The sequence below is a fragment of the Daucus carota genome, chromosome 6 (genome assembly GCF_001625215.2).
Source record: "Daucus carota subsp. sativus chromosome 6, DH1 v3.0, whole genome shotgun sequence".
Classification (NCBI taxonomy): domain Eukaryota; kingdom Viridiplantae; phylum Streptophyta; class Magnoliopsida; order Apiales; family Apiaceae; genus Daucus; species Daucus carota.
In genome coordinates, this window is record NC_030386.2 from 32,398,158 (window position 1) to 32,512,763 (window position 114,606).

The 114,606-nt window shown below is 33.3% G+C and overlaps 16 protein-coding genes across 19 annotated transcripts; 7 read left to right on the plus strand and 9 right to left on the minus strand.

Annotated features, from left to right (window-relative positions):
• Positions 1-2,849: 2,849 nt before the first annotated feature.
• LOC108225611 (growth-regulating factor 3) lies at positions 2,850-5,168 on the plus strand. Its single transcript, XM_064080405.1, has 4 exons — positions 2,850-3,254; positions 3,329-3,520; positions 3,676-4,024; positions 4,616-5,168. Exons 1-4 carry the CDS (start codon positions 3,056-3,058, stop codon positions 5,007-5,009), a joined length of 1,134 nt encoding a protein of 377 aa, XP_063936475.1. The 5' UTR covers positions 2,850-3,055; the 3' UTR covers positions 5,010-5,168.
• A 106-nt stretch (positions 5,169-5,274) lies between these two features.
• Positions 5,275-10,484, minus strand: LOC108225194 (protein BUD31 homolog 1). Its single transcript, XM_017400017.2, has 4 exons — positions 10,344-10,484; positions 6,489-6,592; positions 6,200-6,387; positions 5,275-5,679 (listed from the first exon to the last, which is right to left on the minus strand). The coding sequence occupies exons 2-4, from the start codon at positions 6,580-6,582 to the stop codon at positions 5,524-5,526; spliced, it is 438 nt and encodes a 145-aa protein (XP_017255506.1). The 5' UTR covers positions 6,583-6,592; positions 10,344-10,484; the 3' UTR covers positions 5,275-5,523.
• A 2,047-nt stretch (positions 10,485-12,531) lies between these two features.
• Positions 12,532-16,970, minus strand: LOC108227997 (serine/threonine-protein kinase D6PKL1). The gene is made up of 3 exons (XM_017403444.2): positions 16,768-16,970; positions 13,926-15,881; positions 12,532-13,588 (listed from the first exon to the last, which is right to left on the minus strand). The coding sequence occupies exons 2-3, from the start codon at positions 15,701-15,703 to the stop codon at positions 12,742-12,744; spliced, it is 2,625 nt and encodes an 874-aa protein (XP_017258933.1). The 5' UTR covers positions 15,704-15,881; positions 16,768-16,970; the 3' UTR covers positions 12,532-12,741.
• A 3,438-nt stretch (positions 16,971-20,408) lies between these two features.
• LOC108228047 (monodehydroascorbate reductase) lies at positions 20,409-24,383 on the plus strand. Its single transcript, XM_017403517.2, has 10 exons — positions 20,409-20,684; positions 21,348-21,419; positions 21,629-21,680; positions 21,868-21,948; positions 22,099-22,217; positions 22,309-22,528; positions 22,621-22,739; positions 22,864-22,989; positions 23,463-23,603; positions 23,861-24,383. Exons 1-10 carry the CDS (start codon positions 20,634-20,636, stop codon positions 24,182-24,184), a joined length of 1,305 nt encoding a protein of 434 aa, XP_017259006.1. The 5' UTR covers positions 20,409-20,633; the 3' UTR covers positions 24,185-24,383.
• Positions 24,384-24,784: 401 nt separating this feature from the next.
• On the minus strand, positions 24,785-27,729 carry LOC108226815 (probable purine permease 11). The gene is made up of 2 exons (XM_064079658.1): positions 27,610-27,729; positions 24,785-26,027 (listed from the first exon to the last, which is right to left on the minus strand). Exons 1-2 carry the CDS (start codon positions 27,614-27,616, stop codon positions 24,925-24,927), a joined length of 1,110 nt encoding a protein of 369 aa, XP_063935728.1. The 5' UTR covers positions 27,617-27,729; the 3' UTR covers positions 24,785-24,924.
• Positions 27,730-30,774: 3,045 nt separating this feature from the next.
• On the plus strand, positions 30,775-31,241 carry LOC108226254 (two-component response regulator 24). Its single transcript, XM_017401200.1, has 2 exons — positions 30,775-30,984; positions 31,083-31,241. Exons 1-2 carry the CDS (start codon positions 30,775-30,777, stop codon positions 31,239-31,241), a joined length of 369 nt encoding a protein of 122 aa, XP_017256689.1.
• A 2,550-nt stretch (positions 31,242-33,791) lies between these two features.
• On the plus strand, positions 33,792-38,659 carry LOC108224373 (IQ domain-containing protein IQM3). Its single transcript, XM_017398956.2, has 9 exons — positions 33,792-34,107; positions 34,604-34,718; positions 34,857-34,922; positions 35,034-35,122; positions 35,893-35,980; positions 36,132-36,275; positions 36,378-36,470; positions 37,710-37,811; positions 38,049-38,659. Exons 1-9 carry the CDS (start codon positions 33,866-33,868, stop codon positions 38,550-38,552), a joined length of 1,443 nt encoding a protein of 480 aa, XP_017254445.1. The 5' UTR covers positions 33,792-33,865; the 3' UTR covers positions 38,553-38,659.
• Positions 38,660-40,275: 1,616 nt separating this feature from the next.
• Positions 40,276-47,879, plus strand: LOC108225291 (uncharacterized). Of its 4 annotated transcripts, none has more exons than XM_064080271.1 (7): positions 40,388-40,526; positions 44,112-44,247; positions 45,212-45,379; positions 45,461-45,538; positions 46,346-46,411; positions 46,614-46,679; positions 46,755-47,879. In XM_064080271.1, exons 2-7 carry the CDS (start codon positions 44,245-44,247, stop codon positions 47,565-47,567), a joined length of 1,194 nt encoding a protein of 397 aa, XP_063936341.1. In that variant the 5' UTR covers positions 40,388-40,526; positions 44,112-44,244; the 3' UTR covers positions 47,568-47,879. The 4 variants fall into 4 exon arrangements, with proteins under 4 accessions (XP_017255612.1, XP_063936341.1, XP_017255614.1 ...); XM_017400125.2 differs by having other exon boundaries at positions 45,215-45,379; XM_064080272.1 differs by lacking the exon at positions 40,388-40,526 and adding an exon at positions 43,721-43,991.
• A 7,596-nt stretch (positions 47,880-55,475) lies between these two features.
• On the minus strand, positions 55,476-59,162 carry LOC108225475 (subtilisin-like protease SBT4.15). Its single transcript, XM_017400343.2, has 11 exons — positions 59,007-59,162; positions 58,737-58,831; positions 58,275-58,372; positions 58,019-58,171; positions 57,822-57,927; positions 57,192-57,696; positions 57,014-57,120; positions 56,706-56,933; positions 56,509-56,620; positions 56,210-56,423; positions 55,476-56,135 (listed from the first exon to the last, which is right to left on the minus strand). Exons 1-11 carry the CDS (start codon positions 59,100-59,102, stop codon positions 55,588-55,590), a joined length of 2,262 nt encoding a protein of 753 aa, XP_017255832.2. The 5' UTR covers positions 59,103-59,162; the 3' UTR covers positions 55,476-55,587.
• A 4,089-nt stretch (positions 59,163-63,251) lies between these two features.
• On the minus strand, positions 63,252-65,008 carry LOC108225473 (cytochrome P450 94C1). Its single transcript, XM_017400342.2, has one exon. It carries the CDS (start codon positions 64,877-64,879, stop codon positions 63,392-63,394), a length of 1,488 nt encoding a protein of 495 aa, XP_017255831.1. The 5' UTR covers positions 64,880-65,008; the 3' UTR covers positions 63,252-63,391.
• Positions 65,009-75,596: 10,588 nt separating this feature from the next.
• LOC108224471 (GDSL esterase/lipase At5g03610-like) lies at positions 75,597-80,130 on the minus strand. The gene is made up of 5 exons (XM_017399109.2): positions 79,885-80,130; positions 79,595-79,798; positions 76,681-76,955; positions 76,059-76,371; positions 75,597-75,930 (listed from the first exon to the last, which is right to left on the minus strand). Exons 1-5 carry the CDS (start codon positions 79,952-79,954, stop codon positions 75,716-75,718), a joined length of 1,077 nt encoding a protein of 358 aa, XP_017254598.1. The 5' UTR covers positions 79,955-80,130; the 3' UTR covers positions 75,597-75,715.
• A 3,316-nt stretch (positions 80,131-83,446) lies between these two features.
• Positions 83,447-83,761, minus strand: LOC108226255 (uncharacterized). The gene has a single exon (XM_017401201.1). It carries the CDS (start codon positions 83,759-83,761, stop codon positions 83,447-83,449), a length of 315 nt encoding a protein of 104 aa, XP_017256690.1.
• A 1,567-nt stretch (positions 83,762-85,328) lies between these two features.
• On the minus strand, positions 85,329-90,171 carry LOC108228136 (uridine nucleosidase 1). The gene is made up of 9 exons (XM_017403625.2): positions 89,873-90,171; positions 88,617-88,732; positions 88,469-88,528; positions 87,331-87,513; positions 87,145-87,249; positions 86,236-86,332; positions 86,042-86,149; positions 85,772-85,907; positions 85,329-85,669 (listed from the first exon to the last, which is right to left on the minus strand). Exons 1-9 carry the CDS (start codon positions 89,970-89,972, stop codon positions 85,561-85,563), a joined length of 1,014 nt encoding a protein of 337 aa, XP_017259114.1. The 5' UTR covers positions 89,973-90,171; the 3' UTR covers positions 85,329-85,560.
• A 2,784-nt stretch (positions 90,172-92,955) lies between these two features.
• On the minus strand, positions 92,956-96,598 carry LOC108228137 (hypersensitive-induced response protein 1). Its single transcript, XM_017403626.2, has 6 exons — positions 96,457-96,598; positions 94,701-94,892; positions 94,323-94,443; positions 94,085-94,176; positions 93,905-94,001; positions 92,956-93,545 (listed from the first exon to the last, which is right to left on the minus strand). Exons 2-6 carry the CDS (start codon positions 94,887-94,889, stop codon positions 93,184-93,186), a joined length of 861 nt encoding a protein of 286 aa, XP_017259115.1. The 5' UTR covers positions 94,890-94,892; positions 96,457-96,598; the 3' UTR covers positions 92,956-93,183.
• A 3,155-nt stretch (positions 96,599-99,753) lies between these two features.
• LOC108226256 (probable purple acid phosphatase 20) lies at positions 99,754-101,945 on the plus strand. Its single transcript, XM_017401202.2, has 5 exons — positions 99,754-100,020; positions 100,340-100,634; positions 100,741-101,309; positions 101,385-101,473; positions 101,562-101,945. The coding sequence occupies exons 1-5, from the start codon at positions 99,871-99,873 to the stop codon at positions 101,746-101,748; spliced, it is 1,290 nt and encodes a 429-aa protein (XP_017256691.1). The 5' UTR covers positions 99,754-99,870; the 3' UTR covers positions 101,749-101,945.
• A 3,401-nt stretch (positions 101,946-105,346) lies between these two features.
• Positions 105,347-109,256, plus strand: LOC108226257 (ethylene-responsive transcription factor WRI1). The gene is made up of 7 exons (XM_017401203.1): positions 105,347-105,528; positions 105,794-105,876; positions 106,087-106,095; positions 106,230-106,318; positions 106,501-106,625; positions 107,181-107,257; positions 108,571-109,256. The coding sequence occupies exons 1-7, from the start codon at positions 105,347-105,349 to the stop codon at positions 109,254-109,256; spliced, it is 1,251 nt and encodes a 416-aa protein (XP_017256692.1).
• Positions 109,257-114,606: the final 5,350 nt, after the last annotated feature.

The following is a 114,606-nucleotide window of genomic DNA, read 5'->3' on the forward strand; positions in this document are numbered from 1 at the left end:
TAAGGAATTCTAGCTTAGACTATGATTAAACACAGTGTATTCTATCATTTATCCTCGTTTCATTTTCACTAACGATCAAGTGTAAGCAATCATATATGCCACGTGGTTTGGCTATCCTTAATTTCAAAAATAAAAATTTATTTCATGAGAAAAATACAGAAAATTCTTTCTTTTCTATTTATAAACGCTTATATTTTTGTCAAATAAGAATATAAAATAACTCTCTAATATTCAAAAAAGTTATATAAATGTGGTTTTTTTTAAAAGTAAAACTTATTTTTATAATAATTTAATTGCGAAACACCCGCACAAACGCCATATTTCTTTTTATGTCTTCCCATAGAAAGACTGGACGCACTGCTTGATTCTTGGTTTTTTTTCAGCGCAACGCAACCTACAACGAATGACAATAATTCATTGATAGAGAGAAGAATAAGGAGGTTCCTTTCATGTAGTCATATCAATCTATCTCTAAATGAACCCAAACAAAAATTAAAGCAATCAAACTTCTTATGGTATGGATTTGTTGGTATGGTGGCATAAAATTTTGCCAACGGACAATAATTCGAGTTACGACCATCTTATCTTGTTCTTCGAATATTGCTCATCTAATTATAGTACCTGCCTCACCACAATATTTAAGGTTAAATTGATTCTTGTTAGCCCATGTCTTATGTTATATAATATAGTAATTTGTTTCCATGTTTCCTATTTAAAATTAGTTATGGCCATTCGTATCTGTGTATAATTTAATTGATAATTTTATACGACATATTCAATATTATAAAAAGGAAATAATAAGCAACAAACTGCATATTAAATTAGTGAATTGTATGTGACAAAAAAAAATTACTGAATTGTACTGAAAACTAATTGAATAGGGAGTCGGTGTCCACCTATTTGACATTTCTTTTATGCAGAGAGAAATTAAGAAAAAAAAGAAGTACTCACAGTATAGTTTCTGGACTGGACCTTGCTCGTGTAGTAGGCTCTACTCTCTAGGCCCAACACAGATAATTGGACTGGCCAACTTCACTGGCAAGGCCTACAAGTTCCATTTTCTTATCTTGGATCAGAATAAGATCTATTAACTACATTCTTTTTTTCCTTCTCTAGTCTATCATGGATTCGTGACCCTAATTCAGTAATAGAGAAGATTTGTGTACACTACATCCTATGTTTGCTCTAATGCTCTTAACTAAAGCTAATTCTTATTGCTCGTAATTAGACTCCATGTGTCAAATAGTCAAATATATTTTTCTAATCCGGCGTAAATCAAGAAATATCGACTTTCGTAAGTTCGAATTTGCTAGGTTAATATGACAAGATGGACTTGTTATCGAAGAAAAAATGCAAGTGGAATACAAGAAAAGAGAGAAGTGGAAGACCATTCACTAATCAACAACATAATAACAGTACAACACTAAAACCAGAGATAACTAGGAGTAACTAAAGGTTAAGAACTGAGTACTAGTAGTACAGTAGAGTATGGTGTAGTGGAGGAAGAAAAGTAAAAAAAGCAGCAGCAGCAGGTTATACGAATGAAATGTCATATCGGTTAGTTGTTGATGTCACAATCAAATTATAATTTATTTAACAAGAATCAGAAATATTTATATTAAAAGGAGACTCGTCTAATCTTTCAGCTCACACCATTTTCTTTTTGAAGGCACACTCACAAAATTGTAGGTGAATGAAAAGCCCCCACCGTCCAACAAAACTTCCCACACAGTTTAACAGTACCCCTCTGCTTGCTAGCTGCTGCTTCCTCTTCTGACACTCCTTTTATTTCTTCAACTGCTTTTACTCTCAATCTCTCTGTCCTCCATCTTCCTATATACTCCCTCCGTCCCATTGGATTGTTAACATCACTTTTTGGCACGTTTTTTAAGGCCTCAATAAAATATAATTCCATGATGTTTTTTTTTATAAAAAAATTCTGAATAAAAGTTTGATGTCTAAACTTTTATTCAGAAAAAAAATAAATTTAAAAAATATTATATTGCTATATTTTATAAGAGCCTCAAAATGCGTGCAAACAGTGTACGTTAACAATCCCACGGGACTGAGGGAGTATTTATGTGGCACACATCGTCATCTATACAAAAACAGTGTCAAGGGCTCAAGGTAACAAGTGGTGGTAAATTATTTATGACACTGTCCATTTAGCATCTCGATGTCAATTTGCCAAAAGAACGCCGGTCCTAGTAGCCTAGCAGGGATTGTCTGCTCTTATCTTGGAGCGTCAAGAATGAGCGATTAAAGAACCGATAATTTATGCACTCTCGTGTTCATTTAAAAATTATGATCGAAATTTTTTTGATACCTAATATGATTGTATTAGTCACTTGTCAGGAAATCGGATCTAAGATCGCAACACTCTCAGACTCCCGGTCCATGTAAATAGAACATGAAATTCGAAAGTAATGTTTTTTTTTTTGCCAAAAAATTCGAAAGTAATGTTAAATGTTGATATTCTGATGATTAATCAGAGATTCTTCAGAGTACTTTACCTGAGTAGCTCTGTATATAAATTGATATCGCTGGCGAATGGAGTCTAGGGCTAGGGGCGTTATTTAAAATCATTTACTAGACTGACTGACTGAGATACATGCAAGTATATGACACTAATTTACTGTTTCCGAATCATACAGTACCATCTTTGCATGTCATATTCAAGAAACGAGACCACGATGACATGAATTAGTTAATCAAAGATGAAACTGAACCAAAGTTTGTACAAAACGAAATGAAAAAAGAGAAAACAGCAAGGCAAGGGGCCAGGCAGAGGCAAGTCTTTATTTCAAGTGATAGGCATGCACAGCTACTCCTAGTCCTGCTATTACTACATCCACAAACGAACAAACAACCCCTCTATCCCCCTCTCTGCTCCCTGCACCATACAGTAAATAAAAGTATAAATCACACTCTGGAAAAGAATGCATTTACTCTGCTTTTTCTTGTTCAGTTCAGTTTGAGTTGAGCCCAGAAGAATCTAGCTAGACCTGAGAAACAAGCTCATATAATTGTAAACCAAATCTAGCAGCACTAGATCATGGAGCTGGAGCATCTTAAGCAGTGGACAGAGCAGCAGAAGCAGAAGCATGAGGCAGAGCAGCAGTCAGACTTAACAAGACTACTTCTGAATGACTGTTACTACCAGCAGCACCATTCTAACTGTTCAGAGCTTCCTTTGTTTACTACACCTGCTCAGCAAACAAAACCCAGCCTCCATTCAGTACCCTCTTCTTCTAGTAAGATTTCTGCTCATTTCCATTTATGTTTACCACTCTTTTTAGTGTGGTGATAGTAATATGTGTAATGTTAGGGATGAGGGGAAGTAGTGGCTACTTTAGCATGGATCAGTGGCAGGAGCTTCAAGTGCAGGCATGCATCTTCAGGCACATCATGGCTGGGGCTCCTGTTCCTCCACAGCTACTACACTTGGTTAAAAAGAGCCTCATTCTCAACTCTCATTCTTCTTCTCCATATTATTATTCCTCCCCTTATCACTCAGCTTGTAAGTTTATATTTCACCGTGCTATTTTATATGATCTCTCTCTCTCGCCCCCCCCCCCCCCCCCCCCCCCCCCTTTGTGTACTTGAAAATTGCATCTCTCTCTCTCTCTCTCTCTCTCTCGTTACATGACTCCTTTTTGTACTTGGAAATTGCAGTATTGCAATCAGGGGGGTATTGGGGAAGAGGGGGCATGGATCCTGAGCCGGGGCGTTGCAGGAGGACTGATGGGAAGAAATGGAGATGTTCCAAGGATGTTGTGGGTGGCTACAAATACTGCGACCGTCACATGCACCGCGGACGCAACCGTTCAAGAAAGCCTGTGGAAATTCCCACTCCTCCTGCTCCAATTGCAAGTAACAACCACATCACTACTATCAACAACACTACTCAACCCTTCCTTAATTCCAACACAAATCCATCCATTCCTGCTCAGGCACCGACACCCACCACTTTCGGGCTTTCCAGGCCTTCACATTCTCTCGATCTGCTTCATCTCAATCATAGGTAATTCTCTTTTCTCTTTATTATTTCAGAATTTTCCCTGTTTTTGTTGTTGCTTTTTATTCTGTTACATGTTATTAGAGCCAGCAGAATCAAATGCAAAACTTGTTCCCCAACAGGAGAAAAAGAGATATATTAGTAGAAACTAAAATGTTTGGTCCCCAGTAACCTATTTGCTTGCTTTAGTAGTAGGCTTTTCAATAGTTGAATCCAGTGGTAGTTGGTCCCCTCTACATCACAAAATCAATGTACCTGAGATTGTTAACATATTTGCTTTGCCCCACTTCAGTAGCCTTTAAGTTCTAGCCAGAGACTGATACTGGTAGGCCCCTTTTGTAGTAATCCCTCAACTACTTACTGTTGCATATTTGTACTGGTTTCGAATAGACATGAGTATGAGAACTCAAGCCAGCTAAAGCACCAAGAAAAATCATGTTATCAGTGACTCCATCCCTCTTGTTGAGTAGTATACATATGGGGTGTGCTCGGATGTTAAGGGAAAAAAAAAAGAGTAATGTTAGTTTGACAAAATTTCATGTATTTGCAAAGTATTCCAAAAACTAATTTGGGGATGGATTTATTTCCTGATTGCAGGTCCTCTGAAAATAAGTTGTCTGAGGATGATTTCTCGGCAAGTCAGATCCTACGTCCTTTCTTTAACGATTGGCCAAGGTCTGCTCAAGAATCGGATAACAGCTTAAACCTCGATAGCCCAGGGACCTCTCTCTCAATTTCAGTTCCTGGAAATCCATTAGCAGATTCTTCTTTGAAGTTGTCCGCAGGTGCTAATGGAGTGAATTATGGACCTCAAGCAAGTGAAGAACGAGAGCAACCCCAATTACAATGGGCAAGCACTACGTCCCCGTGGGGAACGAATCAAATGGGCGGACCACTAGCTGAAGCATTGAGATCATCATCAACCTCCAAATCTTCACCTACAAGTGTTCTCCACCAGCTGCGCGGAGCAGCCAGTTTTATCAGCACCTGAATAGTTCTCTTTTGATTTGCTTTCCATCTAAGTTGTTGTATGGCACTAATTTATCATCAGCTGGTCTTGAGTATGCTTCCGTTCTAGTTCAGTGTTGTCCTTGTTGTAATTTGACTACACGTAAATTATAACAATGTATAAAGTTCAATGGTTTGCGCATTTCTGCAGATGCTCGTTAGTTACAGATCTCATATAGGATGTTAGTTCTAACAAGTAATGGACAAAAATTAAAAAAAAAATGTTAAACATGTCATATTTTCAAACATGCTGAATAGTATGATCTATAAAAGTTGAACTAACTTGTTGCAGTCTAACATGCGCATGTTTAGGGAAGATGCATATTTTTAACAATATGCGGACGGGGAGGATACACATCTTCAACATTAGGGTCTAGATTCATCCATTCTATATCAACATGAACACAAATACAGGGTGCTAAATTATTCAAAGTGTGTACAAAGTTTTGATACAGCAGTAAAAAAAGCTATTGGTGGGCACATGGAAGATGATATAATCAATCTCCACTTGCACAACCATTACAACCGCAATGCACACACTCTATAACCTTCTCCTCCCTCAGGTGTTTTGGAACTCTGCATACACAAGTAGTCTGAAAGTTGTGATCCCGTGGCTGCATGCATCTTAAACAGCAAAGACGCTCGTAACCAGGCTGCCATTTATTTAGATCAGACAATGAGAAAAGACTAGAGATAATGTTAATGATCAGTGTAAACCAAATACTGCATTTTTGGATATAAGGAGAGAAATTACAAGGATGAAATGATAATATATTATAAGATTCTCACAGACTCCTTGCTATGTGAAATGAAATATTTACATAATTTAGCAGATTTTGTAATAACTAATAAAAAGTTTATTAACATTGACAATCATCAGTATGTTAAATCAATGTTCCAAAATAAGCTAGTAAAGTAATTTCACTACTTTGATCAACCTCCATTACTGCAAAAAGAATCCAAACCATATTTAATTAACCCACCAAAACCTTTTTCCGACATCATGCACGTTTGTATAAAACAATAATAGCATTTCCATGTTCACTGAAATACTCATATATCCTGTGCTAGAATAGTTTTGTCCAATAAAAATATTATTAATGGGTGGCATAGTGCAACATATAACTAAGAACACTTGTATATATATCATTTATGTGGGATTCGGAGGCTGACCTTTTTCCACTTGGCTATTAGATTGCGGTCAGCATAGCCTTGCTCCAAGCAGAACTCATACAATTCTTTGGAAATTTCCTTCCTGCGGTGATAAAGATCGAAAACATATCGACTCTTCTGATGAGCTATCTTAAATATTGGCCACATAGTCTCACATTTTCGCTTGCCATCATGTGTATCATTTTCGGCTGAGATAAAGAGCACATAGCAACATTATTTCCCCAAAAGAGTACAGAGAGAAGAGAGGAACATACACTCAAGATTCATGTGCATGGATAGAAATCAGTACCTTCTCTCATTTTTGCTTGTAATTCGAGGAGAGTGGGCTCGATCAATTCGAAACCCTCTGGGACCTTGACACGGTTTGTTCTCACCTTCGGCATGTTTCTTCAGCTACAATACAATATGATAGGTAAAAAGAAGTATACAATAAAGAAAGATTATATGCATTCATCGTCTAAGTCAGATCTTTAATTCACTCGAGCAAGTCTTCTTCCTATTGATGCAGATTTGTATTTTATGACAAAGCAAGCACAACAAATTCATAAGATAAGAATTACTAAACATTTAACTCAGATTTTAACGCCTCGCTCCTGAGTCCTGAGTATTATAAGGACAGAAAGATAGTGAATGTAAGTGTAAGCGAAATGGAGCATAAAGAGTTTCAATCACTTGCTCCTGAGCTTAGACAGTTAAAGAGTGAAACTAGTTTAACTGATGTGCTCCCGAGTTGGAAGGAAAGCATAAACTTGATCGTTATATTAATATTATCCTTTTATTTAAAATTTTACATCAAGTAATAAAAGTATATTGTCATATCAATTTTTTGAAAAAATTTCCTATCCACTTGGTTTCCTTTTTATCCCACTTTGGGAGTGAAAAATTTAGGATGAAAGTTAATTAATTCACTTCCCTCTTGACTTGCTTCCCTTCCCAAAGAACCTCGGAAGCATAAATACGACTGCGAATATTATTATTTGCTTTCATCTTTATCTGCCTCAGCATGATGTAAATCACTTAAACAAGTCTGGTTCCTATTAATGTAGAATTATATTTTAACAGATTCGTATGATATGAATTACTGGATGAATGCTTCGAAAGGATCAATATACACAAAAAAAAAGTCCAACATTGTCCTAATTCAAGCCTTAAGTAGAATATAAATAATTATGTCCTAGTAGTTTAGGCATATTCAAGGAACTTCAACTCCAACAATGCGCTTTAACCTCACTATATATATAATATTTTATTATTAAAAGTTTACTTTCATCATTAAAGGACAATATAAAGTAGAGAGAGAAAGAGAGGGTGTATAATAGTTTATTATAAAATATAAGATAGGGCAAAGAAAGAGGTGCCTTAAAAATAAGGCTTAGAGCAAGTCCAAGAGTGTCCTAAACTAGTGTCCTAAACTAGAATTTAAGGCATTTTGTATAGATAAGTGCTCCAACAATGTCCTAGTGGTGCCTCAAAACACTAGGACATGCACCAAGTGCCTCATCTTTGGGGCATCATAGCAAGTCCAAGAGATGCCCTATCTCATGTCTTAAGTTATAATTTAGGGCAATTGATGAAAAAACTTGATCCAATAATGTCCTAGTGATGCCTTATATCACTAGGACAACCTCCTCAAGCCCTATTTTTGGGGCACATCTCTCCTTGCCTCATTCTATATTTTATTATAAATTTTCATCAACACTCTCTTTCTCTCTCTACTTTTATATTATGCTTTAATGATGAAAGTGAGCCTTTAATAATATAATATTAGACATATTGTGAAAATAAGGCACATTGTTGGAGTTCAAATGACTAAAGTATATCCTAAATAACTAGGACATAATATTTTATATTATATATGGGGCTTGAACTAGGACACTCTTCAACTTGCTCTCACTAAGCAATGCCCTATTTCACTTTTATCAATAGAAAATATATTTCTCTCACTTTTTACCCATCTCTTCTCTCTCATCTTTTCTCTTTCCTCCAACTTTAATTCAAATGTATTACTATTTTAATCATAAGACACATTTATAAGGCATATTGTTGGAGTGAATACACAAAAATCATGCCTTAAATCACTAGGACACTATATTTTATTATATTTATAAGGCATCTAGCAGGACATTGTTGGACTTGCCCTTAAAGAGGTTGTCCTAGTGATATAAGGTATCACTACAACATTGTTGGATCAATTTTTTTTTTTATCAAATGCCCTAAATTCTAACTTAAGACATCATATAAGGCATCTCTTGGACTTGCTCTTAGTCATCTAATGTTAATTTGCTCTTTCAAAAACTAAAGAGAGGGAGAGCACGATTGCAAAAGAAAAGCGAAAGTGAAGAAGTTTAAAAAAGCTAGCCAGGCTAACTCCTAACTTCTGTCTTTAAAGCCCAAAAAAAGTTGTTGGGCTTCTTTTCCATAACGATCAATAATTAGCTAAGGTGGACTTCTTGCCCATTTAAGTTCGGCATCTACCTGCCCAAGGCCCCAAACAAACACTATGTATTCTATATTCTTATATACAGGACACTGGTTAATATGATCTCAAATAAAAACAAAAATATATTATAAGTACACAACAAAATTCCAGGGATAGACATAATGGATTTTTTTAAGTATTGCAAAACCCCAAATATTTTTGTTATTGTTTGATCTCCCTACTTGCTCAATAATTCAAAAAAAAAATTGTCATGGTTTATGATATATAATAATATACTTATCCATGTATATAAAGCCGTGACATGAGGAACTGAGGGAAAGGGAAGTTATTAGCAGTTGTCTAAATCAAAGGATAAGCTTTGCTTTTATAATCTGAGCAATAAATATTTACTTATTCTATACATAATACATTATATGATTATAATGTAACTATTTTTTGAAAAATGAGATAATATTATTAAATCTGAGGCGGGAAGGGTTTTCGGGGGAAATACATATATACCATACCAGCCACATTTTTTGTGGGCATCAAATTAAATTCTTTTTACTTCCCCAAAGCCCAAGTTGATGATTACCTTTGCTAGCATGTGATTTGCTAGAAAAATCATGAGATATTAACATATAATTTAACAAACAAATATGAGTAATTTCTCTTTCTAATCAGTGCCAAAAAGCTACTTCTAATCCATAAGAAGTAAAACTTACATATATACATATAATAAAAAGTTTCATGAAACAAGTGCACTGAGTATGTCTGAACTTAGAAGCTTTGGTGCATAAATTTTCCATTTAAAAATATATATAAAGGTGAGTAAAACCTTAAAACATCATTCAAACAAACTCTTAAAATCAGCATAACAATATGCAGATATCCACCAAGAAACTTTATAGGAAACCTGGAACTGTCACTGCCAGGAGAACATTAAATTAAAAAAAATAAACACATATGTCGCCTTGTTCCAACTTAAGCACATGAATCCAAATCATACATCTACATAACAAATTCTCATCATTGGACAAACTTCAAAAACATTATAGATCGACTCATATACATCAACATCATACTATACTGGCTACATATAATGTATAAACATATAAATTACATAAGCGATGGGACTAAAATGCCTACGAAACCTTACTTAATTGCAGCAAATTGAGGGTAAATAATAGTAAAATCCTGCTGCGATATCACTATACTCCCTCTGTCCCAATGAATTGTATACAGTTTCCTTTTTGGGACGTCTCATCAATTGTATACATACCAAAATTAGTAACTTTTATAATATAAAATAACATTACCTCAACTACTTTCCTCCACTATCTACTTTTTATAATAATATAAACACTATTACATCCACTACTTTCCTCCACTATCTCAAATCTATTATTAAATATAAATGAGTCCCACCACTCTACTCACTTTTCACCTAACTTTACTCATTTCTTACACTTTTTCTTGGTCTCCGTGTCCCAGCCATTTGTATACAAATGACCGGGACGGAGGGAGTATTATTTATAGATAGATTAAGCACTATCAATACCAGCGAGGTGATAGTGGGTAATTTATATACTGTAGGTGATATTGTGAGGAGATTTTCATCATTAATCAATCAATCAGTATTAATCAAAGAGTTGCTAATTAAAACAGAATTAAAGGTCAATGAAACAATAAAACAGATTAAACAAGTTGCTGAAAGAAGGTTACCTGGGAATCGAGAACTGCGGCAGCAAGACTACGAATCAAGAGCTTCAAGAGCGAGAGAGTTAGCGTGAGTGTTGAAAAGAAAAAACTAGTGGCGAGTCTATTGAGATTTACTAGTGGGCCTTACTGGGTTTTCGGGTTCAGGGGATTTCAATGGGCTCAGCATGTATAAAGTATAAACACGCCCAAGACTTAGTTGGCCCTTTTATAAATACATTCGTAAAGTTAAAACCCCAGAATTCTATGGACTTTTTTGAAAAATACATCATGCGCCCACGGCCCAACATCTAACAGGCATCATATATAATAGAATCTTGATAAATAAATACACATGAGATTTTTGTTAAAAAAAGTCAATAAAAATGTTTATTTATCAAAAAATAAATATATTATATGATTAAATTTTATCGGTTTAAACTTTAAACAATAGTTTACATTTTTGGTTAGATTATAGCATTTCATGCATTGTAGGCCGAAGACAATATGCTGAAATTCTTGTAAGAACTTAAATTCCATTATTCTATTTAAGTTATGGATCAGTATAATACTATGTCATTATTAGTATAATACACATTATGAACAATTCTAGAATTCTATTTAAATAGAATCTACTCTTATATATAAAAGGAGAACCAAGGGCAAATTATATCAAAAAAATGCCCGTGAAATTTCGATTATGTCCTTAGTTATGATGTAATTACAAAAATACCAATACTTAATGTAATTATTATATTCTCACTAATTAATGAACTATGTACACAATAAATACTTATATTGATTGCTCTCATTAATAAAAGTATTATTGTAATTTATTCATTTTCATATATTTAATAAATTTTGTGCACATAATTTGATATCACTCATAACCAAAATAATTGGTTTTACTGGACTGAATTTAATATTTCAATCAAAACCGAATAACAAAACAAAAAATCAAACTTTTGTAGAGAATATTACTAGCAAATTAAGAAAAAATTTAAATAAATATTTTATTTTATTAAAATTAGTAGTTTCGAACTAAATTACTAACAATAAGATTAATATACAATCGAAATTACTAATACTAATTATATTGAAATATACAAAAATCATAAATGAATAAAAATTAAATTAATATGCTTCGGTATTCGGTTCACCAAAATAAATGCTCACTCGTATGTGTGTGATCTAAAAGAGAACAAAAAAAAGAGAATGAGGGACCTCATCTATATACCATTAATCAATAAATAATTTAGTGAATTTGAATTGCATATTAAAATTATTCAGCTTAATAAGCATGTCGAGAATAAGTACTTAGACTTGAAAAATACTAGGATCAGAATGAGATGTATCAAAATATTTATTTAAATTATTTATGATAATTATATGTATATTTATATATTACATGTTACGACACTACTTCAAACTCTTAAGTGTAAATTAATTTAGTTATGTTGATCTTTATTTTATTTTAACTAAAAAGATCATATTTCTATATACCTTTCAAGGCCAGATCCACATTGTCCAGAATATGGCTCAAGTTTATTTAAGTGACCGGAGTCAGACCAAAAGTCAAGTTACATGTCATGCAAATAATATAAAAATCAACTAGGAGAATAATTTCGAAACATCAGATCTAATAGATAAACAATCATCGTAAAAATTTCTTAAAGAAGCATGTAATATTTTTTGTCAAGGCTCCGCACAGACCCGGGACAGGCTCCAGACGGTCTTAAGAGCCAATACTTGGCCCCATCATGGTCCCACTAGGTCCCACCCCGACCCTACTAGGTCCCACTTAGACCCCGTCTAGACCAACTCGGGTCCATCCCCGATCCCGAAACCCTTACCATTCTACTTAATCGCATTAGTTTGTATTTAGTTTGTATTAGAGTAGGATCCTATATATATATTATGCATGTTCCTTAGTTAAAGTTCAATTAAAGATCGTCTATCATATTTTGTCAAAAAAAAAGATCTTCTATCATATGATTATATCAAATTAATTTGACCGAAAATTAATTTAACAATCGACTGGACAGATTAATATCAGTATAAACGTTTCATATATAAATTATGTGGTGTTAGTTCATATTGAATAATAATATGTCCATATAACAATTTGAATCATGTATTATTAACATTATTAGTTGATTTTTAAAATAAAATTAATATTTATAAAATTATAAAATCAAATATATTATGCAAAAAATTAAATTAAAATTAAAATATATAATTTTAAAATAAATATTATAAATTATGGGCCCGTGCCTAGCACGGGCTTTTATGCTAGTTATGGATTAAACTCCAGACCAACTCAATTTTCGAACCAAATTTACACTATAAGCCCAACACTAGTTAACTAGTATTACAAGTGGAAGAGCACCGCGTCGAATGACGATGATGATTTTTTTTATACAACTTAAAACAACTCAAACTCCAGGTTCTCGCCTGAAGCTCCGTACTCAAGATAGTTAGACCCTTTGCCCCGAGATACAAATTTTGGAATGATAGCATCGTAAGGCTCGGGTACTTCAGGCGGAACTGCACATCGTATCAGTGCCCAGTTAAGTCCTTCAAAGAAGGGGTGCTGCTTTATTTCAGCAGCGCCTCTTGTATAGCCCAGACGATATTCAGGTTCCTTCACCAACAGCCCTCTGATGAGATCCCTGGCCTGAAAACTCACAATCGGGGTGTCTGGGAATTGTAGACTATGCAGTACTACATTAGCTAATGTTTCTTCATTTCCTGCACCTTTGAAGGGTGTCTTTCCATACAGAAGCTCGTACAGAAATACACCCAGCGTCCACCAATCAACAGCACTTCCATGACCCTCACCTTTGATAATCTCAGGGGCAAGATATTCATGTGTACCAACAAAAGAGTTAGATCGTGCTTCTGTTGGTTCGGCCACAAGTAGTGGCAACGATCTCATACGGGTTGCAAGATCAGTTTTTGCCTTCCTCAGTTTCCCAGAAACAGGTAAAAGCCTAGGGGTGAAGCATGATACTTGACAAGAGGGCTTCATGCAGAAAGGATCTATGCATTTGGATCCTGCACACGGACCTGATACCCGTGGGGGTTCTGTAACCAATGAAGATGATTTCAGGAGCATCGGATTTACAGCACATCTAAGTGAGAGGTCAAAATCGGAAAGCATGATATGCCCATCTTCTCGAACCAAAATGTTCTCTGGTTTTAAATCTCGATATACAATGCCAAGCATATGCAAGTATTCAAGGGCAAGAAGAACTTCAGCTACATAGAATCTGCATATGTAAAAACACAAATAAGTTTTGAGGCAAAAAAACCATGCATGCTAAAGTGATTAAGTTATTCCATCTCTGACAGCAAACGAAAATGTGATACTGTAGTATTTAAATAGTATGACATAAATACTGCCTAAGGTCTCATTACCAGTAAACTAAATAAATACCATAAACAAATCATAGCAGTTTGAATCCTAGCTGTACATTCATATACCAACATGTGTCACACTTATTCAGAAGAAAATGATTTTAATATTTAGGGATTTTATCTGCTTCTAAAGGCCTTAGTTATGCATAACCCTGGAACTGTTGTGGATACAATATGACATGTTCGTACCTTGATGCTTGTTCAGGAAAATATCTGCTGGGCTGCTTCTGTCGGAGTACATGCAAATCTCCACCTGGACAATATTCCATAACTAGACATGACAAATTATCTGAAACGAACTGTGCATATAAAGTAGGCAGAAAAGGATGGTCCAGAATTCTCAATATTTCTCTCTCAGTTTGGGCCCTTGGCATCTTCTTCCTTTGCGCCAAAAACTCATTGTCCATTACCTTAATGGCAAATAGACAGCTTGTCCCAATCAATTCAGCAAGATATACTGTACCGATATCTCCACCACCGAGCTTCTTTAAAAGATTAAAATGTCCCAGGCCAAGAAATCCACACTGCTTCATAACATGCTGGATGGCTTGCCACCTCGAATCCTTTGACATATGGGGTCTGTTGCCGTAAATGGATCCACTAAGATAGCTATCTTCACTTAAACTAGTGCTGCTACTGAACTCACCAATGCTACTCTTTGAGCTCTGTGAGAATTCCCCTTTTTCTCTAAACCGCGAGTTATTACTCGTCTTTGGAATAACAACACAAGCATTAACATTGAAGTTTGTTTTGCTTGAAGCATGGTTCACATTAGAAATGCTTTCAGTACTAATAACTACAGAGCTAGGTACAGGATAGTCCCTCCCGGTCTCTTTTTTGGAATCTACCAGTGAACATTGACATTTCTGGCAAACCAATTCGTTTGTCCTGATATCCAACTCACAATTAACATCATCATGTCCATTAAATGTTGATCTCTGCTTTGGTTTCTTCTTTGCAAAATTCTTATTTCTAATAACTGGCTTAAATGTTCGTGGAACATTTTTTGAAAACTTTCCCAACTTATTGCTGCTTATTGAATTAGGTCGAACCCTTTGAAACTTCGCTTTCCGTCTCAATCTTGGTGCATCTTCGTTAGCTAAATGAGTTGATGCATACAGATTCTCATCAACATCTTCTTTCAGCTTAGCAGCGGCTGATATACTCCTACCATGCTTCGAAAATTTATCATTTCCAACATGATCAGGTAGAGAAGCAAATGAGCTACTGACTTCTTTCTGTAAAAGCTCTACCTTTGCAGGCTGTCTACTAACTTCCATTGATGCAGATACAACCTCATTTTTCCCGAGTGTAGAAACTTTTGTCATTGTTGTCAAAGGAACAGCAAATCGAGGAGACATATGGGAATTGTAATTAAATGACTGTGACTTCGGCTCTTGATGACATAGAGGCCCCTTCCCCCGTGTACCTGATGTACCTACTTCAGGAACCAGTGATACTTCAGATCTTACATTTTTAGCTTCAGCTATGGGAAGACCTGATTCACTAGTTTCAACCAAAATAGACCTAAACAGGCTACTCAGGTTTCCACTTTCTGACATTGCAGGAGACCCTGGTGGCTTTGACAACCGTTTCATTGCTGCTATTTCTGAGGCCTGAGATATGCATAGTCCTCTCAAAGCTTGCTTTAGAGAGACTTGTTCAGAAAATCCAATTCCAGATGTAGAAGCACTCACTCTCATCGGTCGTTTTGAATCCTTTTTACTTGGGAGTGCTGAAGCCACTCTATTGTCTGGACTCTCGCCCTTCGATGATGTTTTGATATAAATTCCTTCAAATAGCTTATTAATGTCATCTTCTATTGGGCTAATACGGCCTTGTCTTGACACAGAAGTTTTCTTTGCTTTGTCATGTGCATTGGGTTGATGGATTCCTTGATAATTCTGACTAAAGTTTCGCTCTTCATCTAATTCAACAATCTCCCCAGTACCATACAGTGAGCCCATTGTTTACAAAGATATGTCCAACAACTAATTTACAAACAACTGGACAGACTTACAAGTTTGGAAAGTATTAATTTCCAGAACCCTTAATAATGGTTTCCCATTGTCATGCTTTCATGTCTACATTCTGTAGCTTTCCCATAGCTGCTTCACTTTTGGTTGAATATGCATCGTCTAATACCTGAAATGACCAAAAGGTCCAAAACTTAATTAGTATATAATGAAAACCAAAAGTGTGAATATATTTGAGCTTCATCAACATAATTAATACTATTAAGCCTGATTAAAATCTATTAAGCCTGACTATACGTTCATATACTCCGACTGTTATGCAACTTTGGGCCTATGAAGATATGTCCCTAAAAAATGATTATACGAACTAGACGAAGATTATTACTAATTACATCTAAGATACCTTCGATTATATTTCAAGCTACTGAGGAAGGTATTTGTTGAAGTGTTAGCTACGATTTCAGAGTTGAAAGTCCTATCTAAACTAAGATAACTCAAATAAACGAAATCCTGAATTCATGACAGTAGGTATAAGAAAACGATCTAATCTTTAAGTACAATCTATTCGGTCCCCATTACTTGTACAACTAAATAACAATACTACCATTTAGGAAATCACAACCTTCCATTCCTACTTAAATCAATTAACACACACAAACTCTTCAAGCCGATACAAATGATAGAAACAATAAGTATCTATCAACAAATAAATCACTATCCAGCAGCGACTGTCACATCCAAATCAAAGAACATGTCATTGAAATCAAATTTCTCTTTCAATATTCTTATACAAAGTCCAAAAGTAAAAGTAAAAGATATAGATAAAAAAGAGAGCTTTACTTCCTGATCTTCTTCTACAAAACATGGTCAATTTAAACACCTAATTAACAGCGAAAAAAAGAGATTAAAAACAAGTAGAAATTTTATAGATAAGTTCATAAACATACAGATCAATCAAGAAACGAAATATAAAGATATAACATAAAATAAAAGGATAGATTCAAAAACGAGCGAGAAAAATAAAAAAGAGAGAGATTCAAACAATATATACTCACACTAGAGCAATCGAGCTGGAGAGATCTGAAGAGACACAGAGGCAACGGAGAGAGAGAGAGAGAGAGAGAGAGAGAGAGAGAGAGAGAGAGAGAGAGATGCGATAATGAAACGCTAACAGGTTTCTGGAGGTGTTTTAACGGGAATAATGTCTGGGTGATTGGGAATAGAGAGGGTGCAGAGTCTATAGATGCAAGCACTTGTGTCTATCTATCATTTCTAGTTTTGTTTGGGTTCAGTGTGTCCTTTCTGAGACAGGGCCCACAACCTGTGGTACAGTATAGTAATGTGTCGCACTAGGAACCTTGGACGCCGTAATGAATTGTTTCTTAATTCATTTAATTTAGGAATAATAATTAAATAATCATGCCCACCATCGTTATCCTTTGGATTCGCAGTCGTATTATTATATTGTAGAGTAGTGTTATTGTTTTGTTATTTGTGTATTTAAAATCTGGATTTTATTTTGTAGTCATATCATGATTTAGTATTTATTATAATAATTTGTTGGGCCGCACAACACTCGTTAATTTCGCATTATTATAGAGTTCTTTGATTGTTGATATTCAAGATAAATTTTTTTTATCTTTCTTATGTTAGACTTGGGTTGAACACACTCAACATGTCGTCTAACCATCTTAGTCGGAAAGACTTTCGACACAGGACCTCCAATCGTAATTCTAGAGAGCCTTCGCACATCGAAAGACTTTCGACACAAGTCGTCCAAGACCTCCGATCATAATTCCACGGAGCCTCTTCATATCACACAACTACAACCGGCAATCCCATGATCAACTCTCATACCACTTATCGGGTCGCGCGACACCTGATAACTCCACATTAGTATGATATTGTCCGCTCTAGGTTGTGGTCAAGCCTGCGCGGACTTGTTTTCGGGCTTCTTTGAAAATTTCTCATACAATTGGAGTCCTTTGATTGCTTATATTCAAGCTATTTCTTTATCTTTTCAATGTGAGACTTGAATTGGACACACTCAACATAAATACATAATTAACCTTATATCTTTGGAGAAATAAGGATGAAATCGTTTGCCCCGACTAATAAGAATACATGAAAGGGATGTGATATAAAAATAGTTAATCAGATTGGAATTTAATTAAACTTTTTGTATCTTTTTGAATATGAAATGAAATTCACATATTTAAGGAGAAAAAAGCCCAACATTGAGGAAAAGGTTTTTTTTATTAAATAATAAATTCGTACCTGCAGTGTTGAGAAATCGTTTTCTAGAAAAAACCTAGTCAAGAATGTGTATTATGAGTCAAAAATAAAAAGCCCAAAATTGGAAAAAGGTAAATTTTAGAATTTAATTCATATAAGGAAAAGTAAAAAAGAAACAATGTTTTACATAATATCTTAAAAATACATATATTAATCTGCTAAAGATATTTGCTATCACAGAATAGACAATGTTTCTATGATACGTATATTTAAGTTATTTTGACTCTATAATACTACAAATCTATACCAAGTCATAAAATGATAAATATGATTTTAAAAAAATCATTAAATTAGTTGTGATTAATGGTCTGATTAACTATTTTGAGTAATCTTTTTATACCAATTAAGAGTTTGTTTGTCCAAAATTTAAGTTATTTTTTACTTCAAAATGAAAAACATCTGTTTGTTTAATGAGTCAGAAGTTGGTTTAAAATTATAAATAAGTATGAAATTGACTTAAACTCAGAAGTTAGCTTAAGATATTTTTTCCAGTGAATTAACTTTTTTTTATAAAAATTACTTAAAAGTCAGGGTCACCCATAAATCGCATTTATTTATGTTATTATACTTTTAATAAGTCATAAATTATTAATAAATTAAAATTACCTAAACAGACATTTTAGACTCCATACTCATCACATAAGTCAAATGTGAGATTTTTATATGATTTTAATTGATTTCAAACAATTCCAATTGGCCACTAGATTTTATAGCAAAATTTAAAATTCCAATCAACTATTCCAAGATTTTAATAAATTTTCAACTATCCAAATTGAATACCCTCAGTTCACCCCTAAATTTTATATGTCTGGCTCATTATTATGTATACAAATGTCTAAGAAGTTGTAACCGATCAAAATTAATCAAATTTATAAATTTTAATTTTGGTCATGACACGACGAAGAAAAATCGTAAAACAATTTATTTGTCACGTATACGAAGCTCACATCTAATGCTGCTCGAAGATAACTACAACTCCATTGAAGGTTTAGGTGGATTAACCTAGCTAAAACGATGGTGACTTGACATTGAACCGAACCGAATATCACAAATCCATGTTAAATTGATGATTAGGTTCTCGGCATCTGAACATGACAAAGTGGCAGAGTTGCGGTCCACATCAGTCTTATCTCTGCTGCATAACATTAGCCTGCGAGGCTCTTTAAACGACAATAGTCGACCTAGGATTCTTTTTAACAAGGCTGGCCCGAACTCTTCTTATGGACAACTATGATCCAGCCCATAGGAATAGAGCACATGTACAGTTTATTCGTTCTATTCGATTAAAATACAATCTCATTTTATTTTCTATTTTTAAATTTAAATATACAATTGTTGTTTAACACTTCTTTTATGCGTCTTTATGTATTTTATTCAAAAAACTTTTGGCTCAAATAATTATAAAATATTATGAATGTAAAATTGCTAAAAATATAAGAAATTGGACATATTTTATTACAGGTCTCGCTGGATAAATTTTTCGGCAAGAGAAATGACCATTGAAATGGAGATATTTTCATATTCTCCATAATTTTGTGTATAGTATTTTTATTCAATTTTTAATGATTTTATCATATTGAAGATGCACATACTAAAAATTATTATTTATTTATTAATTAAGAAACCACTAATTTGTTTTTTAAATTTAAATCCTGAAGTTTATATCGACTATTGTCTATTGAGAGCTTAGTAACATATATTATTGATCTAAAACATCAGCCTATTTTTTTAAATTAAAAATGGTTAAAAAACATCATATAGAAAAGTTATATAGGCTGTATTAAAAGTTCTTCATAATATATATACATATCAATTTGAATATTTGTAGTATCTTTAATAAATACTTTTGCTTAAATCATGGGAGCTGTTTTGGTCACGATTATAATTTTGCAGGCTGGCAGCAATCACAATTTTTTTTTATTGCAGTGTTCGGACGTTGTTGACTCTTTGTATCGACTCCAAGTGGAATGATTTCCCTTTCACATCCAGATTATAAAAATTATTTTTTTACAAATCGCATCCAGATAATTTACTCTTAAGAAAAAGATTACAAATCGTCACTGGTGACGTCCACGAGTCAGACCCATCCCTCTCCCTTCGCTGTCCGCTTTGCGATTTACACTGTTCCACGTATACACTGTGGCCGATTAAAATAAATATATATCCCATAAAGTGGACTATTTTGATTTAAGAAATGTTTTTTTTTTGTATAATATCTTTTTTATGAAAAAATATTTAGGTGGACTATTTTGATTTAAGAAATGTTTTTTCTTATAATATCTTTTTTATGAAAAAATATTTAGCACCCAGGAAAATATTCCTATTACTAATATATAAAATGTAAAAGAATTCCTAGTACGTATTATATATTAATATTATGATTACATTTTTTAAATTTTATTACAGTGTGTCATTGTCTCACGAAAATATATTAAACAGGATCGTCGTGGCGAATGCTCGGTCAGCAATTCACTGGGAAAATAATCATCCACGTGTACGGCCACGGAGTGGCTGAACGAATCACCCAATAACGCAGACCTATATAACTAAACGCTCTGTCTTCACAAACTCCTAGACGCTTGAAATTCAGCAACAACAGCAGCAAAGAAAATAACACGACCAACTAATGGCGGAAAAATCGTTCAAATATGTCATCATCGGCGGTGGTGTTTCAGCTGTAAGTATATCTTATCCATACAAACAATTGTATCTATTTTCTTGCAAATACAGATTCACTTCAGCTTCCGCTTCCTGTATCCCCAGATCCGATTTAATATTTGTTGTTTCGATTGAATTACCGTTTATATTATGTGATCCGAGGTTATGTTTTGACTAATTATTGTTCGATTTCGAGATTTGAGTATCTAAATTTAGTCAAACTGATGAGGATTATTTAAGTCAAACGGATGATAATTTTGTTAAGGACTGATTCTGATTTGTGCATATGTATCTGTTTGTGTATTAGTCTACTCGCTTAACGATTAGTAAGGCCTAAGTAATAACTCTGAAATGGTGCTCAGTTTTGCTTTCGCCGTGAGGTTACTTTGCATATGATATATAAATTTATTTTAAATAATTAAGTAGTCTATTTTGTGTATTTATTCTTATGGCTCCCTGAGAATCTGTTCAGTCTGATAAGGTTGTTACAGTTAGGTCACAGGTGAGTGTTTGAATAGTTATTTAGGGCAATGCTGTTTACACTTTCCAATATCAATGCTTGTTCCCTACGCAGCTAGTGATAGTGCTACATGCCTTCATATAAGAAAAAACGATAATATGCTTGAAATTTATAGTCTGAGTTAATGCATATGGTTGCCTTATACATTGTGGTGTGGTTTAGGGATATGCTGCCCGCGAGTTTGCAAACCAAGGAGTTAAGAAAGGAGAGCTGGCAATTATCACCAAAGAGGCGGTAAGATGTTGTTTTGTCTTGCTAATTTCTTTGTATTTAGTCGTCAGATGAGAGCATTTTGGTAAAGATTCCAAAATTGTGAAGTACTGTATGCCGCGAGGAGTTTTTGTAGCTGCTTACATATACCTTTGACAATTTTGCTCAGCTTTTGCATCGAAATGTTATTTATTCAGATCTTTTGATGATATTATCTTCTTCTACCTTCCCAGGTGGCTCCATATGAACGTCCTGCACTAAGCAAGGGATACTTGTTTCCCGAGGGTAAGTAATTCACTTTACTAGGGGCAATGTTTGGAAAAACAATTTCCTGAGCATATTGCATACTTAATTTCTACAGTTTTTTTGTGTATTCTGAAGCTGTAGCTATCTATTCTTTTTCCATTTCCGAAAGCTGGTTGGTTTGGTATACTTTTTAACTTCATAAGATGCATATTATTTATTTCTACAGGGGCTGCTAGGCTCCCTGGGTTCCATACATGTGTTGGAAGTGGAGGGGAGAAACTGCTTCCCGAGTGGTATGCTGGTAAAGGTATACAATATAGTTTGAGGGAAAAGATTTTAACGGAAGATTGTGCTTCTACAATTATCTTATTCCTGTTTTGAATTGCATTTACCTGATGAATGGTATAACAAGATCAAAATATTCCTCTGTAACATGTGAAAAAAATATTCCTCACAGGAATAACATTATTTCTTAGCACGGATATAGTGAAAGCAGACCTTGCTTCAAAAACTCTAGTCAGTGCGGCTGGAGATACCTTTAAATATGAGTCTCTCATAATTGCAACTGGTTCCACAGTAAGCATTATCGTTATCAATTTTGTCGATATTTATTTTCTTACTTAATTCTTTATTTTCATGCTATCTCATCAATTTCACACATACGCAGGTACTGAGATTAACAGATTTTGGTGTACAAGGGGCTGATTCAAAAAACATTTTATACTTAAGAGAAATTGATGATGCTGATAAGCTTGTGGAAACCATTAAGGCTAAGAAAAATGGAAAGGTTGTCATCGTTGGCGGAGGATATATCGGTCTTGAGCTTAGTGCAGTCATGAAGCTTAATAATTTGGATGTCACAATGGTTTACCCAGAACCATGGTGCAGTAAGTGGAGAATAAAGATTTCTAGGCCCATTTTGGAGTTATTTTTGCTGTAGCGGTCCCTTAATTGCTATCTTGCTTATTTATGCTTGCAGTGCCCCGCCTTTTCACTGCTGACATTGCTGCATTCTATGAGGAGTATTATAAAAACAAGGGAGTGAAAATAATTAAAGGAACAGTAGCAGTTGGATTTAATAGCAACGATAATGGGGAGGTATGTACTTATGCTATTGAGCATTAAGCTTTACTTTGTTTTTAGTTTGTACTTGTCAATTTTTATTTATCCGATGCCTGGGAATTGGGATCTATGTAACATCTTCTTTTTCCCCGAAAATTAGGTGAAGGAAGTGAAGCTTAAGGATGGTAGGGTGTTGGAAGCGGACATTGTTGTTGTTGGTGTTGGGGCAAGACCACTCACGACACTCTTTAAGGGTCAAGTTGAAGAGGATAAAGGTGGAATAAAGGTTTGTGTAATTACCTGTATAAAGATTAGTAGTTGAATTATTTTATAGGTCTTATGGAAACTAATGTTGGCTCCATTTTGGTGTTGAAAAGTAAACACGTGTCTTCCTTTGAAACTCCTGTTGGATCGTAAGAATCCAGCAGTTCTCATTCACAGCTTATGCATTATAGTGCATGAAGTTTACGTTTTTGAAAGTTGATTATGCTTCCATCTGTTTCACACTTGATAACTTATTAAATGCCTGTAATAGGGCGTAGTATGTACTATATTGCTGCAAAATGTCCCTATGGTAGAAAAAACTCCAATCCTTGGTTCAGTTGGAACCCTATGTTTTAGTTGTATGTTCTTTGGTCTCAAGCCCCCTCTTTTTAGCAAGCCCCCTTTTTTTGCTAAATACGTAGCATGCCCTTTTTTAGTCTCAAGGAGTTACGTTCTGTGATTGTGAAGTTTACCATCTGGTCCTTTTGTTGACAGGCTGATGCATTCTTCAAGACAAGTGTTGCTAATGTATATGCTGTTGGTGATGTTGCAACTTTCCCCATGAAAATGTACAATGATATTAGAAGAGTTGAGCATGTTGATCATGCGCGTAAATCTGCTGAACAGGCAGTAAAGGTTGGTAATATCTGCATTCTTACTGCTAAATTTCAAATCATCAGGATGCATATGTAATGTAGCGGATGCTACAAAATCCAGCGATTGTTGGAAATTTTGCTGAAAATTGAGTTATCCTTTGCAATGTATCTGCCTTCCGTTCCTTAGATAAGCAACTCTTAGTAAAAAAATAGTTAGTAAGCAAGGCATAGGTTGCTTTTTTGAACTGAATTGGACATATGTTGGTTGAATTGATTGGTGAGACCTTGTTGGTGCAGGCAATTTTTGCAAGTGAACAGGGAAAAACAATCGAGGAATATGACTACCTTCCAATGTTTTACTCGCGTTCTTTTAACCTGTCATGGCAATTCTATGGTGATAATGTTGGCGATGCTGTAATCTTTGGCGACAACAGTCCAAAATCAGATAACCCCAAGTTTGGGTCATACTGGATCAAGGATGGAAAGGTTGTGGGTGCATTTTTGGAGGGTGGTTCTCCTGATGAGAACAAGGCTATCGCCAAAGTGGCAAGGGTGCAACCTGCGGCAGACAGTCTGGATGTATTGGCAAAGGAAGGCCTCGCATTTGCTTCGAAGATTTAAAATTTGAAATTTTAAGACCGAGCAAGTTTACTAAAATTATTTGTCTGCCCTTGATTTTCAATATGTTACACTGTTTGCTTTCTAGATTTCTCAAGGACAAAGTACTTGCACTTGTAATTGACTTCAGCATTGATACTATTGGTTTGTACAAATAATAATTATCATAAAAACTAAAGGCATTGTATCGATTTTACTCTTATCTTTTGGTTTGAGTTTTGCCTGTTTAACGGAAAATAAAATTTTGAAAAATAAATTTTTTTTGAAAGATATTCTCTAATAATAATTTTCGTATATAATATTTAAAATTTCGTGGTATTGACAGACTCATCTGATTTTAGCACTTTTTTTTTTTGAAGAGATTTTCAAAAACATACCCACAGGAATCAATCATTTAAAAAAAAAAAAGAAGCATTCATCATTTTATTGAAAAAGTGAATTCATCACAAAATCCTAATTTAATACTACCAAAATTCAAATTTTCAAAGATAATATATAAATTTCTAATTAAATAACTCAACATTTTAAAAGATTATTTTTAATCCTTATTGGATACACAATATTTTAATAAATTTTTTTATATCCAAATTAAATACACCCGGATTTAACAATACAAAAAAAATCCTTCAGATACACCTCCTAGAACGTATACACACCTCTGCACCCACGTGAATTTACCAATATGATGATTGCATTTGCATCAAACAACAGGATATGGGCCATTTTCACGTAATGCCTCTGTATTAGCAGTATGAAGTTGAAAATTGATGATTTCCATCAGCATGCTCAGAGTGAAGCTTCCTCGCCTTAAGATCATCGCGGTAGTTCTGATATATATAAGTTGCAAATCCCCAGATAGCCATTAGCATGGCAATTATCTTTACTCCATTCATTTTATCATGGAAGATTATCACGGAAGCAATTGGAGTAAGCGCCAACGAAAGAGTACTGATAACATTAGAGAACAATGACGAGACCACAAAAATCAATCCTACTACACCAACAGAGCAAACCTGCCATGAAACTGCTGTACCAATTATAGTCATAATATAAGATGTTCTTCCTTCAGCAAAACCATTCATTTCTCCATGCAACGTCCTCCATTCACCACTTGCAAAAAGCCCTATAATTGCAACACAGGTAGCAACAACCGATGTGTACATCTGCATATCTAAAACTACGGCAAATGTTTCTCTCTTTAGAACCTTCTGGAATGTAAGCTGCATAAGGGATAACAAAAGAGAGTAAAGTGCCGAGGCAGCTAAAGTGGTAAGAAATCCAAGGGCGTACTTCCATTTAGAGAGGCCTGACGGTCCACTAGAATCGTCATTGACAGCAATTAGAGAAGCAGATAAAGAAAGAACCACGACGGAATTAAAAATCAGGGCAGTAAATTTCTGAGAATTTATGAAGTATGAGAAGATGGCATTAAAGGCTAATTGGGTAGCGCAAATTAACGAATAAGTAGAAGCAGACAAGTACAACAGTCCAACAGAATAGAGCATATTGTCTCCTGCAATGACTACACCAAGGATGACATATATAAATGATATAACAGCAATTGAAGAAGATGTGGATTCAGTTGAAGGCTTTAGAGTAGAAGAGACAAAAAGTAATGGGACGAGAAGTATAGGAAAGGCAGCAGTTTGAACAAGTGTAGCCAACCATTTACTATTCCCGCCTTTATCATAGTAGTATCTCCCCAGAAGAACAGCAGCGCATTGACCAGCCAGAAGAAAGAAAATATTGATTGATACCAAAAGCCACCAGTGCCAGCGCTTAAATTTTTGTAGAGGCAATTGATTTAGTGAAGTTCCATGGTGCACCAACACTGAAGCTTCATTACCTGCCATTTAAAGATGGTGCAAGAAAAGTGAGAGGAAGATTATATAAAGATATAAAGAGATTAAAAGAATCCTCCACAGTTCTTCAAGAAAACCATGTCACAATCGATTGGTTAAGTTCAGTAATAATACTACGCGTTTTAAACATATTTGCTAAATCATACTCTTTATATCAAAAGGTGGATATTTATGCAACACAACGTTAACATCCTTGCAAATTGCATAAAATTTCTCAAGAACAGAAACTTCTCTGCAAAAATATTCATTACGCAAGAAAAATATATCCGAAAAGTTACAGGGGGTATAATTATAGCCATAAAATTTCATCCCATCCTAGCGTATTGCTATTCATATCACATCCATATATAGCAGACATTTACTCATATTCTTATTATGCAAAGTTGCACAAAGGTCAACAACTGCCCTTGTATAGTTAAAAAATAATATATGATGGATAACATCTTCTGGACGAAAGTAGTGGAACCACCAGGAATCATCACATTTACTATTCAAATAGATTATCAACCATAATTCCCTACAAGTAACTACCTTACACTGTAAAAATACATATGGTCCTGCCAGTGGCGTTTTTAGGATTCTTATCTCATAAAATTAAGGAAAAATAACAGCAATGCATCAAGGATACCTTAATGGATAGAAAAACTACAGGACAACTTAGGCAGCTGGTCAGGCAATGAAAAAACTGCAGGCCCCCTATGGATTGAAGTTCAACGTACTCAAATGTGGGGCGAATGTCTAAAGCAGGTCACTGGAGAAGAAAATTATCACTGAATTGCATTCTAAAAGATAAATTGTCCTGATAATTGGACTCTAGGAGCTCTCTTAAATCACATGACAAATTTGAAATTGTGTGCCCAAAGAATCTCAAAGTTCTCGTAGAGCAGGGGGTAAAATCACAATGATAGGAGTTTGATGACAGGTTAAGTTAGTATGGCCGTTTTATCACTCAACATCATATTTCACCACTAGAGATATTTATATTTTTTCATTATGCATTTGCATTCCACGGAGCACCCCGCATTTTGCAAGGAACTATTGGCAACAATGAGTACTATTTTGCAACTTATTTCTTCATTTCACAGTTGGCTGCTAAATTTCATCCCGTAACCTTTGTACTAAGCTACAAACAACCTAAATGAAACATCCATATTAATTACAATATGTTTTACAACAGAATTCTTCGTACATGTAACAAGAAATGACGAACCATTCACAACCAAAAGCCGAAAAATTCCATAATAAACAAAATACCTAAATTTCGACTTCACCCCCCACTAGGTACCGAAAATGGGAGAGTTTCGGTCATAATCAAGCATGGACCTCCAAGTTCCACCATTTAGTAAAACAGTACAGTTTTGTTATAAATATATTAGCCTCTTGATATGTTCTCGGCAGAATAAATTAATTTGTAAATCATAATTATGATAAAGCAAAAAGAAACTACAATACAAGAGATTTTCTAAACCCTGATTTCTAGTTCACATGGCACTTGAAGTTATCAACGTGTACATATATAACCACAGTCATAGCAATACATATATATGTGGAGAGAGAAAGAGAGACCTGGCATATTTAGAGAGATTGATAACAGAGGGAGATTGACTATCGGCGAGTCTTGATGCACGGACGGTGAAAAGTGGAGAATATTTACGTGTCTATTATATAAGTATACAGCCCATTGCCCTGTATGAACTATGAACTATGAACTATGAAAATACTAATGAATATCATATAAATAAAATTATTTTAGATTCCAGATTTAAATTAATTTTTACAAATTAATTTTAAATTTATAAAAGATCTGAATAAAATATAGGATATTCAGTAAAAATACTACTTTATGTAACTGTTGATTTCAATTCTACTATATTATGAAAATAGTTGTAAAAATACCTTGCAACTTCGGCTAATTTCAATATTTTTTCTAAATCTTTGATAAAAAAAAATAAAAAAATTCTAAATCTTTATCATTCTCCTGCCAGTGTAATACTACACTTTATTCGTGGCTTTGTGCCTGTATTAAGAGTCGTGATTGAATCTCAGCCCTCAAATATGAGAATGAAATCGGAAAAACATTTCCACTTCTTTGTCAACATTTTTTTTTTTCCAGTTCTTCACTACCGCTTCACTTTGTAATTCAGCTAAGTACATGGGTTAGAGCAAGTCCAAGAGAAGCCCTATAACTTGTCCTAAGTCATAATTTAAGGCACTTGATGAAAAATGATGATCCAACAGTGTCCTAGTGATGCCTTATATCACTAGGACAATCTTTTTAAGCCCTATTAATAGGGCACCTCTCTCCTTGTCTTATCCAATATTTTAATATAAAATATATATATACCCTCTTTCTCTCTCTACTTTATATTGTGCTTTAATGATGAAAGTAAATCTTTAATAATAATATATTAAACATATATTGAAAATAAGGCATATTGCTGGAGTTGAACTTACATAACCATGTCCTAAAATCACTAGGACATCATATTTTATATTATATTTGGGGCTTTAACTAGGACATTGTTGGACTTGCTCTTAGTCGCTTGTGGGGGTGCGGAGTGAGGGCGGCGCTGTCGAATGCTTTGACATGAGAACAAGATCATCAGTTGGTAGGATTAATGCAACTGCATCTACCGGTGAGATTTCGCAGGTGATTTCCTCCTTTACTGATTTACCCCCTGCTCCCGAGTTATAATTAGAGAGGAAAGCAAGTTAAAATGACGGTTTTTCTAGTGTGTGCCCTCTAAAATTCATAAGTTTGAGTGAATTTGATTGGCTTCCAATTCTCTATAATGGTGGACCCCCTCTGCAAATTAACCAACCACACCAATAAAAATCGGGTTAAATGGCGTTTTGGTCACTCAACTGACTGCAAACTTTCACTTGGGTCATCAAACTCAAAAAGTTTTCATTCAAATCACCTAACAACGTAATTATTTCAAACGAATCACTTAACGTAGTTAGTTGAGTGACTAAAACGCCATTTAACCCAATAAAAATCCACCAAATTTATAGAATTTGGTGCTTAGCATGTGCCCATGGGCACACACTAGACAAACCCAATGAAGTAAAGTTAGATAACTTTCACTCCTGTTTGTACTCCCGAGTTTTTTAAAAGAAAGAAAATAAGTGAAACTGAATGCAAATATAACACACTTTCACTCCAAAAGTGGGATGAAAGTGAAAGCACCTTTACTTTCACTTGCTTTCCTCCCTAATTATAACTCGGGAGCAGGGCGTTAGGTTTTAATTGACCCGTGAACTTGTCCAACAAATTGAGATCGAGAAAGAGAGATAAAAAGATATAAAAAAATAAGTATTTTTAATTGATATCTTCAAAAAAAAGGAAAAAGTTTTGTTAATTGATTTTAGTTGATTTTGTGATCGATCGATTTTGTGAGATTTATATTGTGACAATGATGGTTTGACCTTTGCAACAACTTACGACTTTTTATACAATTAAATATAATTTTTAACAATTATTTTCAAAGTTAGTATATGTGATTGCATATATAGTTGTTGGCTCACATGCAACCTCCGTATTTTTGCAAAAAAAACTTTCGAAAAATAGTATTCTTGTAATTTATTATTTGAAAGATTGTATTTTTATATTTTTTTTTACAATATTTTGCACAAAAAAAATCCAAACTTAAATATTTATGAAAAACCCGTAAAATATATGATGAAATACTTATGGGAGTTGAAAATAAGCATACATATGCTTAGAGGAGTTGAAAATAGGTATTTAATGATTTGAGCACTTATTTGATATGTATTACTGCGTATACATCTGTTATGATTGATTGTGTGTGAATCAACTGATTGAATGTTTGACGCAGAGGTTTGGTCTCGCTGTCAGAAAGATGATCGAAGACAAGGCTGAGGGGAAAAAGTGAAATTGAGGAGTGGGTTGTGTTGCAGCAATGGAGGGATGAGCGACAAGGTTGAAGGCCGGTGAAAGTCAGGAGACAACGTCGGGAAAAAAAAAAGCAGCGTAGCCACGTCGCCGACTGGCAGCGTGTTGTAGGATGGGGGAGAACGACCGCTTCAACCATGTATTGCGATTGAGATTGAAGGAAGGATCAGAGGTGGCTAGGCTGCGTGATTGCAGTTGTCATCGGGAAAAAAACGTCGTAACCGTGAATTGGGAGAAGGAGGGAGGGAGGGCTGATGGTTTGCGACTGGTTGTAAAGGTTTAGATCTACATTGAACATCTTTGATTTAAGGACACGCTAACAAAACTTGTTATACAACGTATTACGCAACATATTACGTAATCAAATATGATTTCAAGTATTAAAATCTTAAAGTTGCATTTGTGGTTGATCAGTTGCAAATTGTAATTTTTAAATTATTTTTCAAAAGTCAATATTTTTATAAATATTTTCATACCACATTAACTTTATCAATCTGAAATAATAATGACATATTTTCTATAATAAAAATATAGTAATTAATAATAATAATTAAATAAAAGAGATATTGATTTTTAAGTAAATACAAAAGTCTAACTAAATATATGCAATCAAAGCAGTAAATGGGATGCTGGATTTATCAAACGATTGCATAAACGGAAAATCCGAGATATCTAAATTCAATGTCTAAGCTATTATAAATTAAACTCCGTCCATCATCTTAGGCAAGGGTTACTTGTGTGTAGTACTTATGAATATTACAACTCCTAGCCAAGTAAAGTTTTTCATTGTGCTATCATTAGTGTGGTTTTTAAACATGGCCTTGCCACATGCGAATATGAGTGTGCTCATTGTAGATGATGACCCTACGTGTAGATCACTTAGTGCGATTTTCTTGCGTCAATTTGGGATCAGAGATATCACAATGGCCGAAAATGGAGCGGAGGCCGTTTTGTCATGCCGATTGGGTATAACATATGATATCATAGTCATGGATTTTAGTATGCCATTAATGAATGGTGTGGAGGTTGGTAATTTGATTAAAAATATAATCTCCTTTCATGAATATTTACAAATTTTGATTGATTTAATATAATTGTTATTAATTTAATGTTTCCATTTTAGGCAACCAAGGCATTAAGAGACATGGGTGTTGAATCCAAGATATATGCTGTAAGTGCCGATAATGATGATGCGCTCATAGAGAGCTTTAGAGAAGCCGGGGCCAACAAATTCTTCAATAAGCCTTTGAATCTCGACAAAGTTGCAAGTTTCTTTGTCTAGTTTGTTATCAATAAAAATGATAATCATTATAAAGCATTTTATTATATGTTACATTATTAAGATGGTGTTGCATTATTACTGGTATGTTTTTATCTTATAGAATTACTATAAGGTGAAACTTATATTTATGATTCGTAGTTCTATCTTGTTAAGTAAAATCAAATTAAAAAATATTTTATTATGAAAAGAACAACCATAATGAACAGAAATTTAGTGACATGATCTTTATAATCGACAACCACGCTAAAACAAAAATCAAATGAATAAACATATTCATACGGGTAACAAGTAATACATCAGAAATATTTATATGAAAACTCAATATTAAATTTATCATAAAAATATTATAAGATTTCAAAATATATATTTTATTTCAAATATTGAATTTTAAATGACATAATTTGAGATGTCATAATATTTGAATCTCATGATTTCAAATAAATTCAAATTCAATTATATATATATATATATATATATATATATATATATATATATATATATATATATATATATATATATTTAAATATGTCATTTAATCGAAAAATGTAAGTTCAGCTATAATACCAAATTGAACGACAGGGTAACCAAAAAAATACAAAAACACCCTTAATAAAGAGAAAAATTAAGTAACCAGATAAATTCACCAAACCAATTACATGTCGCGGCATCGTTGGAAAATGAAATTGCACTTTTCACAATTTTAAAAGAACAGAAGCCTAATTTAGGCCAAAATTTTGGTTGTTATTAAACTCAATATCCGCGGCTTCAAAAATGTATGTCGATGTGAGTTCAAAAATGTGTGTAGATGTTCGTTACATTTAATACGCATTATTTATATCTAACTTTTTTTTTGAAATAATTATTTATATCTAACTTGTTCCAACTACTGAACAAAATCCTGGCAGCACCACCATCCCGAAAGGCGAAAGCAGTTCTCTTTTTTGTCAGACTCTAGGAGCAACTAAAAAGGACAAGCCTGAGAAGTTTTCAATTTCCCTTTCACTTTAACCTTTTAAAATTTTAAGACTTTTCCGGTTTTGTTTTTGACATCTTTAAGTCATTTAATATTTTATTAATTTTTTATTCTCCAGTTTTAATTTTTTTCTCTTATATCTTTTTAAATTTATATTTTAATAATAATAAACAATATTATAAATGTTAAAATATCTGGAATATCCAATCATTACTATATAAAAAACGGATTTTCTGGTGGGTGCCCATGGGGCACACTAACAACCACTTTTTATTGAGGTGTAGGGCTTTTATTGGCCAAAATCTCATTAATAATCATGCCCCCTGCATATGCACAAAAGTCATGACCCTGCACCTCAACAAAAAATAGTTGTTATTGTGTGCCTATTGACACACACTACAAAGATCCTATAAAAAATTACTCAAAAAAGTTCTTTTAAGCCGACAATTAAATATGATTAAATGTGTATCGATTAAGGGGGCGTTTGGATTAGATTGGGAATGAGAATCGAGAATGGGAATGGGAATGGGAATGGAGAGTATGAGAATGGGGGTTAACGGAAATGGGAATGGTATGGTAACCCAAGGGGTGAGAAGAGTATGATTTAACCACCTAAAAATACCGGGGTTCCCATTCCATAACATTAAATAACTAATCCAAACACTTGTTATGGGATTAAGGTTCCGATTCCTATTAATCGGCCTCATAAACCATAAACCAAACACCCCTAAATGTACTATCACTCGGTGGGTGTTTGGCACCGGCTTATAAGTCCGGCTTCTGAATTATAAGTTAGAAGCACTTATTTCTACCGTTTGTATAAGAAGTCAAGAAATACTTTAAAAAAACTACGATTACTAGCTTTTGTTTCACGGCTTCTACTTATTTCCCAAACACTTTTATCACTTATAAGTCTTAACTTGCTTCTAACTTCTACTTCACTTTTTTACTTTAAGCAATAAACACTTATATTAACCTCACCCAAATGGCCCCTCAATATCCGATGATTAAATATGTGTAAATTAAATATGCTATCACTATTTGTAAGATAATTCACGCATATACGCACACGCATAACTACTGAGTATTGAGGCAAATAAATAAAACAAAAATTTAAGTGTACGTTTCTTAAAAAATAAATAAATTTAAGTGTACGACTGCTTATCCATTCTAATTGATTGGTCGCTTTGCAAATATTTAGTAGCTAACTTCACTAAACATTTATATATTCATATTTAATTACATAATTATTAAAACAATTAATCTACACATTCACATTTTTGAAACGGAGAAAATATTTATTTCGACACAACCGCAGAAAAAAAGCGAAGGTGACGAATGACATAGAGATAAAGTCGAAGATAGAGACACGTGGGTATACGCACACTACACAGTGATAAAGACTTTACAGTAGACCCCAAAAGGCCTTAAATATAATAATGCACCAAAAAGCGGATAGGCTACCAGAGCGAGTACACCTACTCACCTACTCGAGCGCGTAGACAACGATAAATTGCCATTCCTGATTTTTATACTCCCACTAAACCACAACACCGGTAAAAATTCCGTAATAAATAGACGAGACCAACTCATACATTACATACACACATTCAACATCGAAAAATCTGAAACCTCCTACGACGTCGTTTCAATGGAGGTTGCTCCGAGTTATGATCATGATTCTAGTAGAGTAGCTCCGTTCTCTTCGTGCTACGGTGATGTCGGTGATAGCAATTCCAGTAGTTCAGTTGTGGAAAATGAGGTTGCTGTGAAATGTGACAAGGAGTTTGAATCGAGCGATTACTCAGCGGCTATGAAGGTTCAGAAGTTCTACAGAGGCTATCGTACTCGCCGCTTGTTAGCTGATTCCGCTGTCGTTGCTGAGGAGCTCTGGTAAGTTTCATTTTTCGAGAATATAACTTATAAGTAATTATCCGCATGAAAAAGTTATATGGAAAAATTATACGAGACTTCGGAGGTTATATATGCACGGCAAAGTAAACATGTTTTGTATAATAATATAAATTTTGTTTGTAATAAACTCAATTGTCTACTACTGAATTGTTAATACTGTAGTCTTCTAGTACTCGTGGATTCCTCAGGGTGCTTACATAATTCTGGTAAATTCCGTGTTGTTTTTGTTTTACTTTTGTGGTTTAGAAATAGTGATGTGCTGAATACGATAGATTGCAGGGGAACGTGATCTTGTAGACTAAAACATGTTTGTATATGTTTGTAATATGTATACATATGTTCGGTAGAGGTTCAAATTGTTTGTTACGAACACCAGAACAGCACACAATAGGATACAAATCTAATGTTTCGAATCTTAGTAGCATATATTATTTTGAACAATTAAGCTAATTAATGACATAATGATAATTTGAAGGTGGCAAGCAATCGACTATGCTAGATTGAATCACAGTACAATTTCGTTCTTTAATTTCTCAAAGCCGGAGACAGTATCTTCACGGTGGACTCGAGTCACGCTGAATGCTTCTAAGGTATGATAAATTATTGCAATTGGTAGAAGAATATAGTAAATTCAACCATATTATATTTATCTCTCTATTTTGGTGTGCTTATTTTTGAAAATGACAGCTACAGTGTATTTGGTATTGTTATTTTGACTGTTTGTGCAGGTGGGGAAGGGCTTATCGAAAGATGCCAAAGCACAGAAATTGGCTTTTCAGCACTGGATTGAAGCTGTAAATCTTTTTACGTTCCCCATATCATTTTGTTATTTTTTATATGATCCACACTCTTAGCAATATAACTTGTCCCCCTAATATTCATATTATTTGCTTAATTAACTGTAGATTGATCCACGGCATCGTTATGGGCACAGCTTGCATTTGTATTATGAAGAGTGGTGTAAAGCTGAAGCTGGGCAACCCTTTTTCTACTGGTGAGATGAAGATTAATTAATTATGTTCCAGGTTTTTTTTTACTTTACTGGTGTTGTTGCATATTATCAACTTAATTACAGATTTCTGTCAAAACTTTGTTGTTTATAATACAAGGAGACAAATTTGTAAGAGGCCAAGCATATATGTGTAAATGAAGGATAATAATTTAGGAAGGGTAAAGTCGAATGTTAAAAATGTGGATTAGCCATCCCAGGTGAGGAACTGTTATGGTACAAGTCACAATATGTTATTAAAGTGTGTTAGTATTGTTTTTTAAACATCTGTCTCCGATTTATTCAACTATCAATTACTTTAATTCATGTCTTACTTTCATATAGACTTGTAGTCACATTTGATGGCCACTTTTAACAACCTCTTTGGATTTTGTGGTCTGGTGTGTCGCGTTGGATTATTTATTACTTGTTTAGGCACACCTATATTGTTAACATATTACTGACGGCAACTAATATATATATGTATGGGTTGGACTTCTAAGACTATTACAATTTGATAAATAACATATAATTTTGGGCCTATACTACCAATTTGACAGTTAATAATGTTAAAGTACTGAGTAGTAGGATGCACACATGGAATACAACCCGACTACAGTATTATACTGTGTTTTGGCATATATTTATATTACATTTTCTTCTACTATGTTGCAAGAATGGCATACTAGATTAGATTAAGAGCACATGTTGAGTATCAATCATATGCTTGGGAATTAAAAGAAAATTGCTGAATTATCTGGAGTTGTGTCATGCAGGTTGGATATTGGAGATGGTAAAGAGGTTGATCTTCCAAAATGCCCTAGATCAAAGCTGAGGCAACAATGTATCAAGTACCTTGGACCTGTACGTGAACTCTTTATATAGTCTTGCTGTAATGTTAATGGGATTTACTTATTTATTTACATAATACACTAGCCATTTATAATTTAAGTGTCAGTTACAGTGTTGGAATTCACAACTCATTTGTCATTTTCACCATATTTGCAATATTCAGCAAGAGAGAGAACAATATGAATATGTTGTGGTTGAAGGCAAAATAGTTCATCAACAAACAGGCGAGTTTCTAGATACCAATAGATTGCCTGGGGCAAAATGGATATTTGTCATGAGCACCTCCGAAAGACTTTATGCCGGGGAGGTATTAATAGAGAAACTTCTGTAGCAGCTGCTAGTTGATAATAATAAGATCTTCTATATGTCATGCATATTTTTTTCTAATGCTGTATCTTACTACATCCAGAAAAAGAAAGGAGTTTTTCATCATTCAACTTTCCTCGCTGGAGGGGCAACTTTAGCTGCTGGAAGGCTTGTGGTACAGAATGGCATACTTAAGGTACATCGATAATACTCTGTACTTAATTTTCAATTGATAACTCCTTCTATTCTTTTGAAAACTCTCAAACTTTACTAGGATCAATACTAGCTGGCAAATTCAGTTTAAGTGTCTTGTTCCATCAGGATTGGTAATTTTAGCATTGGACTTGGTAGCTTAAAGGTCACATTTGTTGTCATCTCAAGTTAAACGTTATGTGCTGCTGTATGTAGTTAGCATTTAGCAATGCACTTGCCTGATTGTTTACCAGCAGGAATAATGAAAAATAATAATAAGTCCATTAATGGGTGACAGATATATCATTTGTTCTGCCAGTTCACCACCCTACTTCTTGCCAATAGATACTGACAAGCGGTGGCACACCTGAACTCTTAACAAGTACCTTCGTATATGTATATATCTGTTGTTTCTTCTTTCTCTTGCTTCTCTGGTATAACAAGGATGAATTGTTAGCTTATCACGTCCTCTCAAGTAAGCAGTGAATATCACGTGGAAGTCCCTTTCCATTGATGGATTGAAAAAAAAGTGTTATTTTTTTTATAAGTACACATAGATATCTATTTGTTTACATACAAATACAATATATTATGTATAAGTCTTTTATGCTCTAAATATATGATATATTGAAAATTACTTGCAAGATTTTTCTATCTAATGCAAAATGCAAGTAATAATTTGGCAATTATAATCATGTAATTGTAGTATATTAATTTTTCAGGGATAGAATTATTCATTGATATAGCATTAGATAGTAAACTGTATGGTCTTTACAAAAAAATTATGATAAAATAATTTTATTATGTACCAAAAAAATGTGTCGAAAATTATTTCAACAAATTTACAAATGTAATGTTGTGGCCAGTGGTTATGGGAATTGTTTTTCTTCTTTTTCTTGCTAATTTGGCCTACCCTGACTTACCGCCCTCTCTCCACCACTGTATTTATCAATTGCATCATTTCATGCTTCTTTTGGACTTGAAACTTTGGCTACTTTATCTCTCTTTCCTTGCTCAATCAAATTATATACAAGTAGAATGCACCATTGATAGTATTCATTCAATCAAAGTGATGGAAGAAATTTGTGTGAAATGGTGGGCTTGTGGCACCAATTCTAAAGTTCCTGAGAAGGAAATCCGGGCTGAAAAAGATGCATTTATTTGATACTAGTGTTGGAAACATCTATATATTTTGTAGCCTATAACATTGGATTCTTTCTGTAATTCCTATGTACTTTTGTAGTCAATCTCAGCATACAGCGGACATTACCGTCCAACTGATGAAAGGCTTGACAGTTTTCTATCATTTCTGAAGGAGCATGGGGTAATCCTTGATGAAGTTGAAGTAAGTCACTATCCATTTTCAGATTGCTGTTCTTTTACTTACTTTTACCATTATGGCGCCACCTTCCTTGTAAGAAATTGTGCCAATCATTTAAGAAGTGGTACAGTCAGCTACTTTTGGCTTTCCTTTCAGTTTAATGTTCAACACAGATTCCGTGCATCTGGACGATTGCAAAGTAGTTTGTCATATATACTTACATCTCACTCACTCTAATCAATGGCATATTTTGGTCATCAGATACGCAAATCAAACGAAGACTATAATAATGACGATTACATCAAACCAACTAAAGATGGCAATGCAGCTGAAGTGTTGCAAGATTCAGATTCCTGCGCACCTGACAATTTCAACACAGAGGATGAAACAGCAATGCATAAAAAGCTTGAGGTTCCACAAAAGGACGCCCGGCACAGTTACAGAAGGACTCTCTCTGGTGGTCTTCAAAGTCCCAAAGCTGAAGTGGCCAAGACAGCGATACTGCAAAGGATCAACTCCAAGAAGGCTGCAAAATCATACCAGTTAGGCCATCAACTTACCCTCAAATGGTCAACTGGTGTAGGTCCAAGAATCGGTTGCATTGCTGACTATCCTGCAGAACTGAGAGCACAAGCCTTGGAGTTCACTAGCCTCTCCCCGAGAACTCCACCAACACCATCGTCCTACAAGAAACTAGGTGCTCTTGTGTCACCTAAGGCTAGTCCTCGTGAATCAGCAGTAGCCACGCCAACTTCTGAAATCTGACTGCATTGGAGTTTACTAAATATTGCTTCCTAGATGTTTATGGAATTTATATTCAATGACTTCGTATCCCACCTCTTTATGTAATATCCACATATTTTCTTCTTTAAGATGCTTTTGCTAACCTAAACGCTTCCATTGTTTTAGAGTTGCCTCCAGAAATTATGGAACATAATTTCCAAATTATAAAGACGCCTTGCCTGGAAAAATTCAGTTAACATGACACTTGATGAAAAGAAACTCACCGACCCACTATTGATCCTTCTTGGTGCTCATTGATACCTTAACAAAAGTTAAAGTATAAGACTGACAAAAGAGTAGAATGTAAGGACAATCAACTCCCGTGAACAAAGAAACTGCGACAATTGATCAACTCCTTTAACACGAGCAGAATGTGAGGATTATTATGTAGGGTAAGACGAAATCAAATAATGAGCCACTAGTTTTACTTCAAAAATCATATTTACTAATATAATTATAAATAAAGTTTACCTTTTTTTTTGGAAGTTATAATTAAAGTTTATTTGAAATATATATTATACTAAAAACATCATATTTTTAATATAAAAATCGGTGATATTAAAATCGTTAAATATGTTTCTCCAATATACTTTCTTTTATACATAAAATCGAAGATCATTTAATCCTATTTGTGATATTGGTGAAGGACAAATATGTTTTCAATAAGTTCAACTTAGAAAAAATTTCTTTCTAACTCATGCTATACTCACAAGTATAGAAAATATGACCGATAAGCAATAGCAAAACTCAAGAGACAATAAAGAATTCTTTTATAATATGATTGTACAAACTCTGAACCTCAAATTGTTGTATATACAAGATATAATATAATTGTACATATTATAATAATTTTATATTTAATATATTATTGTACTATCATATTATAAATACATGATATAGAGAATATAGAATTTAAATGTTACATTATAGAAAATCTTTATTAAGACCACTTTCAATGATATATAATAACAATTTTTTAATGATCTAATCATATATATATGGAAATTACGTCAAAATATAAAACGTATATCTTCTTCTTCTTTTTTTTTTTTTGCCTTTTTTATGTATATCTAAGTTGTAAAGTACTATGATCATGATATCTTATATAATATCAATGGTAGAGATTTGTTATAGTCATTTTGTTAAAAAAAAAAAAATGTCATGTATTAGAAAAATAACACTTCTTAATTGAAATAAACTTAATCACATATTTACCTAATCATGCATGAACTTTTGTGACTGAAAAATAAAAAAAAATCATGAATTTTTGACATGTCTTAAGTTAAAATTGTTATATTCTTAAAGATATAGCATATATAATTGAAATTTCGATTCATAACGAGATTAATCAAAAGAATAATTTAGTTATAAATTAAGTGGCATCTAAAATATGTATAGAAAATCAAAAAAATTATAAAATAAAATGGATATGTTCATAATTATAATAGTGTGCAGTTATAAATAAATTTTATAATATTCAACTTATTATTTTTCTAAAAGTAAAATATACTAGAATAATAAAATTAATTTAAAAATATAAGGTAAAATATATTAATCATAATTTTATTTAACTCATATATATAATATTATATTATATATTTACATAACCTAGACACTGATCTTGTTTTGGAGTTTGGTGAGTCCGTTTATGTACAAAAGTATTTGTACAAGTATTTAGCAAAAATTTCATTATACGTGTCATTTTCATTTCTTATACGTGTCAGTTTTCAATACAATTCTATTTTTCTGAAATAAAAATAGACCGTTCTTCACTTCTCATCTCCCTTTTGTTCACAAATGCCGTTCTCGATGATAAATCTTGAATCAGAAGTTGCAAAAATGTTAACGGATTTAGCTAGCTCGTTGAAGATTGCTCCAGATTGTCCAGTGCAAGAAGAATCGCTGAAAGAATCAATCTCCTTTACTGAACAAATTGCAGACACTTTCAAAACGGGGGTTAGTTTCCACTTTCTTTCCCTAACTGTTGAATCAATCTGCTTTGTTGAATAGATTGCAGACACTTTCAAAACGATTAGGGTTAGTTTCCACTTTCCTTCCCCAATGTTGAATCAAAATTTGGATTTACAGATAAATTTGATGATGTAGTTTACAGCAACCTCATATAATTTATGCAAAATTTTGAATAAATTATCTTAAATTTAAAATATGTAATTGGCACTAATATACAAAAGATTAAATGCAGGCTAGGCTAAAAGTCATAGACATCCTTAAAACTATTTATGGCCAAACTAACTGTTGGTCTCATCTATTAATAACTTTTGAGGATTCATAAATAGACGTTATAGCATAGAAATTATATTAAAATTAATATTCTACTAATAGATATTAGATTTTATTATAAAAATATATTATTACATACAAGCACAATATTTTAAATCATATATATGAGCTCAATTTTTTTGAGATGTTTGCATATATATTTAATTTACATTTTCAATAAGTAAAAATATTCCTAAATAAAATTTAAAAACGTTTATTGACTTAATTGTAAGCATGAGGATTTGTTTAATGTAATCTCTAACTTATTATTAAAATAATTAAAATTATTTATTATTTAATGATTTAAATTTTTTAAGAAATTGTTTTTATTTTAATAAACTAATTTTATTATATAATAGTTTAATTAATATCTCAATTAGTGAGATATATTTCCCGAAAAGAAATTTTATTTTCTTAATGTAAAATATGAGCAGTGCACCTGGAAAAGAGAAATCCTACTTTCTTTCAAATGCATGAAATTTCATGTGATATTGTGATATAATTTTTGTTAGTAAGTCAATAATTTTAAAATATGGTTATCATAATATTTTTTTCTTAAGACCGCTAGTAGTTTTTTTTTTTTTTTTTGTCAGGATCTACATACTCGTAGATGAGTTGTATCATAGATACAATAAGCCGCATCAGGGAATACTTTCATCCAATAAAGTTTATCATCTAACCGAAAGATACGCAAAGATATCTCCGGACGTTTAGATAATAAGACTTTAAAGTCCGAAAAAAACCCGTAAAGTCTTTTTCCAAGTTCCTGAAAATCAAAGCAAACAAAAGAAACATAAGAATGATAAATTAAGTAAAAAAATATGTAAATTGTGAGAAAAAGCGAGGACACCAAGTTCTCGAACTTGGCATTTTATTCTTGTTAAATAATAACTTTTTTTTTTGAAACTTGTTAAATAATAACTTAATTTAATCTATATAATTTGCTGTTCATGGCTAGTTTTTTGGCTTAATTATGTTCATGCATGTTGTCTAATTTTAAATAGAGCTATAAAATAGGGCTTTTCTCATAAATACCTAAGTCTAAAAGAATTTTTGCAAAAAATACTATCTTTTTTTTAAAACAAATTGCAAAAATACTATCTTTCAAAAAAAATTGCAAAAATACGGTGGTTGCATATGCAACCATATCTGCAACTGCTAGCAACCATATATGCAACCAGAAATGCAACTTTGATGAAATCTGTTAAAAATTATATTTAGTTGCAAAATAAGTTGCAAGCAGTTTCAAATGACAAAAAATGAGTGCCCCTGCGGGGCCAATACTAATACCACAAAATCAACCATGAAATCAACTAAAATCAAATCAAAAATCGCCATAAACTCCAATCTACCTACCTTCAACCATCATAAACTTTGGATTCACCCTATTCGCCCTATCACAACTTCGTCAAAACATCTTCTTTTAACACCGCGCCACCAGACTCGTCGCCTCCGACCAAGACTGAGGCCGTCCGATCGATTCCGGTGAGTTAACGGCGGAAGGTGCAAACAGGGAAAGAAAGTATGCGAAAGAGAAATTAACTTTGAAACAACTATGATATAAATGAAAGAGACGAGGGAGGGGGGAAGAGTGTGAGAGAGATGATTGTGAGAGAAAGAGCGAAAGAAAAGAAAGGACAGTGAAAGGAGTGAGAAAGAGATGATAGAAACGTATATTTGCAAGTTTCGACTTTATGTTATGAAAAAAACAATAAATATGCAATATTTGCAGATGTATCGTAATATTGCAATTAATATACTAAAATGTGGGTATATTTCATAAATTCCCTATAAAATATTCTTAGTATAAGCTCTCATATATTTAGATATTGAATTTGCTCACGTCTTCAATTTCAAGTTGTCCGCTTATGGCTGGATTTCAAAGTTGAAAATCGGATTAAAATCTTTTTATAATAGTTCAGCCTTGAATAATTTGAAGTATTATTCTCAAAAATTCAAAGTATAAACTGTTCAAATTCCTCCAATAAATTAAGTATAAATATATAAATATTAGTTTTTTTTTTTGACAAAATGCAAATTCATTCCATTAAATTAAAACAAGTTTAGTCGGGACAAATTCGCAACTGACAATGCAATCAGTTTTAGATAAACAATAAAACGAGCTAAACAAATAGCCGCATTGTTTCCGGACTGCTTAACACTGAATCCAAGTATTCTTGAAACTGAAAATAAATACAAAGGTTTCTCGAGTAATCAAGCCTACATCAATCTCGAAAATGGTAGCTACACAATTGACCTTCACAACAGTTTCATGGCGGTTGCGATGTTCAGGCGACTCAGTTGTAAAAACTAAGCAATGAGGAACAACAGTCCTCGAATAATGAACAACTATAATTTGTGAAAGGTGAGCACATGCGATCGCCACCGTTCCAAGCATATCTACATGCCGGGAGCCAGCTATAGACATGCCGAAAATAATCCAGATCTCCCAAAACTCCATCCCAATCATTCTCGTTGATAACACAGAAAGACATAACAACCACAAATATAACAACGCAGAATCACCCAAAAATTGGGTACTAAATCAACACACGCCAAAAGGTGAGACGGGAAAACACAATCGGACCTTTGATTACAAAAGATATGATTTATTCAGAAAACAATCAAGCCCAAGCTCAACTCCGAAATAAATCCGAGAATAAAACTCGATTGGAATCTTCGAAGTTTAAGCAACACTCAATTTTATTGAATTAGAAAATAAGTAGAGGGCGGAGGGAGGACGGCGCACTGGGCAGGGGAGGGAGGTTGATTAGAGAAGTAAGGGGAAAGGAGGCTTGAAGAGGAATTAAGGGGAGGGGGAAGGATAGATTGGGAGAGATGGGGGGGGGGGGGGGCCGTGGAGGGTAGATTATAGGTCATGGCAGGTCGACTCTCATTAGAGAAGAGGGAGTAACTTAACGTTATATTGATTTTAAGTTATAATATAATAAATTTTTTAATATAAATATATATTCACATATCATATAAAAATAACAAATAAAAGTACAAATCTTTAATTCCAACTTACTCAATTAAGTGTTTCAGTGGTTAGAGTTCAATCTCATCTCTAAGCCAGTTCGAATAGCCCATGGTGCCATATTACACACCCCTGCCTCGAAATTTTATTTTTGGTAACTATCAGTAAGTATATGACTAAAGTTCTTACCGTTTCCCATTGATACATACTGAGGCTTCAACTTAATACTGAATTTTAATATGATTCTCCTCTTCTTTGCTGTGACTATTTTATATATATAAAAGGATCCACAAGTTTCTATGACAATCCACAAGTTTCTGGACAATACTTGAAAGTTTCAAGACTGCATATGAGGCGGTGGACTCTAGTAAAGAAGCTATTTGCAACAAAAAAAACTTCAGTGCTCTAAGTTGCATAATGGTATACAAATTTGCTCTCATGTTCATATGTGTAGCTAGAGCTTCTCATTACTTACAATCACTTCTTTTTAGGATTAGTTTTGAGTGCAATTGTTATCTGATATCATCTACAGTTTACTGTTTGCTCACTTGTAACTTTGCTGGCTGCTGCATGGATTTAGGAATTTATCTGTAATTTTCATATGAAAGCACTTGTGTTTTGATATATTCTTTTGGTATCATTGTTTACATGTTTCACTGGATTATAGAAATTTTCTCCAATCAGGCAGTATCAGGGTGCATTACTAGCTGAATAATAGAGTCTCTTTACATGCTTTGTGAGTTGGTCTTTGTAAACTTAACATAAGAAATATGTTTCTGAAGACTATGTTTGTTTGTAAGGATAACAGTAGTGGACTTTGTATTCATTTAATCGTACTTAATCTTTGAAGATAGTCAATGGACTAGTTTCTATAACTTTGTACTTAATCTGTTTTGAATCCCTTTCTTCCATTGCGCACAATTGTTTGGTTGAACCTTTATCAGTTTAGGAAATTATTCGATTGGGATGCTTTTGCGTGATTGTTTAAAGTTGGTGTCCTTAATTTATGCTCTTATAGGATGGAGTCCCCCAAAAGAAAATTTATTCAACACTAGACTACTATTTTATGCATAAAAATTACAAAGGCGTGCGATTTATGGATAAAAATAACTTGTTTTTGCATATCACTATTCTAAAGGGTTCAAGGAGGAAAACCAGCCTCCTCAAAGCAGAGCTATGTAGGTTACTTCTGTAGTAGGCATTTTAAAGTTTTGAATAGTCACTTCGTGTACAGTTAGGGATCATCCACAGTCGGTGGCTTGTTGGCATTTCAAATTTTAGTTTGAGAAGATATCCTAATGCGTTTTTCAGCTAGTGATGTATCATGATACTGTCACCAAAGAATGCTGCTTTAGTAGAAGTTGAGACTTTTTTTATGTCTTAGCAGGATTTTTCAGTTAATGGTCAGCAACATGCTGAAAAGAAATTCCATGTGACGGTAACTAAACCGAGACAGGCGGAGGAAGATACCAATTTTCAACCAAATTGTGGGAAAAGTTCTGCACCACGCGTTGGCTGCAAGGCCAGACGGAAATTGAACTTGCTGACTGAGGTTACACTTTAGTCATTATATATCGATCATTCATATATTTTTCAGGTTGTGGAGTTTATTGGTTGAACTTCTATGAGTTAGGATGAGAAGAAGGAACGGAGATTCCTCCGGATGTTGGCGAACAGAGAGTCAGCCAAACTGACAATTCTCAGGAGGCAGGTATGACCATCACCGCTAATGTTTTATTATGCACGTATTGTGGACTTCAAATTTAGGTTACTTGCCTTATTTTCTGGGTGATACTTCGTGAAAGCATGAATAGAAACATTTCCTGGTTATTCATAAATGATTTCATGTATGTATAATGAGTTTACAGATAATTAGCAAATAGTAAGTTGGTAGTTATCCTATGCTACCCAATTATGCCTAATTAAGTATTACCTCCCTAAATATATTAACTGCAATATATTAATGCCTATCCTTCAACAGATAACTAAGAGCATCTCCAACCATAGAGTACCCTTAGCTAAAATGTGAGTTGGCATACCATAATTAAAAATTATAGCCAACATCGTCAAAAAACTACACTCCAACCACGCCCACCTGTTGTCTATAATTTTAGCCAACCTTCTATGGATGGCTAAATTTGTCGAACCTCTACAGGTCTGTAAGAAAATCTGTAGGAAGATTGCACATCATTTACTACCATATTGAACTGATATATTCTATTTTAACAATTTGAAATATTAATAACATACTATTTTTAAATTATAGCCAACCAAGATAGCCAATACCATTGAAGCAAAATGTGTTACAGGTTCAGCAAATTTTACATAAAGTCATACAGGTCCAATTTAGCCAACGATTATAGCCAACGCCGTTGGAGATGCTCTAAGAATCTAAAACATGCATTTGCTCTCCGATTGCGTTTTGATATATGCTGTTGCGGGACTGTACTTTGTTCTCTCAATATATTGTTTTTTAATCAGAAACTGAGACTTCTTTCTTAAACGATATATTGCAAAGGCTCGTCGTGTGGAGCTAGAAAGGAAAGCTGCTGAATTAGAATATGAAAATGAAAAACTAAGGAAGGTATGCAGCGTTCTTTATCAAGTTTAATTCCAAATTTTTAATTAGTTTGAAAACGATTGGAGAAATTAATAATAGTCATGGTAAGTATTATTATGTTCTAGTTTATATGCACTTAGGTATATCTTGTCATAGGCAGTCTTTGAACTGCTTACCATCACAAAATCTGCATAAATACTCACTTTGATTGTATTTCTGTAAAAAGATAAAAGAGGTGGCCATGAAAGAGCATGAATTTTTGAAGAGAACTAACGAGAGCTTAAAAGCTCAGGTAATAGTTTCTCATTTATAGATATGCACTTTATCATAAGAGATTTAGTCAATTAAACAATTCCACATTCTGCAGCTAAATTTAAACAGGGTGACAATGAATGTTGAAGTCGAAGAAACTCCAGAGGGATCAAAGTTTGACAATGCTCACATACCAACTTCAACATCTACAAGAACTCAACCGTCCAGCTTGCCACATATTACTCCAGGTTCAAGTATTGTCCAGTCTGCACCTCAAAATGGTATTGCTTGTACCTCTAAAATTCGCGTGCTAACAGAAGGCAAGACTTCTCTCTCAGAGCATGAAAATCCTGCAAGGACGAATGTACCAGGGATTCCATTTGCACTGCCATACACTTGGTTGTTTCCTCCTTATTATGCTAATGGAGTTCCTCCCTGGTCATCGGACTTGGCTCATGAACATAACATAACTAAGGCATCTGGTACCAGTTCATTTCAGAAGCCCCTAGCTGATGTGAAGAACGATCAAAGATACCCACTCAAAAAGACAAGAGGCGAAGCTTCTACCTCAACAGTAGTTACTGGGCCTTCGGCACAGGTGCATTGTGGGAAAGCTTCCGGAAAAGAACTTGCTCATAAGCATAAAGTAACATCTGCAGCAGTTACTGTTAGTTCATCAGAAGGAAATGAGGAAAGTGTTATTGGTCTACACGCCAGCCCAGAAGATGCCATAAAGAGAAGGAATGAATTCATAACTTCTGCAGGCACTACCAGTAGTTCATCAGAGGAAGATGAGGACCAAAATGATGGTCGTCTACTCCGGAGACAGATGGATGCTTTTGCAGCAGCAGCGGCCAGGAAGAGGAGGAAGGACATTGTGAAAATGAAGAACTTTCACTATTCTCGTCAATCTCATGTCAAGACATGAAGCATTTAGGTGGAGAGTCTACTGTTCTCCTTAGTACGTGGCAGGGGTTGGACTGAGTGTTGTTGCAGTATACTTGACAACGAAAAATGACTTCTAAAGAAAGATTCCTGAACTCGAATAAGGTTATATATCTTTCTTTGGGGATCAGTTTTTCTTAGAAAGTATACCGTAACCAGTTAAGTTTCTTACTGAAATCCTGTTTTCAAGTTAGCAAGGTTATCTTCAACTTCGAAATACTTCTGTACATAAATAAGGCTTTTCGGATTTTGAGGAAACTGTGCTTGTTTTATGAGAATGTTTCTTTTTATTGCATATACCTATGTCCTATGATATGGAAACAGAAACATATACTAATAAAAATGCTGAAGACTATCCAGAAGAGGAACTAGGAGAACATATAATAACTCGAAGAAATAATATAGGAACAGATCATATTCCTCTCGGACAAAGAGAACAAGTACAAGACTTTGTAGGATCAATAACACAAGGAATTAATATAAATGGATATTTTCTAGATTTAGATAATGTATATGATGAGCAAGAAATAACTAGGAGAATTAAAGATTGGAATCTAGGAATGTATATAGCCCTAATGAATGCTAAAAATTTGGATAATATAGATTATATTTATGACCTAATATCCAAAACAATTATCGGAAAAGCAGCATTCTGGATTGAAAGTATAAATCATGCATTAAAAGAAGAAGCAAAAGAGAATGCTAAAACTTGGAGTGATATGTTAAACATGTTTGATGTAGTATTAAAAAGAGAATTTCTAGGAGAACAATGGTTTGTAGCACAAGATCAAGTAATGGTTGAAAGAAAAATAGAGATAGTAATGTATCTAAACAATATGAAATGTTGTAAGATAACTAAATTACCAGAATATACTATAAGTTTTTCAAAACTATTTTATGAAGCAAAGTTCTTACCAGATGAAACTATAGTATATCAACAACTTTATTATGATCATTTACCTTCACCATATAACACAGAAATCACAAAAGAATATAATAATCTAGAACCTAAAGAAAATACGTTAGGAGAAAGAATTAGAGTATTAAGATTATACTTAATGCGTAAATGTGAAGAATATAGAGTTCAACAAAAAATAAAAAAGGATAAAAAGTATGGATTAAGGGAAATATGTGGATTTACAGAAAGAAAACTAGTATTTGGGTGTGATAATAAGCTAAATAATACAAAAAATAGATATAGGAAATATAAAAAATCAAGTTATAATAAGGATGAATATTATAAAAAACAAAATAAACCATATAGGCCTTATAAAACATTTAAATATAAAAGGAGAAGATTTAGGAGATATAAAAATACTCCTGAAAATAGGAAAAGATTTAAATATAAAAGAAAGTTTAGAAAAAGGAGATATACCAAACCTTTACAAGGTAATAATAAAACAAAAATAACAGATTGTAAATGCTGGAATTGTAATGAAAAAGGACATTATGCTAATAAATGTCCAAAGTTAAAACAAAATGGAGTAAAATATATAGATAGTACGGATTTTATAATGAAATTAGAATATATAAAAGAAGATAATAACAATGATTGGTACAATGATGAAATGTTTTATATTAGTGAAACAGAGCCTGAAGAAATCAATTATATAGAAGAAAATAATACTAGTAGTGATGAACTATTTGAAACAGAATAAGATGGTAGCTATATATGTCGAAGCAGATGTAGAATATAAGCCTTCAAAATATATAAAACAAAAGATGTTTATAGATAGTGGAGCAGATATTTGTTTAGCTAAAAAAGAAGTTTTTATCCAACATAAATGGAAAAGAACAAAAACACATAGGATTAGAGTAACAGGATTTAACGAACATATGAAAGAATTAGATATAATAGCAGAAAATGTGAAGTTTATATTAGATAAAACTAGGTTTAAATTACCTATAGTTTATCAAGAAAATAATATGAAGCAACAAATAATATTAGGAAATAATTTTTTAGATTCTTTTAAAACCCAAGTAATAAAACAAGAAACAATAAGTCTATTAACTCCATGTGGAAAATGGATAGTATTAAAAAGAATAGTACCTGTAAAATCAATTAGTATAAATAATATAAGAACTGAACGACAAACTAATCTAGAACTATTGAAACAAAAGTATCTAGAAGCATTAAAAATAAATTTTGGAGAGCATCCAATGAAATTATGGGAGAAGGAAAAAATATATGCCGAAATAAAATTAATAAATCCAAATGAGATAATAAGGAACCGACCAATTAGATATAGTCCAACAGATCAGAAGGAATTAGAAGTTCAAATAAAGGAACTGTTAACTTTAGGATTAATAAAGGAAAGCAAAAGCCCACATAGTAGCCCAGCCTTTTTGGTAAGAAATCATAATGAAACAAAAAGAGGAAAAGCCAGAATGGTAATTGATTATAGAGAATTAAATAAAAAGACAATATTTGATGGATATTTCCTACCATACAAAAGGAATTTAATTAATAAAACAAGTAATAAAAGATGGTTTAGTAAATTTGACTGTAAGAGTGGATATTGGCAGATAAAATTAACGCAAGAATCTAGATGTTTAACTGCATTCAGTGTTCCACAAGGACATTATGAATGGATAGTATTACCTTTTGGACTAAGAACAGCCCCTCAAATATTTCAGAGAAGAATGGATAAAATATTTAGAGAAATGAATGATTTCTGTTTAGTATATATAGATGATATATTAATATTTAGTGACAGTCTAACAGATCATGTAAAACATCTAGAAGATTTTATTAAAACAATTAGGAAACATGGAATTTTATTATCAGAAAGAAAATCCGAAGTATTTAAAAATAAAATAGAATATTTAGGATATATTATAGATTCTGAAGGAATCCAGTTACAAGATCATATATCAACAAAAATAAAAAATTTTAAAGAAACATTAGAAAATAAGAAAGAAGTACAACAGTTTCTTGGAATAATAAATTATGCTTCAGATTATATAAAGGATTTACCAAAATTAAGAAAACCCCTTCAAGATTTAATAAAGAAAAATAAAATTTTTGAATGGACTAAGGAACATACTAATATTATAAAATTATTAAAAACTAAAGTAGAAAATTTGCCAAAGCTAAGATTACCCAAAGATACTGACCAATTAGAATTATTTACAGATGCTAGTGATATAGGATGGGGAGCAGTATTAGTAGCTTTTGAAAAAGATGATATTGATAAAGAAAACCCTTTAATATGTGGATATGGAGCTGGGACATGGAAAACAAATGAGAAAAATTATCATATTAATGAAAAGGAATTGTTAGCTGTTAAATTAGGAATAAAAAGGTTTCATTACCATTTATTACCTGTAAAATTTATTGTAAGAACAGATAATACTCAAGTAAGATCGTTTATATTTAATAAAATAGACCCTTTACCAGAATTAAATAAAAGGAGAAATTGGCAAGCATTTTTTAGTTGTTATGATTTTGTTATTAAAAATATATCAGGGACTAAGAATGTTCTTGCAGATTTTCTTAGCAGAGAAAATGGACAGGGATAGTATGAATCGACAGGTGGAAGGAATAATAGCAGAAATCAAGAGGAAAAATCAGCAAATATCAGATTTAAACCATGAAATAGAAATTCTGACCAAAAATCTTGAAGAAGCCCTGAAAATTCTTAGATTAGAAACCCCTCAAACTTTTGTATCTCGATTAGCCTCCACACCAGTTATAAACACTATTACCCAAAATTTACCAGAAATGCCAAAATCTTTAAGTTCTATCAACCTAACCGATAGAATTAAACATCCCAAGGATTACATACAAGCCTTTGAAAAAATAACCAAATTTTATGATTATAAGTCAAACACCACAATATTAAGAAATGGAAAGTTTAGCAAATATCCAAGGTATATTTGTAAAGAAAATGCAGATCCAAGCCTGGTTAAGAGCTTATTAATGTATGGTTTCATTGACAAAATAATGGTTGATGAAACGTTAACTAGTATATCAATGTTACCATCATTAATAGCAGAAAGTGTTCAAGCTATGATGCAATCATATGGACCAGGAGGAATCTATGGAGTACAGGTATTCGATGCTTGTACCGATTTAACAGGGAAGCCAATATTAATATGTCAAATATTCAAATATGGCAGAAATACAGCGATAGAAGGTGATAGTACTAGTTTAAAAGCCCCCATGCCATGTACTCTAGAAGAATTTGAAGATTGGATATGCAACAAAAGAGCAATTGGAATAGCAGTTCTAAAATCCAAACTGGAAGATTTTATCAGAGGAAGGAAGGCATGTGTATTAGGTTCCAGAATGGGAGGAGATGTTGAAGAAATACTAACATTATATTATAATAATGATGTTTTGAAAACAGATACAACTGAGCTGACGGCAATGTATAAAAGAATTACAGAAGGAAAATATAATCATTCTATGAAGACAAGAGAGCTCTACAAGGAGATGACACCAGGACAAAGAAGGAAGACGATAGTAACATTACAAAGCCCCTCAAAAGAAGAAGGATGTTCTAATCCTTTTGAATGAAATGAGAAAATATCTGTATGGCCCAAACTTTAAATTTTTGGTTTGGTGACCATACTTAATGTTTTACAGCCCAATGTGAAATTGGTGACTGTAGTATAATAAAGATGTCTTTACAGCCCAATGTGAAATTGGTGACTGTAAAATATTAGCAAAAAATATTACAGCCCAAAATAAAATTGGTGACTGTAGTATAATAAAGATGTCTTTACAGCCCAAATGTGAAATTGGTGACTGTAGAATATTAGCATAATAATCATATTTTTACAACCCAATATGAGTTTGGTGATTGTATCTTATTAATTGATAATTATACGGCCCAATATAAATATTGGTGACTGTAAAAAGCAGATATGAAAGAACAGGAAAATCAGACGTCGGCAGCAGATAAAAGAACGTGGAAGAAAAAGCAGATATGCGAAGATATGATTTGACAGCAAATACTGAAGATTCAAAGGAAAAGAGACAGTGGGAATCTAAAAAGAAAGAAAAGATGGCACTCAGAAAAAGAAAAGATGGCATTCAGCAAATAATTCAGAGGCTTTTGAAAAAGAGAGACAAAAGGAATCTAAATAATGGATGTATCATTATTGTAGTAAATTATTGAAATTCGAGTGTATGGCTGTAAGTAAAGGCAGGATCTCTATATAAGAGACCTGATTGTAATGTTGAAAGATATCAGTTCTTGAAATATATCTTAAATTTCTCTACTCTTCTCATGGCTAACTAAACACCTTCCCCTACAATCTAAAACTAGAAAAACATATTCGTCAACAAGATACCATATACAAATATTATCTATTTGTCATCATAAGTTATATCATTTAAAGCAGAAGATGGTGGATATCTGTCGAGCAACCTGGTTGCAGAGCCAGTAGACGGGAGGTCATAAAAGGGCATAGCAGACATCAGGGACTCCGGTGAGCCAATCTGCTTGAAAGGTATGTCTTATTTTAACAAATAAGATAAGATTTTTATATGCTATCTATAATTTATGTTATGCATAATGTTGATGAAAAATGTTTAGAAGTTATAGATTGTAGATTTTCTTTAAAAACATGTTTGTTTTTGTTAAAAGTTCTAAGTGCCTACCCTCTTTAGGGTCTGTTAGATATAAAAAACGATCCCCCAGTAATTGGTATCAGAGCCTGCAAAAGGCAAAATAGATTATGAGTCGAGATAAAACAAGAATTCGATTTCAGGATTATAATGATAACATACGAGAAATGAGTATTGCTGATTATTATGATTATTGTCATAATTTAAGTAATAGAGTAATATCCTCTGGAGATAAAGGCTTAATACTTTATGCTATAAGAAGTTTTGAAAGAATCAGAATAGGTTATAAAGATTTTTATTTAAAAAATAATTTATCAGTAGATAATGAGATAAAATCTCTTTTAAGAGTATCACCTAAGGAAGTAATCCCCACATCCTATATTAGAGATGGAGGAACAATAGAAAGTTGGAAATCTTTACCAGGATTTAAAGGATATTCAAAACCCGTTTTAAAAGAAATGTTTAAGCATATATAATGAGACCCCCTAGTAAGATAAAAAGAATAATAAATAATGGATTAAAATCTAAAATAATATCTAATCTTTTAATATTATTCAAAATAGATAAAATAGAAACTAAAAAAATGTGTAAAAGAAATCTTGAAAAAAGTTTAAGTAATTAGATGGAAGATGAAATTAAGTTAATTCAAAAAATAGCAAATAAGACACCAACTTATAATAAAGATATAAATCAACATATAGAAACTTGTAGAATAAGTTTAAGTATTATGGAGCAAAAGGAAAGTAAAATACAAACATTGAGAGAGATGTTAGAGCAAAGAGATGAACAAATAAGATTGATACAAGAAGAAAATTTAGAATTAAGAAAACGGAATTTTATAGAAAGAACGGGACGAGAAATATCTGAAAAAGAATATAGAGAAGCATTAAGAGAATCAATAGTAACAAAGGCTATAAAACTGAGAATAAAAATCCAAGATTTAGAATATAATTTAACTTTAGGAGTAATCGAATATGATGTTAGTTATCAATTATTATTAGGAATGGATTTTCTTAATAAAATTCAGTATAATATAACAAACGAAGGAATAGAGATAAATGATCAGAATAAATTAAGATTTATAGAAAGAATATGAATATCGAAGCAGAATTAAAAAATAAAGAAAAAGAATTGAACATCGTAAATAATATAATAACAGAAACATTAATAATATCTCAAGAAAAATATTTAGAATATTTAGAAGAAAAAAGAAAGTTAGAAAACCAAATAAAACAGTTAAAGGAACAAATAAACAAACCTAAGAATGAAAAAATTTGGATCATTGAAGGAGAATGGAGTAAGCGAGTATACAAAAATGAGTAACTCGGAGGAAAGAATAAAAGAGATTTGGAACGAAATATTAGTAAAAGAAGGATTAAAAACAATAATAACAAAAATAGAGGAAAACCAAGAAAAAAGTAGACAGATTATAAGAGAGGAAATAACAGCTTTATGGAATATATCCGAAGTACCCACTTTTAAACAAATTCTAGGAAAATTAACAACAATTCAAAATTATTTAGAACCAAAGAAAGAAATAGTGGAAAATGAAGAAAAACCAGAAGTAGTACCTATAAATATAATAAGAAGTAGTATTAAAAGCCCTATACTTATGGATATAAGTAAATCAAAACCTCAAATGTCAACAGGAGTTAAAAGAGCAATAAATAGTCTAGCAGAACTTCATAAAAAAGGAAAATTCTGAATAAATGTCTAAACAAGAACATAGTGTAATAACTTTTCTTAAAAAACACGGAAAAGAAATTATGGAAAGAGAAAGAAAAAAGTATGAACCTATAAAAAATGAAAAGGTAGAACAAATAGATAAAAAAGATGAATTAGAGGAATTAAAAAAGGAAAATTTTAAGCTAAAAAGTAAAACTAATACAGAATGGTTAAATAAATATAAATTTTATAAAAATAAATATAAAATTCAAAAGAAAGAATTAAGAGAAACGAAATCAGAAGTAATGAAAGTATTAGAAAATGTAGAAAATTTAAAAAACGAAATAAGTCAATTAAAAATAGAAGTAAGTAGACTAAAAGGAAAAGAAAAAATAGAATTTCAGGATAGTAGTAATGAAACAGATAAAGAACAAATAGATAGTAGTAATACAGAAGAAGAGGAAATAAGGTATCTGGAGGAATCAGATAATAAGGAACAAGAAATTATAATAAAAGAAAATCAAGAAATACTAGAGGCTTTGGGAAAAATGAAAAATATAAATGCTATAATAGAGGATGAAAGTGATATAGAACAAGAGGAAAATTCTATTAGACAAACAGATAATGATATGGAAACAGAAACATATACTAATAAAAATTATGATGCTGTTACTTTACTCCTTTGAATTCAATCTCTTACATATGACTTGGACCTAAGACGGAATTTTCCTGACATTATCGTACGATTAACTAGAATCGATCATGGCTGATACAATGATTTACAAATCAATATAGGACTTCTAACTCTATGACTGGAGTCCCTCCACTCCAGAGATCCTGATAAGACCTGATTCTCGTCTTCACCAAATTTGCCTTTCACCACAACCTTGAAAGCCCTTTTCTGGTGAGGCCTTTCGAATACCAACTTTTTAGGTTCAACATTAACCGAAACACCGGGGGGTGGCATTACTTTGGCCTCATATTCTGATTTACCAGATCCAACATTGGTCACACTCCGGAAGAAAGAGGCTGAAAACTTGGTAGAGTTTTGAGAGAGCTGTATATGCATAGAAGGATAGTTGAGGCCATCGAATCCTCTAGCGCGTAAAGTTGAACAATCATGTAGGTGTTTACCACCAGTTATTATGCGAATCATTGTGTTGTTGTATCCTTCTTTGCAGAGGAAACGGATGTAGGAGCCTGGATTCATTTCGTATATCAGGCCAGGGTCCAGTGCTTTTGTTGGGTTTATTTGGCCTGCCCCTGTGGCCAATTCAGCCTCCATTGGCTTCACCTTCATTGGTGTAGCTGCGGAGAACTCATAGTTACAAGTCATAGAAACTTTAATAATCCACTTTTCTCAGAAAATTATTATTCCTCACCTGTGGTCATGAGAGCGGATTTGATAGCAGAAGGGGACCAGGCGGGATGGAAGGACTTGACATAAGCGATTGCACCAGCAACATGAGGAGTCGACATTGATGTTCCTGATATTATGTTGTATAATGTAAACCGATTATCAGTACTGTCTCCGGTCAAGGTCACTAATGGTGAGTAAGCAGCTAAGATGCTGAGTCCCGGGGCAGCTATATCTGGCTGTAGGTCCACAAATTCATTAGTAAGACACTTCAATCAATACTTATGTTCAGGATATACTAAGTAGATTAAGTAGTATTGAGACCTTGAGGATGTTCATAGAGATCGATTGTGGACCTCGGGATGAGAACGATGCAATGAAGGGAGCATTCGCTATGTTAGTAGTTCTTGATTTGTGTATTGTACCTTTCGCCACCCTAATAGTTACAACTTTGTTACTTTTGAGTGTTCAGAAACAAGGAAGAATGCATATGAGTGCAAGTGATAAAAGGGATGACAAACCTGGTTGAGTTGATATACTTTTCTATCTTTTTACCGTCCTTCTGGTTGACAACCGTTGCAGGTATCAGAAAAGAAAAGGCCACCTCGTCTGAATAGTTGTCGTCACCGGACATTATGACTCCAGCTCCCCTGTTTTCACTTATAGTAGAATCCTGGCCATTTGATCCCAGACAGTACACTATTTTCCCCTTCACCTGCTTCTTGCTTAGACTCTCTTCTTCACAAGCACTGTAAGTAACCACCGTACAAAATCTTTTTATACATATTCTGGCAATTCATTTATATTCTGGTATTACTTGTTTTTATACCTGGCATTTCTATATGAAGCTCCTCCGCTACTGGAATTGGCTGCTAGTGTTCCGCTTGTCAGAGAAAACATATGTTTTTTGGATGAAAATGTGTTAATAGAAATTCCCTGCCAACAAACAAAAGTTTTGTTTAATGCAGGCAGCAAAATGTATAGTATTGTTCTTGAATCTTGATTACCTTGGCTCTCATGCCATTGCCTAATGTAACATCAGTCTCGAATTGCCTATCCATACTGGTGGCACCAGCAGTGAACATCCAAGGGGCAACATTCTGGACAGTAGCTGTGTCAGGCCCATAATTTCCTGCTGCACACACTGTCATGATCCCCTTCTTCATCGCGTGGAAAGCCCCGATGGCCATCGAGTCTTCAAAGTAGATTCGGGATGGGCCTCCAATGGATACTGATATAACATCAACCCCGTCAGCAATGGCTGCGTCGAATGCAGCCAACATGTCCATGTCTTGGCAGCCCATGCTCCAACACACTTTATAGGCTGCTACGCGAGCTGATGGAACCGCGCCCCTAGCTGTGCCTTTGGCTAAACCATACAAGTTTGCGCCACGGACTGAGTTCCCCGCTGCTGTAGAGGCCGTGTGGGTCCCGTGACCCTCCACGTCCACCGGAGTTAATAGGTCGATGGGGCTGCCGGCCAGATTGAAATACTGTGCACCTATCACTTTGCTGCACGAGAAGGGTCATGACTAGTTACGGCTATATCAAAATTCTGGTTCCGTCACTACTTAAAACAATGCCTATGAAATTAATTCAATTATTTGGGAAAATATATGTGAATGAAGGAAATTAACTTGTTGCATCCAGTAAAATTGGCAGCCCGGGCACATTTGCCTTTCCATTTGGGTGGGGGAGGTCCAAAGCCTATATCATTGAAGCTGGGTGACTCCACATAAATTCCTGTGTAAAAACAGATTCACATCACATCAATTTTCACATGTACTGAGATATAACATGAACTCCATCATGGTCCCAAACTGCAGATAATTACCTGTATCTAGAACACCAATTATAAGGTTGCTTTCAACCTTAAGGTTTCTCTTAGTTTTGCCAATCTCATCGGACAATCCGAGAAAATCCCAGGACCTTGTAGTCTGAAGCTTTTGTATAGTATTGGGAAATACTGATACAACTCCCTCTTTCTCTGCAGGCAGTTTTAACATGTAATTCATCCGAATGCATGTAATAGAGCTGCGTGCTACAAATGATAATAGGGAAAATGTACATCTTCTTGTTATTAGGCATACTTGACAGATAGGTTGCTTCATGAGGCAACAACCGTGCTGCAAACCCATTGAAGCTTCTGTGGTAGCTGTAAATCTTGGATTCACGTGCTATCCTCTCACTGTAAAGATCAAGAATCCATGCATCATGAAACAATTTTGACATCTTTGGTTATAGATGTGCAATGTAAGCTTCTTCTCTCTGTCGTCTTTTTTTTTTTTTTCATTTCTATATCAATGCATAGATGTGATGAACGGGTGTCAAGCCAAGTCCCATGTTGTAAAAATTCATTAGTATGAAGAGTGAAGACTTTTGGGAGGAGTAAAAAATAAATCCGTATGAGATTGGACACGATCCCAAACGAATAATAATATACAAACAGAGTTAATAGGTGTTGCACGGCCAACAATACGAGACAACACACTCTTTCTGCTCCCAAGTCCTAACTTTAGATGCATGTGTAAAAAGCATGCAACATAACTTACTCTCCAATTGCGTCCGAAAGAATGTCATGGTGGTCATCTTCCATCGTCTTTCTGCCGCTCCTTTCGGGTAGCTCTCCCATGTATACAATGTAAGGCTGTTCATCGACAGAAAAAATATCACTCACAAAAACTCCATGTCAAGGCTCAAGCTGATAAAAAGATTAGCATATATAGTACCAAGTTTCATAACTTGCGAACAAAAGGGATTATAAGATCACACGATACAAAGGAAAATTTGTAGTGCAACTCAATGGCAGGAAATTGAACTACCTTTCGTTCATTCTCATTATTGGTACCAGCGGCACTGATCAACAATGCCAGATTAAAGAACATGAACATCGCTGTTATTTTTACCAAATTCTTCATGCTTTTTATACACTTTCACTGTCACTCTACAAATAAGATAGATACGCTGAATTAACTGCACTAGTGAAGCAATGAGGCAACATTCTCTATATATAATAGTATGTTCTGTTTCTACAGTCTCTGAGTACGAAAGTGTACGTAAATTGAATGTAATACTAGGCAGACCTCCAATGTCTCCCAGTATGTTTGAACGAGGACCTAGGATAGAGTTTTGTGGCCCAAAACATGGATCTTCATCTTTTTACATTTTTTCAACTTTGTGAATACCACTTTTGTCTGAATTCATTTATGATTATTATGTCTTATCAAAAATAGTAATATTGGTAAAATTGACCAATTTCTTAAAGATCAAGATTCCGTAGTTTACCTCAACTTGATTCATGAAATTTAACAAAAACATGTGATTGGCATATTACTTTCATGTTCAAAACAAAACTTATGCTCAATGTATAAATTCTAGGTGATCATAAAACCAACAAAATATCAGCAAGGACAAATCTAAATTATTTCAGAAAAACTAAAATATCTGAAATTTTATGTTTAAAAAAATTGGTACGGCTCAATTTGATTTCCTAGTTTCACCCCTTGCGGCCTTGCCTGAGTCTGTACCATCCTTTTACATAAAATTTCACATAATCATGTCAACTAATTATTATATCCGATTATTTTAACTATTACTGTTATAGATGTTTTTTTTTTTTTTTTTTGTCACAAGATACTTTCTCGTATAACGAATTGTATCAGAATACAAAAGCCGCTGCAAGGAGTTCCTTTCGTTTAAGAAAGTTTACCATCTAACCCTCGGACATGCAGAGATGACCGGGGACGCTTAGACCATAAAGCTTTAATGTTCGATAAGAAAACACCCATAAAGATCCCGCTACCATTCTTTCTTCCAATCGCATACCTGAAAAAATACAATACAAATAAAACATAATAAGTTCATACATACAGCAAAATAATAAAACTATCTAAAATGATGGAGGAAAAGATTTAACAAGCTCATAAAAATTGAATATAATATAATTTTTTTAAAAAATAAGGAAAGTAAAATCAAAACTTATATAAACAATTCACTAAAAAAATCTATACCAAAGAGATAATGAGATCTCTTTGGTTAGATACATATTAGGACCATCAGAAAATAACTAACAATTATGTCAATAAATATTTAAAAATATAACTAAGAAATTATAAATAAAATTTGAAAACAAAGGTAAGATATATCTAATCAAATATTCTTGGCAAACAAATTTTTTGCGATTTTAGCTGTCATCAGTATCAGCAACATAAATTTGGTATACACCAATCAAACCAATCCACCATTAATGGCGCATTAATACCTCATTAAGGCACAATAAAACAATCTTATATGCCGCCCATGAATAAAAATAGTGGCACGAGTGGCCTAAACAGTAGAATATATTATAATAAAATTCTATTTTGCTAAATGTAGATCATTATATTAATACTCAGTTTAAAATCTAAAACATACGTTCTCAAATAAGCACTACTTTCCTATAGCGTCACAAGAAGCGATTCATATCAATTGATTATATATTAACTGGAAGTTCGGCAAACAGCTGATTCGAAAGGGACATATATATTCCTGTTGTTGTAGTTTGTCTCGTGATGCTGTTCAGTTAAATTAGCTGTAACTTATTATGTTCGATGCTATACTAAAAGTTATATTTGTCGAGCATGAATATTATTGATTATGCGTGGCACACTTCTGGCTTTAGAGTGAGGGGTACATAAAGCCATAGAGGGATAAGCGGAGGTCCATGCGGATCTCCTGGCTATGCATGGATTTGGAGTGACCTACTATGCTCTGGAGAGCTTTTAAAAAAAAGAGTTATGCATTATATCAGAAACAAAATTTTGTATAAAATGATATGATATTACCACAAAGACGCGTCACTGGTAAAGATGAACTCAACGTGGCTTAAGTATTTTGTCAGCAAGAAAAATGAAAAATACTCCTCTGTTTTTTAATACATGACGTTTGACATTTTGGTCGGGTAGTTAAAAATATTATTTTTAATTTTTTTTTCTGAATAAAAATATATAATCAAAATTTTATTTCACAGAAAAAACCAATTATAAATAATACTCCCTCCGTCCCACAATACATGTCTCTTTTGTAAAAATTACGCATATTAAGGGAACATTAATTAGCTAATATTTTCTCACTTGTACCCTGATAAATGTATGAATGTAGACTCTTATTCAACATTTATTAATTGTTATACAACTTTCAAGAATGATAATTATGGAATAATGTCAATATATTTGCATTGGCAACTAAAAGTGGACAAGAGTGTTATAGGACAATTTTTTCCCCAAAAAAGACATGTATTGTGGGGTGAAAGAAGTACTCCCTCCATCCCATTTTAAGTGTCCAGTTTGACTTTTGAATAGTCAAATTGACCAAGTTTTGACTGAGATTTACGCATATAATATAATTTTTAAAAGTAAAAAAAATTATGTCATTATAAATTACATACAATCAATATACTTATATAAAGGAGAAGCGAGGGGCGTGTATGTGGCGCCTCTCACATCGCTCCGTTCTATTTTTCTAATTTTCTGGAATTTTCGGATGAAAAATATCAAAAATTAGAACTACCTTTTTTAGTTTCGGGTATATTGGAAGCAAATTTCAGAATCTGATTTTGTTTCGCATTATTTATGAAATATAGCAGTTTGAAAGTTTTAATATGATTTTGTTTCATATTATTTAATTATGGGAAAGAGCAGCACAAACTATCTTTTTTAGTTCCGGGTATATTAGAAGCAAGTTTCAGAATCTCATATTATTTCAAATTATTTATGGAATATAGTAGTTTGAAAGTTTTAATCTGATTTTGTTTCGGATTATTTAATTATGGGAAAGAGTAGCACACAAGTCTCTCTGCACCTATAAATACCCTTATCGGTTGTAGGATTTTGGATAGATTATTTAATTATAGGAAAGAGTAGCACACAAGTCTCTCTGCACTTATAAATACCCTTATCGGTTGTAGGGTTTTGGATCATCTAAACACAACCTCCTCTCTCTCAATACCACAACTCTACCTCTCTCTGATCATAGTTTTATTGCTTGATTTCTAACTCGGTGGTGCCGTTCTTCTGCAACGATAAGTGAAGGCTGTTTATATAGCATTAAAAAAATAAAGGTTGTTGCAAGCAAAGGTGGTTATAGATCGCTATGTGGGAGTCGACAAATTGAAACAAAGAAAAAGAATATAGTCTTGACATGATATTGATGGATGATATCAATAAATTAACTATTAGTGATGTATGTTTGTTGATTATTCTTTTATAATATTTGTTTTATAATATTTACTTTATATATAGGAAAATATGGTGGAGAAGCGATGGGCGTGTAGGTGGCGTCTCTCACATCGCTCCGTTCTATTTTTCTAATTTTCTGAAATATTTGGATGAAAAATATCAAAAATTAGAACTACCTTTTTTAGTTTCGAGTATATTAGAAGCAAGTTTCAGAATTTGATTTTGTTTCAGATTATAGTAGCTTGAAAGTTTTAATCTGATTTTGTTTCACATTATTTAATTATGAGAAAGAGTAGCACACAAGTCTCTCTGCACCTATAAATACCCCTAAAATCATAAGGTTTTGGATAATCTAAACACAATCTCCTCTTTCTCAATACTACAACCTCACGGATTCGTCGTGCTTTAAATTGTTATTACCTGTATAAATTTATTTTCATTTTTTCACCACGAATTATATTCCAATTTTGCAATTTTATATATTAGTATTTAGTATTGATATTACATCAAGATTTTTATAATACAAAATTTATTTTATCCTACAAATATTAATTTTGAAACGTTAATATAGTTTTTATAGACAGTCACAAAATTATTTTATTTTACAAATATTAATATTAAATTATTAATATAATTTTTATAGACCGCCGCAACGCGCGGATTCTCAACTAGTATACTATAAAATGTAATTTTTAGTTTTTTAAAATAATAACGAATTTGTCCTCTTGGTCAAAAATTGGTTAATTTGACCGTTGAAAGTCAAAACAAGACATTTAAAATGAGATGAAAGGAGTAATTTTTACTAGCCTGTCAACCCACCTAAAGTTAGGTGACGAAGTCAAAAGTGACGTATAAAAAAAGAGAGGGAGTAACTTGAATAGATAATGGAAGAATGAGATGTGTAAAAGATGGACCAGAAAACAAGAATTTTACAATTAATGGAGTTCAACACACGAATGTTCATTTTCAATGCAACAGTGTGTATGTACTATTTAGCGTATTCTCTCACGAATTAATACCGGTAATCCGCCGCTGAATGTGGCTGTTAGACCCGGTGAGAATCGTGGCATTTGAGTGGGACAAGACAACTGAATATCAAAGCATCGCAATAGGCAAAGAATGACACTTTTAAGCTCTAACAGAGCCATTTCTTTTCCCAAGCAGACCCTGACTCCAGCTTGAAACACAGGATACATAAAAGGATTCTCTTGGAAAAATGCACCATCTCTTAACCATCTCTCAGGCTTGAACTCTAAACAATTCTCACCCCAGTACTCTTTCATTCGCCCCATCGCGTACGTATGGTAAGTGATCCTTGTTCCACTCTTCACAAATGTTCCGTCGGGTAAAATATCGTCCTCTAAGCAAAATTTGGAATCGAATTGTACAGGAGGATATAATCTCATACCTTCATATACTACAGCTTGCAAGTAGTGCAGTTTTTGCAATTGCTCAATACTTGACATTTCTTGGTTGGTTCCAATGACTCGGTCCGCCTCGTCTCGGATGGCTTCACTGACCAATGGATGATTAGCTAGTACCCAAAACAAGCTAGTAAGGGCTGACGCAACAGTGTCACGCCCGGCTAACACAAAACTAATGACAATGTCTCTTAGTAGTGTTTCGTCGTCAGTTATGCTGCTGTTCATAAATTTAGAAAGAAGGTCAGGATCATTTGAGAAGTCCTTTTTTCGCCTTTGTTGAATCAGTTCTTGAGCTAGTACATTGATCATATTTATCGCCTTCTTCAGTCTTCTTTCGCTACCAATGTTGAAAAATCTTTTCAGCTTCCAAATTAGAGGAACCGTTGTCATAGCTCTCTCAGCTGATAGCCGTGAAGCCAAGTCGAACGAAACCGCGAACTCGGACATAGGAAGGCACAATTCAAGACACTTGGGGTCCAAACCGAATGAAATCTTGCAAATACAATCAAATGCAAATCTACGAAAAACATCTTGCAAATCCAAAACGCCGCTTTTTCTATCAACAAATGATGATAATAGTGGCGTGAGGCGGGTTTTAATCTCGAAATTAATAACATCAAGCATGTAGGCTTTTACAGAACTCCTGCAAAGCTCAAGACTAGCCATTTTCCTTTGAAACCTCCACAAATCACCGTCGACATTAAAAATTCCCCTGCCCAAAAGATCGCCTAATATTACTGAAAAAGGCTTCCCTTTCGGATAATTATCGAATCTCGTTTTGAGCATGTACTCAACGTTTTCAGGATTAGCCGTGACAATATTATTAAGAGCATGTATGTGTATGGTATGAGTAGGTGATTTTCGAAGAAGATGAGTGTACCAGTCACATAAGTTGTGGAACTCATGCCTCCAGGTTGAGTTGAGATAGCTTTTGCAAATGTTACACTTGCAACAAAACTTTGGTTTTAAGAATAAGTATAGACAAAAGATAATGCAGACGAGGAGAAGTGTAATCGGTTGAAGAGACTGCACCAACCAAAGAGTCTTCAACTCCATGGATAAATAACTAGAGATACGAAGCTATGCCTGTTTTATACTTGTATTTATTTCTAATTTCGTGATTGTGTGCCTACTAAAATAAAAGGGGAAAAAAATATGAAGACAGGGCAGGCACACGTTCCTCGTGGGAGTAAAAATGTTGCTGAAAAAATACGGAGAATCACATTTAAATTTCCTGGCCCTGAATTTTTTGTACCCATACGAACACGTGCATATATTCCTAAAATGGTACCACATGATTTAAACTCTGAACTGCCGTATTTAAAAACTGAGCTGTTTGTTTTGGCAAGCACTGCCGCCTAATAAATTGACAAATTTCAAGAAAATTCATCCCATCAGTTTAGTTATGCTGAAATCGACAGCCCGACGTTTTGTGATCATAGTGTCTTCCTTTTTTTTTTTTTTCCCGACGGAAACAAATAGCATTTCATTATCGAATCAAATCTTGCATCTCTGCAGAGATAAATTCTTGGTTGCTATTTTTTTTTTGCCAAACACAGAGAGCTTTTTTTTCTTTTGTGCTCTTTTTTTTTCCTTTCTAATTAAGTGTGCTTGTACTCTTTTAGTTACACATAAACAATATAATACCTCTTTAACTGATCTTGAGCTGCATGAGAGCCAGAAATACAAGCCACACGATGGTTCGAACTTCGAAGATAAGGCCTGCCATTAAGGGATTATGCTGACAACAAACTCATCAAAGACAGTCCAGGGGCCAGTTTGCCAGTGATACTTGCGCAGATCTTAATTCACTGGGCATGTGGGAGTGTCCCCAACACAACGACTTGTCGATTCGACCCCTTACCGTCAGTGCTGACGATCCATGTGTATCTTATACGTGATACACATGTATGATATATATTTACTCAATGCAGTATATGTGAAGCAAACATGTGATTTCCGACGATGATATATGGTCCATAGACTAGGTTCTAACAGTAGTTTTTATGGTTTTCATGTTTAATTTAGTAGTACAATGTTTTAATGAGGAAGTCGCATGATCAAATTATGACCATCTCCCGCAGAGTCCTAACATTTTGTCTAAATATATAATAAAATATGTAATTTTTAAAGAATTACTATTTTTACATTATATTGAATAGGAACTCCAGCAACATTGCTCATTTATATTCCCTATTATTATAATATTATATTCAACTTGTAATAAGAAAAAAAAAAGTGAGAAAAAAGAGAGAAATGAACATTTTATTATTCAAAATAATATGAGGAATGGTTCCACAATCCTTAAAAATGAAGAATGGGTCATATATTATTTATTTATTAAGGAGGAATGAAAAAAAGATCCTAAAATTTAAAAATGAGTAAGGACTTTGTTGTAATGAATTTTTTTTCATATTTCTCTTCGCCAAATTGCCCGAGGCCTACGCTTTTTTGAATCCAATCGTAGATCTTAGGACATCATATAAACTAATCTACTGAAGATGATCTGAGCAAGCCAGCTCCATCTTCAAAACTGATAATTCTTGATCTTAACACGTGTTTAACCATGAAGTGCAGTTTCTTCTTTCTCATTTTGTTGGAGTTCAATCTACTGGACGGTGGGATATTAATCATCCACGTCGATTGACTAAAGAAATATGATACTGACCCAAAAAATCTGAGTTTTTCCACAAAAATAGTACTCTAGGACCACCACCCTAATCAGTAGTGCACGAGGATTTTAATCCACTCAAGGCTGCGTATTTATACTTTTATGATTCATCATTTATCTTACTCCCTCCGTTCCTTTTTATATGTCCATTTTGATTTTGGACCAGTCAAATTGACTGAATTTTGACTGAATTTTACATGTATCAGATAATTGTAAAAAATATTAAAAATTATACCATTAAAAAGTATATTTAGTCTACTTTAATATGTAACTTTCAGATTTTAAAAATAATAAGTAGATAATTCGTAATGTTTAGTCAAAAATTGGTCAATTTGACTCCTCGAAAAGCAAAATAGACATGTAAAAAGGACGGAGGGAGTATAAACAAGAGCATTGCAATTAATGATATCCGTAAAGTTCCTTCAGGCAACTGTTATATCCGAAATTTACAGATACGACGTGAAATAATTAATCAGAAAATCATGGGGCTAATGTTATGACATCAAGTTTTGTACATGGCCTGACACCTGCAGCATGACGAAGACGACGTGATGAAAAGACATGACAAGGACTGCGGGAAGCAAGGATGCTTGGGGCACGTGAGTGACATGCTGTGAGGAATCAGTCGTTGGCTAGCATAAATATAGGGATAAGTACAAGCTTCGGTTGTAACAGAAGTGTGAGACTTTGAAGGGTACGTGGAGAAAGTTTAGGCAGTATAACGGCAACAATAATATTCAAAGCTGAAGACTTGTGTATAAACAGGGCTGAGATATATCAAGGTAGAGGATTAGATGATTAGCATCCAACACTTACAGTATACATTGCAACCTACTTTTCAACTTAGTGAATTATCTTTCTGGCTGGGCCGAGCTCACCCGCGGTTTTTACCTCACAAGGGTTTTCCGCGTCACCAATCTTTCGTCTTATTTACTTTATCGCACTTTATTTTTTATTATTTTTTTTTTTTTTGAAAATGAGAATGAATCTCAACAATATGAAACAGCAGTTCACCGTGATAATTCTTTCATTCAAGAAAGCTTATTATCTAACCGTCGGACATGCAAGATGACCGGGGAAATTTAGACAATAAAACTTTAATGTCCGAAAAGAAAAACCCGTCTTCTTCCAAGAATCCTGAGAATAGAAGAAAGAAAACAAGAATAATATAAGTCGACATATATAACACATTATATATATTATAAAAATAAAAGATAATATATCCAATAATTAATTAATATTAAAATCACGTGTATATTGCATGAGATGATCAAAAAATTCCCACAATTATGATAACTCATAATTGAGACAATTAAGCTCTTAATTAAGGTACAATTAATAAAATATTAATGCCCTTAATTAAGACACAATTAACGTCCTCAATTAAGGCCAATTAACACCTCAAATAAGGCACATTTAACTCCATCAATTATGGAGCACAAATTACACCCTCAATAAAGAGGCACAATTAACGCCTTCATTAAGGCACAGTGAAGCGCCTTCCTTTTTGAAACCGGATCGCATGCTGATCCCGGAACTACCGTCGCCGTCGTCACCCTTGGCCACCAAAATGGTATATATATTTAAATGCATTCATTTACAAGATTCAAAATTCAAATAACCCATAAATGGTACAAATATATTTAAATGCATTCATTTATAAGATTCAAAATTTGAATCTTTTAATTAATCTTCTAATTACTACATAAAAGTTCAAATTAAAGTATGAAGAGAAAATTCAAATTTTAAAACCAAATAAATTAAAATAGTCAACTTGCCATTCACAAAAACTAAAATTAAGACCTACATTTATTACTATTAAAATCAAATAAATTCCAAATTTTCAAATCTAAACTAAAATCATGCAACAAAATAAGTCAATCAGAATAATCTAATATCAAAACACGCGCTAATTAAGCACCATTACACCACCTCCACCGTCACCGTGCAAGAACCGGAAAAACACAAACATTCATCATGGACACTAGCGAAAACTAAAAATCGAAAATGCGAATCCAAAACTCAAAAATGTAACTAATCATATGATATAAAAATGATTACAAATACCCAATCTCCTCCGAATCAGGCAAAATAGATCAAGAAATGACAAAATATGATACAAAACAACACATACACTAATAGATTCAAGCACACCACACCATTATACTTAATCATGAAAATTATGAACCACACCATAATAATATATACTGTGAATCCATAGATAATCACATAACCATAATCATGAAGTATAATGTATTGGAAAGATCGCACCTTGTCGAAAAGACTAAAAGCTTTCTGAAACTCGACAATCTTATTTGGAGGAATGGCGCGACCGGGATTGTTAAGCATGATCCGACTAACAATCGATCGTATACGATCATGTATCTCTAGTCGAAACAGAGAGTTGACAGAAAATGTCCAAGGGCAGTTGATTATGTTGAGTAAGAAATCATGGGCTGAGAATAGAGAGGGGCAACTGGTGTGTGTTAATATTAAAATAGAGATGATAGCTTAGATTTGCAGGGGAGGAGGCGTATAGGGTTCAAGAGGGAATAAGGAATGGGGACGGGTAGAATGCAGTCAGGCGGTGCTTTCTTCTTCGGGTAATCCTCTTTCTCGATTCAATATTAGTATTTTGCACGAAGTATCCTCGCCTTAAACTTGAATCAGTGATTTTGCTGTTTCTTAAAGACAATTATTTCTATTTTCCATTCTATCGCACTTTATTATCGCACTTTATTTTGATTCACTTTTATTGATTAAATTGCTTAGTATTCAACCCGAAAATTCTGGTTAAAACAATTGGCGCCGTCTGTGGGAAACTAGCGAAGCACTTACATGATTTCTATGGCAATGGAGTTCACGTCGACGCGCAAGAGTTAGGCGTCATGGATACACTGATTTTCTATATCACATCACTTTGGTTGACATAGCGAGAAGATTTCTGGTTACAAACATGGGGCTGTCCGACGGGTTGGCTGAATTAAAGAACACGTCACTCAACACACGTAATGGAAGTTTATAATATGGATCTTAAATGCATTATGATAGCTCTTCATGAGTAAGGATTTGGGAATTACACTGACACGTCCAACATTACAATGGTTAAGGAGGACTGCCCGACGAGTTGATCTACCTGTCCATATATAGCCGACGCCTTCAACCTGCAACACGGTGATTTTGATATAGTTTGAGAAGACGACAGCATACATGTCTCACATCATTCAGTGGTACACAAAAACTCTAAGAAGGTACTTGTCAAGTTTAAACAAAGCGGAAGTGACCACAAACGACCATGACATGTACGATAGGAACAAGTTACACTCATCTCATCATGTCTGACGGGTACCTGTGAACAACATGTGACGCGACACGAGCAACAAGACATGGACGATATCTACGCAGAAAAAAAAACACCACAAGAGGACATGACGTGGCACCAAAGAGAGAGACCGGCATAATTGATTTTTTGACAGGAAGAATGGACACCTTCGCTTGGGAACCGACGATGCAATGGGTAGCAGCCTCGACATGAACATACACACGTTAAATGACGACAAGTCAAACCACATACATGTCAAATGGACATCAAACAGAATTAAGATAATCAATCGCAAAGCAGACAACTAATTCAAAAAGGACATGATACATGAAGTCGAGCATCCAGAATGACTAGCAAACATGGTGATAGTATAAAAATAACAACATGACAGCTGGACATAAAGTCTTGACATGATGATCGACATGACAGCTAGACATGAACTCTAGAAACATGACAGATCATGTCAAATACATTATCACCTATGAGTCACAAACAACAATCGAGTCACATATTTTGCTAATTTTGTGACTGATTTCAGTCGAAGTCTTCTATTTCAACAGGACATGACTAGGACTAGTCCTAAAATCGCCACAAGGGGACAATATAGCATACCCTAAACACGATCGACATCACTTGTTCAACATGATGTAAAGTAAAAAGACATGACATGACCACGAAAGATAAACTAGAAGAAAAAGTCAATGGACTATCGACAAGTCCAAAAAACTTAATTAAGGTCAGCTTGATGACAAGGCGAACGTGGTACAAGACATATACCCAGAAAGGGGTACAACCTCATCAACTTATGGACATATCTGTAAACTGACATGACAGTCAACATCATGATGGGACATGAATCATTGACGCCTCTGGGAGTGTCCGACGACTTCAACCTGATTCAACAAGACATTACGAATTACAAGTCCCCTGGGGCTCAAACGCGCTACATTTGAAGCTTTATCACATGTAAGTGAACTAATCCTCTTTGTTCTCTTAGTCTTTAGCAATATGATAATAAGTTGATTACGATCTTTACTTGGGCTTATGCCATTTAGATGATATTTCATGCTTTGAATAAATGTTTGCTTGAATGATTTGTGATCTAAGCATAATGATACATGTGCTTGTTTCTTACATGACTTGCTACTCTACTTGATTTGATATGTGTGATGAAATATGATTGTGCAAGTGCTTACAAGTTGTATTTATATCTATCTGCTTAAAGTTGACGTCTTCATCATGATATCTATTGTGACATGATATTGCATGAGTATATTTTAGATAATTATTTAATAAACAAGGAGGGCTGATCACCCATCGTACTACGGTTGATCATTATCGATAGATTACGACGACAATACTACACATTACACAATAACTTACGACGCCACTAATAATGATGCATTAAAACATTATGAATATTTCATAATCACAATTACAATTACGAGCTGAGTTTCAAGAGGGAAAGGTCTTTTAGCCAGCCTACGAATGCATGCATCGACGTTTGAAAATAAACATATTTGTCGAATACAACAACATTTGAAAATTATATATTTGTCGAATACATATACTACATGCATCAACGTCTGAAAATTATATATTCATCGAATATATATATTTGTCGAATACATATACTACGTGCACCAACGTTATAAAAAATAAATTTGTCGACTACAATTACGCATATCACAAGTTTAAATACATCGACTTATATAACATACATGTCGACGAAAGCTCCACGAAATTACACACGTTATGACCCTTGGTCGGGCTCATGAATTACAACGTACATTTCTACATGTCATCACTTACACGTGTCATGATAGATTGCATTGACTACGTGTTACATATTATAATTGCAGGTGACATGAACATTTACAAACAACATATCACGATATGATGACGAGTTACACATCATGTCTACAAGTTACATATTACGAACGGAAGACATGCTACAAAACACTTTACGTGTTGGTACTCCTATCCATTACGTCATAATCACTCCCAATTAAGGGGTCACATGAAACAATTTCAAGTCACGGACACATAGAAATATGCAGCCGACAATCACAAGATTATATACAACATTTTGCATATGTCGGAAGTCATGTACAAGGAGCTTTACATATATAATGCAAAGCAACGTCATACAACTTGACATGTTAATGCTAACGACAACAAGTGAGCTACTCGTCGATGTTTTCATCATTAGAAGATTTAGACAACGATGACAACTCGAGATGACATTATAACGACACAACAAGATAAGGACTCGATACAAGACAATAGCGAACAAGACACATATTGCAAGGGTCGGTATTTTATCATAGCATCGTATTTGCCATGATCTGAGGAAAATGGAGTGTTCAAGAAGTAATTTTATTGGATGCATGTCTCCACCCAACAAAATTAGGGGCTATTGTTATAACCAGATTTTACAGGCGTCATGACACGACGGGAATCTAAGCTGACACGACGGGAAAAGAGCTGACGGGAAGCAACTGTGATGTAACAAGTGGATAAGCATGAAGACTGAGTACCAACAAGCCCACCTATTTAGGAGGAGAGTTCAAGCAGTAGTTGAAGAAGTGCCAACAAAATAGGAAGGAGCTAACACGCACGTGGAATGGAGAGTGGAGGAAAAATAGGAGTTGTGGGAGAATTGGACTCTAAGTAGTTATCTCATTCATGTATAAATATAACTAGAACACTGGTGGCTGAAGGATCCATTACACTTTACTTGGCAACCTAAGTTACGTATCATACACTATATTTAACACCCACAAGTTGCATCCTGATTGACCACTACTTCCCATTACACTACTTATCTTCTACATACAAACTTCTAACAACACACTTCTACAAGCCCTCAACTTCATCTTCTATCCATCACTCTTTCCTTACATATAAACCTTAAACCAAGCCCCAAGATATACAAATTGATACACACACATACACATATATTAACATACAAGGATTTCTCTTCTTCAACTTATATCAGCTGAGTTATACATCTTCATCTCCCTCAAATCATTCTGCCGACGGGTACATAGAGGTGTCGACGGGTGCACACTGCTGTCGGACGGGTGCATGCTGCTGTCGGACATGAACTACTTCTAAAGCCGACGTCTGCGTATTTTTGTACTTGTATCTTGCTTTTATCATACTTGTAAGCTGATGTTACATCATTATAGTGGATATTTGGCTGGGTCATTCCCACCCGCGGTTTTTATCCTACATCGGGGTTTTCCGCGTCACCAAAATTGCTTGTGTTCTTGTCTTTTGCTTTCTATTCGATATTCATCTATTCGATCTACTAAATATTCATACATAAAAACACATACTCCATTGTTATAGAAATTAAATAGGCTTGGCTTTTAACCCGCAAATTTTGGTAAAAACAGCAACTATGCAAATCCTCTGTGCCAGCATAATAATCATATTACGGGTCTCAGACTCTCAGGGGGATGGGGGCCGGTGATATATGATTTCAGTAAATTTTAATATATAATTTTTCAAATATATGGTTTTTGTTAGGAGAAATTTTAACAATAATAAATTTTAGTTTTGATATTATTGGTGAAATTTTATGTAATTTTAAATATCAATTTTTTTTACACCAAGTAATATAGCAACCTCCTTAAAAAAAAAAAAAAAAAAAGGTAATATAGCAACCTCTCGTGCTCATAGATAGAGCTTTGCTTCGCTGTGAGCCTGTGGCTTCTCTGTCTCGTTCAGGGAGGTTTGCTCGAACTGGTACACTATGGTGCGGGCTTCATATGGTACTGCTGAAACTGGTTTATTTGATTTATTATGGCATTGGCTAATCATAATTTTCTAGAAATAAAGACTTACTTTTGAGAAAAAATAAGAACAATTATACTTTTTCTCAAATAAATATTTTTTTTTTCTAAATAACAAATATAAAATACTTTCTTAACTTATATATCTGGACATATTATAAAATATATATTTTTTCAAAAAATAAATTCTTAAATTTGGAAAAAGAAATTAATAAATGCCCCTCACATAGTTGTTTAAAAGAAAATTTTTTAAACAACTATGTGAGGGGCACTTATTAATTAACTAGTTGAAAAGCCGCGCGTTGCAGCGGGTTATAAAAATTATATTAATAATTTAATATTAATATCTATAAAATAAAATAAATTTACGACAGCATATAAAAATTATATTAATGATTCAAAATTAATATTTATAAAATAAAATAAATTTTATTTTATAAACATATCGATGCAATACTAATATTAATATATATTTATATATATATATATATATATATATATATATATATATATATATATTGGAAAATTTGATTATAATTCATGAGTGAAAAAATGAAAATAAAAATCTGCATGTAATTAACGATTCAAAGCACGACAAATCTTAATTTTAGTTGTGTTTAGCATATGTGCGTAAAAGTTTGAAAGATATTGAGATGCAACTCTGAAACCATCCTTAATTTTAATGGGATAAACATTATGTTCTAGTTGTACAAACATTAATCATCTCGGTAAGTATGAACTCCAATCCATTCACGGGTTTATCAGTGATTCCTTTCTTTTTTGGATTGGTTGTCCGCAAAAACATCAATTTAAATCCATAAGATCCCGGTCTATAACTACCCGTGCTTCGAAGTTGCAACAACCTTTATTTTTTTGATACTGTATAAATAGTCTTCACTTAAAAGATGCTTGAACCGAACAAACAAATATTGTGGAAGTGTTACATGAATAATCTTTTCCTCAAACATGTCCGATGAACAAAACAAACATTATAAAAAAATAACGAACAAATATATACCCCTAATAGTTAATTTATTGACCTTTTCATCCATCAAGACTATATTGTTCTCCCGTTTTTGGATTTGTCGACTGCAACATCCGACGAACTCTTACTCTTATCAACTAATCATCTCTAGCGCCTTCCAAAGCATCTAGCATAGTGTAACTCATTATTGTATTAGATGGAGAAGACAAATAAGCTTAAAAAAATTGTGTATGTTAAATTTTATGATGTCCGCCCTCAATTTATAGGGGTTGATTTGATAAGAGACTGGTTATCAAAAATGCTTTCTATTTTTGATATACACCTTTTTCCAAAAATATGATGATACTTTCAAATTCTGATTTGATTTTTATATTTTGAAAAAGGTAGTTTTGAAACTTTCTTCAAATATATCCAGAACTAAAAAAGACAGTTTTTTTTGATATTTTTTCATCCAAAAATTCCAGAAAATTAGAAAAATAGAACGGAGCTCTATAAAAGATGCCACCTAAACGTTATTTTTGATATATCCCTTTTTCCAAAAATATGATGATACTTTCAAATTCTGATTTGATTTTGATATTTTGAAAAAAAGTAGTTTTGAAACTTTCTTCAAATATATCCAGAACTAAAAAAGACAGTTTTTTTTTGATATTTTTTAATCCAAAAATTCTGCCCTGTACAGCCCCGTTAAGTTGATTTCGGGTAGGGGGCACTTCGGCACCGTGGTGTACTGCCATGTTCCGATTTTCGATTTCGATATTGATTCCCAAACTCATTCTGAATTTGGAATGGGATTTTTTCTCTCCAATCCCTGTCCGAACAGGGAAAGGAGACCCGCGAGGATTCGGAGGATGTGGGGATTTTTTAAAAGTATTTTTACAATTTGGGTAATTTTGAAAAAAACCTTTTTTTTTAAAGCATTTGTAGTCCTGAAAATGCGTCTTCAAAGATTATTTTTATTGATCTGAAAAATAAGCTTTCCGATGAGAGGGTATATTAACACATACGCATGATATACACACACATGTCAAGGTTTTGGAAGTGTTAAACACATTTTATCATGGCAGATAATAATGTAAACTACTACACAAAACTTGAAACGAAGAAGGAACTAAAAACTGTGTTCAAGAGTGGCTTTCAAGGACGAATAATAGACTGCATGCCATCCCGCTTGTGTCGGGTGAGCTGTGTCCCAAAAGAATGCCGATTCAGGATTCTTACACACAGTGTACAGTTTAACTCCCTTGTCATCCAAGCTTCCACAGAAATTGTCACTGCTTATTCCCACACAACATGGCTTAAGCGGGGTCTCAAACGTCGTAGCCCCTGCAATGTTTTTCCCTTTATCAATATATGATGCAAGTACTAGATACTATAAAAAGAACCCGTGTTCAAGTTTCATTTTATTTTCGGGAAAATTGAGCCTAGGCAATGAATCATAGATACATATGCACCTGGATGATCCCCTTTGTTCTTGAGTGCGGTGGTGAATGACGTATAAAGATCAAGAATGGTGAAGACTGGCTTCCTGCTGTTACTCTCGTTGTTCAACTTTGCCACTGCTTGCTGCAACAAGAGGTTGTGGAAATTCACAGCCGTATTCTCAGTCTTATTGCATTGTTGAAAAGCAGACACCACTGTGGAACGAGGGAGACATCCCAAGGGTTGTAGACCTGTCACGGCTATTCTCCTCGCACCCATTGTTTCAATACGTTTCAAGTTCAGCGCTAGTTGGTTAACCACTTGAGTAATAAAGGACTGTAATCCCTGTATATCAAAGTAACATTGAAGACATTTGGTAAGAAAATTTAATGAGCCCTTACTCAAGAATCTTACTGCATGCTATTCGAAGAATTATATAGGATAATTAACAAGTCCTTGTATCACTAAGAATCTTGGAGGGACTCCTGGATATTCCAAAATGTGTAATACTCGATCCTATATTTTAAAAATTGTTGATCAATGGCTTAGACTAGTAATGGAAGGATATTCAAAGAAGATTACAAAAAGAACAAGGCAATCTAAAGAGACTATATTGCAGAAACATAGTGAAAATATACATAGTATGAGATTTACCTGAGCAGTGCCACCTGTGGTATAAAAATGACCATAATCATTGCCGGAGAGAGTGACTAGAACCAATGATGATTGCAGGTCAGCCTTGACATATACTGGATCATCAAGCATAAGTTTCTCTAGAAAATCAATCTGGGTGGTCATATTTGGCAACAAAACGTTTGTGTCAAACACTCCTGTTCCCCCATAGGCAAAGTTCATCCCATAGTGCAGACGTTTTTTCGCAAAGCTTTTCCACTGGTAAGGTGTAGGAGACTTGATTCCCATAGACTTGGCTACACATGCGATGACGTAGACTTATTAAAATATCTAATATCGTCTGTATGTTTATAGCACTAGAGACATTTGAATATAATTGCAGTACAAGTGTTACTAGTTCACTATTAAATGCAAACTAAGTGAGTAACCATCTGAAACCAGATTTTAATTATACTTACTAACTTGAAGAAAAGCACAATGCAGAACCAAGGGTGAGCTAGCATAACCTACAGCCCCAGGCTCCCAGCTAACCTTCATAATCAATGTAGAAGTTTTTTTCAACATAAATCAGTTATGGACTTATTTTTCTTTGGTCTCAATTTTTTCTTCAAATCCCGATTTCATCACTAAATTTCCACATAATCTTGTTCAAAACTTATACTCCAATATGCCATACTGAGAAAACTAATTAATGAATTAAGTAAAAAAATTATAAGGCCCGTTTGGCCCAGCTTTTTTTGCTAGCTTTTGGACTTATAAGTCAGAACACCTTGTTCGTACGTTTGTGTAAAGAACTTATAAGTCAACTTCCCAAAATTTGAGAAGTTGAAAATCCTAACTCAGTGACTTATTTTTATTTTTTAATTTGATTTACAAAACTATATAGGACCACTTTATAAGATAATTTATAATATTTTATTATTATATTAATAATTTTTATACCCAAAAAGTTATAAATACCAAAAAAATTATATAAACACATAAGTTAAAGTTAATTTTCACTTCTAATTAACTTCTCACAATAAGTCATTCTTACGAGTTAATCCAAACGGCTCCTATGTCTGGTTTACATATCAAGTGACCATGACTCCATGAATTCTCAAACAAGTGTAAATAAGTGATAATTGAGGGAGAATAATAAAGAATCTACAGAGTACAGAGTATTAGGGGTGATCAGAAACCGCCCAAACCGCATAAACCGCCCACACCGCACCGAACCGCACCACAAAACGTGGTTTTTAATTTTCGTGGTGCAGTTGCGGTTTGAATTTTTCACAAACCGCGCGGTGTGGTGCGGGTTGCGGTTTAACATATTAGTAGTGCGGTTCAAACCGCACCGCACCGCGATATTATAATATATATATATTAGTGATTGTCAAATAAAATTATATTATATACATATATATTATTTATAATTATGTTATATATATTTGTTAAATCTCTTCAAATAATAGTTAAATATTAATTTATCAATCTCGCATTACTATTATACTCCCTCTGTCCCATTTAATTGTATACGTTTCTTTTCAACTGCTCGACACGCATTTCAATGCTCTTATAAAACATAGTTCCGTAACTTATTTTTGAGATTTTCTTTTTCTGAATAAAAATATAACATCCAAACTTTAATTCAGAAAAAGAAAATTTTAAAAATAAATTACACAATTACACTTTACAGGAGCATTAAAGTCCGTGCCACGTCCCCGTCCCCCAATGTATACTACTCAGGGGGACGGAGGGAGTACCAAATTTTTATGAAATGATTATATTATTATAATATGTCTCTTTGTATTTAGTGCTCATATTTATTATCATATTTACACTTTTGTTTGTGTTTTTTAGTAGTTGATGTAGTTTTAAAATGATAAATACTGTATCATATAAATTTATTACAAGAAAAGATTTTAATTATTGTACATTTAAATTTTATTTCGAACTTCAACTAAAAATATTTATTCTTAAGCATACAAACCGCACAAACCGCACCGCACCACACCGCATTTTTGTGGTGCGGTTTACGCGGTTTTTATGCTAACGTGGTGCGGTTGCGGTTTGAGTTTTCAACCAAACCGCATGCACGGTTTGGTTCACGGTTTTAGCGAAAAACCGCACCGCCCGCACCGCGATCACCCCTACAGAGTATGCATACAAAAATTATTTAAATATGGCACTTTTTTTTAGAACCGTTATCATTTGAAAACATTTGGAGTACTGGTGGTGTTCTTGACATAAATGCACTTAACTGCTCTATGCAGTATAACGTTACATATACTTTCAACCCTCAACAGCCTATGAAATAAATTTTCTGAACACCGGATTAATTGCACAATGCATAACGTATGTTTTCTGACATGAGTACACCAGAAAACTACTCCGTGTAAATGTAATAATTACAGACTTACTGTAAGTATCTAGATTAGTATTAATGGTGCATTAACATTATTAATGTGGAGTCTAATAGTGGTGGGCCGGTGCCGTAAAGGAGTCTAAAGACACATTTCACCGGTAACAAAGCAGAAAGTACAAAAGGAGTATGAACAGAGCATCAAGCAATAGCACTGAAACATTGGATTAGTTTAAGGATGCCTAAACTTACATTAAACTAAAGCTAACAGGCAAACAGCTAAGACATGATACGAGGAAGATACAGGATGCACAGGCTGTGAATGCGTTAAACGAGAAAAAGAAAAGGCTGACATTGCATGTTGGAAAATGAAAATAAAGCAAAGTGAATAATGATAGTAGGAGTAGTATCCAAATGTGAATGACCCACACAAACAACTTTTTGTATCATTATATTTTAGTAACACAAAAGATAAAGTAGTGCATGTACTGCACTTGCTAAAATAAAAGGAAAAGTATCCACTGATTGGGAGAGTGAGAGTCACTAATAATAATAATAATGCAAATAATAAAGACTTGAAGTATAGTTTACCAATGTAATCGGTGAGGACACGGCCGTCGGAGAATCTTCCGGCGGGTTTGCCGGGAAAAGTGAGACCATATGGCTGCTTCCAGGAACTTGAAAGTGATTTTCTTATGTTGCCTGTATCTGCGTACGAGTCTCCGAACACAAACAGCTTGGGCTTTGGGCCATGTTTATGGATGAGTCCGTTTTGGGCTGATGAATCTTTCGCACCTGGTCCAGGTCCATGCACAGTGAGCGAGAGTAATTCAAATATTTTAAAAATGAGAAGCACAAGTGATTTGTGTGTGTTTGTGTACCTTGAGTTGTAATGAGAAGATGAAGAGTGAAGAAGAAGCAGATCTGGAGGAGTGGTTTAAGGAGATCCATCAGACTTGGAACAACTGAAACGCTATGCTTAAGCTACTGCAAATACTTGTACTCCAACAATGTACTCACTTGGTCAATTATATATGAGTGCGCGCGCAAGTGAAAGTGATAAAGGTCTATTGTCAAGTAAAAAGGCAGGCTTAATCATCCCAAGTGTCACATTGTCACTCTGTCCCAATCCCTTTCCGCCGGCTATCATTGGACGGGCTAAGATAGGGCTAGCGATTTCAGACACGACCCGATAACCCGACACGAATTCGACCCGCAAAATACGAATTCGGGTTAGGATATTTCGGGTTCGGGTCGATTTCGGGTTGACCCAAAACTGACCCGAAAAAATCGGGTTATTTTCGGATTGGGTTCGGGTAACCCGAAATTGACCAGCATACATTTTTATATATATTATATAATATATGTTTATGTTTATAATTTTATACTTTAATATACAAAAGAAGAAACCCTAACCACATATTCACCTTTGGTGAACGCAGCCGCCTTAATCCTAACTCCCGATCTCCCAATAGGGTTAAAAATGGGGTGGAGAAAATGGGGAACCCGCCCTAACCCGCCCCGAATGGGGCAGATCCGTCCCGCTAATATGGGGAATGGGGTAGTGACGGGGAATGATTTTCTGCCCCGCCAAAATATGGGGCAAGTATGGTATTTGTTGAATCCCCGCGGGGATTCCCCGCCCCGCCCCGCATATATTTAATATAAATAAATAATTATATTTAATATAATATATTTATTATATTTAATATAAAATATTTATTATATTTAATATTATTATTTTATAATACACAAAACTATAATTTTACAATGTATAACATGTCTCTTTAATTTCTATTATATTTAGTTTTTTGCTTTTAATATACATGTCTCGTATATTTTTATTAAATTCTGAAGAAAAAATTACTAAATTTTAAAATAATTATTTAAAGTGTAATATTATAGCAGCGGGGCGGGGCGAAATTATATTAAATCCCCGGTGAGGCGGGGATGGGGATTAAAAATAAATCCCCGCGGGAAATGAGGCGGGGACGAGGCAAGAAAAATATATATGGGGCGGGGCTGGGAAATGAAGTCCCCGCCCCGAACCCGAACCATTTTTAACCCTATCTCCCAAGTTTCTCCCTCGCCTCAACCCCTGATCTTTCTCAGCCTCCAAATCCAAAACCAGACCACCCCCCCCCCCCAGCCTCCTCCCCTCTCCGATTCGAATCTTTAACTTCTCAATCTCCTCCCCTCTCGCTCCCCGATTCGAATCTCACTCCCCTCTCAACTGAATTTCAGTTTCGAAATTGGTAAGTCTCTCTTGTTCCGATTCGAACTCTCCGATGTGAATGGAGGTGAATGGTCCCGCTTTTAATTTAAATTTGCAGACCAAAGATCTTCGCTTTCTTGTGAATTTCGGGTTATTTCGGGTCGTGTCGGGTAACCCGAAATATAATCGAGTCGTGTTCGGGTTAGGTATCTGTACCCATTAAATTTTCAGGTCGGGTTCGGGTTGGGTAAAAAATACTACCCGAGAATGTTGACCCGACACGAATCCGGCCCAGTACCCGAAATTGCCGGCCCTAGGCTAAGATATGTTTTTTCATTTGAGTAAAAAAAATAAATAGGAAAACGTAGTTCGCTAGACAGTATTACATTATCAACAACATGACACCAAAATGATAAAATTTTAACATCATTTTATGTGAAAAGTACATCAATTCACAAATTCAATCCAATTCATCGATATCCTACATTAAAAAAATCAAAACATAACCAAATAGAATAGTCATAATAATAAAAATACTGTAAAAAAATTCAGAATTGTAATGTAATAATATATTTAAAGAGAAAGTTGAGTGAGCAGAAAAGAGCAGTTATCATTGTATAAGATTACTGTACAAGCATGATTTCCCCATATCATAAATTTGATTCTTTGAAGAGAACAAATCTCTTGTATTTTAGAGAGAGAAAAAAAAGCTGATTTTTAATTTAACAGGAAAATTTTATACATAATAATCTGAATTTTTGCAATAACACATATTTCTAATAAAAAAATAATTTTGAGCAACACTGTACAATTCTCCAAACCTTTATTTCAACGCAGCAATACATATATATTACCTGATTTTTTTTAGGCCATTTAGCTGTGGCTTTGGGTCAAATTAGATATAAGCCAATTTGGGCTGAGGGACAAAACGTCGACAAGTTACAAAACGTCTTTCGTGTGTACATGTTCTGATGTTCATACCTTGAGTCCTTAGAATTGTAATGAGGAGACTTGAGAGTTGAGAGAAAGCAAAAGTAGTTGCTCCGGAGGAGTAGTTTCAGCATCTGTAGACTTTAAACAAGTGTAAAAAATCCGAAAAATCCGATATCCGTCCGAAAAATCTGTTACCGTATTCGGGAAAAAGCGGATATAATCCGTATCCGGAATAAATCGGATATTATCCGTATTCGAATCCGGGGTTTGCGGATACAGATATGGATATAGGCGTATCCGTATCCGAAAATATCCGTATCCGAAATTATTATTATATGTATATAATAATACTTATATAAATTTATTATTTACTTATATTTTTTATTTTATCATATATATTTTGAAAAAGAATTAATATTTAACATAAAAAAGAAACATTAAGTATCTTGCAAATGGAGAAAATGGAACTATCTTCATCAAGCTTTTTCTTTTTAAAATTGTTGCAGATAGTGTTGTTTTGTGATTTTAAGTTGTTAAAATTAATATTTTGTTCGAAATATTTGGCCTGAATGCCCAAATTTTTGTTAAAGTATGTTATTAATTTCTGATTGGGTATACATTTGCTGTTGAACGGTTCAAAATATGTTTTTTTTAATTAATCTCAGAATATATATTTGATTTTTGGTGATGTTTGGAAAAACGGATACGGATATTATCCGGATAATATCCGGCCGGATACGGATACGGATCTTTTTATTCTAAAATTTGCGTAGCCGTATCCGTATCCGATTTTGAGTAGGCGGATACGGATACGGATATGGGCAAATCCGTATCTGTTTTATCCGTTTGACACCCCTACCTGGTAATATTTTCAAGATAGTTAGTTAAATCTTTTATTTTTTGAACTTACAAATTAGAAGCAGTTTATTCGTACTGTTCAACTTATAAGTCAAAATATTGAGAAGTTGAAAATCCCAACTTTTTTTAGTCATTTATTTTTATTTTTAAAATTTGATTTTATTAATACGTATATGATCACTTCAAAAGATAGGATTTTATTATTATATAAATAATTTTTACATCCGATGAGTTGTAAACATAAAAGAATTATCCACACATACATTAAAATTTTGCGTCTATAAGTAACTTTTCACGCAACAAGCACTTCTTCTAATCCCAACGCAGGTGCAGCACTCCTGTTCTGTTTTCATAGAACCAATCAACAAGATCATACATTATGAATTGTACACACTGAATGTTGTCTTGACAATGTGTGATGTATCATGTACTAGTATCTATAAGTTGCTAAAATTAGGAGTAATTTTGATAACAAGGCCTGGAAAAACATCATCAGGATCATGAATATGAGGATTGAACTCAACAATATACGGATCCCCGCACTTTTCACTTATGCTCTGCAGTGTCTCTCCTTCTCCCACCACGTAAATCTCGTCGCATGCTCTTCTCGTCAAACTGTAAACATTTAGCTTCTCCGCTTGCTCTGCTGTAGAAGTTATGGACTCGCAGAAGTTCAACACTAGCATTATTCCCAACAACACAACACAAAACCATGATATCTTATTCGCTACTTCAGTCACTGGATGACCCATTTCTGTAAAATTTCGATATATCAATGATTACTGTGTTGCTGCGTGAAGAATTGAAAATAATTGGTGGCAACTGGCAAGGTGAATCAAGAAAGCTGTATAATGAGTTTAAGTAGTAGACGAGATATAGGGTTAAAAATGGGGTGGGGAAAATGGGGAACCCGTCCTAACCCGTCCCGAATGGGGCAGATCCGCCCCGCTAATATGGGGAATGGGGCAGTGACGGGGAATGATTTTCTGCCCCGCCAAAATATGGGGCAAGTATGGTATTTGTTGAATCCCCGCGGGGATTCCCCGCCCTGCCCCACGTATATTTAATATAAATAAATAATTATATTTAATATAATATTTTTATTATATTTAATATAATATATTTATTATATTTAATATTATTATTTTTAATACACAAAACTATAATTTTACAATGTTTAACATGTCTCTTTGATTTCTATTATAATTAGTTTTTTGCTTTTAATATACATGTCTCCTATATTTTTATTAAATTCTGAAGAAAAAATTAATTAATTTTAAAATAATTATTTAAAGGTGTAATATTATAGAAGCGGGGCGGGGCGGGGCGAAATTATATTAAGTCCCCAGTGGGGCGGGGATGGGGATTAAAAATAAATTCCCGCGGGGAATGGGGCGGGGATGGGGCAGAAAAAAATTATGTGGGGCGGGGCTGGTAAATGAAGTCCCCGCCCCGAACCCGCCCCATTTTTAACCCTAACGAGATAAGAGGTGAAATCAAAATTTCAAAGGTAGTTGGAGGAGTGGTTACAGTGTTGGCGGGAGTTGAGTCAATTGTGTTATGGTGGCATGGTGGTGGGTACCTGTTTTAACTGCAGGTATTATATCAAAGTGCCCGTTATTCTCATCAAATAGTATCAAGTAATTATCTGATCTCCGTGTAACTGATGTAAATCACTATATATATTACTTCGCTAAAATTTGAAAAAATATTAATGAGAAACTTAATAAACAGATAATGTGGTAATCTTCGATTCTAATTCTTTTTTATGATTCATGAGACTCACACGTAATCTGCTGATTAGGATTTTATTAAATTTTATATTAATTATATTCAATATTTAACGCAGTAATATATATCAAAAACTGTGTAACTGCACCACTATTCATGCCATCAGGTTTAGCTTTTATGATCTTTTCAATGGGAGATGAGAATCAAATTAGAAAAACAAGTTTAGTTCAACTGTTGTATTGAATGAGCTGACTTCATTCCTAGAAGATCAATCAAGTCATCCAGGTTGACTTTGTGCTGGTGTTGCCTCTTATCAAGTCACTGATATACCTAAACCATTTAGGTAAATGTTGACTCAGTAGTTTGTTTTAGCTCGTCTATACATCTAATGTAAATATGTATACATAAAGCTTGTATAAGTTGATTACGGTAGTTTACATATTGATTAACAAGAAATTAACAAATATAAATCCGGTGACATATGAAAGCAATCATGTTTTACAGAATTATAAGTTTATTATAAATTTGCACAACTTTAAGTCACACATCTGTGTGACTATGCATATATACTAGGGTATTCTTGTTACAGACTAGAACAGAGTCGTCCATAACTCCATATACTATATTCGCAAGTCTGCTCTATTTAACCAATGTAATAATGAAAATTAGATACAATTAAATTAACATTGATAAGTACAAGATGGACAAACGTCGGAAGAATACAGTTTTGGCTGAAAAAATATCAGTTTAATTAGCCCCGAGGAAACAGGGACGCCAGGCATTCAGCAATGATGCAAATTCAGCGCATTGTGCGGTAGCATCATGGTGCCATTAATAGTTTTTTTATACAGGCACGCACTTCATCAACATTAACTGTCCACGCAACAGAAATAGGAGAATAACCTGTCCAAGGATTACTCGTATTCCACCTGTAGTTTACATTTCATAAGATGATTAAATAAACCTTTGGTTACTAAAGAAAAATATATTAATCTAGAGAAGCACTTGTCAAATAATGAGGGAGCACATACTTCTTCAATCCTTGGTCCATCAGCGTATGACCTATACAGATTCCCTGTGTCTCAACCCTCACGACCCCCTTCTTATATTTAAAGAGATCAGGCCTTACCAGAGCAACGAAACTTACTGGGTCATGAAGGAAAATCCCTGAATTCAGTAGAGCATTTTTATCAGTGCTATTTATTAGGGGAAGATAACCAAGAAAAACAAATCTTGTTATCAAAGACATAACAACATGAAGAAAGTATTGTGAACTTGTCCATGTAGTCTGGAGTAGTTACCATATACACCATCTGATTTTACATGCCAGTCTCGATAAAATTTGCACATATCAGACAGAAGCTTAGCATGTTTTCCTTCAGACTCCCTTAGTTCAGATAAATCATCATCTAAAACAGTTAATTTATTCATCAAGAACATGTATAAGTATGATTTGTACAATAAAATTATATATTGGTGCAGTAAAATAATTAACCTGTGAGTTTGACTTGAGTTGTAATGTTTATGCCAATAACCTCAATATTAGCCCCAGAAGTGAACAATATATCTGCAGCTTCAGGGTCCCCATAAATCTGAACAAACAAAGTAAACAAAATTTATGATACTCACAATCCATGTGTAAGCTAAGAGATATGCATGCTAGTATAGGGTGTTAATATAAACGAGTAACATGTAAGGTTCAGACTTCATCATACAAGGCAAATAATAAAATGTTGTAACAAACTCATTCTAATCAGAACTTAATAACATCTAGGCTTAAAAACCTAAATCTGTATATGTAAGGCATAATCATCAAAATCAAAGAGAAGTCAGAGCATAAAGTGAAAAGCCAGAGCATGGACTTGTTCAACTTTGGCATGACAAGTGTACACAACACCTAACGAGACAAAATCATGTTTGTGTTCTTGATTTTCGTGTTTCATATCGTGTTTTTGACCTGCTCCTTTAACTGATTCATGTAACACAAAAGTATCAACAAAATATGCTTGTGTCAATAACTCCTGTGTTGTGGTAGTGTCAGATAGTGGTCAACATGGAATAATTTCCAGTTGTATTTGGTTCGAGAAATGATACATGAACAACACAAAGGCCTCCATATGACCCGCCAACATAATGCACAGATCTAAATTTTACTCGAAAACGAATCAAACATCATATTGTGCATGATCAACAGGATTGAATTGATGGTCTACTTTGTTTATTGAGTTTTTTGTAAAATTAATTAACGAGGACAGGAGAAGAAAGAAGTTAACGTGGATATTAAGATGATAGACACAAACAATTATACATCTTTAGATACATGGCTACATGCACATCTTAGAACTATTCAACAGTCAACTATACATTAATAAGAAGCTATATTTGAAGGGGGCATATGACATACATTCGCTTCAGCAGCAGGATTAACATTGCCCAAAGCGAAGAAAGATCCACCAAGTACAACCACTCTCTTAACCTTCTTTGCAAAGGATGAATCTCTTTTGACAGCCTAACCATAAATCATATAAAGTATAAAATATCTGTCTATGGTTTAAGCTAAAGCCGAAATATACACATACTCGGTACTTACCAAAGCTAAATTCGTCAGTGGTCCCAATGCAAGAATGGATACTTCACCAGGATATTCATTAACCTTGTCAACCAAAAATTCACAGGCTGACTTTTCAATTTTCTTGGATTTTGGTGGAGGTAAAAATGTATTACCCAATCCATCCGAACCATGAACAAAGTCTGCGACACGTGGAATTCCTCCCTGTAAATGGTGCAAGTTTTCAGTAAGCAACTAATAGTCATATTTATCCTGATATTTGACCAACATATACCACATTATCACTATTACATGCTTGATCTGTTGAAATGTTGGTAATAACACAATGAAATGGAAAAAACATTAGAACGGTAACCTTTTCTTGCATTCTGTAATTTAACTCAGAAGTGGCCTACTTTTGAAGAGATTTCATCAGCTTTAGGAGTAAATTACAGATGATTCAAGTTAACTATCAGTTTTTGTGTTGTCAAATTCGATACATGTGATAAAGTAAACATATCTCTGTAGCAGAAAAAGCAGAGCTACACTGATAATATATGTCCATCGAATAGAACCATCCACATTATTATGCACGCCTTTGTTAAGTTATATAACATTTCTTTATATTTTAACACCTTTAAATACAATGCTTATATGGTCAGCTAAATTATACGAGGGAAATGCTCAACCGATGAATAAGAAACCAGTTGCTATTTATCTCGACACTCTCAATACAAGTTCAATATGTGAGATATGCAGTACTTTGACCTCGACATTTCTCTTAATTTATGGGAGTAACACAAGGGTGTCAGCCTGTCAGGATTCCAACTTGGTTAACGGGAATGAAAATGAGATTTTAATATATTGTTGGACTAAAATATCATTACTATTCCCTTTAAATGGTTGGTATGCCATGAACCAAAAGCAGCCCCTAGATTTGGGTTTAAGAATTAACTAAGATATAGATATATCTTTGACAGAGGGGAAAAAATCACTATATAATATCTGCTTGCATGATAAATATATGCTGTTTTGTAAAGAAGAAACACGATGAAATCTAATGAATTTTGATGTGAGAATGCAAAAGGAGTTGTTTAGTTCTAGCCTCAATATCATAAATGTGAGGGTAGGCTATAGAATATTATTGTAACTTACAAAGTGTTCAATAACCAGGACCTACCTTCAGAGGCTCAGAGCTACCTTCTGCGACAGGGACATGTTGACATCCAGCGATCTCACACTATCCTTTTGAACAATAGAAATGAGAACTGATCATGTACATGACACAAAATACACAAAAAATGCAAACATTTAAAAGAAAAGCATACGAGTAATAAAGCATTGTTTGTAGCATCTTTTGTTGAAACATTGCCGAATACTGTAGTTAGTCCTAATATCTCCAAACCAGCCATTTGGAAAGCCATCATGATTGCCATGCTATCATCTGCAAGCCCCATTCAATCAAGAGGCGTCAAGGTATGTGTCAAACTAAACTATTAAATTGCAACTATATATTCTATACCGCACCAAGAATTTGTAAAGGAGTATCATAATTATTAAGCTTTTTATATAATTAAGGTGTTGTTAGTAGGCAAATTGCAGGTCTGAAATAAGAATCCATTTTTTGGACTTTTTGTTAATTACAACTATTCTAAGCACAAATATAAGAGTTGCATAATATATATGTACATATAGCTAACGAATTCTCATATCTCAAGTGAATATAAAGATTATTGAGGGCTGTAGATGGCAAACATAAAAAGGACAGAATGCCAAGTGCCACTGTCGCAGGTGAAGGCAAACAATTTTCGTTTATTACTAACACTTGATGGTGAGAGATATAAAAATCAACAGGAGAAAGAAGCTTTTAAGCATTAGAGGAGGAGAATGAAAAAACTATAAGATCAAAGAGCAACACCGTAAAGATGTGAGATCAAGTTTTCACTTCATAAAAAAAAGGTTAATAATATCTCATATAAGTTACATCTACAGATAATACAGGGTTGATTCAAACTAGGCTGCTAATTTGAGTATAAAAGTGTTTTAAACCATCGGTCAAAATTCTCCGAAAGGAGTTGAGATGACTTCTCGAAACATTTAGTAATTCTCTACCAGAAAGTTGAATGCAGGTGAGGACCCTTTACTCACACCTACTAAGGATTTACCCTGGCTTGATACAGAGAAAAAACAACCTAGCAAAATTTCAAATCCCCAGGAAAATTACAAGTTTCACATGATTCAAATGAAGATCAATCAACCGGTATACACAATTATATCCGAGTCAGGACATCCAGATTTTGAAAGTGTTACAATTAAAAATCTAACAATTTACGCGATCCTTAAAATCGAACCAAGCTAGTTCTAGTAAATCTCTCGTTCTCCCTAAATCCTAATACAGGTTCAAATTTCACAAAAAGAACATTTGTTAATCGACGCATTTAAGCAAGTAAGGGCCAGAGAGTCAAGGAGAATAAGATATCGAAAATATTATCCAGAATAATCAGGAATAAAAACATCGCAAAAGAGAATAATGCCAGTTGATGCATTCAATTTTTAAAATGAAAAGAGAGAGTAAAAGCGGTACCAATGCCAGGATCAGTGTCGATAATGATCTTTTGAGGGGGAGAAGAAGCGGGGTCCACTGCAACCACTCCATCCGCAGCTTCAATTTTATGATTCGCCATCACAAACACAAAGTGCTATAAAGCAAATAGAGATTCTGTTTGTATTGTATCTAGGGTTTGTTAAAGTAGAATTGGAATCAAAATGGGGCTGGAGTTGCAATTGATCGATATGTATAAGGGAATTGTGAGCAGTGTAGGGACGACAAAGCTGACATTTAAACCCAATATTGGAATAGGACTTTACGTCCGAGATGAGAATGCCTGGAGCTTCTTTTGGATGTCGTTTTTACGCAACTACCAATTATTCGTTGACATGTGCAGCTCCTATTATTTCCTTTTTTTATATGGAAAAGAATCATTTTGTACCGACCGGATAACTCGATTAAATATTATTATTTTAAATCTGAGGCATGGTCGGAGATTTGGAAAATCGGAATAATTGATCTATTGATTCAGAAAATTTTCAAATTTATTGAAAAATTTTAATATATAATTTTTTTAAAAATCACCATATAATCAATAAATTTATAAAAATATATGTATAAATTAATTGAGGATTTTTAAAATAACGATCTTAGGACGTTATTATACACCTGTATTTACACTCCCCTCACCTTGTTCTATGTGACTATGTCTAAGTATAAAGTATAAACTTCAAATATTCGTGGGTGAAATCTAATCGACTGGAAACTCCGATGTTCATACTTCATAGACATTACCAAAATCCACGAGTTTTCAAAACCAGTTTGTTTATCTTAATTTATTAAAATTATAAGGGTGTATTTAACTGGAATTTCAATGAATTATTTTTAATATAGAAATTTTGATGAGTTGTATCTCATTTTGATTTTATGCGGATTCTTGATAAAATATCGCAAAATTGATATAGATTCTTTAAGATTTAAGCACAATGCTTCAAAATTTCATGGATTCTTGAGTGATTTCAAAAAATTTAAAATAAACCGAACAACCCCACAATATCCATCATTCAAAAAAATCAATCAGCATTTGAATATATTAGATTTTAATGGATTTTAAACAAATCCAGTTGAACACTTGATTGAATACCAAAATTTCAATTGAATACTCTAATATTTTAATAAATTTTAAACGAACCCAATTAAATATCTCAAATTTCATGTATGAAAAAAATCTTTTAAAATCTCAATTTAAATGCACCTTCATATGTGTTCTAAAATTCGTTGGAATCGAAAGACTCAGAGCATCTCCAACAAACTGTTCAAACAAGCTCTTAAATCAAAAAGTAGATATTAACAAAATTGTAGCTCTAATAGACTCTTGGAGGCTCTTAAAGGTTTGAAGAGCCTCTTAAGAGCGCCTCTTCAAACCCTTAAGAGCCTCTTCTCTCTCCTCTCTTTTAAGAGTCCACCACCCACTCTTAAGTTATACTCCCTCCATCCCATTTTAAGTGTCCAGTTTGACTTTTGAATGGTCAAATTGACCAAATTTTGACTGAGATTTACAAACATAATATAAATTTTAAAAATAAAAAAAATTATGTCATTATAAAGTACATACAATATACTATCAAATGTAATTTTTAGTTTTTTAAAATAATAACGGATTTGTTCTTTACGCTTGGTCAAAAATTGGTCAATTTGACCGTTGAAAGTCAAAACAAGACACTTAAAATGGGACGGAGGGAGTATTATATTGTAAAGTAATACAAGGATCCACTTTCTCTCTCCATTTTTGTATTGTACTCTATTTAATAAAAGTAATTTAATAGTAAAATATTGTTTAGAGAGTGAATATAAAGAGTGTTGTTGGAGATTAATGTATATTAAATTGTTAAGAGTCAATTTTTTATATTATATTTGAAGAGTGGCTTAGAGCATCTCCAGCAGAGTGCTAACAGCTTCCTTAAATATATAATAAAATATACCTCTTTTAAGGTATTTCTACATTTTATTGAATGAGAACTCCAACAACATTCCCTATTTTACGTTCCTTATTATTATAATAATAATATATTCAAAATATCCTATACCTCTTTTAAAGAATTCCTACATTTTATTGAATGGGAAAGTGTGAGAAAAGAAGGGAAGGGAATATTTTATTATTAAAAGTAGTATGAGGAATGGCTCTTCAATCCTTAAAAATGAGGAATAAAACTTGCATCCTAACTTTTTAAGGCACCACTAAGACTCTGGTGGAGTTATATTTTTGTCATATTCCTTATAAAAATAGCTTAAGACATCATATAAGGAAGCTGCTGAAGATGCTCTTAAGAGTCTATTGGGGATGCTCTCAGAGTCTCTTCACTTGATCTATATATTAATATGATTTTTGATTTTTGTGCCTTTAACGGTTAATTTATTATTTCAAAATCTCAATTTAAATGCACCTTCCGCATGTAGATATGACTATTAGCCTGCAACCTTTTGACTGGCATATCATTGCCTATCATTAACTAGATCATAATCGTTGAGAATGAGCTAAGCTGGAAACCATTTTGCTCAGAATAGAGAAGCAAATTTCGATGGTAACTTATCTAAATGTTGTTTTTACTTTCGGAACTCAGAATCTGCAATAGTTTTAATTATCACTACAAAACTGTGAAATCAAAAACAGCAGATACTTGGCTCACACTTATATGCTGATCATCAGAGGTACAAGTTCATGACTGAATCATCATGCTGAAATTACAGCAGGCATTATAGATTTGCAGCACAGGCCCTATTAAATTAGCTTTATATTAATACTCCCTCCTTCCCATTTTAATTGTCCACTTTGCAAAGAAAAAATTTCCCATATTATTTGTCCTACTTCTTTGTCCAATACAATTTTATACAAGTTTCAATGTTAACATTTATTAGCATGTACAATTTTCATGATTTACAATGCAAACTATGTTGACTTTTAACAAAATGAATGAAAATTTAGTAGTGTTTTTGTATAATTAATGCATAACAATGATAACAACATATCATATTTAATTTTTCTTAATATGTGTGATTTGAGCAAAGTGGACATTTAAAATGGGAAGGAGGGAGTATCTAAAATCAAATACATTTAGGACTTGGGAGCTCATTCTCTGCAGAATATTTTTTAAAGATGTAAAATCAACTTCTTCATTAATTAAGATAATTACACTGGTGTCAAGCCAACCAAACAGACCAAACAACTGAAAGTAGTAAGGAAGCAATTACAATCAGATTCATAATTCTTAAAACAAGCTTAAAATCACAAACCAAGAATTATATACTGTACTCAAGATGAAACTTCTGGATATGAGAGGGCGGGAAAGCTAATGCTGGGAGGAAGATCCCTGTAGAAGTCCGTCACGAATCTGAGCTGCAACGTCACGAACTGCACCAGGTCCGTGAGGTATGAACACGGCAGAAGACTTTGATGCAGCACCAATTTCCTTCATGGTGTCAAAATACTGTGTGACTAGAACCATGTCCATTACATCTTTCGCAGTTGTGCCTGGAACATTAACTGAGAAGCCAATCACACTGTCCCTTAAACCATCCACAATTGCCTGGCGCTGACGTGCTATACCCACACCAGAGAGGTACTTCGACTCAGCCTCGCCTTCAGCTCTCTTGATTTGAAGAATCTTTTCAGCCTCAGCCTTCTCAGTAGCTGCCATCCTCAGCCTTGCAGCTGCAACAAGTATAAATTTTAGAATTCAGACTCAAAATTAATCTCAGGTTTTGTTTTTCAACTAATAAACATGTTTGGACCCAAAAAGGACTGACAAAGTACTGAAAAGAGCGATCAAGATTTTTGTTAGAAATATATGATATGAAGTATAGAAGTTCAACATATGTATTCAATGAGCATCTGCACCAACATCCGGTGAGGTAATACAGATATGAACTAAAGAACATACAAATACTAATTCCCTTCTGTTTTTAGGTTATTACTTATCAAAGGATTCTCTCCCTTGAGATACTCCAATACGGCAATGTATAATACTCCCAACTCCCAGGAATGTAGCAAGTGTATAATAAGAACTTTACCGGCATTAATTTCATTCATTGCTCTCTTAACATGCTCGTCAGGTTCTATGTCAACTATCAGTGTCTGGACGATCTCATATCCGTAATGAGACATTGCCTGTAAACAGCATAAACAAAAAATTGTTACAGGCACGATAGAACCAGAGTTCACAATAATGCAACCCGTTAGTTATCACTCACCTTCTCAAGTTCTTCCTCTACAGCCTTGGCAATATCATTTTTTTGCTCAAAAGCAGCATCTAGGTCGAGCTTCGGAACTGTACCTCTGATAACTACATAACCAAAAACAAGTATTAATGTCTGCAAAAATTATTTACAACTAAAATCATCATTCAGATACATTCTCCAAAAAATTGATTCAAGGTAATACAATTATAATTAGTTAGGTATGTCTTCATTTTCTGGAATAGATCTGTACCATCAAAGACGTATGCTTGAATCTGTGACCTTGTATTTGTGAGTCGGTAAAACGCATCATTCGCCTTCTCTGACAGGGCACGATACTGAATTGATGCTACAACATTGACAAATACATTGTCCTATAACCAGAAAAATTTATTTCAGCTCTGACAACATATAATAAAAACTATTGGGCTTTATACAGAATATTTGCTAATGCGTCTATGCACATGAGGCAGAAATGGGATTTGGTACTGTAGGGAGTGGCCATAAGCCAATAACAACTACGAGTTATAAAAGTAAAACACAACCTTTTCAATTTAACTAGTCCGAAAAAAATTAGCATAACAAAAGAAACAGGTGTACCGCAGCTGACATATATACTAAAGATTCGAACCTTTGTTTTGGTTTCACACTTGACATCCAGCTGCTGGACCCTAAGAGACAGATGACCGGCCACCTGATAGCCAAAGCACCATGGCAGGCAGTGGCATCCTGGATCGAGTACGTCGCTGAATTTTCCAAATTGCTCCTTAATAGCCACAGTAGACTGATCAACTTGAACACAACAGAGGATGTTACCCATATTCTGTGGCAGAAGCATTTAAAAAAAATATGTTATTTCAAATATTTAAGACTACTACGTGAAACCGTGGGTGTGATCAGGTAAACGTAAGATAATGACTTAAGATTTATAGTGACTTTGTGAACATTTTCAATTGCCTTCGGTGATTTTATATTATAGGTGACTTATGAGTTATTAAAATGTAACAACAAAGATTAATTTAACAGGTTAGCCATTTGAACGATGATACTAACTTTTATTAAATAAAATCACAAAAACAAAATAACTTGTTTAATAAAGTACTTCCTAACTTCCGGCTACAAGTCAGATGTCTTATTTTTAATTTTAAAGTCAGTTTCCGTATTATTACACAAACAAACTAACACTTTTTTAACTTAAAATCGACAATGAAATCAAGCTCCGGCTTGAAGCCCATACAAACACCCTATATACAGGGGCGGACCTATGTTGCAGCAAGAGGATACCTAGGCACCCACTCAGTCCTGGACTCAAGTATTAATATAGCAAAGTTTTTGAACTTGGAACCAACTAAATTTTGGTAAGGAACCCACTAAAATTAGTTAAGAAGCCCAATTTTATTCAATACAACCCAAATTTTGAGACCCAAAACACTAAAAGCACAACAAGAAACAACTTTAAAATGTAAAATATTTTCTCTGTATATGAATTTTGCACATATTTATTAATATCCTAAATATTTTTATAATTATACTAGGAACCCACTGTAAAAAAATTCTGCCCCCCCCCCTGCCTATATACATGGACATCAATATCTTAGAGCAAGTCCAATGCTAGATGCTATATATCTATTGCTATTGCTATAATATAGCACCAAAAACTGTTTTTTGGTGCTAAAATAAAACTTGCACTCCAATGCTAAGTTCTATAACTAGTTTTAAACTTGCACCAAAAAGTGTTTTTTGGTGCTAAAATAAAACTTGCACTCCAATTTCTAGTTATTGATGATGTGGCAACATGGATGGATCCATCCTTGGTTTCAAATATAGAACCAAGGATGCATCTATGCATGGATGCATCCAAATATAGCACCCCTTTGGAGTTGAGTTTTTTTACTTTTGATGCTATAATATAGCAATAGAACCAAGTATAGCATTGCATTGGAGTTGCTCTTATGCAACTCAGATTCCAGTATTCCACCACAACCCAATCTTCTATAACTCAATTTACAATAAATATAGTCATGTCGATTTTGAACCCAAGTTTCCCAAATTTAACTCCCACGGTGTGTGTATGTGCTAACAGTAACTTATAACAGAATTCAATCATGTAGAAAAATTAAAAAAACCACTACGGCATGGTACAATAAGAAAAAACATGTAGCAAAAGCCAAATTTCAAACCTCCGAAATCAATATTGAGGGTGGGAGAAAAAACTGTATCACATATAAGAGCACGCTTTACAGTTCATAAGCAGAATTACAACATGTGAACAAGTAAACATACATGCTAAATAAGTGTACATGAACATATCAAAAGGTTGAAGACTTGCAATGAAAAGTAATAAAGAATAGAAAGCAGCTAGGGGATTACAGTACTCCACTACTCACCCTGATGTGAAGTTGGGGAGGAGATGATCACAAAGGAAAGAGGAGACTTCTATGCCAACAAAGTAAAATCATGTGCCGATATATATGGAGCATAGACACAGCAGAATTATACAGGGAATAAAGGATCGAATATTAATTAGCGACTCGGTCTTGAGATATCACAAAATATCATTATGTCAACTGTCAAGAGAGGTTTTAATTGAATTTTGTTAAAAATAATGTCCAGTCGGATAAGGATCGATCCACTTAGAAATACTAGTTGAGAAGCCGCGCGTTGCGGCGGCCTATAAAAATTATATTAATGATTTAATATTAATATTTGTAAAATAAAATAATTTTGTGGCTATCTATAGAAACTATATTAACATTTCAAAATTAATATTTGTAGGATAAAATAAAATTTATATTATAAATATTTTGATGTGATACTAATACTAATATATAAAATTGCAAAATTGGACTATAATTCATGGTGAAAAAATGAAAATAAATTTATACATGTAATCAACAATTTAAAGCACGACGAATCTTAATTTTATTTGTGTTTTTTTTTTTTTTTTAAAGTAATCATGTTCTTACATTGTCACCTTCCGTCAATTTTTTTTGGATTGATTGTGCACAAAAAACATCTAACTTAAATCCGTGAGGTTGTATTGAGAGAGAAAATGTTGTGTTTAGATGATCCAAAACCTTACGATATATATAGGGGTATTTATAAGTACAGAGAGATTTGTGTGCTACTATTTTCCATAATTAAATAATCTGAAACAAAATCAGATTAAAACTTTCAAGCTACTATATTTCGTAAATAATCTGAAACAAAATCAGATTCTGAAACTTGTTTCTAATATAGCCGAAACTAAAAAAGATAGTTCTAATTTTTGATATTTTTCATCCAAAAATTGTAGAAAATTAGAAAAATAGAACGGAGCGATGTAAGAGGCGCCGCCTACACACCCCTCGCCTCTCCACCATATTTTCATGTATACAAAGTAAATCATATAAAAATTAACAACAACAAACATGTCCGATGAAAAAAACAAATATTATAAAAAAATAACCAACAAACATACATCACTAATAATTAATTTATTGATATCATCCATCAATATCATGTCAAGACTATATTCTTTTCCTCTATTTCAATTTGTCGACTCCCACATAGTGATCTATAACTACCTTTGCTTGCAACAACCTTTATTTTTTTTAATACTATATAAATAGCCTTCACTTATCGTTTGTAGAAGAACGACACCACCGAGTTAGAAATCAAGCAAGAGGACTATCACCAGAGAGAGATAGAGTTGTAATATCGAGAGATAGGAGGTTGTGTTTAGATGATCCAAAACCCTACAATCTATAAGAGTATTTATAAGTGCAGAGAGACTTGTGTGCTACTCTTTCCCGTAATTAAATAATCTGAAACAAAATCAGGTTAAAACTTTCAAACTACTATATTCTATATATAATCTGAAACAAAATCAGATTGTGAAACTTGCTTCTAATATACCCGAAACTAAAAAAGGTAGTTCTAATTTTTGATATTTTTCATTAAAAAATTCTAGAAAATTAGAAAAATAGAATGGAGCGATGTGAGCCGAAACTAAAAAAGGTAGTTCTAATTTTTGATATTTTTCATTAAAAAATTCTAGAAAATTAGAAAAATAGAATGGAGCGATGTGAGAGGCGCCACCTACACGCCCCTCGCTTCTCCTTTATATAAGTATATTGATTTGATTGGGGCTTTTAATTATTAATTTTTTCCTTTTAATATATTTTTTTAATTTTGTTAAAACTAGACTTTTTAAAATTCAGAATTTGAAAGTTTAAATCCAATTTCCTTCTATGAATAAAATGTTTACATCGAATTTTCCTTAAAATTCTGAATTTTATGAGAATTTAAATTAAATTCTATACGAGAATTAAAATTTTAGCCTATATTTTGTCTGGATGTCTATAATAAATTTTCATATCATTCTTTATCATATTCAAAAAATAAATTTTATTTATAATAATCATAAATAATAATGAATTATTTTTAAAATATAATCAATCAATATCGGGATGTATTCAATTGAGATTTTAATGGATTGTTTTTAGTTTATGGATTTTAAATTTTTAATGGATTTTGTGTGATTTTGATTTCGTGCGGATTCTTCATAAAATATCGCAGAGTTGATAAGATTTAAGCACACTACTTCAAAATCTCATTGATTTTAATTAGATTTCAAAAAACTTAAAATACACCGAAAAATGCCACAAAATCCATCATTGTATGACATCAAAAAAAATCCATTAGCATTTGAATACCATCAGATTTTAATGGATTTTAAACCATCTCAATTGAATATCATCGGATTTTAAAGCATAATTTAAAATCTCAATTGAATACCACCAGATTTTGTTGCGTAATTTAAAATTATAATTAAATATCTTAAGATTTTAATGGATTTCAAACAATCTCAATCGAATACCCTTGGATTTCATTAATGCAAAAAAATGCTTTAAAATCTCAATCCAATACACCCCTCTAAGTTGAGTACCATTAAAACATTAGTCTATTATTTTAGATTATTTTAACCAATCTCAATTTTTTCAATCTGGTCAGTTAATATATTTAGTATTATCAAAACACAATTTTTTAGAAATTTAACAAATTTTATATGATCAATATCTTATTATTTTGAACAATTTTTCAACCAATCTCACATGACTGTGTAGAAGTTATCCCCGCTTCCTGGCGGAATTTCTAAGAAAAAGAGGAGAAAATAAAAATGCTGGCAAAGTTTCAACTTGGTGTTTTGTCCTCTTTTTTCTCAAAAACAATATTTGTTTATCAGTAGCATCTATACCAGCACTCGAAGGAACAAAAATAAGACTTTACTGCAGTGACCTGTGAAGCGTGAACAATGAGATTGCCTGCTTGGATTATCACGTCGGATTGACAATTGACAACATGAATGACTTAAACAAACATACTTCCAACTCGAGGTTTGTATGTTTACCGTTTACTACTACCAAATTGGCACGTGATATTTGTCCGAACGGTTACTTCAACATGTATAATGACAAATATTGTTTCATGTTATTGTAGAATGGAAAACTACAATAGCTAAAGCTTTGACAACATCACCGTGCCTGTGTAAACTAAGCCAATGTATTTTTTTACTAGTTCCGTGGTCACATAAAGACAACAAAGCGTTCTAGGTTAGTGTTTTTACAGTAACGAATGAAACGTGCTGCTATAGCTGCCGCTGCTAATTGATTGCAACAAACCAGAATACATCCGCAGATTCATCCACACACAATTTTCCAAACGGATGAGAACAGATTTCTAATTCCCTTATAAACACTCCTCAGTCACACTTAATTATCTACTCTAGCTTCTCTTCAGTGAATTGCCTGGTAGCGTGCATGGCTGTGTTACGAATAGTTGTCATATTAGTTTTCGCCATCGTTTCTTTAAATTCAAAATGCAGCTTTTCTTCTTATGAAAGGCCTCCTCCACGAACTTCTGTCTTCGTGTCACGAGACCATAGCCTTGATTCCACCTCCCCAGAACAGGTACATACATACCATCGGACATGAGGGGCGGATCTAGGAATATTTTCTTAGGGGGCACCAAACATATTCTCGAAAAACACCTATATATTTTCAGACTTTTAGGGGGACACTTCTATAATTTGTAAAATATAAAATGTCAAAAAAAATTTTAGGGGGGCATATGTCCCCATGTCTCTTATTAGATCCGCCCCTGCGGACCCTTGTTTGATGAGCCAATGTATTCAGTTATAAGTGCGCGGAGATGGCTTTATTTTGTACATACATTTTGATCAGGCATTATAGCAACTAATCAGACTTGTAACTGCTACTAACATTACAGGTACACATTTCTTTGGTTGAGAGTGATAAAATGAGAATATCATGGATTACAGAAGATCCTATACAACCAATTGTAACATATGCCACTTCTCCCGGATTAAGCAATGCACATTCAGCAACCGGGACTTCATCTTCTTACAAATTCATATCCTACAGCTCTGGCAACATTCATAATGTTGTCATTGGCCCATTAAACGCCAACACAACATACTACTACCTTTGTGGCCCATCGAACTCCACCGTGTTTAGCTTCAAAACGCCTCCATCTGATTTTCCAATCAAATTTGGAGTTTCAGGTACAACATCTCGGCATCATAAAATGATCAAATTCAATACTAATAAAGCAAATTTCGGTATTAGGCCTAATGGAATAAGCGAATAAATCATAAATTCCAAATGTAGGTGATCTTGGACAAACAGGATGGACTCAAACAACACTTGAACACATATCAAAATCAAACTATGATGTGTTCCTTCTACCAGGGGACTTAGCATATGCAGATTATGATCAGCCATTATGGGATTCTTTTGGTCGACTAGTGCAGCCACTAGCTAGCCAAAGACCATGGATGGTCACACAAGGGAATCACGAAGTGGAGGAGCTTTCAGCAAACCAGACCTTCATATCATACAATGCGAGATGGCGAATGCCTTATGACGAAAGTGCCTCTACCTCTAATCTCTACTATTCCTTTCAAGTTGCAGGTGTTCATATCATAATGTTAGGTTCGTATACTGATTTCAGTGTGGGATCAGAACAATACAATTGGCTTAAATCTGATTTGAGTAAAGTTGACAAGAGCATAACACCTTGGATTGTTGCGGTCATTCATGCACCATGGTACAATTCTAATTTTGCTCATAGAGGCGAGGCTGCATCCGTGGACATGAAGGCTGCAATGGAAGATTTGCTTTACGGAGCTAATGTTGACATTGTGTTTGCAGGACATGTACATGCCTACGAGCGCTTTGTAAGTTTTGGCTGTAAGCAATTCTGTTATATTTCAACGCGAAGGCACTTAACCATTCGTACTTGATGTTTTTAGACCCAAGTTTACATGGATGAAGCAGACAAGTGCGGACCAGTGCATATAACCATTGGAGACGGTGGAAACCACGAAGGCCTCGCTACCAAGTAAGCAGAGATATTAAGTACTTAGGAACAGAGTGAGTTAAATTAAAGTTATAAGTCACAACACATATTTAACTTGAATGAACTGCAGGTTTATTGATCCACAACCGACTGAGTCATTATTCAGAGAGGCTAGTTTCGGGCACGGGACACTGGAGGTGGTGAATGCAAGTCATGCACTGTGGACGTGGCATCGAAATGATGACGATGAAGCTGTTGTAGCTGATCAACTCTGGTTACAGAGCCTTGTGTCTCATTCTGCAGAGTGTCAGGCTTAAACTAAATATATAATTTGATCATTTCGAGCTTGAAAATGTGAATCTCAAGCAAATCCATAGTGTGGACTCTGTTTATCTTGAGCTTAATAAATGTAAAACCACACAATTCAAACGAATGTGCTAGCTCAACATTATTAGTAGCTAATACCCACTGCTCTTTATCTTGTGTGGCCAAATTGGAGGAATTTTACTTGCAATCACTCTTTTTTTAATATCTGGGTCTTCTAAAACTAATGACACTTACAGGAACTTACAAAATTAATTATCATCCGATATTGATTTCCAAGCTAATCAAACAATTATCAGTAACAAAAATAACTAACCAGCTATTCTTAATTAAATCTGACCAGCTCATTCGATGCATATAGTTCTCACACACCCAAAATTCCAAATCTTGTAATACTAATAAATTTCCAAACACAACGGTACCTTCATAAAATAACTGAGAAACATAAAATTTGATTCAACATAAGCTTGTATGTCTTTTCATTTATGAATATTTGTAGACGCATGCAATTAGCAGTTGATACCGAAACAAACCCCAACGGGCATGATACAGCCACAGTTGTGGCAGCATAGCGTAGGATCAGTCCGGCATTCGTGTCCTTTAGGATAGCACACTCTCTTGCCAGGACTGTTGCTTGGTGCTGGCACTGGGCTCTTGTCAAGTTTGGTTAACCCGTTGGACCTCTTGTTACTGTCATCCACTATTTTCGGATTGATCTTGATTCCGGTATTAGTCTCGGCTGCTGACAATAGCACAACCCCAGCGAGCAAAATTGATATCAACATTAATCTAGACTTGAAGTGAATTTCACAGCCCTTCGTGCTCTCCATTGTAATAAATATTTGCACAACCTTTTGCTAGATTGTGGGCTATACTGTTTTGTGACTTTTGTCCTCTGTAAAAACCCCACTACAGTACTTTCTTCGCTATAAATGGTTACCCCCTTTGGAGCTAATGATAATCAATGTTATGGATGACAAAATGTCATGATGACCCCTTTGTCATACATAATTTTTTTCGTTTTTTTCTCTATATTAGTTAATATATATATAGGAGACCCAAAATTTAAGAGTCACCTGGACTAAAAAGAAATACATTTCTAAAACGTAAATTAAAAAATTTATGATCTTACATAGTGTTTACATAAATTATAGGAAATAACTCAACTTTTCAATATAAATATTATTTATGAATCTTCCAAATTCATCATGAAAAAAATATATTAAATATGTTAGCCTTTCAAAGTTTTTAAAATTGTTAATCATATTCGAATTTGTTTACGAGTTACATGGAAATAATAAAGATATAATTTCATTGTATTTGAAAAAAAAAGATAATTAAATCATATATTATAAAGTTTATATATAACTCATGGATGGTCTTAGTTTACGATATCCGACTAAAAGGAAGGAGATGAAAATATGTTTAGACAAAAATTATCATTAATAATTTTAAATTTAATATAAATATCTAAATAAGAATCCCATAAAATATACTTTATCTATCAAGAGAGAAAAATAATAGCTCAAATTTATTATATTTTAAATCTATTTAAATGAGAGAGATAAATAATTAATTTACAAAGTAATTATCATTACTTATTCCAGGGGCAACGATTATCATTATAAAAGTTAGGGAAATTTTTGATGGTACACTCATAGAATTGGCTTTTCTCAATAATATCATCGCATTTTTGACTTCTACTAGTGGTACCCTCGTACTTTTAATTAACTCTCTATGGTATACTCGTGTATTTTTGATCTACTCTCTATTGATTTCAGACTGTAAAATAAATTGTATATTTGAAATCATTGCGAAAACTTACATAAAATAGACCCTTAAATCATGTAAAACAAAGTCAAAACGAGTGAGATATTAATGACAAAGTTTGGTTATGAAGTATGAATATATCTCGCTCATTTTGACTTTGTTTTACATGATTTAAGGTCTATTTTATGTAACTTTTCGCAAGGATTTCAAATATACAATTTGTTTTACAGTTTGAAATCAATAGAGAGTAAATTAAAAGTACATGAAGGTAGCATAAAGAGTAAATTAAAAGTACGAGCGTACCATCGATAGAAGTCAAAAATGCGATGGTATCATTGAGAAAAACCAATTGTACGAGTGTACCATTAAAAATTTCCCTAAAAGTTGTAAGATAAAATGGTATATGAATGGAAATAACAAGATATAGTAAGTATTACTGTGGTTTAAGACTCGACAAAGATAAAGAGAATTGAAAAGATTGGTTTAGGAATTTTACTTTTCTATTGTTGGTCGAGCCCGCACGATTTTGGTACTGAACACCTCTCAAAATGCCTCATACTAGTGGAGTTGTCTGGCTCCTTATATTTTAAACTAATATGGAACAACTCCTGACAATTTTCCCCTTCACACATCGAGCTCGACAACTGTCCCACATAGGCTGTGGGAGAGGTAGAAAACTAGATAATAAATAATGTGAACAACTCCAATAGTATGAGGCCTTTTGAGAGTTATCCAAAAATAAAGTCGTGCACGCTCAGCCCAAAACTGACAATATCATTCATTCTATTATGGAGTTATGGCTCGCTAAACTGGCCCAACAAGTGGTATTAGAGCCAAGTTGGAACAGTCTGTGTCAATCTGCGATGGACTCCAAGACGGGCCTAGGAAGAGGCAGAAAGGCAACCCCGAGATGAGCTTCAGGATGAAGCCCGCAAACGTTATCGTACTACTGTGGAGTTATGGCTCGCTAAACTGGCCCAACAAGTGGTATCAGAGCCAAGTTGGAACGGTCCGTGTCAATCTGCGATGGACTCCAAGACGGGCCTAGGAAGAGGCAGAAGTGGTATCAGAGCCAAGTTAGAACGGTCCATGTCAATCTGCGATGGACTCCAAGACGGGCCTAGGAAGAGGCAGAAAGGCGACCCCGGGATGAGCTTAAGGATGAAGCCCGCAAACGTTATCATACTATTGTGAAATTATGACTCGCTTAACTGGCCCAACATATGTATATATGTGTATGTATATAGTATTCCACGATATTGGATTGTATTGCTGTAGTAAAAGATCCGGGATACGCATAGCCAAATATTATTCCTTCCATTTATTATATAATTTGTGATAATATATATTTTGGATCTTGATAACATTTATGTCCCGTATATTATGTCACAATAAATACATCATTTAGACGGTTAAATATATAAGATACTATCACGTAACCGTCGTGCAAGACAGCTATCTCTTTATAATCTAGTGGTCCCACTTTATTTTATGTTGATTCCTCGATATACATCACAGATTTTATTTAAAGTGTCCAAAATTGTGTCATATAATTTGTCACAATTATATAATTTAATATTGTTTATTAACATCAAATTAACTTAATATTGTTTGTTTTATATTTGTGTCTTCAATAAACATCAAATTAACTTCTAATAAAATTGAAGCATTAATACCATACTGCCATCTTTTGAAAACTCCAAAACTTTTCTTAGCTTTCTTCCACTTATTTTTGGGTATATACTCCTTATAAATATAGCTATATTCTCTCACTCATTTCTCTGTATCATCGGTCAATACACTGAAAAAAGATTGGGAAAAATGAAGGAAAAACCTTCTAATTCTTTATCGTCTCGTGCAAATTCTAAATCTTCTTCCATCCATTCATCAACTCAACGCATTCCTCCACTCAAAAATTCCTTTAGTAAGAAGAAGAGGGATATCGTTCAAAATGGTAATCGAGCCCCAATCCACAGAACTTCCATTTACAAAGGAGTTACTAGGTACATATCTTGATCATTTACGCGCACACACACACATATGTGTATGTGTTTGTGTGTGTGTATTGAGTTTTTGTGTGTTGTATGTATAGTCGAATCTCGATAAATTGATACTCTCGAAAATTAAGTAATTTATTCATTCAAAAAGAGTTTTTATTATTTATTAAGAGTATATATTGATCATCTTTACAATGTTCGATCATGTATATATATACTGAGAATTAATTTTATTATTATTTGATTGTTGATTAACATATATTAATGGCAGGCATAAATTTACAAGGAGGTTTGAGGCTCATCTATGGGACAAGGATTCTTGGACCACCCAGCATAAAAAGAAAGGGAGACAAAGTATTATCAATTAAATTTTATTATATTTAAATTATCAATTAAATTTTTTTTGTATAATAATTTACGATAAAATTTTAGAGATGTATGATATTTCCTTAATTTGGTTATTATTATGTTTGGTTGGTTGAAATCTTTAATGCATGTGGGCTCACTTATGTTCTAACCATGGTTGTTTTATTTGTCTGATTTACCAAATTCGTCATTGCGTAGTTTATTTAGGTATGTTTCTTGGTATCCCTCTTTTTTAAAATATTTGTTTTTTAGTGATCTATGAATGTGGGTGGGGGTTAATACTTCAATACTTGATTGAGTTGTATTGATGACAATTATGTATATATACATACAAAATGTAGGAGCTTATGAGAATGAAGACTTGGCTGCTCATGCTTACGATCTTGCTGCTCTGAAATATTGGGGACCCACTACTGCACTCAACTTTCCGGTACATTGTCTTTTCTTAAATAAATTATTCTATTAAGTTTTTACCAAAAAAACTAATCATTCTCTTGAAATTTAATACGACACCAAATATTAAGTTATTTAACCATCATCTACTAAAATTAATAATGACATATAATTTTGTTCATGATACTATTTTATATATCTTATATGATAAATTTGTAGGCATCGTTGTACGAGAAAGAGATTGAAAAAATGAGCAATTTGACAAAAGAAGAGTATGTGGCTACTCTAAAGAGAAAAAGCCGTGGATTTTCGAGGGGAGCTTCAGAATACAGAGGCGTTGCTAAGTAAGATTTATTTTTTGAAATTGTTCGAGTTAATGTTTCTTAACTTTTTCTTAATAACAATATGTTTAGACGTAGGTTACAAAATGAATGATAAAATAGTTGGTGTATTTTTTAATGTGGCATTCATGAAATCCATGTCTTAAAAAATAGTCGTTTTCTTATGTAGCCAAACTTAATTACCTATATATATTTTATTTTATATTTGAAAGCAGCTACCTATATATTTTATATACCTTTATATTTTATAAAATTAGTAAGTGTGATACATGGGCCTAAAATTATTTTTTTTCCTCTTTAATGATTGTTAGATTTCTGCCAAATCGATTAATGATTTTTTAAGATGCATTAGCTTCCTTTTTTCAGATTGATATTATTGAGTAACAAATGAATAAATTTTGAAGTGTGTATAATAATATGTGGAAAAAATATAGAATATATATTATATTATGTGTTCTTTCAGTCATTTATGTATATCAAAAAAATCCAATGAAACTGATGCATATAATTAATTTTACGAACAAAAAAGAAATTGACATTGTTGATTTGATCATGTAGGCACCATGCAAAAGGTAAATGGGAGGCTCGAATTAAAGTGATCGGAGAAAAACGATATCGATACTTGGGAACCTTCAGTATGTTATCTTTACATTATAAATCTTTCGACCCTCTTTATATGATTATTATGCATATATTATGAATATCAAATATTTAAAAAAAATTATAATTTAATTTTGGTTTAAAGTAATAAGCAAGACCATGTATATGCAAATAATATTTAGTTGTTGAAATATTAAAATAAATATTAACTATTAATATTTACTCTTTTCATAATAAAAAAACAAGAGATATATAAGAAATCTTTTGATTCATTATATATATGTTATAACATTAGGTATTATATGAGTTTGAAATGAGATAAACACAAATACTTAAGTTTTGATTTTAATATGTTTTTCAAAATCAAACATTTTTCTCAAACTTGTAGGACATCAATTTCTCAAATCTTTTATGGGAGGAGAAGTGTATATATACAATTATTATGTAAATAAATGAATTAAATTGTATTCTTTCTATCTTATATTCATTGTTTATTTTCACAACTATGTATAATTTTTATTACTATAGTTAAATTAATTATAATTTTCCATCAATAATAACATTTTTATTTATAATAATGTAGAAAAATAAAATCAATCATGTTTCATTAATATTAAAATATAAAGAAAACGTGGCAAAGAAAAATATAAAGAAAACTATAGAGTAGTTATTATATTAAGAATTTATAAATATTATTAATAAATAGTCAATTTCAATAGAATTTTTCATATATTTTAACCAAATATATATATACTAGGTACATGCATAATATACTAGCAATGAACCAAAAAATCGATATCATGTACTATTTTTGAGCTTATATCACATTTACTCGATTCATAATTTTAATTATATTTGTTTTTAAACAAAACAACACTTGCTTAATTTTCGTCATATATGTTTACATATAACATATCAATTTTTATAATTGATGATCCAATAAACTACTCACGTACATAATATATAGACACTTTAGATATGAATATTATCTTTTGAGTTGATCAAGCCCAATGTGACTCATAAGACGTATTAAGGTTTAGGCTGTTTTTTTCAAAAGTTTATATATTTTACTTTACTCAAGGTACGTGTTGTGTAAATTGGATGTTGAATGTGTATATAATACAATAAATTATATTCCTGAATGGTTATATGATTAAATGAGGATAGATAGCTATTAGTCAATAGGAGATATAGAAAAGGAAGATAATTTTACCAACTCGAGCAATCCTCGAATGATATGTTTTTATTTTTTTAGTTATATTTTTATTATCTTTTAGTAATATTTGAGTTAATTTGTATGAAATTTGTAAAATATATTAATATTCTTTATTTTGGTTGATATATGAAGCCACAGAAAAGGAAGCAGCCATTGCATATGATTTAGCTGCCATTCAACTTAGAGGGACCAGTGCAGTGACAAACTTTGATATAAGTACATATAAACAAGACCTTCATGAATATGATACTCTATTGGAAACAACTGATGAAGAAAGAAATGACTATGAAAAGAAATATAATGATGAGCAAGGGGAACAAATTGAAGAAATGACTATGCTATCTCGTACAACAGAGGGTTTCAACGATATGGACTTAGGCAAAGATGTCGCGATGGACTTTATAAATGTGCATGATTATGAAAAATTTCCAAAGCTGAATGTCTCTAATGATGGCTATTATGAAGCATCTGGTGAGTTGGTACCTTTATCCAAAGAGACAAGCAATAATACTGAAAATTATATGGATGGAAACTACGATGGTTTAGTACCGGCGGTAGTTGAAGATGCATATGATTTAGATATGTTTTTGGATGAGAACCTGTATGAGAATTATGCATTAAATCAATATGGACTCGTGGATGATGAATTCATGCAAATGACAACTATGAATCCCTGCTGTGATCTTAACCAAGATATATCACCCGTTAAAGAGTACCGCACAGGAGATGATATCAGTGATTTGGTTGAAAATGAAGCAGAAGATATGAAAGACGGGAAAGGTTGCACTGGTGATGAGGCAAACAATTCGATGAAATAATTAAAGAGGAACGAATGACGAGCTTCTCTCTTCACCATCATCATCAAGTACTTCTGTTCATTTATCTCTTTAAGAAATAGTTTATTTTAAAAGACAGTGTTAGTTTGCTTGGGAATTTGAATTGATTTTATGTTTGTGTATCCTTAACATGGCATGCTATTTTGAGATTTTTGTTATGTTTTCAATATTGACATGGTTTTATCTCATTCCTATGCTTATTTTCATCATATAATATTTATTGAATCATATTCACACATGGGCACAAACAAATTATGTTAAGTGAATGTCAACCCAAGTCTCACATTGGAAAAATAAAGAAAATTTGTCTTGATTTTAAGCAGCCAAACAACTCCATTAGTATGACGCTTTTTGGGAGGAGCCCAAAAATAAATCCGCGAGGGCTTGGCCACTGCCTAGAGCGGACAATATCTTACTAATGTAGAGTTAACAGGTGGGTTGCATTTGTGTGATGTGGATTAATGGAGTTAATGGATGTTGTGCGACCCAACAAATTAGTTATAAGAGTTTTTTGTAAATGTGTTATTAGACGAATCAAAGGTATGACACAAAAGTAGAAATAATGCTTTGTATTATAAATCACTAGTACATAATTTGTTTGATACAATATGATGTTTGTATCTCATATTAATATAAAAGACAATATACTACATACACAACATATTTTAAAATTATTTTATATTTGTCTTTATAATTTGTACAGTCATGTCATTATACTTTGTATATTATGAGCTCTAACAAAAGGATATGCACTCTATTAACATATCAAAAAATAGCAGAAGTTCTTAGTAAACATGTCTTCTTCCTCTCTTTTTTTTTAATATTATTCAACCACGATCAATGATTTTTTATATCTCCTGAACTAATTTTAATAATGATAAAATTATGCCTATGTTGTACTAGATTTTGATGTTTCTATATTTGGAAAGACACATATTAATCTTATTTGGAAAAAGTTTAAATTTTTTTTTCATACAACTATGTTCTCTCCCAAGGTAAGAGGCGATCAAGAAAGACACTTTCAAAATTTGAATTTCAAACATCTTCATCGGCCCGAAAACCCAGAGATGATCGGCGACAACAAATAGGAGACAAGCAGTTAAATGAGTTCATCTGGGCGCATAGCAACTTAATCGATCGGGAGATTTTGGAGAGATTGAACGTGGGGATAGCCAAGCTACGAAAATCGCCCGAGATCAAATACATTTTCGAAGTCTCAGATCAAAAAAGGATACCAACGATGAAGCTGGATATCATCACAACTCTCATAGATCGTATAGGGAAGTAGTACAAGATACTCGAAGTAAAGTTGAGCATGGCGCAAAGGAGGATGAGGAATGGACCCAAGTATCTCGCAGGAGAAGGGCAGGATTGAAAGAGAAAAAGGCTGCACCAAGCTTGGAAACTATCAAAATAAATAAATAAGATTATCGGTAAATTTATATTATTAAAATATAGAATAAGATTTATCGGTAAGTTAATAATTTGTTTTACTTTGGTTAATTAATTTAATATCATCAATTTATCAATAAATTAATAAAACACTGATTTTTATTAACTTCTAAATTATTAATATATCAAAATTCAAATGTGCTTATTATTTGTCTTTCCTTCGAATATTAAATAGCTTATTACGTAGTGTTTTTCTATGGGAAATGAAGAGTATTACAAAACTAATAGGTAAAAAGCAAAAGTTGTAAACCCCTGAAAATTAGTTGAAGACAGGTCTGCTACTCTACTTACCATCATCTTAGTCTTAGCTACCATCTATCCACCTTACCCGATTCCATAACCCCCCTATAAATACCCACACATTTGTTGTATTCAACATATTAAGCATTCATTGTCTGTCATGGCTTTAGCTTCCGGTGAGAATGTTGAAGAACATGAAATTAGAGCCTATGAAGAAGGTCTAATTGGTGACATGTTGGAGAAAGAAGAAGATGAAGAAGAACTTTTCGAGATTAATCTTGACGTTATGGAGAAAATGCCAGGTTCATTACGTCATAATTACTCGGAAAATGATACTAATTATAGTCCTGCAAAATCATCTTCGTCAGCAAGTAAGCTTGCTCTGTTAGCAAACTGTTTGTTACCTGTTTCGGATCTTTCATGCGCTGTTCCAATGGCTCCCAGGCTTACTGGATCCCGAGATATTATTATAGTAGCTGCTGCAGACTCCATTTATATTCTTCCTAAACTTCTGCATGTTCTTTTTTGATGTATTTAATTTGAGGCTTTAGATACTATAGGCCATGGTGAAGCAACGATTACTCAGATATACACGGCTAGTTAGTTGCCTCCCGTGATGTTATTGAAAAGTATGTTACAGGTTTGTGAATTGTGACATAGTAAAATATACTGCTATAACAGTTAAAGATGGCAATTTTTCTTTCAAGATTACGAAAAGGGCCAAAAGGCTATATACAAGAACAGGGCTTAAAATTTGATAGTTGACGCTCAACTCGTTCTTTTCTAGGTTCTGTCTTGTGACTCATGTTTTGATCGCACAGCAAAATTATTATTTATGTATTTAAGAAAGAATATCTTGTGAGTTTTAAATTTTTTATTATATATCTTATTTTATGATTATAAAATATTAATTTGAAAAATATGTTTGTGAAAGTAGTGTATACTCCCTCTGTTTTTTAATACATGAGGTTTGATTTTTTGGCACACACTTTTAAGTGCTTTGACCGGATAGTTAAAAATATTATTTTTAAATTTTTTTAATCTGAATAAAAATATGTGAGCAAAATTTTAATTCACAAAAAAAATCAATTAAAAATAATAAGTTTTACTATCCGGTCAACTCAAGGTACGTGCCCAAGTCAAAAGTGTCATATAAAAAAGACAGAGGGGTATATAATTAGCCATAAAAACATCATTTTTTTTTAATAAAAAGAGATTATTCAATAAATAATAGCCATACGGCATCTAAAAAATGATCGAGTCGAACAAACATAGAAAAAGTTAACCTGCCTTTTTCATACCCAAGATAAGACAAATAAACGATGTTAAAATTGATGATGGTACATATATAGATCCTTGCTCTATGATCACCATTTTTTCCAAATACTTGGTTTGAGCTATCAATCACAAATGTAATTCATGGAAGGCTTTTATCAATAAATCCGAATCAACTCTCACAAAAGGAGAGAAAAACCACACACTCTCACCAAGGAGAGAAATCAACCAATAATCAAAACAAACTAGAGAAAATCCAACTACAAACTAAAACAATTAGATCTGCACCACAACGTGTAAGAGATAATTGATCCACTCACAAATCCAAAAAGCTCTCTGCAAGCGAATAAAAACGAAAATCGAAAGTCTTGAGATACTGGAGTAGAACTACAAAACTGTCAATAGCACCAAAAATGCTAGAGTATCTCCAACGGGATGCATCTGTTAGGTATAATGTCTAGCTGTCATGCTAGGATTTAAAATGCTAGGATTTAAAAATATACATAACAGTTGCAAAACAGACACCTCCAACGCAGTGACATGTTAGCAATAATTTTAAATAACGTAAAACACACACGCTACATCTGTTGAATGAAAATCCATCATCTATATTATTTCCACGTCATTTTCCTTTAAAATGTACCCTAATTCTATACTTTTGTCATTCATTTATATTTAATAATTATATTACATATATTAGTATTATAATTTTATATTATAGATTTAATTTAATATAAATTTAGTTTTGTTCAATTTCTTTATGATGATAATAAAGTTAAATTTAATTATTAATTTTAAATTAAATTATAAAAGAGGACATATTTTAATATTTATTTAAAAAAAAACCTTTATAAATACAAATATGTATATATAATATTTGTTTTAAAAATAATCTCTCATTTTTGTTTGTGAAATTTACAGCGTTTTGAGTTATATGAAAAATATATTTTTTATGTGAAAATAATTTATATGCTATTTAAATATAAAAATAAAATGTGATATACACATGAGCTGGATATATATAGTCTCGTATGATTTTAAAAAAATATTATCTTGCTCTTAGAATTTTATTTTAATTAATAAAAATAACATATATCCTTGTATAAAATCTTGATTTGATTAAATTCAGACAATAATTTACTTCTTAATTTTATTACAATACATAACTACTATGTGAAATTTAGCTATTAAAATTTGAAAATAGTCAAATAATAGATTTTTAAATGAAATGTCATTTTAATTAATTAGAATAAATTCTGAAAAAAATTATTTGTTATATTTATATGAAAAAATTATTTAACTGAATTTATAAGAAAGTTATTTATGAAACTTATTCACAATAACTAATTATTATTTTAAAATATAATTATTATAATTTGAAAATAATAAAATAATCGAATTTTAAAATATAGCTAACCATTATAGTTAACACCCACTGGAGCAAAAAACTTACAGGTTCAGCAAATTTTTACTAGCAGTGGTGTATTCGATTGGGATTTTAATGCATTGTTTTTAGTCTATGGATTTTAATGGATTGTGTGGGATTTTGAATTTTTGCGGATTCTTGATGAAATGTCGCAGAGTTGATAGGATTTAGGTACAATGCTTCAAAATCTCATTGAATTTGATGGGATTTCAAAAAACTTAAAATACACTGAAGAATGCCACAAAATCCATCATTTTATGAAATGAAAAAAAATCCATCAGCATTTGAATACCATCAGATTTTAATGGATTTTAAACAATCCCAATTGAATACCATCGGATTTTAAAGCATAATTTAAAATCCCAATTGAATACCACTAGATTTTGTAGCATAGTTTAAAATCCCAATTAAATACCTCAAGATTTTAATGAATTTCAAACAATCCCAGTCGAATACCCTCGAATTTCATGAATGCAAAAAAATACTTTAAAATCCCAATCCAATACACCCCTCTAAATCATCTATATTTACACTTTTAGCTAACAATTATAGATATCTTCTTTGGAGATGCTGCAACTTTTTTTGAGCGGCTGTTATATTACCGACTGCAACTAAGATTCCGAAATTTCTTACTATATAATCTAGCCATTTAGAGCATTCACAGTCGGCCCCCAATCCCCAACCCCAAAAACTTACTAAAAATAGTAATTCCTCAAAATTTTTTACAAACTTTTAAAAATTTCTTCCATCCCATTCCCCATATTCAATCCTTATTCCCCATAAAAATATAAGATAGCACATGAAATTAATAAAATAATAATGAAATGTTAATGAAATGGAAGATGAATAGTGTATGGGGATGAATAGTGTAACCCCAAATATGGGGATTTATATCTAATCCCCAAAACCAAACCCTATTTTGGGGTTCCGGATGTAGAG

Coding starts and splice junctions, on each gene's coding strand:
- LOC108225473 (XM_017400342.2), bottom strand. CDS start 64,879: ATGGAGTTGAAGACTCTTTGGTTGGTGCAGTCTCTTCAACCGATTACA.
- LOC108226257 (XM_017401203.1), top strand. CDS start 105,347: ATGAAGGAAAAACCTTCTAATTCTTTATCGTCTCGTGCAAATTCTAAA. Junction 105,529..105,793: donor ATTTACAAAGGAGTTACTAG/GTACATATCTTG, acceptor TATTAATGGCAG/GCATAAATTTACAAGGAGGT. Junction 106,626..107,180: donor GAATACAGAGGCGTTGCTAA/GTAAGATTTATT, acceptor TTGATCATGTAG/GCACCATGCAAAAGGTAAAT.
- LOC108227997 (XM_017403444.2), bottom strand. CDS start 15,703: ATGGGCTCACTGTATGGTACTGGGGAGATTGTTGAATTAGATGAAGAG. Junction 13,589..13,925: donor TTTCCTGAACAAGCATCAAG/GTACGAACATGT, acceptor TTACATATGCAG/ATTCTATGTAGCTGAAGTTC.
- LOC108225475 (XM_017400343.2), bottom strand. CDS start 59,102: ATGAAGAATTTGGTAAAAATAACAGCGATGTTCATGTTCTTTAATCTG. Junction 58,832..59,006: donor ATAATGAGAATGAACGAAAG/GTAGTTCAATTT, acceptor GTCGATGAACAG/CCTTACATTGTATACATGGG. Junction 57,928..58,018: donor AATTGGTGTTCTAGATACAG/GTAATTATCTGC, acceptor GTTTTTACACAG/GAATTTATGTGGAGTCACCC.
- LOC108226254 (XM_017401200.1), top strand. CDS start 30,775: ATGGCCTTGCCACATGCGAATATGAGTGTGCTCATTGTAGATGATGAC. Junction 30,985..31,082: donor CATTAATGAATGGTGTGGAG/GTTGGTAATTTG, acceptor TTTCCATTTTAG/GCAACCAAGGCATTAAGAGA.
- LOC108225611 (XM_064080405.1), top strand. CDS start 3,056: ATGGAGCTGGAGCATCTTAAGCAGTGGACAGAGCAGCAGAAGCAGAAG. Junction 3,255..3,328: donor TTCAGTACCCTCTTCTTCTA/GTAAGATTTCTG, acceptor GTGTAATGTTAG/GGATGAGGGGAAGTAGTGGC. Junction 4,025..4,615: donor CTGCTTCATCTCAATCATAG/GTAATTCTCTTT, acceptor TCCTGATTGCAG/GTCCTCTGAAAATAAGTTGT.
- LOC108226256 (XM_017401202.2), top strand. CDS start 99,871: ATGGCTGTGTTACGAATAGTTGTCATATTAGTTTTCGCCATCGTTTCT. Junction 100,635..100,740: donor AATCAAATTTGGAGTTTCAG/GTACAACATCTC, acceptor TTCCAAATGTAG/GTGATCTTGGACAAACAGGA. Junction 101,474..101,561: donor CACGAAGGCCTCGCTACCAA/GTAAGCAGAGAT, acceptor AATGAACTGCAG/GTTTATTGATCCACAACCGA.
- LOC108224471 (XM_017399109.2), bottom strand. CDS start 79,954: ATGGATCTCCTTAAACCACTCCTCCAGATCTGCTTCTTCTTCACTCTT. Junction 79,799..79,884: donor TCTTCTCATTACAACTCAAG/GTACACAAACAC, acceptor GACCTGGACCAG/GTGCGAAAGATTCATCAGCC. Junction 76,956..79,594: donor TGTCCTCACCGATTACATTG/GTAAACTATACT, acceptor TCGCATGTGTAG/CCAAGTCTATGGGAATCAAG.
- LOC108228137 (XM_017403626.2), bottom strand. CDS start 94,889: ATGGGTAACATCCTCTGTTGTGTTCAAGTTGATCAGTCTACTGTGGCT. Junction 94,444..94,700: donor AGTGTGAAACCAAAACAAAG/GTTCGAATCTTT, acceptor TTCTGGTTATAG/GACAATGTATTTGTCAATGT. Junction 94,002..94,084: donor TAGAGGAAGAACTTGAGAAG/GTGAGTGATAAC, acceptor TGCTGTTTACAG/GCAATGTCTCATTACGGATA.
- LOC108228047 (XM_017403517.2), top strand. CDS start 20,634: ATGGCGGAAAAATCGTTCAAATATGTCATCATCGGCGGTGGTGTTTCA. Junction 22,529..22,620: donor TTACCCAGAACCATGGTGCA/GTAAGTGGAGAA, acceptor TTATGCTTGCAG/TGCCCCGCCTTTTCACTGCT. Junction 22,740..22,863: donor ATAGCAACGATAATGGGGAG/GTATGTACTTAT, acceptor CCCGAAAATTAG/GTGAAGGAAGTGAAGCTTAA.
- LOC108224373 (XM_017398956.2), top strand. CDS start 33,866: ATGGAGGTTGCTCCGAGTTATGATCATGATTCTAGTAGAGTAGCTCCG. Junction 35,981..36,131: donor GTATCAAGTACCTTGGACCT/GTACGTGAACTC, acceptor TGCAATATTCAG/CAAGAGAGAGAACAATATGA. Junction 36,276..36,377: donor AAAGACTTTATGCCGGGGAG/GTATTAATAGAG, acceptor TACTACATCCAG/AAAAAGAAAGGAGTTTTTCA.
- LOC108228136 (XM_017403625.2), bottom strand. CDS start 89,972: ATGGCGAATCATAAAATTGAAGCTGCGGATGGAGTGGTTGCAGTGGAC. Junction 88,529..88,616: donor CAAACAATGCTTTATTACTC/GTATGCTTTTCT, acceptor TCAAAAGGATAG/TGTGAGATCGCTGGATGTCA. Junction 85,908..86,041: donor AAAATCAGATGGTGTATATG/GTAACTACTCCA, acceptor TACTGAATTCAG/GGATTTTCCTTCATGACCCA.
- LOC108226255 (XM_017401201.1), bottom strand. CDS start 83,761: ATGGGTCATCCAGTGACTGAAGTAGCGAATAAGATATCATGGTTTTGT.
- LOC108225291 (XM_017400123.2), top strand. CDS start 40,368: ATGCCGTTCTCGATGATAAATCTTGAATCAGAAGTTGCAAAAATGTTA. Junction 45,380..45,460: donor AATTGAACTTGCTGACTGAG/GTTACACTTTAG, acceptor TCTATGAGTTAG/GATGAGAAGAAGGAACGGAG. Junction 45,539..46,345: donor TGACAATTCTCAGGAGGCAG/GTATGACCATCA, acceptor TATATTGCAAAG/GCTCGTCGTGTGGAGCTAGA.
- LOC108225194 (XM_017400017.2), bottom strand. CDS start 6,582: ATGCCGAAGGTGAGAACAAACCGTGTCAAGGTCCCAGAGGGTTTCGAA. Junction 6,388..6,488: donor ACAAGCAAAAATGAGAGAAG/GTACTGATTTCT, acceptor TCTTTATCTCAG/CCGAAAATGATACACATGAT. Junction 5,680..6,199: donor TAATAGCCAAGTGGAAAAAG/GTCAGCCTCCGA, acceptor AATAAATGGCAG/CCTGGTTACGAGCGTCTTTG.